The following is a 144,179-nucleotide window of genomic DNA, read 5'->3' as shown; positions in this document are numbered from 1 at the left end:
AAATGTATTTTTCTGTAATCATAGAAAGCATGCATGTTCAAGATAGCATGCATAGGTCATCGCAGGTCTGTGGAGATCCTCACAATTGCTGTTATAATCTGTCCAGAATCTCTAACGGCATTGATCACTTCAACATGTAGGCCTAATCTCAACTGCAATCGAGGTTATTTGGTTCTAGCATCAGATGAAGCACAGTGATAACACATTTATTTTCCTATTCAAGTGTCGTGACTTTACTTTCATTAATCTGATGACTGTTATTTATTGAATCAACTAACTATGTTTAATTGTTACCCAATTTAAATTAATCATTTAACAATTAACTCATTAGGAATTTGAGCAACACGAGAGCGGTTGTTTAAAGTGTTACCATCTCCCGAATTAAACTCTAAAGATCTTTACCTAATCACATCTATAAAACAGTCAACGTATTAATCATAACCTCTTATCATATCATCATTATGAACAGTCGTAACCTCCTTGGATCTGCAAAAACCCCAGCCTTATTTATGATTCAGTACTACACAAATTGGTTTAATTATTTACTAAATAATAACATTGAATAAATATACACACTTAATACATTAGGAGAAGGTCCCTAGCGGACTGACACAATATGGTGGCTTTTTACACAACGACATGGAGCAGGAGAGAGAGAGAAACAGAGAAAGAGACACTTATCGTTGATACATTTTAGAAACTATTCTCACAGTAATCATATACTTTGCACACAAACCGCTGCCGTTTATCTCTGTCGGAAGCAGGCCTTCTTAGGAAGGTTGTTGGGCCTTTCAGCAGCACGCTTGTAAGGCTCTGATTGTCCGAAAGGGTCCGGACCTGTCTCTTCTACTGTTATTCACTCTGGACGATGCTCCTTTTGAAGATAGGCTAGCCAGCTGTGTCAATGGTTCCCATTGGGTGATGAGAGTAGTGTACTACGGTGATTTGAGAAGAGTAGTACAGTGGTCCACTTGAATTCACTTTTCTAGATACTTTTCCTAGGACAGCTAATCAGCTGTACCAGTGATTGTCTTAGAGGTAAGCTTCTCACCTCTTCTTCGTGTTGATATTCAGAGTTCAAACCACTTTAGACATGGGCTGCAGCTCCCCGTCTTTCCTGGTCTGGGAGGTGAGTTAATTTTCTTCACCTCGTGTTGAGGTTCAAAGTTCCAACCATTTCAAATGTGTAGCTACCGCTTCACGCTTTTCTGGTCTAATGTTAATTTCTTTACCAATCCTTTTATGCACTCTGGTTTGAGAGGGACTGTTCCGTTAGGCTGACACGCTCTCTGACCTCACTCAGGCGTGGCTACTTACTATGCAGAGTTTATAAGAGTCAAATTCTCTCTTATGGCTCCTAAAATCACTCATATCTTAACAAAAATACTTTCATATTTCATATACAACCTAAAGGATGATGACTTTGTACATGTGGTGTATATACTTTTCAAGTTACAGTATTTCCTTTATAACACTTAAGGACATCGCAAAATAAAAACCAATATGACATTAATTTTCTATAGATCATCTCTGACCATTCCCCACAGTTTTATGTGGGAAATATTGTTCCAGAATTCGCTTTAGAATCTGTTAGAGTTTCAGCGGGAAGACTGTCTGTGTAGACAAAGGAACATTCCTGTGTGGATTTTGGAGAGGGATGTTCTCTGTCCTTTAATTTACGACAGGGTGTGAGCCGTCAACCCCCCAGCAGCTCCCTCCTCCCCTCTGTGGGTGAGAGAGGGTCTGGTTACTGTCATCCATTGCCAAGCTGATCTGACCCATTCGGATCCTCACAGGACAGTCATGACACAAGGTTTAGTTTGTCATGGTGTAAAACATTGGCAGCTAAGAGCTGAATTTTAGTGTACAACCCATACCTAAATAAACAAATCAAGTGACAAATATCCTTGTGAGGAGGGAGGAGGAAGGAAGCATCACGGTCAGAGCCAGAGAAAAGCCTCGGGAGCTTTGTCAGGGTCAGACAGGTCTCGGAGCAATGATGGTCCGGTCTCGGAGCTACTCTGCAACCACCACTGATCACAAAGCACCCGATGGGGCACCAGAAAGGCTTACCACACGTCACCAGTAGTCCAAAGCAGCCTTGTAGTCTTCCAGAGCATTTGTGCACACCTCTGCCATCTCTGTTGTCCTCTTGCTTCTGGCTTTTCCACTCAACATCCAACATTCAAAGCAAAACATAACAGGCTAGCTAGCTAGCCAGTTAGCCTGCCAAACCAACCATCTATCTGATTTTTCTTTGCTTGACAGTTAAAAAAAAAATGCCATGCTAGTTTTAAATTGTAAAAAAAATATACACTGTTAATTAAAAAAATTGCTATAAAAATAAAATATATTTACAGAAGCAATTATGCGATGCTGCCTTTACAGTGCCATTGTAACCCACAGTATTGGTGGTTCCAAACAAGAATGACATATTACAACTGAAATAATATGATTTGACTGGAAATGTAGCATATGTCAAAACACGTTTAATTGCAGATTAGCCATATTATGCCTATATCGAGGCTACTCTTCTGCGAAAATAACGTTTTTAAAGACCAACTTTTACGCTGAACAAACTTGTAAAGTGTTGGTCCCATGTTTCATGAGCTGAAAGAAAAGATCCCAGAAATGTTCCATAAACACAAAAAACGTATTTCTCCAAAGATGTGTGCACAAATTTGTTTACATCCCTGTTAGTGAGCATTTCTCCTTTGCCAAGATAATCCATCCACCTGACAGATGTGGCATATCAAGAAGCTGATTAAACAGCATGATCATTACACAGGTGCAACTTGTGCTGGGGACAATAAAAGGCCACTCTAAAATGTGCAGTTTTTTCACACAACACAATGCCACAGATGTCTCAAGTTTTGAGGGAGTGTGCAATTGGCATGCTGACTGCAGGAATGTCCACCAGTGCTGTTGGCTGAGAATCGGCCAGGTGACACACACACACCATGTACCTGTATTGTCTTTGCCCTGAATATTGTCAGTTCGCAGTAAAGTCTGTAAATAATTAAATGTATGATTCTCTGTAGATGCAAAGGTCTTTCTCATTGAGGCATATTCTTAACCATCAGACTGTGCTATGGGGTGGGGGAAATCGACACAGTAGAGTATCGCAATATTATTTTTGACAACATTTAATAAATTCTAAGACTAAGTCTTGGCCTCAAACTTCTTTTTAAATGATGAGCAAACATGTTTTCAGCACATTTTTTTCCATGACTGATCAAAACAAATGTTTATTATGGCTCTCTCTTGTTCCTTTGGAGCAGACATAGGGTCAATTGCAACCATCAATGGCCACCAGATTATCGCCAGTTGATCTCTCCTTAAACCATCAATACACATTAAAATTACCCACACAGCTGATCTCAATTGCAACTATTATTGGCCACCGATTTACCTCTCCCTAAAGCGGATGTCTTGGTTTATTTACTCGTAGTCCTGATTGCTGCCAACATTTTACAATACTTTTTCGCCCTCTGGTGGGTATTATCACTGGAACAAATTAATCCTGCTATTTTACCAGACTATGAGTGATGTATCTATTTTACAATCACTCCATACAACTGAAATAAAGTATTTCATTTCATTGTTTTACCCTACACATTTTATGAATCAAAAAATCATGGTGTAGGATACATTTTTCATTTTCAGATGTAATCCATTTATGATTTTCCTTCTCTAAAATAAAATATGGCAATTTTTTATCGGGAGGGGAAAATACAATATTCCTGAACTGTAGGCCACACATTTGACATTTGAAACTGTTGTAGGCAATTTTTGGGGAAATTATATTGTATTTGGAAATGGTCTTAAATCAAATAAATAGATACAAAGTGCTTAGTTTTGAATTTATATTTAAATTGTCTTTCACACGCTCCTGCAATCAATATCACTTTCATTTTGGTAATTAATTACACCGAACAAATATATAAACACAACATGCAACAATTTCAAAGATTTTACAGAGTTACAGTTCATACAGTGCATTCGGAAAGTATTAAGACCCCTTGACTTTTTCCACATTTTGTTACATTACAGCCTTATTCCAAAATGTATTATTGATCATCAATCTCCACACAATACCTTGAATGTATTATTTTTTAATTTTTTTTTTTTTTAAATGATATCACATTTACACAAGTATCCAGACCATTTTCTCAGTACACCTTTAACAGCGATTACAGCCTCAAATCTTCTTGGGTATGATGCTACAAGCTTGGCACACCTGTATTGGGAGTTTCTTTGAGTCTTCTCTGCAGATCCTCTAAAGCTCGGTCAGGTTGGATGGGGAGCGTCGCTGCACAGCTATTTTCAGGTCTCTCGAGATGTTCGATCGGGTTCAAGTCCGGGTTCTGGCTGGGCCACTCAAGGACATTTGGAAACTTGTCCCAAAGCCACTCCTGCGTTGTCTTGGCTGTGTGATTAGGGTCGTTGTGCTGTTTTTTGAGTGTAGTTCAAAGCGCGTGAATGCATCCAACTGATATTTATCAGTTCACAACTGGTAAATTCCCACCTCTGACTTGGTTACAAACGCATTATTAGTGCTGTTTGTGGAGTTGAGCAATCAATGAAGGCACAACACCTGTTGTGTTCACTCAGGGTGTGGGGTGAAGAAAACATGCTCTGGCCGCAGTGATGAGTCAATCTTGCCTAGCCAGCTCCATTTCTTACTCTATCAAGCATCCACCTGACAAATAACTCAGCCTCACACCTCTTCAATTGCTCCATCCCTAAAAACACCTGGACAAACATCCCTTTCTCTTTCTCCCTCTATTTTTCCCTCTTTCTCCACAACTTCCACCACATCAATAATACTGTGAGGTACAACCGGGTTACCAGGTATTGCTGTGTGAACGTGTCCAACAGCAACACAAAGCACAATGAACCCAGGTCATGTCAAGTAATGTGGGTACAGGCTACCACAAGATGGGCCAGTGTTCATGAATATATGGTACAAAGAGGAGCTACTTTTACTCCGATAATGATGAGCCTGTATCTGTGTGGGGTGTAGGACAAATTGACTTGACCAAATTCTTTATATATTTGTCATTGTTATTCTTCACCATTCTGCCATTCTGCTGGCACCGTCGATCCATTTATTTTGTAAAGATAGTACATATTGCGCTCTCATTCTGTGTGTGTGTGTCTGCATGAACTCACTCGCACGCGCACACACACTCGCAAGCGCACACACACACACACACACAGTGAGAGACCAATATGTCTTACAATCCGCTGTGCTCCTTTAACCTTCCCTTTCAATAACGCTGCCATTCTGCCTTCACACAGCTGGAGAAACAGGAAATGAATGGAGCTGTATCGCAGAGTAATACTAACACCACACCGATGATGAGGATCAGCCCACTGCACATCATGCAGGGAAAATGGACACATGCTGAGTGATATCCCCTTTCACATTGTGACGTATTTCATTACACCGTACGTCATTTTCAAGCAATCTCGTTCTGCTGCTGGATGGAGAGCATAGTTTCATAACGCAAGACAAGCCTTTCGTCAGAGATCGCATTTATTTTGGGAGAATGCAAAAGCGATCTTTTCATTCAAGACAGGAGAAACATATTGTTTCAGGTGATAATAAAACATGTTGCGTTTAGTTACTTTTTCCTTAATTTGTTTCTCTAACTTTTTTGCAAGTTAAGCTAGCTTACTTCAGACCAGCTAGCTAAAAGCTAGGCTGAAGATGCTCTAGCTAGCGACCTCCACCTAATAATTATCATCAGAAACAAAGTTGCTAGCTATCCCATAAAGCCATCGCATAAAACCACATATTTTCATCTTGTTCTGTGGTTTGGTAACTTCCTGTTCTATTGACGTATTCTGGTTGCACTAAAGACGACACAATGTTTGAAAAAATGTGAATTATGTGGCATCCGTTTCTCAATGGGGACCGTCCACAACGGAGTGTAAAATATCATCAAGTTTACACAGGTATAGTTTACCTGTTTATGTAATTAAGTACTGTTGTCCTGCAACAAGGAAAACATGTTTGTCCACTTTTTAAATTATTTATTTAATCTTTATTTAACTAGGCAAGTCAGTTAAGGACAAATTCTTATTTACAATGACGGCCTACCCCGGCCAAACACTGGATGACGCAAGGCCAATTGTGCGCTGCCCTATGGGATTCCCAATCACGGCCAGATGTGATACAGCCTGGATTCGAACCAGGGACTGTAGTGACGCCTCTTGCACTGAGATGCAGTGCCCTAGACCGCTTATCTTAGATGGAAGGGAAGTAACTCCCCCTTTCTCTTCATTTCTGTGACCTGCCTATCACCCACCATATTTTCTGTGCATAATGTTGCCAGGGGTGAATTCAGTTTGACAGAATGCAACGTTGAATTCAAAGGAAACAGTACGCCTATTGTACTGAATGACCAGTTGAAGACTGGACAGGTGTGATCATGGTGACTAAGAGAGCGATTGTGTGTGTATGGTTTGCTTTTAAAGTGGTCGCAACCATATTGATCACAGCCTCAGTTTTTCACATTCTTTATGTTGTCAAAAAGTCTACCAAGGACTTCATGTTTGTGTCTCCGGTCCAACCAGTATGTACACTCTATGAAGCAGAGTTTCCTCTTTAGGGACTTCTCTGATCGGTTTCCACGCAGACTCCAAACTTCCTTCTTGTAAATCTGCCACGCCCTCTCGATATTCTGAGTGTGCAAACCTGTACTCGGGTCTACATAATTCTGACTTTCATTGACCTTCACATGTCTCCACTCATCACTGACTACCATACTCTGACGCTCCACATGCTTCTTGATGATAGGAACCAGGGTCTCCTTGTTAGGTGGGGCTGTCAGCTGGGGACTCCATGGGGTAAGTCACAAGATGATATATTAGAAATGCATTTAAATTATATTAAACATTTCAGCAGTATTTTCCATGTCACCAGCACTCTGCTACAATTTTTCAATATGTGCTACTGCTCCTCACATTTAAAAGCGAAGCAGACAACTCATTGGCATGACTTGATGGAGATTGTTGTCTTCTTGGTATTCTATGTACTGACTAGGGCTGTCCCTGACAAAATAAAAACACCTTGGTCGACCAAAAGTCGTCTTTCGACCAATAGATTGGTTGAAATTTTCAAAAAGTGCATTTTTCCCTATATAGGCTCACCCCATGTGTTAATAAAATCAACTATATGTAGGCTACTGAGCTTGTTTGATGCTTTAAGCACACAGTGATTAAACAATTAAGAAACACAAATGACTTGAGGGAGCCACAGATCAAGATAGAGGGGAAAAAAATAGAAAAAAAACCTGTTCCCAACCCTCCTCATCCAGCTGCTGCTGCCCTTTGCAGATTCTGCCATTCAACTCCTGAAGTTGCCGCTAATAGGCTACACCAGGGTTCGGCAACCTTTTCCATTTGGAGTGGCAATTTATCTTACAATTTCTACTGATCTGAGTGCCAGTTACAGAGACAGTGTGTATATTGAAAATAAGTGTTAAGGACAATATAGTGATGTGTATTGATTTAGGGGGATGGATTGATTAAAAATACTTATGTTAGAGGAGGTAATAACAAGTACTTCACAGATTTATGACAGAGTTGACTTACTGCTTCAAGGCCACCAGCATGCTCCCTTGGACAAATTGTTGAGCCACCAATTCAACCACACCATCTCTGTCCTCCATTGTCTTGACAACAATCCTTTTTTTGTAGGGGAACGAGCCTCCTCCTGTCTGCCTTAAAGGCCTCTACATTTGGATTCATTTAGGGGAATGTTTCCCCCAAAACCTTCAAGAAGCTGCTCTCCTCCTGACCATAGGGCACTTTGATCTGCCTCACATGATACTCTAAAGATACTGAGACATGGACACATTATTTAAATCTAATAAAACGTATCCTAATATAAAACAGGGAAATAGTCCATGACCTTTAAATCAGTAAAATAACCTGCAATAAGTCTATGTTTAATCACAAGATAGATTCACACCTAGCGTACTTACAAAGCAAGCACTGTGCATCGCACTGTGTCCTCATGTACTACATGGATATAGGGAAAATGTACCAATCCTGTTCAGCTGCCGGATGGTAGGGTCAGCAATCAGGCAAACCCTCATAGTTATCAACCTGCTTCTCCCAGTTTGCCGCCTTTGGACTCCAGCATTATTCCGTCTCTTGAATGATTGAAATCTGACATGTGCAAACGTTATAAAAGTTACAATAATGACACTCAGCATAATCGACGCCGCCCATACTCGCACACCCCACGGTAGCTGTTGCAATCGTTAGCTAGCTAACGTTACTAGGTAGTTGTGCCGGTTAATGTTGACTTTTGCCAGGTATTACCTAACCTACCAGAATTAATCCTACCTTTGAACCACCCGATCCTCCTGGGGTGGTTGTAAAGGTGGTTGCACTTAGCTGGCAAAACGTAAAAAGCGGTCTCTCATGTTTTCAAGGTTCGATATGACTTAGTCGTTTGTTGGTGATGATGAATGAGAAGTTTTTCATGTAGTGATTGGTCAACATTTGCATATAGTTTACATATTGTTATTTCACGCGTGAAAGTGTAATTTGACACGTGAAATAGTGTTATTTGACAAATTTGACAAATAATACTATTTGACGTGTCAAATAACACTATTTCACGTGTCAAATAACACTATTTCACTCGTCAAATAACAATATGTAAACTATATGCAAATGTTGACCAATCACTATTGTTATTTGACGTGTATCTTTTTGACATGCAAAGACCCAAACGGCGTTCCAAAGAAACCAGTACTGCTGACATAAACCCTTTTCCGAAACGAACAAATGGAAAGGTTTGGAGTGATCAGGTAACCCCAAACAAGGCGACGATGAGAGTGCCTGTTTAAGCCGAATTAGCGCTTCTTCACCATCTTTAGTCCACTCAATCTGATCCCCCATGGCCATGGGTTTCAAATGTATGAGATCAGAGAGAGTTTGGACAATTTCAGTGTAATCAAAGGATCTGACCTTTTTTATTTTTTTGGCCTAAAATGACATACCCAAATCTAACTGCCTGTAGCTCAGGACCTGAAGCAAGGATTTGCATATTATAGATACCATTTGAAAGTAAACACATTGAAGTTTGGGGAAATTTGAAATTAATGTAAGAGAATATAACACATTAGATCTGGTAAAAGATAATACAAAGAAAAAAAACATGTGTTTTTTTGTATCATCTTTGAAATGCAAGAGAATGGCCATTATCTGACTTAGGACTCTAGGCACAATTTAGATTTTGGCCACTAGATGGCAGCAGTTTGTGTGCAACGTTTTAGACTGATCCAATGAACCATTGCATTTCTATTCAAAATGTTGTATCAAGTCTGCCCAAACGTGCCTAATTTGTCAATATATACATGTTCAAGTACATAACTGTGCACTCTCCTCAAACAATAGCATGGTATGTTTTCACTGTAATAGCTACTGTAAATTGGACAGTGCAGTTAGATTAACAAGAATTTTAGCTTTCTGCCCATTGAAGACATGTCTATGTCCTGGGAAATGTTCTTGTTACTTACAACGTCATGCTAATCACATTAGCGCACGTTAGCTCAACCGTACCGATATTGGGACGCCGATCCCATAGAGGTTAAATATTTTGTCTTGCCCATTCACCCTCTGAATGGCACACATGCATAATCCATGTCTCGATAATGACTCAAGGCTGTCAAGCAACTGTCTCCTCCCCTTCATTTACACCGATTGAAGTGGATTTGGGGCTCCCGAGTGGCACAGCAGTCTAAGGCACTGCATCTCAGTGATTGAAGTGTCACTACAGACACCCTGGTTCGAATCAAGGCTGTATCACAACTGGCCGTGATTGGGAGTCCCATAGGGCAGTGCACAATTGGCCCAGCATTGTCTGGGTTTGGCCGGTGTAGGCTGTCAATGTAAATAAGAATTTTTCTTAACTGACTTGCCTAGTTAAATTAAGGTTAAAATTAAATAAAAACATTTAACAGGTGACATCAATAAGGCATCATAGTTTTCACCTGGTCAGTCTATGTTATGGAAAGAGCAGGTGTTCCTAATGTTTAGTACACTGCGTGTATGTCACTTAATTTGGAAATCATACTCTCACATCTCTGGGAAACACAGCCAAAGTCAAACATTTCCTGTAAACCTCAGTATCATTAGGCCTATTTGATGTGAGTTATACATCTTTCTTTACCTTATTTCCCATTTCTAATGTTTTATATCAAGCGTTTCTCCTTGGTTTAGAAGCATAGTTTATGACCTCAAATAAAAGCTCAACAATTGACGCAATTTCACACATTTTATTTTGAAACGCTTTTAAAATGCCTTTTCTTTTACCAAATGCACTAACGTGTCCATAGAACAGAAATCAAATATCAGTAACCATTAAAGTGTCCATAAACCAGGTCTTCAGGTGTTGAGGTCAATCGGATATTAGTCGGAGCCATTGGAGAAGCACAGGGCATCTCTGTTCTTGTCAGCAGACTCCTGCGTGCTGTTGCCTCTGGAACTCCTCCTCCACATGGACCTGAGGAAACCTTCTAGGGCAGCAATGCGCTGTTCCATGCTGTCCATCTTGAGTAGGACCTGCTCCTGCAGCTCAAATCCTTGGCACAGCTTCTGCATGTCGCCTTTGCACTGCAGAAATCCTTCTTTGCCCTGATAGAAATAGTGACAAACATACATGTTGAGTGTGTCCACCAAAACAATGAAACTTAGAAATACATAGAGCAGTATGATTTTAGAACTATTCACCAACCTGTCCAGAGCTCTGCCAGCAATGTAAGCAATAAAGGCTATGTAAATGCAGTGCACATTTTCAATGTAGATAATATGTCAAACTAGGGCAGAGATTTTATGACCACCAAAAATAATCTGATTCACAAATTTACTAACAGTAACTAGTATTCACCAACCTGACCAGGGCTCTTCTTCCTGCTGATCCACAGGCAAATCATGGAGATGACCAGAAAGGCCATGCTGAGGGCCATGATCATGCAGATGACATCGGGCAGGACCATGTCCATGTCCAAGAAGGAGGTGTCAAACTTCTTGCTCTCAACCACCTTTCTCAGTTCATCGGGTGTGATTTCCATCCCAATCCTTGACCAGGTTGGGTGTTTGCAGTGCTCCACACCAATATCAACGCAGACCATTTTCAGATAATGAAGTTCCTATGAGAAACAGCTCTGGGTCCTTCTCTTTGGCGTCCAGAGATGTGTATCCAATCGTAACTGAGTAACGAATGAGGGCCTGAGCCAGTGCAGCCTCAGACCAACTCAGAAGCCCCATTATTACATCATCTGTGCCATGATTGCATCATGACTGCCAAACGACAGCTATGCCAACTCTGACATGTATCATTTGTGAAAATGGCACCCTTGTGTGGTGCATATTAAAACAAATGTAACAAGCACAGCGTATCTTAAATAATGTTTTATTTTATTATTATTATAATAATGAATTCAATGACACCTTTCTTAAAATAAGCATAGTACAGAATAGCATCAAAAGACAAAAGAAAGCTAAATGTAGTTTGGAACTAAGTCATATTTTACTGATTTTTGAAGCAGATATTTAAGGTTCAAGAATAGAACAGGCTCCAATGCCTGACTCAGCACTCCTGAGTGGTTGCCCTCATCTTCACTCTATGGATGAGCAACACGAGGAAGACTCCACAGCGTCACAGTGGGTTAGTTCCTGGCCCCTGTGTTTCGAGTTACTTTCCCCAGTCTTCTCCGCTCCTCGTCGACCGCCTGAAGCTTCTTCTCCAGGGCCAGCAGCCTAACCTCCACACTCTTCAGATGTATGAACAGCTCTGACAGCATGGCGGATGCGTTCAGCATGTCAGACTTCTTCTGCAGGAAAAACACATTTCAGAGATGCCCCCCTTAAAAAAAGTATACATTTTAACAACTGATAAATCCTCTTAGTATTATTAACAATTTTCCTCAATGTTTTTATGCCAGATATTCCTCTAAACCTGGATGTGAAAGTAGGTGCAGAATGTTACTTACCAGTGATGCCTTCATCAGCTTCCTCTTGAATATTTTGTGGACATTAAAGGCAAAAAATGCCAAGAATATCACTGGCAGGTATGGGAATACAGGTTCTATTGCACTGAAAACTAGGCTAATCCGGCTGGCAGGTTCAGGTCTGAAAAATACAACAAGTTCCTCTGGAGTTATATCTATTCCCACCGTTGCCCATGCGGGTAGGCTGGGGAAAATTTGATTTTTGGGGGGTGGGGGACTGGAAAAGGGCCATATAGAAAATACCATTTTACTAAATTAAACCATACCCAGTGAAGCTGAGACAGGCATTAGACATTGAGCACAATTTAGAATGTCAATCTGAGCATAGAATCTTTGGCAACATTCCACTCAGAGCTGTAATTGTGACAATATCATGGAACTGTGAGATCCTTCTCTTACAATCACTTATGATGCAAACTCATAATTCCATACCAACTCAGAAAGCAGAGAGCATCAGTTAAATTCCTCAAGTTGTGGATTTATTTCAGAAAAAAATACTTAAATTATGAAAATTCACAATCAACAGTGATACTTTTAAAATGCCATTAAAAGAAACATACTGCAATAAATACAACATTATCAAAAATAATTTTTTTAAGTAATGCTTCATAGTCTATACAGCCCTGAGACATACACTGAGTGTACAAAACGTTAAGGACACCTGCTCTTTCCATGACAGATTGACCAGGTGAATCAAGGTGAAACCTATAATTCCTTACTGATGTCGCTTGTTAAATCCTTTTCAAGATAGATGAATGGGAGGAGACGGGTTAAAGACATTTTTTTAAGCCTTGAGACAATTGAGACGTGGATTGTGTATGTGTGCCATTCAGAGGCTAATGGACAAGATAAAATATTTAAGTGCTTTTGAACAGGTGCTGGGTGCTGGACGGACCGGTTTGCGTCAAAAAACGCTGCTGGGTTTTTCATGCTCAACAGTTTCCCGTGTGCATCAAGAATGGTCCACTACCCAAAAGACATTGAGCCAACTTGACACAACTGTGGCAAGCATTGGAGTCAACATGGGCCAGCATCCCTGTGAAAGGATTTCGATACCTTGTACAGTCCATGCCCCGACAAATTGAGGCTGTTATATCGAATAGCAATACAATTCTATGGCTTGCATGTTGTCTAAAAAAAAACATGATCACGCCATCCTCGAGTTTGAACAGATTACATTGTAATGGCCCATGATAAAAGTAATTGTTACCAATGTGATTTAACAAAATAACTTACTTTGAATGGCTTTTTCATCCTATGGTCCAACTATGCAATAACTTACACCAGACATCTGCCAAATGTAGCATTTCCCAGAGTAACAGATTAGAATGAAATGGACAAATTACACAGCTTTTAAATGTCCAGCTTGACCTAAATCACCTCTTAAGAGTACCGTTTCTGACCTAACATTTTAGAGGTCAGTCATTAGTCTGGTGAATTCATCACTTAAACGACTTAATTATACTGCTGTGTCAGTCCAATAATGCATCTCATTAAGAAAAAATATGAAATTACTGGGAAGAGTTTATTAAGGATTTTGTGACCTTTACTGTAGTTAAAACTTGTTAGGGCTAGGGTCCTTTTTTCTTAATTTCAGTCTGACTGACGTGCCCAAAGTAAACTGCCTGTTGCTCAGGCCCTAAAGCCAGGATATGCATATAATTGATACCATTGGAAAGAAAACACTTCAAAGTTTGTAGAAATGTTAAAATAATGTAGGAGACTATAACACAATAGGTATGGTAGGAGAAAATCCAAAGAAAAACCAACCAGAAATTTTTATTTGAGAGCCCATGCTCTTACAATGGAAAGTATAGGGAAATAATGACTTCTAGCTCCCAGCATGCCATTCCTATGGCTTCACAGGGTGTCAGCAGTCTATGTTCAAAGTTTCAGGCTTGTAACTTCCAAAACGAGTAAGAAATATGAGTTTTAGTAGAAGGACACACTCTTGGAAATTCGTGTTTAGGCGCGCGATGAAGACAAGACGCACCTGCTAATATCGGTTTCCTATTGAACATACTTCTTTCCGTATTAAATATTATAGTTTGATTACATTTTACGGTGTCTGAGGAGTCAATAGAAATGTATTTTAACTTGTTTTAACAAAGTTTAGCGGTAGATTTTCGGATTCCTTTCCCTGCATGTTGAGTGGATTAACGTAAACTAACTCACTTTTGTACATCGCACTGGTCCGTACAATTGACCTTATTTTAGTGCCCAAAAACGTAATACTTCCAGATCAACTGTAATATCAATACCATTGTAAAGCACAAGTTCTCCCCTTTCCAACAAAATCCATGACGAGACCTTCATGATGCCCATCTCTGCATGATTCAAGAAGGCAGTGAGCTCCGTCTGGTCTTTTTAAAAATGGCGGGTGGGGAAGCGAAACCTATTGCATGATAGTGAGAAGGAGCGATGTCGTGTGGGGAAATGGCTTTTTTCACTCGATCTGTCCAACTTATCACTTATCGCCTCTAAAATGTCAATAAAACACTATAAAGATTTTATATAATGTGTCATTACATACCTATTTGAAGGTTTGTGTCGAATTTGAATTGGGTTTTTAGGGCGGTGCTAAAGTGATCTTCAGAAGTAAACAGCGGCTTTTGAGAGTCATGATAGCTTGCAGTGATGACGCCAGAAATGAATGCTGAAAAAAGAAAGCTGGGACCCTTTGGATGACAAATAAGAGGAAGATTTTCAAAAAGTAAGTGAATATTTCATCGCTATTTGTGAATTTATGAAGCCTGTGCCGGTGGAAAAATATTTTGATGTGTGGCGCCGTCCTCAAGCAATCGCATGGCATGCTTTCGCTGTAATGGTTTTATTGGGATGGGAAATGTATGTTTACATTGCCAAAGTAAGTGATATAGACAAGAAACAAAAGGGAAATAAAAATGTACTGTAAACATTGCACTCACAAAAGTTTTTAAATAATATAGAGATTTTAAATGTTATTATTGGCTGTGCTGGGAAATCATAGTCGCAAACCACAGTTGGATCACCTGCTACTGTCCTCCCTTCAACTTGTGACGACCCTCACACTTTGTCTGACGAATTCTTTCTCTTTGCTTTTGTTTTCCTTTATAGGATGTCGGTGGGCGGAGCTGGGAGGGTCGTCAGTGAAATGGGACACACCTGGGCTCGGGTGTGTCCCGGGGATAAATACACTGAGGACTCCATGCAGACTCACTGTTGGTGTTTGGGTGTGCCATTTTGTGGCTTGTTTGTTTTTGCACCTCGCAACACCCCTGATTATTACCATCTATGCACGCAACCACTCACTCACATTACTGATCACACACACACACACACACCATTGTTAATTGTATATAGTTTACTTTAGTTAATAAATATATTTGTGTTATTCCTTGATCTCTGCATTGTCTCCCTTTTTGTTATGGGCTACTAGCTGATTTGTAACAAGTGGGGACCTCGACCGGGATAATAAAGTTGGTTCATAGACATTTTGGTGTATAGTATTTTGTTGCATTATGGTGGAATAATGCTAATTGGGATGTGCTTTGACTAGTATTCATTGCATAGTCTTATATGGGTTCGTATAGTGCCTTAGAGACGTATCAGTGATTTTGGTTGTCCGGTGACGTCATCAAACGATGCGTTGCCTGGAGAAGTATGCCAGTTGGCCTAATACTAGTGTCGTTGAACTAACTGGTAAGTGTATTTTGTTTGGTTGAAAACGTAGAGTTAATGTTTGATAAACTCTGTAGATGCTTTGTTTGCATCTTTTGTTCTCTTTTTTTAGTTGCGCTGTTTGGTAGGCCCAGTGTTGGTTGCCTTTTTGTTGTTGTAAACTTGCCACTGTGGCGGTTGGTTGTGTGCTGTGTTGGAGAGAGTAACATTGGTTAGTTTCCAGGCCCCTGCCCAACTCTTACTCTACTCGCTGTTGGGACATCGGTCCTAGGAGGTGAGTACAATCTGATGTGTACCTCAGTGGGAGATAGGCTTGGCGACGTGTTCCACATTGGAATACGTTGGCCATGGTTTTTTGTTATTTTTGTATGGTGTCCGTGGACTGAGCGGTTGTCTTGGGGGCACATCTGTGGCTTGGGTGGAATCCGCCAGCGTGCTGTTTTTTTCCCCCATGCTAGCGGGCTACAGTGCGTAATTACCCACTGCGAATCTGCACGGAGATTAGGGTTGAGTTATTGTAGGATTTGGGAAAGCTCTTTATGTATCTCATCTCTCTCCTGTGGTGCCCAGTGTGATTGGTGTTTCTCTTGTTGTGGTCTGGTGTGCTCAGCAGAGGGGAGTAGTTACTTGTGATGATGGAGTCTAATGTAGACGAGTTCATTCGAATTCCATCTGAGGAACGGTTAGAATTATGTACTAAAGCACAGCTGTTAAAGATTGCTGAACACCACAAGGTTGAAATGAGTGATAAACATCTAAAAATGTTAGGTTGAAATTGAAGACCAATCTGATGGAGTGGTATACTAGAAGTTACCACTGGGGCAGCCTCTGCTGAGGACTCGCCACCTCCCCAGCTGTCTTCCCGTTTCGCTACAATGGCTGCTCAGTCTGTTAGCCCTAGTAGTCTTTCTTTTGAACAGCAGAAAGAACTGCTTCTGTTACAGCTAGAGCATGAACAAGCGAAACTGGAGCATGATGGTGTTAAGTATGAAAAGGAATTGGAATTTAAACAGGATTTGGAGCGTGCTGCAACAAAAGCGGCTAGAATTGGTTAGGGAAGGAAAGCTCTCGGGAGAGTTGCTTTGGGAAGGTGACCCTGATTTACCTAGGGGTCGCTACCTCACGCTCGTGCCCCGGACACATTCGATATTGTTGGAAACTTACGGCTGTTGCCAAAATGTAATGAGAAGGACTCTGAGACATTCTTTTCGTTGTTTGAGCGTGTTGCTGATTCTAGGACTTGACCTGATTCTGATCGCACTTTAATGTTGCAGTGTGTGTTGACTGGTAAAGCGCAGGAAGCATATTCAGCTCTTGGCGTAGCTGACAGTCAGCTATGATAAGGTTAAAATGGCTGTTACAGATTTACGAATAGGGTCCTGAGGCTTACTGCCAACAATTTAGAATTTAAAAAAGGCTGATAGACTCATGAGTTTGCGCCAGAGTTTATCTTCACAGTTATGAAGTTATGACTTTCCAGGGGCTGTGTGATCTGATTATGCGAGAGCAATTTAACGACACAATCCCTGATTGTATGGCCACGTACATTAACGAACGGTTTTGGCGGATGGGTATGTTTTGACTCACAAAACTAGCTTTGCAGATCCCCGTATTCAGAGCGAGTGGGGGGTGTTCAGTGAGATTTGGGCCTCTCCCACTGAGACACTCTGGTTTAGGGGCAGAGCTTCATTGATCTAGGGTTGAGCCTGGCTCCCGTGGTAAAGCTTACTTCAGTCAAGTGTCACTACTGTCATGGTTCAGGTAATTAGAAAAACAAATGTCCTGTTCTCAGGGCTAAGGGTAAATTCAGTACTCGCGCTAACATTAAACCTAAGCCTACGGCATTACCAGTGCCGGTCCTACATCCGTTCGCTCCTGTCACTCCGTTTCATGCCCAGGGGCATGTGAAAGTCCCAATTGACCCAGATTGTTTACCTTTCGTTACGGAGGGTTTTGTGTCTCTTAATCTCTTAAGAAGTAACGACCCAGTGCCAGTGAAGATCCTGAGGTACACAGGTGCCTCTGAGTCATTTGTGTTAGTCTGTGTTTCCCTTCTCTGCTGAGACTGAGTCTGGGAATAACTTGGTTGGTGAGCGTGTATGGCCTGTCGTGTCGCCACCTCTAGTGGTTTCCTCTAAGCTGTAGTTTGAAGGGATTCCGGATGAGAGCGTGCAGAGTTTCCCAGAGGTGTTCTCTGCTTGCGCAGTGATGCGTTCCATGAACCATGGCGACCTGGTCACTGCGCCGGCTAATGATAATGTTAAAGAAATCTGTCAATACTTTCCCTGTTATCCCGTTATCTGTGCCCCGCTCTGATCTAATCAAGGAGCAGAGGGCTGACACCACTTTAGAGTCACATGACTGGTCACTGTATAGTTTGTGTTCTGTGTTGTTCTGTAGCTTGTTTTCTGTTCCCTGCTGTTCTCGTTTTTTTCTTTCCTCTTAAAGGTTGCTTCTTGTGTGCAAAGGTTGCTGAGTTCTGGGGAGGACGAGGTTGGCTGGGGCAGTGGTATAGTGCTAACCAGTACAGTATGTTATACTGAACTGTACCCTGCTGTATTGTATGCAACTGTGCTCTGCTGTGATGTCCAAAAAAATGATACATGAGGAGAATGACATTCATATCCATCATTTTGCATCTGTGTAGTACAGATCAGGAACCCATGATTGTAATGCTGTTGCTGGGTGTAAATCCAATATACTGTAGTTCAATAACTCACGGTGCCATGTCATAGCTGACACCCCATTCTTTCTGCAGACATCTCTTAATCTTAATTCAGAGCAGATGTTTAACAGAGTTTTTTTGGAAACGTGGTGTAAAACCTTTTTACAGTAACTCCACTACGAAAGTTTGCATCTGCACATTTGTTCCACTAAATTCGTTTTCGTAAATTTTTCTGTGGAAATAGGTCAAATTAGTCCTTGTGCGTAGAGTTGTATGACTTGTTAAACTTTGAAATCAATGGGTTTTGTTTGGCATACATTTGAACATTTAAGAAATGTAGTCAAAGCGTAATTATGTTACCGGGGAATTGCCCAGCAGCTAAAGATGCATACACTATATCAGGCATAGTCATTGCGTGTCTCTAGGCAACTTGATTGGCAGCTTGCAGCAAAAATAAACAATTTGTTGCATTTTCCTCAGTCAGTTGAATACACCGTTTAGTTCATAGAACCGTGGTTATTTGTGAATAACTGTATTAGCTGTTGGGACAAATCCAGGGGTAAAAGCGCATCTTGAAATCATTTTTCTGCCTCGACTGAAAGTTTGGAGGTAATGCTCGACTGAAAGTTTGGAGGTATTACCGACTATGACCACATCCCTGAAAGCTAAGACTCTCAGGAACACATACGCTTAATCTGTGTACACCTGCAACACTAACTATGCAGGACTCTGTAGATGGGAGAGTAATACATCTGCATAGAATAACTGAGGGAACTGAATTGATTTTCCACAAACGATCATACATCAAATAAATTGTATTTGTCACATGCGCCGAATACAACAGGTAGACCTTACAGTGAAATGCTTACTTACAAGCGCTTAACCAACAACGCGATCAGTACTGTGCGTTGCCGTGAATTCCTTTGACTTGAGGACTGTGAAGAGACCCCTGGTGGCATGTATTGTGGGGTATGGATGGGTGTGAGCTGTACGTTATTTGACATACGGACAACTAGAAGAGAAGCAGTTAATCTCCTGCAACCCTCAACCAGGCAAATCTGGCATGCATGTGATGTTAGCTCTGTATGTGCAGTGAAGGGTTAAGGCATTCTGCTCTGTTGAGCAAGCTACCAGTGAACTACCAGTGAAAACATTGCACTCTAATCACGTTAATAGCTACGCTATAACATCGCATTTCACTATACAGCCAATATTGGGGCCGTGAGTTGAAGAGTAAAACATAACATGCATACAATGACTACTGTACCTTACTGTACCTCGCCGCAATCAATATGTCAACACAAAGACAAATCCCATCTCTTCCTCTCGTTGAATTGTATGATCCGCCCCACACCGTCATGCTATTCAGCTATTGGGACATCTGTGAGCTCGTGAACGCAACGATTGGTTATGGATATTGTCAATCATCAAGGAGGGGATTTGATTAATGCCCCGACTTTGATTAATGCCCCGATTGGTTAGCGTTGATTGCATAAGTTTTCAAAACGGTCTGCCTCCCAGGCGTGAGCCAAAGTCGGCTAAAACCAAAGTGATGTAGGGTTAAGCGCGTAGAATAGTATTCTGTGTTTTCACATTCAAAAGTGATTGATTTAGATAAAAACACTAACTGCCTTCTCAATGAAAACTAGTTTGAAAATTCGAGTATATGTTGTATGTTTCTGAACAACTCATCATGCTGCCTTGTTGACAGTGATGCCGAGCGGTGCAGATTTCTGTTTTAACCGCTTTTGCCCGTTCACGTCGCGGGCCATAGGGCGGTGCACCGTGGATCAGCTTAATCGAACTTCCTCAGTGATGCAGACGGTTACTTTGAACAAAGATTAGTTACCTTTTCAGTAAGCTACTCCTGCATTTATTATTAGAGCTAATTAAATTAATGATGTCAACTCCCTAGAGAAAGAAATCACACACTGCACATGGTGTGGGGCGGCAGGTAGCCTAGTTGTTAAGAGCGTTGGGCCAGTACCCGGAAGGTTGCTAGATCAAATCCTCAAACTAACAAGGTAAAAAAACTGTCGTTCTACCCCTGAACAACTTGTTCTTAACTGACTTGCCGAGTTAAATAAATAAAACATAGGTCAACAAAAACAAACAATGGAGCAAATGCATCCCTAGTAGCACTTGATGCTGTTCAAGAAGAAGCGTTCCATTAAAGCTAGAGGCCAGTAGTAAAGTCTCCTACGATATCAATAATGTCCTTATTTCTGTCATGACAAGACACGAAATCATTTTGTAATTGAATTCTCACCATAGAATTAGGCTATTCGGGAAGAATTCATAGCCTAATTCTATGGTGAGAATTCAATTACAAAATGATTTACAGTTTAATACATTTTAGAATAAGGCTAATGGGTTCTAAATACTTTCCGACGGCACTAAGTGTAATGGAACTTAGTCTTGATCAAGAGTTAAGACCTAGCAAAGCCAAGCTCGGCATCACTGTCAATAAGGCAGCATGATGAGTTGTTCAGAAACATACAACATCCTTTTCCATAAAATATACTCGAATTTTCAAACTAGTTTTCATTGAGAAGGCAGTTAGTGTTTTTATCTAAATCAATCACTTTTGAATGTGAAAACACAGAATACTATTCTACGCGCTTAACCCTACATCACTTTGGTTTTAGCCGACTTTGGCTCACGCCCGGGAGGCAGACCGTTTCGAAAACTAATGCAATCAATGCTAACCAATCGGGGCATTAATCAAAGTCGGGGCATTAATCAAATCCCCTCCTTGATGATTGACAATATCCATAACCAATCGTTGCGTTCACGAGCTCACAGATGTCCCAATAGCTGAATAGCATGACGGTGAGGGGCGGATCATATAATTCAACGAGAGGAAGAGATGGGATTTGTCTTTGTGTTGACATATTGATTGCGGCGAGGTACAGTAAGGTACAGTAACCATTGTATGCATGTTATGTTTTACTCTTCAACTCACGGCCCCAATATTGGCTGTATAGTGAAATGCGATGTTATAGCCTAGCTATTAACGTAATTGGAGTGCAATGTTTTCACTGGTAGTTGCTAGCTAACACACAGACACTTAGTTACTGCTGAGTGAGATTCATTGTTAGCCTGCTAGCTAACGTTAGCTACCGTAGTTAAATTGATGCGCTCGTGAACCCTGTGTAGGCAGTACAACGGGAATAATATACTAGTCAGACAACACCCACGACGCTGATCGTTGACCTTGTTAAGTCAGAGAAGCAAGGTTAGCTAACTAGGTTTTAACGACGTCAGATGGTTTTATAATATAGATAGCTAAGTTAGCAGTATGGTTTAGCCAGGCAGATGGCTAGCTTGTTGTTCTTACGAAACCATCGAAAAGGCGGTTAATACGAACCAAGTATTTGGCCTATATACTAATGTTTATTCTCCACATATTTGAAATACAATAGCAAAAAATGTAACTAGTTAGAAATCGCTAGCTAACTGATGACGTTAGCTGTGTAGCTAGCTCATTATTCATTACTAACTCCTAGTCACCTACTCCTAGTTAGCCAATAGACCAGGTGCTTATTCATTACGCCGATTATTTTGCAAAACTTGTCTCAAACGAAACGGGGAGGGACCTACCTGAATTTGTCCAATATAAACTCTCGTTTTAGTAGCAAAACATTTTAGTTGTTCAACTGTTTCGACTGATTAACGTCACACCCCAGGACTTATTGTCTCGCTGCCTGGCTTGGTGGACTTTGCCGTTGTTCATGACCATATTTCTGATTTTGTCTTTATTTCTTAGTGTTTGAATGGATATTACCAGGTCCACGGAGAAATGGGTAAAGCAAGACAAGGTTATTGTGGAGCCCTCTTACATTTTGTCATCTGTCAACGAATCTAGTTGGTGCACTTCTAATGCACCCTCAACTTTAAGTATAGCTAGGTTCATGTATTTAGTTAGCTGTTATGGAGTTGTTGGAACTCCTTTCCATATTTTGACGACATGATATGGAATATTATACATATAGAAAGTGAGAGTGCATTAATCGGACAAAGAAGGTTATGAAACCTTGAATACATAAACATTCAGTTTGTCTCTGGGAAATAAATGGTAGTTGAGCTGATAAACTAGCTATGATATTTCTCTAAACTACAATGTTCTCTCTATACTATACAACTGGTGTTTCTTAGCTATGTTGATGATATTTTTTTCCTGGCTGTTAATTTTTTTTTCTTCTCTTCATGAACAGCAATTCATTGTAATCTTATTTAATATTTGCCAAATACAGACTTTTTGCTAATATGCATCACCATAGCCTTTTATTATTTTTGACCACAATGGATCAGTATTGTGAAAAAACTAACTCTGGTCATCCTAGAGCATCATATCACAGACAACTCTAGAGCAGCGAATGGATTTGGCTGATGTCGATTTTTGTTTTGCTTTTTCAAGGAGAGGCCTCTGTCTTCCTTCATGATGCTGTCGAGTAAGAAGTCAGACGCAGGTTCATCTTCCTCTGCCGCTTCCACCTCCTTGGCGCCAGGGGGAGCTGAGCGGTCCCTTGAGGCCCAGGCTCCAGCCCAGGTGGGGGCCCCTCCCTTGGCCCCAGGCGCCGTGGAGATCAAAAAGAAGGAGCGGGCCTCTCCTAGTGGGGAACCTGGTGGGCCCCCGCAGCCCCACCTCCCTGGCCCCGGGGGGGTGGACCTGGACACGGCCGAGGGTCGCAGGACAAGCCGCCGCAAGCGATCAAAAGTAAACAACCTATAATACCTGTCCACCCATCTTAGCGCGAAATGGAATAAGTCACTCCAGGCATGTACCCCCATCAGCCCTAGACCAAGAGCACATTGAATGACTAACGATAAAGTTAATACAGTAATCTTGGTATGTCGATCTAATTAGTGGTGAACAACACCAGAGCAGTACAGGGAGCTTGACCATTTGCTTCATCTTAGGTGAGCCGGAACGTGGTTTTAATGGAGCGTTTATTGTGCATCTTGTTGCAGGTGGAGTACCGCGAGATGGACGAGAGCCTGGCCAATCTGTCTGAGGACGAATACTACTCTGAGGAGGAGCGCAATGCCAAGGCGGAGAAGGAGCGCAAGCAGGTGATCCCGCCACCGGCGCCGCCCATTGAGGAGGAGGTGGACAGCGAGCCTGAGGAGCCCTCTGGTGAGTGTGAGTTGGACTGTGCGAAAGTGCGTGCCTGCGAGTGCAAATGTAACATTGGGCAGCGAAAGGTGTGTGTGTGTGTGTGTGTGTGTCAGGACGGGTGTTGAGGGTGGCGTGTTTGTGGTTTTCCAGGCGTGGAAGGAGCTGCGTTCCAGAGCCGGCTGCCCCATGATCGCATGACCTCCCAGGAGGCCGCCTGCTTCCCGGACATCATCAGCGGGCCCCAGCAGACGCAGAAAGTGTTCCTGTACATCCGCAACCGCACAGTGAGAACACACCTACTTCATTAACAAGACTTGCTTAGTTCTGGAGAATATTGTACATTTGGATTTGGGTCTGAAATTGTGGCAAATTATTTGTTTCAGCTCCAACTTTGGCTTGATAACCCGAAAATTCAGCTAACCTTCGAAGCCACAACACAACAACTTGAAGCGCCATACAACAGTGATACTGTGCTAGTGCACAGGATACACAGTTACCTGGAGAGACACGGCCTCATCAACTTTGGCATCTACAAGAGGGTCAAGCCTTTACCAAGTGAGTACATTAGCCTTTTACTATCTGCCTGCTATACTATAGCAACTGCATGTACAATGCTTATGCTCACATTTGGATATGGGCATTTCCATGTAAAAAAAAAGTCCCAAGAGCTGTTCATAGGAGCACATCAAATTTGGTGTCAAATTAAAGCTGAGTCTGTTTTTTTTCTTCTTTTAAATGAAGGTGTGTATATACAGAGGTAAGGGGGTCTTAAAAAACAACTAGCAGAAAAGGTCTTAAATGCTATTAGTAATACATCAAAACACTGTTGAAGTAAAGACCACTGCGAACTAATATCAACATTTCATTTTTGCTATAATTATTATCCTTCTGTAAGTTTAAGAAATATTACCTATTGCCTTGTCATTCTGTTACCAAAACCCCACATATGTTTAAAGCCCCCATGCAGTCTTTGTAATGCTTTTACGTTTTTTAAATTATCACTATGTCTAATAAATCAGTTTATTTAATGAAAATAACTTCTAAATATATTTGTAATCATTTATTTCATCCAATCTGATTGTGTGGGTGTTAGGGCATACGTTTGAATATTTTAACACACAGCCCTGATTGGCTGATAGGATGATCTAGAGCCCACCTCCTTTCCCAGATGAACAGTCATTGGTCTATTATAAACGGGTGACGTCATGATGTGGGACAAAAGTTCCATCCCACCTGAACAGGCTGAAATTGCAGGCATTTGTTTTCAAACAATTTTTACACAAAGTGCATTATCATAATGTTATTTCGACCTCGTAGTGTCGAAATATCATGAGGGAGTATAATGAAAGTTCACAGAAGTAACAAGTGAAGGTAGACCTACCAATTATTTATAGTATTTTTACTGATAAAGATGTGGTTTATGATTTATGAAGTGACCACAACCAAATTGGTAACATAATGAGTAGTAGAATGACTTCAACTGAATTGGCTACAATGGGAATCCATAGTAGTCACAAACCACAGTTGGATCACCTGCTACTGTCTTGTCTCCCACTGGCATACTGTTATGTTCAGCTAATAATTGTTTTTTTCTTTCTGTCGCGTGCTGGTCAAAGCAAGTGTTAAAACAGCCTGGACAACCCGCCCCCCTCTCTCTCCCTGTCGCTCTCTCTCTCCAGTTAATGTCACCTGTCTCGACCCTTACTGACACCTACCCATGAGCCCCCTCTTTCCATTTACTGTAACCAGCCATCTCCCCCACTGAGTACTGGACGTCCATGGACGCTGAAAAGTATTTGGTCAGTCCAAATCGGAACCAATTGTCGTTCTGCCCCTGAACAAGGCAGTTAACCCACAGTTCCCCGTTAAGCCGTCATTGTAAATAAGAACAGATTCTTAACTGACTTGCCTAGTTAAAGGTTTAATAAAAAAATGATATAAAGAATGTAGGTAATCTTGCATTTTACCAGAGAAAAGTAGGCTAAACTGAGAGAATTTCCAGAGGAAAAGTACTTTCACATCAGTCGGAGCACTGTCTCCTTATAGAATGCTCCTTCGTGAATTCTCATCTGAGTAGAGAAGTGCAACTGAAGAAAAAAGCATCTAATCAACAGTGGCATTATTTTCAATTATAAAATGGGTTGTTTGGATCCTGGATGCTGATTGGTTAATAGCAAGGAGTTATAATTTGGGGGTTCAACCCTAAACCTCATGTGACTCAACATAATTTGTTTTTATCGATGTGTCAAAATAGCTGGTTATGTTTAATCACTCTGGTTCCCCTGTGTCCCTGTAGCAAAGAAGACAGGCAAGGTGATCATCATCGGAGGGGGTGTGTCTGGGCTGGCGGCCGCGCGGCAGTTGCAGAGTTTCGGCATGGATGTGACAGTACTGGAGGCCAGGGTGGGTCAATAGCGCATCACACATCGATACGAGCCCAACTTCATTGGGGCACGCTGTAGCAAAACACTTTGCAATTGAAAACTAACATTTTTCGTATTGGACAAGGTGAGAAATGACATCTGATTTCTTCCATTTTGGTGCCAATTGAACACGACCTACATCTAACCTTCAGCTAATACAGTGATACTGACCAGTAATGCAACGTTTTGGCCTGGTGGAACAGCTAATGGTTAGGGTTTTCCTCTTTGTTGTGGTAATTTGGTTGTTGTTTCCTCTCAGGACCGTGTTGGGGGGAGAGTGGCCACCTTCCGGAAGGGCAACTATGTGGCTGATCTGGGGGCCATGGTGGTGACCGGACTGGGTAAGGCATTCATTCATAGACACACACAGTTACACACACGTACAGCCAGTGCAGGTGGTAATGAACATTACACGGAAGTGAAAATGAATTCCTGTGCCATCCTGTCACCCCCCCCCCCCCCCTGCAACAGTTCTATAACTCTAACTTTCCTATCCTGTCCCAATAAAAATCACTTCCATCCCGTGCTCATTTTAACATGCCCAAATCAGAAGTAACTTCCTCCGTGAGCTGCTCGTCTGTCTGTCCCCTGCGCCTTCCCTACGCTGCATTTGCTCCATGTGCTCTGTGTGTGTGTGTCCATAGCAACGGCTCCACTTGGACGAGAGAGAGCTATTTTCCATTGCCTGCTCAGCTGAAGGGCCTATTTTATTTATATATAGTGATTGAAAACAGAAGAACATGTGTTCCTGTTGGAGGGGCAGGGGGGTAAAATCATGTCCTTCTAAAACTGCTTATAACACACAACTCAGTTTAAAATAATTCCTCTACTGCCCGTTCCTGTGGGCTGTTAATCCTCTCCCGAACTTGGCTCTAGAATTTCACTCCAGTTCCTGTAGGAATCTCGCTGGACCCACAAGACCCATGGGAGTCCTGTTCCTATGTCAACCTCTAATGTACATGATTGAAAGCCACTTTGAACAGTCATTTCAAATGGGCCTGCAATGACAGCTTCTCACCAGCAGATGGTGGTGTTGACCATGTAAATGTAGTCTGGGCCCATATGAGCCAAGTGTCTGAGTAGGAGTGCTCATCTAGGATCTGTCCATATACATTTCTTCATTATGACCTAAAAGGCCAAACTGATCCTATATCAGCACTCCTACTAAGACGCCTTGTGGATACAGGCCCTGATCAATGTAGTCTGAAGAAATAGGACTGGACAGGCAAATGACGGTTTATCACTTCTTCTTTGTTTCATGGAAGACTGTAAAAAACGACAATTGAATATGAAACCGTGAGATTCCACAAATGTGTTTCAAATGATACCAAGTTTGGTCATATTCAGTTTGTATCACATTCAATATTTGCAAATAAAAATCACCGCTATCTATCCAGCCAGGCTGTTAAACTATGACATTACTTGTAGTTTTAACATTGCTATCTAATATAGTTTATGTGATATTGAGGGCATAGAACTAGTCTATAGATTCTATGGCGGTAGGCCAATATCCTGATGTTCTATTTGGTGTGTTCTAGGAGGGAATCCCATGGCGGTGGTCAGCAAGCAGGTTAACATGGAGCTAGCCAAGATCAAACAGAAGTGTCCTCTGTACGAAGCCAACGGTCAAGCTGTGAGTGTTGCATCGCTAGCTATTTGGGTCACTCACTTAGTTTGAGTTATGAGGTTTAGGCCACACACTCCATATATGCCAATGCACTGCAGTAGAGTGAAATGCTTGTAGAACATTATAACAAAATGAATTGTCGTATTACATTGCCGTTTTGGTGTCTCGTGCAAGCATGCTCGACTTTGAAGTGTCTGCTAACCACAAATGTAACCTACAACCATTGTACTGTATATAGAAATATCTTATTTCTGTTCCCCCAATGTTAACTCTCCGTTTTGTTATTTACCTCTTGTGTTGAAGATGTTTAGATTTCATCCAGCACACCACTATGTGCTGTGTTAGGTAGCTGGGCCCTTACTTTGTCCGCAGGGCTGCTTGTTTCCGCGGAACGCAAGCAAAGCGCAGGGTGGATTCAGTTAACCACTTAGCAGGGTGGATTCAGTTAGCCGCTTAGCCTAGCGTGTCATCAACAGCAGCTCTGCCCTCTCTTTGTTGAGACCAGACTCTCCCAATGTAATACCGTTAGACTGGAAATAACCAGTGTCCTCTTCAAACTATTATTTTCTCCTTCTGTCATGCAGCGGTAGGATGTTTGGGGTTATTTTCAGGCCTGGGTCATATTCATTAGGGCCAAACATAGAAAAACGTTTTTCAGTGCGAAAATTATTACTTCTTATTGGACAAGTTGAGGTAGTCCCTACCTGTCTCAGTCCATTTTATTTTGTTTGGTGCCTAATGAAAATGACACTGTTCAGAGGTGGTAGTCAGGGATAGGGCAGGTGGTCACTCTCCACACAGCTCAACTGGTTTCCTTTTCTGCAGGGGAAGCTAATTAAGTGTCCTTTTTTCAAGTGTGGTTAAATCTGTTTAACATTTTAAAGACAAGAGTCACACATTTTGAATCATATGACACAAAACTCATCATACCGGCTGTATTTCTGCCTGCTAGTGCGGCGAATAGCTCAAACACATGAACATATGAAATGACCCCGGGAATCGAGAGAACAACATTGCTCAGAGATGCACAAATACACCCATTTTTTAAAAATGTTATATTGTATCTTTCCTTTAAGTTTGTTTATTTAATTTGTTAATTCTCTCTCCTCTCGACCCCTCCCGTGTTTATCATCTGGTGGACCGCTAAAGGGTGAACGATGCACAAGTGTATGTATTGCTTTACTACATGATAACATTGTTCACCTATTGTTAATAATTAATGTTGAATCCTATGTCGGTACACTTTGAAGTAGACCGTAATAGAACTGGGTCTGTCCTTGAGTGTCCTGAAAGGCACCTGTCTGTGTTAACTGTCTGTAGAAGCCTTGTAGTCAGCAATAGCTTTTCTTTCACTTTTTTCCCAAGAGGTATATTTCTCTTGACCACGTCCCAGTGGTAGAGGAAGCGATTCCTTTCTAAATTGGATTGTTATTCTTTATGCCTGCATGTTCGTGAATAACATAAAATGCTATAATCATATTGTTCATTATTAATATTCAATTCTAGAATCCTAATGTTCATTGTTGATCTAATCATCAGGTACCCAAGGAGAAGGATGAGATGGTGGAGCAGGAGTTCAACCGTCTGCTGGAGGCCACCTCCTACCTCAGCCACCAGCTGGACTTCAACTTCCTCAACAACAAGCCTGTGTCCTTGGGACAGGCCCTGGAGGTGGTCATTCAGTAAGTGTTTGGCAACTTGCACAAATTCTGCGGCCATGGTTGTATTTAGTTTTTAATAAAAAATTAATAAAAAATATCCCTCTTTCTCAATGGCACATATCAATTCTTAGGTGTTCTTTTGACTGGTAACTTCCAATAGGTTGCAGGAGAAACATGTGAAAGATGAGCAGATAGAGCACTGGAAGAAGATAGTCAAGACCCAAGAGGATCTCAAGGAGCTGTTGAACAAGGTGACCATGAGTACCACTGTATCTCAGAGGTCAAAAGAGCAACATAAGTAGCTTTAATGTAGATGCCTGTAGATGTACTCTTTCCCTCCTTTTAATCTGTTTTCTCCTCCTTTGTCTATCTACCCTTTTCTCTCTTCTCCCTCCCTCATTCTCTCAGATGGTGGGTACCAAGGAGAGGGTCAAGGAGCTTCATCAGCAGCACAAGGAGGCCAGTGAGGTCAAGCCCCCCAGAGACATCACTGCCGAGTTCCTGGTCAAGAGCAAGCACCGCGACCTCACTGCACTCTGCAAGGTGAGACCACTCATGCTCTCACCCTACTGTAGAGGCAGAGGATAGGTTTCTTCCATTTTTCCCAGACCTCAAGTGGACTCCTGATGTGGTTTAAGCATTGTTGTGGCCTTAGAACATCCTAAAACAGATTTGATAGGGCCCTACTTGTTCCATACAAATAGCTTCAAGCTGCAAGCAGTTAATGGCACATTACTTTGATTACTTTCCCATTTGCTTATTTCTTTTTCCAAAACAAACTCCATTCTTGTACCGTGTGGTACTTCCTGCAGACTTACACACAACGTGGATAAGCCATACATTTAACAGCTGGAGTCATTAGCTGGAGCATCACCTATTTCTAGCCTCCAGACACAATTGGATTCAATTAAAGGTGTTCTCAACGTATGTTTTCAATTCAACCATTTTTGGGCAATTATCAGAGTGTTTTCCAGGGCCTAAAATGAACACCTGCCAAATGTGGGTAGATTTTGGCATTGGTGGGTAAGATGTCTATTTCACCAGCCACATTGGCAGGTGGTCAGGGCTCCACAGTGTGCGCAATTCACTCGCATTTGTGAATAGAAATGGTCAAGTAGGATCTGTGTACCCGCTGTTGATGGCATTTCAATCGACTAATGAAATAAATGTTACTCAGATTTCCCAAATAATTGTGGTCGTTATATAGCAAGTATCTCCTCCATTCAAGTCTTAACTTCGTTTGAGTAAACTTATTAGGGGGAAATATAGAGCTTAATGATTATAGCCAACTTGCTGCCACAGTGTGAGCTTAGCGCAAACCATGTTAATATAGTAAATGGATGGATTGGATTTGGGTCATTTAAAGGGATACTTCGGGATTTTGGCAATGAGACCCTTTGTCTATTTCCCCAGAGTCAGATGAATTCGTGGATGTGTTTTTTTAAATGATTTTTTTTTATCTCTGCATGCAGTTTGAAGGAAGTTGCTAACTAGTGCAATTGCTAACTAGCGGTCTACTAGCATGCTAGTAGATACCCATAGACCTGATAACGCTGGTTAGCATTGGCTCACAAACTACCTCTAACTTCTTTCCTACTGGACACGGAGACATAAAAATGGTATCCACGAGTTCATCTGACTCTGGGGAAGTAGATTGCCAACATCCCGAAGTGTCCCTTTAAGCCAAGGAGACAGAAGTGTACTTGAGACCATAGGGGCACAGCCTAACTTTCACTTAAATCTAATTTTCACCTAATTTCCCATTGACGTCAATGCACGACTAAGTGAAAATTCGACATAAGTAGAACTAAGGATGTGCCTCAGAGAAAAAATGGTAAACAAGACGGTTTCAGCAGCATGTGTTTGTGGTCAAATGCTTTGCCTGTGTGTATCATTAAAGGCAGTACAGCCTCACTTTCAGCGCAGATAAAACTCCACCTCAAGTGTATTTTCGGGAAGCAAGTTTAAACACAGCTGCTGTCTGAACTCGAGTCGTCTTTTGGTCGACTGCCTCCTGAAAAGGCACTTCTAAGGCTTGACTCAGCTTGGTCTGTCTGGCTGGAAATGGTGTGCATGCACACACACACACACACACACACACACACACACACACACACACACACACTGAGAGCGTGTGTTGTACTCGTACAGGCTAGAACGGGGTCGGGGAGGCCTTGAAGGTGGGTGTCAATGGCTGCACGGGTAGGTGATGAAACCTGGACAGGGTGACTCAGTCCATTAAACTGAGTGGGCTGATGTCCTTCTTACTTTACTTTTAACCTTCTTGTGTGCACAAATAGATGTACCCCAGTGTTTCCCGTTCTATTGCTCAGGTTGGCCCCCATGCCTGAAACCAGTCAACTTCAAATGGATTCCTGAATGCTCCATTGGCGGCCTTTGTGTCTTGCCAAGGAAAATAAATGCGCGCTCTCCTAGTTTTTTTGTTTTGTACCTTTACCACTTTTTTCCGCAATTGGTAGTTAGTCTTGTCCCATTGCTGCAACTCCCGTACTGACTCGGGAGAGGCGAAGGTCGAGAGCCATGCGTCCTCCGAAACAGAACCCTGCCAAGCCGCACTGCTTCTTGACACACTACTCGCTTAACCCGGAAGCCAGCCGCACCAATGTGTCGGAGGAAACACTGTACAACTGCCGACCGAAGTCAGCTTGCAGGCGCCCGGCCCGCCTACAAGGAGTCGCTAAAGCGCAATGAGACAACGACATCCCGGCCTTAGACCGCTGCGCCACTCGGGAGGCCTCATGTCTCAGTGTTAAACTCCTTTCTCTTCCCCTCTCCTGTAGGAGTATGATGAGTTGGTGGAGTCGCAGGTCAAACTGGAGGAGAAGCTACAGGAACTGGAGGCCAACCCACCCAGGTAACACTTGAACACCTTCGCTCCACTGTAAAGGGCTGCTGTTGTACTATTCTTTAAGCATGTGGGTGTGCTCTATCCTGGGTGCCAGTCTGTCTCTGCTCTTTCTTATGGAATTGTCGTGGCAATGTTTAGCTTGTCAATGACAATGGAGTAGGCTAAAGTACAAACAGATCTGGGACCAGGCTAGATGTGCTCGCATCCATCTGATCTTTTTTTTTCACCCTCTGCCGATCTCTCCACAGTGACGTGTACTTGTCGTCCCGGGACAGGCAGATACTTGACTGGCACTTTGCCAACTTGGAATTTGCCAATGCCACGCCCCTCTCTACTCTCTCACTCAAGCACTGGGACCAGGTACACTCGCACTCACTCATTACTCACTTAGGTCCAGTATGTAGCTTTGTAGTTGACCTGACCAAATTCACATAGAATGTGAGTTATAGATCTGTCATCCTCAATGAAAGCCATTCTGATAAGCGGTGGATCCATTCTATGTGTAATACTTCTATGCTCCTTGTCCTTAAGTTTCGCTTTTGCGTCTTGCTTTCGGTTTGTACACCAGCTTGAAATGGCTGAAAAATGTTTTTTTGGTTATTGAAAGTATTCAGACCCATTTGACTTTTTACACATTTTGTTATGTTACAGCCTTGTTCTAAAATTGATTAAATGGTGTAGTTTTTTCCCCCTTCGTCAATCTACACAGAATACCCAATAATGACAAAGCAAAATCAGTTTGTAGAAATTATAGCAAATAAAAATAAACTATCACATTTGCATAAGTATTCAGACTATTTACTTTGTTGAAGAACGTTTGGCAGCGATTACAGCCTTGAGTCTTCTTGGGTATGACGCTTCAAGGACTTTCAGAGACTTGCCACGAAGCCACTCCTACGTTGGCTTAGCTGCGTGCTTAGGGTCGTTGTCCTGTTGGAAGGTGAACCTTCGCCCCAGTCTGAGGTCCTGAGCGTTCTGGAGCAGGTTTTCATCAACAATCACTCTGTAATTTGCTCTGTTGATCTTTCCCTCAATCCTGACCTGTCTCCCAGTCCCTGCCGCTGAAAAACATCCCCACATCATGCTTCTGCCACCACGCTTCACCGAAAGGGATGGTGCCAGGTTTCCTCTAGACGGGAAGCTTGGCATTCAGGCCAAAGAGTTCAGTCTTCATTTCATCAGACCAGGGAATCTTGTTTCTCATGGTCTGAGTCCTTTACGTGCCTTTTGGCAAACTCCAAGTGGCCTGTCATGTGCCTTTTACTGAGGATTGGCTTCCGTCTGGTCACTCTACCATAAAGGCCTGATTGGTGGAGTGCTGCTGAGATAGTTGTCCTTCTGGAAGGTTCTCTGATCTCCACAGAGGAACTCTGGAGCTCTGTCAGTGACCATCAGGTTCTTGGTCACCTCTCTGACCAAGGCCCTTCTCCCCCGATTGCTCAGTTTGGCCGGGTGGTCAGCTGTAAGAAGAGTCTTGGTGGTTCCAGACTTCTTCCATTTAAGAATGATGGAGGCCACTGTGTTCTTGGGGACCTTCAATGCTGCAGAATTGTTTTGGTACCCTTCCCCAGATCTGCGCCTCGGCACAATCCTGTCTCGGAGCTCTACGGACAATTCCTTGGACCTCATTGCTTGGTTTTTGCTTAAACGTACACTTTCAACTATGGGACTGTATATAGACTGTATCCAGGCTGTATCACAACCGTTTGTGGTTGGGAGTCCCATAGGGCACAATTTGGCCCACAATTTGGCCCGGGTTTGGCCGGTTAACTTCTCACGAGTCACCAACCCTGATCCGGTAGCACCCCCCCCCCCCCCCCCCCCCCCCCACTGAGTAGCATAGCTAGCATAGCGTCACAAGTAACTTGTAGCATCTAAATATCATTAAATCACAAGTCCAAGACACCAGATGAAAGATACAGGTCTTGTGAATAAAGCCACCATTTCAGATTTTTAAAATGTTTTACAGGGAAGACACAATATGTAAATCTATTAGCTAACCACGTTAGCAAAGGACACGATTTTTTTACTCCCAACAGCTTTTTCCTGCGTCAGTAGCTATCACTAATTCGACTAAATAAAAATATATATAGCCACTAACCAAGAAACAACTTCATAAGATGACAGTCTGATAACATATTTATGGTATAGCATAGTTTTTTTTGGGAAAAATGTGCATTTTTCAGGTATAAATCACAGTTCTACATTGCAGCTGCAATCTGAAATAGTGCTGACCCAGCCAGAACAATTACAGAGACCAACGTCATATAACGAATTACTCATCTTAAAACATTTCAGAAAAATACACAGCGTACAGATATTGAAAGCCCAACATCTGGTGAATCCAAACAATATTTCAGATTTATTAAATGTTTTATAACGAAAACAAAATGTAGCGCTAAATTAGCATAGCTATACCAGGCAGATTCGGCTAGGCGCCCACGGCCAGTTCACATGCACAACAGATATGATATAACATCGTAAATTGGGTCTTACTATGGCTGATCTTTCATCAGAATGTTGATCAAAGTGTCCTTTGTCAAGATGAGTCGTTGGTTCCGTTCAGAATTGTTCCTTTCCCACTCCATTTAGCACAGGTACTGGTCGAGTGGCACGGATCTCTCAAACGTAAATAAAATCAGACAACGGAACACCACAAAACTCCCGAAAAAATTCAAATAATCTGATTAAACTATATTGAAAAAACATACATTACGATGATCTGGTCACATGTATCAAACAAACTTCGAGACGGAGATAGTTTTCATCCATAATGGCCGCACAACAGAAGACAATCGCAGCTACAAGTCGCACGATTTAGACAACCGGAAGTTGTCGGTCACGCCAAAGAATTAGCTCTCATTTCACGTCAGTCCCAGATAAACAAGATATTTTTCCTCTGACGTCCTCTTGACACCCAGAGGAAGGCCAATGAGGTGTGTTTCGGGTCATAGGGGGCACGACCATATATAGGCAGAGCGTTGAAGCTGGCATACACATCTTGCTTTTTTCTTCTTGGTCATGGAAAGTGCTGTCAAATGACTTCTGTATCACTCAGAGACAAAATTGAAACGGTTTTAGAAACTAGAGATTGTTTTCTTTCCAATGGTATTATTTATATGCATATAGTAAGAGCAATAATTGAATAAGAGGCAGTTTAATCTGTAGAGCAAATTATGCTAATGGGAAAATAGCACCCCCTGTATTCTCAAGAAGTTAAGGCCATCATTGTAAATAAGAATTTGTTCTTAACTGACTTGCCTAGTTAAATATGATTCTTAGCAACCAGGTAATGGTAGATTGATTTGTATATATTGCTGTGACGGTCATGGAATTTTGAATAATGGTTGTTTTGTCAGCCAAATGACCACGGTTACCCTAAGAACCATTTGAATAGCAAAAAAAAAAAAAAAAAGTAGATTTTCTCCTCCGTTCCTGACTGCATGTGCAGAAATGTGATGTTCTATGTTTAGTGTTTTAGCTAAGCTGACAGCTAGCAGAGGGAATAGCTATATCAAGTCAGTGTTCCCTGTTTTTGGAACGCCATTGGGTGCATGCAATTCATGATACTTGTTTGCTACCCCACATTGATACTGTGACTGTTCGTCTGAGGGCATAGCGGGATTTGTTATTAGTGTCCCGCTCCTTGAATGCGGCAGCTTTAGCTCGGTGCGGATGTTGCCTGTAATCCATGGCTTCTGGTTGGGATATGTACGTATGGTCATTGTGGGGACGACGTTGTCGATACACTTATTGTTTTAGCCGGTGACTAAGGTGGTATACTCCTCAATGCCATTGGATGAATCCCGGAACATATTCCAGTCTGTGCTAGCAAAACAGTCCTGTAGTGTACATTCCACGTCATCTGACCATTTCTGTATTGTGCGAGTCACTGGTACTTCCTGCTTTCATTTTTGAATGTAAGCAGGAATCAGGAGGATAGAATCATGGTCAGATTTGCCAAATGGAAGCTGGGGAAGAGCTTTATCTATCTGTGTGTGGACTAAATGTGGTCTAGAGTTTATTTTCCTCTGGTTGCACATGTGACATGCTGGTCGAAATTAGGTATACCGGATATAAATTGCAATAAAGTCCCCGGCCACTAGGAGTGCCGCGTCTGGATTAGTATTTTCTTGTTTGCTTATGGCCTTATACAGCTTGTTGCGTGGGGTCTTAGTGCCAGCATCAGTTTGTGGTGATAAAAAGACAGCTACGAAAAATATAGATAACTCTCTTGGTTAATAGTGTGGTCTACCTCAGGGGAGCAATAGCTCGAGACTTCTTTAATTTTAGACATTGCGTACCAGCTGTTATTGACAAATATTCACGCACCCCATCCCTCGTCCTGCGGATGCATGGAAAACGCAGCCAGCGTTATAATATCAGTGTCGTCGTTCAGCCACGACTCTGTGAAACATAAAATATTACAGTTTTTAATGTCCCGTTTGGTAGGATAGTCTCGATCGTAGATCATCCAGTGATAACCATCTGTTCTATTGGCCAACGTGTAGAGGGGGTTTACCCACTCGCGGATTAATTCTCACAAGGCACCCCGACCTCCGCCACCTGTATTTCCGTCTTTTCTTCATGCAAAGGATGGGGATTTGGGCCTGGTCTCGGGGAAGCAGTATGTCCGTTACGTCAGACTCATTAAATAAAAAATCTTCGTCCAGTTCAAGGTGAATAATCACTGTTCTGATGTCCAGAAGCTCTTTTCGGTCATATGAGACAGTAGCAGCAACATTGTGTACAAAACAAGTTAGAAACAAACAAATAGCACAGTTGGTTAGGAGCCTGTAAAATGGCAGCCATCCCCTCCTGCACCTTTTTATTTTGAGTAAAGTTTGTCGCCTTAAATGAAGTTGATGTAAATACATTTTATCTATTTTTTTTTATATATAAAAACAGTTATTGCCATTTTATTTTCATGAGCTTCATCCATAATCGTCGATTATACAATTACCGTTCTAGCCCTATATACTGCGCCTTTAAGATTTCTTCCTGCAGTACATGGACTTTCCCCTCCCTAAACCAATCCATCTTGTCCTGGAAATTCTCTCTCCTATTATGCACATCCATACTAGATCCGATTTCAAACACGTACTATACACGGCTATTAGACACCAGATCTTGTTGAATTCATTCCTTTCAAACCACCAGGCTATAGTCCCCGTAAACTGCAAGTACCCTTCTAAGCCCTTGTAAACCAATCAATCAAATGTATTTTTATTATCCCCTTTTTTCATCAGCAGTTGTCACAAAGTGCTTTACAGATACTTAGCCTAAAATAATAAAAGATGTGGAGGCAGAAGCCACAAATAATAAGCCAGACATAATTCACTTTCTGAGTGTTTTGTAAGTCGCTCTGGATAAGAGCGTCTGCTAAATGACTTAAATGTAAATGTTTAAAATGTATTGATTTGTTGTGCTGTTTTCTCCTTGTCCCTGTAAACCATATATAACCCACATTTTGTGTTCTCCCTCCCTTTTTCTCCTGTCCAGGATGACGACTTTGAGTTCACAGGCAGCCACCTGACAGTGAGGAATGGCTACTCCTGTGTCCCCGTGGCTCTGGCCGAGGGCCTGGACATCAAACTGAACACGGCGGTACGACAGGTCCGATACACCGCCTCTGGTAAGTTTACAGGATATTTGTGGTAACTGCGTTTATGCTTGTTTGTCAATCTGTGTCTTTTCTTTGTGTTGTCTGTCTGGGTGTGTCAGTCTGTGTATTCCTTTGTTCATGTGTTACCTGTTAGTGTGTGTTAAACGTGTGTGTGGTGGGAAACCTGTGTGTGCATGGCCAAATTAATGCAGGGACTTATCAGGGCTGAAGCCCCTGGGCCAAGGCCCGTGGGAGGCCCAAGAGGCAAAAAAATAAAACATTGAGGAAATACAGCGCATTTGGAAAGTATTCAGACCCCTTCACTTTTTACACATTTTGTTACGTAACAGCCTTATTCTAAAATGTATTAAATAGTTGTTTCCCTGATCAATCTACACACAATACCCCATAATGACAAAGCAAAAAACATTTTTTCCCCTGAACTTTTTGCAAATGTATTACAATGGTAAAAAACGGATTTACGTTTAAGTAAATATTCAGACCCTTTACTCAGTACTATGTTGAAGCACCTTTTGGCAGCGATTACAGCTTCAAGTCTTCTTGGGTATGACGCTACAAGCTTGGCACACCTGTATTTGGGGAGTTTCTCCCATCCTCCTCTGCCGATCCGCTCAGGCACTGTCATGTTGGATGGGGAGCGTCGCTGCACAGCTAATTTTAGGTCTCTCTAGAGATGTTCAAGTCCGAGCTCTTGCTGTGTCAGTCAAGGATATTCAGAGACTTGCCCCAAAGCCACTCCTGCATTGTCTTACCTGTGTGCTTAGGGTCGTTGTCCTGTGGAAAGGTGAACCTTCACCCCAGTCTGATGTCCTGAGCACTCTGGAGCAGATTTTCATCAAGGATCTCACAGTACTTTGCTCTGTATTTCCTTCGATCCTAACTACACTGCTCAAAAAAATAAAGGGAACACTTAAACAACACAATGTAACTCCAAGTCAATCACACTTCTGTGAAATCAAACTGTCCACTTAGGAAGCAACACTGATTGACAATAAATTTCACATGCTGTTGTGCAAATGGAATAGACAAAAGGTGGAAATTATAGGCAATTAGCAAGACACCCCCAATAAAGGAGTGATTCTGCAGGTGGTGACCACAGACCACTTCTCAGTTCCTATGCTTCCTGGCTGATGTTTTGGTCACTTTTGAATGCTGGCGGTGCTCTCACTCTAGTGGTAGCATGAGACGGAGTCTACAACCCACACAAGTGGCTCAGGTAGTGCAGCTCATCCAGGATGGCACATCAATGCGAGCTGTGGCAAGAAGGTTTGCTGTGTCTGTCAGCGTAGTGTCCAGAGCATGGAGGCGCTACCAGGAGACAGGCCAGTACATCAGGAGACGTGGAGGAGGCCGTAGGAGGGCAACAACCCAGCAGCAGGACCGCTACCTCCGCCTTTGAGCAGGAGGAGCACTGCCAGAGCCCTGCAAAATGACCTCCAGCAGGCCACAAATGTGGTCCATTGTCGGCCATTCATACACTGCCATCACCTCATGTTTCATTGGGATAATGCATTGCCCCATGTCGCAAGGAGCTGTACACAATTCCTGGAAGCTGAACATGTCCCAGTTCTTCCATGGCTTGCATACTCACCAGACATGTCACCCAGTGAGCCTCTTTGGGATGCTTTGGATCGACTTGTAGGACAGCGTTTTCCAGTTCCCGCCGATATCCAGCAACTTCGCACCGTCATTGAGTGGGACAACATTCCACAGGCCACAATCAACATCCTGATCAACTCTATGCGAAGGAGATGTCGCATTGCATGAGGCAAATGGTGGTCACACCAGATACGGACTGGTTTTCGAATCTACACCTTACCTTTTTCTTTTTAAGGTATCTGTGACCAACAGATGCATATGTGAAATCTGTAGATTAGTGCCTAATGAATTTATTTTAATTGACTGATTTCCTTATATGAGCTGTAACCTAGTAAATTCTTTGAAATTGTTGCGTTTTTATATTGCCCCCTAATATTGTACAATCTGTGTCGCTTCTTTGCCCTGGGCTATTTGTTTGAATTCAAGACCAGATTGATCTGTTTGTCGGAGTAGCCACTCATTTAGGTCGTATTAAAAATTATTCAGCTAATGTCTTTTGTCATGTAAATGACGTAATATTGCATGAAATGCGTTTTTTAAAAGGCAAACTTTTATTCGGAACCTGCATCCAAAAAAAATTCAATTTGTGGTAACCCTAAAACGCTTCTGCTGAACTGTTGCCTATGCCACATGGCAAATATTATGGCTTTATTATAAAGGGCCTTCTTCAACAGGACATTTACGAAGCATTGAATTGCATCTGGTGCACAGATTTGTTTTGTGGGGGGGTGGGGACCTGTGTGTGTTTTGTCGTCTGACTAATTGCGTGTGTGTCTCTCGATCTCCAGGCTGTGAGGTGATTGCGGTGAACACACGCTCCACCACTCAGACGTTCATTTACAAGTGTGACGCGGTTCTGTGCACCCTGCCCCTGGGTGTCATGAAGCAACAGCCCCCCGCCGTACAGTTTGTTCCCCCCCTGCCCGAGTGGAAGACCTCTGCTATCCAGAGGATGGGCTTTGGCAACCTCAACAAGGTACGGAAACACCCCTCCACTTGGCTTTGCCACACTGTCTGTTATTTTTGGTGTTTATCCATGTGGATTGAGATGAATGTAAGACTTGAGTCTTGCTGCTGTACAAATCGATCTCTAAAAAAAGCCTCTTGGCTCACTTGTTAGTAAACACCTAGGAAGCAAAGTCAAATCATAGATATTTCTCGCTGTCAAGACATGTATTTCACTCATTCACTCACCCTGTCAATTTACATGAGCATCTTCATTAGCATCCCGAGGCACCACTTTGCGTCCAGCATGAATCAGCCCAGGTGTTTTGTACATACACAGTGCAAAAAAACAAGGTTACCTCTCTCCCCAAAATAGCATTTTTATCCTGGTTTATATCACCCCTGGGAGGGAGAGTTGGAGTGTGTACGGGTGGGTGAGTGAGGGTTTTGTCAATCTGTTAGTAATCAGATCAGAATCCATCCTCCACTTTCTCTCTCCCTCCCTCTCTCTTTTCTCACTGAGCCCCAATGTGCATCATCTACTGCAGCGTTTCCATCTCCTAATTCGGCTGCAGCAGAAAATGCTGCATCATTATGCAATGTGGTGCCTCGTGGCCACCAGAGGGAGCGCTGCCTCTGGATACAATTGAATAGAGCCTAAACTCCACAACATTTTGGTCAGCAAAATAGTCATAATGAAAATATTTTTGTGTGAAGTGGGTCTTAAACAAATTAGACGAATATAGAACAGTCAGTTGGAACCATAGAACTGAATGATATAATCTCTATCTAATTCTGTGTTTAGTGCAGTGATGAAATGCAGTCGCTCAGGTTTCTCACATTTGGTCAAGTTCCATCTTTCCCTCGGGTGTCTCTTATGAAACAGTTCTCTTCTGATTCATCTGACTCTTCAGGGTTCTTTCCATATAGTGAGCAGTGCCAGATCACTAGCATCATCAGAAAGGCCCAGAGCTCAGAATTCCTCCCGCTCTCCCAGTCTCCATGCTCCGACCTGTTTTGTTACCTCGCCACAAGGCCATCAAACCAGACTTATTGCCCAACTCCAAACTTTGCCTGGGAAACTGCCCTGACTAGATTGTGTTTTTGGTGTGTATTGAATCACTCATGCTGATATTGTGTGTCCCTCCCGTCACTAGGTGGTGCTGTGCTTTGACCGTGTCTTCTGGGACCCTAGTGTGAACCTGTTTGGCCATGTGGGCAGCACTACAGCCAGCAGGGGAGAACTCTTCCTCTTCTGGAACCTCTACAAAGGTGAGCACAGTGAACCAGGCAATTCTCTCAACACTGTGGCAATTGGGATCTTTCTCAATCAAATGTAGTTTAAAAAGCCCCTTTTTACATAAGCAGTTGAAGTGCTTTACCGACACCCAGCCTGAAACACCAAAGAGTAAAGCAATGAAGAAGCACAGTGGCTTGGGGAAAAACTCCTATTTTCTTAGTTTTAAATGTCCGTCCTTTCATCTCCTTCATTGCACCGATCTGAAAGAACTGACCAGATGAAAGGCGGCCTAATGATGAGCTCCTTCCACCATGTAGTTTCAATTGTCAAGTCGTCCACAGTGCAGATGAAAGGGAGGACGCAAGGAGAGGCTGGATTTGTAAGCAATTGAGATCGAGACGTGGTGACATTTTGGATGATGTCACCCATTTTGACTTTCATTTCACTCTGAAGTTCATCAATGTGTTCCCCCCCCCCCTCCCAGCCCCCGTACTGCTGGCACTGATGGCAGGAGAGGCGGCTGGCATCATGGAGAACATCAGTGACGATGTCATCGTTGGACGCTGCCTCGCCATCCTCAAAGGCATCTTTGGAAGCAGTGCAGTACCTCAGGCATGTGTGAATTGGCTTTCTTTGGACATAGAAATAGAATTACACTCAATATGGCTGCTGGTCCACCCATCACGGAATGTTGACTTGAATCTGAATTTTTGTTATAGTTATGTTTCTATGAGTCATCTCAAACCACCAGTCAAATACATCATGAAAAAAGGTCATGTAAGCTAATCATATGTAGTTATTCATGTTGTTTAGCTTTGGAACTGTTTAGTTTTTACCAACCATGTTTACTGGAATCTGATATCGGCATGGAAACTCACCGCTGTTTGTTGTCACGGCAGCCCAAGGAAACGGTGGTGACGCGTTGGCGTGCCGACCCCTGGGCGCGGGGCTCCTACTCGTACGTGGCGGCCGGTTCCTCTGGTAACGACTATGACCTCATGGCCCAGCCCATCACCCCTGGCCCCGCCATCCCCGGAGCGTCACAGGTAACACATCTGACCACTGTGATACATTACGAGACAGTTTCCCGGATAGACATTAAACTTAGTCCTGGGTCAATAAGCATGCAGTGGAGAATCTCCATTTAAAGTGCTTTCTGGTCCAGAACTAGTCTAAGTCTGTGCCCGGGAAACAGTACTCTATACATTACATATTAGGGATTAACACCGGTAACCAGGATCCTGGGACCACTTCACACAGGATCCTGGGACCACTTCGCACAGGCAAAATCCAAGAGAAACTTGGTTCTGTCTGTTTTCCACCAGACACTGGGAGATGAATTCACGTTTCAGCAGGACAATAACCTAAAACACAAGGCCAAATCTACACTAGAGTTGCTTACCAAGAAGACATTTGAATGATCCTGAGTGGCCTAGTTACAGTCTGCTTGAAAAGCTATGGCAAGACTTGTAAATGGTTGTCTAGCAACAATCAACAACCAATTTGACAGAGCTTGAAGAATTTAGAAAATATTATGTGCAAAGCTCTTCGACTTACCCGGAAAGACTCATAGCTGTAATCGCTGCCAAAGGGGATTCTAACATGTATTGACTCAGAAGTGTGAATACTTACATAAATTATTTATTTATGTATTTAATTTTCAATACATTTGCTAATATTTCTAAAAGCATGTTTTCACTTTGTCATTATGGGGTGTTGCGTGAGAAATTGTGTGGAGAAAGTCAAGGGCTATGAATGCTTTCTGAAGGCACTGTATTAATTTAAACTAGTGTTGAGGACAACGCAGCAGATGTGGGTGGCAGCGGAGTGAGGAGACGAAACAGCCTTTGGTCATAGAAAAAGTGCAGAGAAACTCTTAGTTATGATCAACTGAAGGATGAAAATATAGTAGGCTAATGGAATTGAAGGCATGTATCAAATTATTCCTTACACTGAAATTCCCAAAGTCATATCCAAATATTTAAAGCAATCGTGGTGTTTGTGTGTGTGGTCTCCTAGATTATCATTTCGGCACCGTTTTGATTGGGACAGTGCCATTGCGCTGCTTTGAGACAATCGTGGGGGACACTAGATAACTAGACTGACACGGATAGATTTTTCACTGAATCTCTGTTTGGATATTCGGTAACAATTAGGCTGGGGAGGTGAGCGCTAATGATCATATATTAGCTGATCAGAACATTTTGCTAGCATGTTATACAAGTGGATTTTGTTCTTCAGCCTTTCCTACTCATGACCAAAAGTCTGTGACTTCTCTGATAATCAATCAATGTGATTTTTTTTGTTTGTTTCACTGAATCGGCCTGTAGAATCGGCCTGTGGTTAATTGATCTCTGGCTAGACAGGTGGAAGTGGTAGCTTATTTGTTTGCTCATCTATCGTCCCAATCTGACTGAAACCCAACATTTTGACTCCTGTCTGGCATGAAAATTCCTAACTTTGTTCTGTAATCCATTGGTTTTAATATCAAAGCACGTCTCGCCTGTGCACGTCAAAATACTGCTGTAACATTTCACCCGTCTCTTGCTGCTACCCATAATGAGTGTTTCGGTAGGGAAGGTTTGATCAACAAATGGTATGAATATATATAACAGAACAGAGTTGGTCACCGTTAAGATGCGTTACCTTGATATTTAAACAATTTCCTTATAAACAAAGACGATAATCCTCATCTGAATCATTAAACGGCCCATTGCTCTAAGCCAATGAGAATGTTGAATATTACCACACGCTAGAAAGTCGCTCTGCACATTTCATGAATTTTTTTGGCCAATACCATTCACTAAACCACCAGAGCATGTGTGCAAATCTCATCCTCCTTAGCCAACCCACAATTATTTGACCAAACCGAGTGGTTCCCGACACAGATGTTTTAGGGTCGTTCTGATGTTGACACACTAATTGACGGGAACACTCAAATTTATGTTTGGGATGATGAGTGTGTCGTTTTGATGGTTTAGTATTTTTTTTCTCTCCCCATTTTTCGCAGCCTGTCCCTCGTCTGTTCTTTGCTGGGGAGCACACTATCCGGAATTACCCGGCCACGGTGCATGGTGCCCTGCTCAGCGGCCTGCGAGAGGCGGGACGCATCGCAGACCAGTTCCTGGGCGCCATGTACACCCTCCCCCGACAGGCCACGCCCACCGCCGCCCTTCAGCCCTCCCCCAGCGTCTAGACCCCTTTCCCTTTACAATGTCCTTCCATGTTCAAGAGATGTCAGTGACTCCTGTTAACAAAGACTCTTTAGATGTAAAGAATGTGCCTGTCATTTGTGTGTTTCGTTTTAACCCCACCAATGCTAATATATGGACAGAACAGTGAAACCCCAATGTACATTCCCAAAGGACGAGCCAGCACATTACTTAGCCTGTTCTTGTCCCCTTAATATGATGACATCCACCACCACCTCACTAAGTCAACGCTGTGAGTCCTCATAGCTGATGCAGCTAGGCGGAACCTTCAATGGAAGTCTCAGATGGTTCAGTCTCCCTTCCGGCTCTGCTAGCTAACCTCCGTGCTGCTAGAGTGTGATCAGTCATGGATGAGGGTAGGAATTGGCCTATTTGGATGGACAGATCTAAACCAGGGTCTACTATGATCAGGGTAGCCAGTTCCTACCCCAGTAGCTGACCTTGTTCCCTTGTCCCAGCAATAAAGATGAATGGGCTGGAGAGGAGGAATGGAATCCAGAAACAGAGGGCAGCCGATCAAGCGCTGCTCCCTACCTACTGTACTTGCAAAGGGCAGGTGCGCTGCGCTATCTACCAACACAATTGCACTCACTCCCATTGAAACTTTTTTCCCCCCCTATTGAAATGCTAGTTGCTGCAATGTTGTAGCCTACAAGTGCGTTGTATTGATTCTTTTAAGGCTAATGTCGCTAATGTTAGTTGTGTGCTTCCTGCTGAAGAGGACCTCTACCATGTAGGGTTGGAGTAAAGAAAATAGCAGTTTGTATTGAAATGCAAAGAGATACATACTATGATGATTGTTGAGAGAGAAATTACAGTTGTGAATGTTTTTGTTAATTATTTTAACAGCTAGTTTTGATATTTTATTGTTATTGCATACTTTAAAAAAATGTTTGTTGCCATTTTGGGTATAAAAATAAATACATCTTGCCATCTTGTGTCAAGAAAACAAGTTTCTTATTGAACAAGTTCAGATGGTGTCTGCAGTGTTTCACTCAGCTTTCTTCCATTTCATCCCTAGTTAACACAATCCAGGTGGTTATGAGTGGAGGAGACTAGCTTCTTGACCAGTGTCTACACACAGTGTGCATCACAATCTCTCATTTCTCCTGAAGTGTACACTCGTTATCTACCCACAAATCTAAAAGCATTGGATTGGGAGGCATGGGCTAGTGGGAGTTTCTGCCATATTTATTATACCAGTAATTTCCTTTTAAAATCAATATAGGGATGTGAACAAGTGCAGACTTTGGGAGGAAGGAGAGATAATTGGGACTCCCCACTAGCCACACATCTCTGACCTGCGTGGCCTTCTGTGTTTTATGTAGTGCTGACTCCCTGACCATTGGCCTGCTCCCTGGAGTGTGTATGCGTGTGGTGGCTGCGACAGGCTTTGGCAGCTTACGCCATTGTAGGGGTCTGATGGACCAATGGAAAAATTGCACTGGGAAGTTTGGGAACATAGCTCAGTGCCAATACCCCTATATTAGAGGGATTTTCCCTGTGCATAGAACTGTGGACCACAGAGGTTTGACTTAACTATAGTAACTTTGGTTGGAAATGTATTGAAATAGCTCTCAAGGTTGGCACTGGGTTATTTCCATGTGTGGTTTACCATGGGGCTCAGGGTGGCTGGTGGGCTTTGTATTATCTATACACACACACTGTTTCCATTGCAGTTCGGAACTTTCCTCTCCTATGGGCAGGTGTGTGTCTCCCTGCTTGCGAGATATGTTACACAAAGCTTTGAAGGAGGCTGCCTTCGGCGTGTCTGAACAAATCTCCAACAGCCATGTGACTCACACAGCAGCCTGTACAGATGCCACAGGTAGGGTGGAAATGTACCCAAGACTCTTGTCACGTGACAGTTCCAAGAATCAGCTAGAGGTATGAAACTCATTCCATGGGGGGCCTAGTTTTTTCATTTGAATTAAGACCTCGACAACCATGTGAGGGTGGTTCCTTGCTAATTCGGTGACCGTAATTCCTCCAAGTACATAGGAGTGAAAACCCGCAGACATTCGGCCCTCCGTGGAATGAGTGTGACACGTGGCCTACACTATTGATACTCAAACCCAAGTCAGGATGATAGAATTTATGGAAAAGCCTTAGATCACATTGCAGTAGATGCCAAAAGGCAGGTACTAACATGTTGCAAGAGTCATGTAAGCTTATGTTCATTTTAGTTCTGGAACCACTTGAAACACCTGCAGTCACATCCGCATAACATAACCTGTTTTAACAATTTAGCAATATTTACTCAATTAAACTGCTAAGGTTTTCATATTCAAAATTTGGTGGTTGAAGTGGAGTTCTCTTTCTCCGTACCAACTTGCATAATTACCATTTTGCATAGAGTGATTTATTTGCATGCTTGACTTCACACATACTAGAATACTCAGGAAAACCTGCTCAGAAATTCACAAGTCCCTCCCTAGGACATGACCTTTAGACAAATTATGACCTTGAATGAGACCTTTTAACCCCTGGGTCCATATCCATAAAGCGTATAACAAGCAGTTGCTTATCAACAAATTTGATAGTCCATCTGTAGATGCTCATACTATTTGGACTATCCAAATGAGTGCATTTGACACAAGTGATATGGATATTTATGAGTTTGTCTGCACAAAAATGTTTTCATTTCATTGAGACGCCATATGAAGTGTTGACGGTAAATGCAGTCTTCGCGAAGGAGGGAACATTGCCTTTAAATTTCAATCGCGCTGTGGCGTGGATCTTTAGTGCTACGGATTGAATCTAGCCCTAAATCAAGGCCTGTATCCGCAAAATATCTGAGTAGGATTGCTGATCAGGATCAGGACCCCACCAGTCGATATAATCGTATCAATTATGATCTGAAAGGCCAACCTGATCCTAGATCATCACTCCTACTTAAGGTTAGGGTTAAGTTAATGGTTAGGACACGATTAAAGGTGAGTAGATAGTTGAAATGTTACTGATAGCGCATCTACAGATGGACTACAGACTATTAAGATAAAGTGCTACCCATTAGTCTGAACTAGGCCAACCCATCAAGTTTGCAGCTGACGTTACTGATCCAAGCCACCAGCACCACTATAACCCTGTTACTAGACCTGCTTGATGCAAGACTGTCGGGGAACAATCCTAGCCTACTCACAGCCAGGCAGTGCTGTTTAATAGCAAGGTGAGTGTGCTGACTGGGCATTCCACAAGGGTTTGTGGTTTCCACCTCTCACCTGATGTATTTGTCTGCTAGTTTGCTTATCTTGCACGTTGTCAAAAGCCTCTCTTTCGCCAAGTCTCAATTGCAGGTGATATAAAAGCAATGGAATTGTTGCTCTCACCCAAACACACTCGCGTGCAGTGCACTCACACGTGCTAGGGACTGGCGCTGTCAAATCCAAGCACGCAGAGGCCTTTAAACAAAGACCTAAACACTTGAGTGGACTTTTACACTTTCCCGTAACACAGAGGCATACACAGTACAGGTGCAAAGTATAGTCGACACGGACACAAAAACATGGTTACAAACAAGTTGCTTTTTTATTTGATTGGAATACATAGTCCGCTGTACAGTTGGCAGCTTTGAGAGACCTACATGCAGAGTGCGGGAAGGTTAAACATGCACAAATGTATTATTACTCTAGGACAGAAAAGCATCCCGCACAGTTTGCTGTGTATTACTGACACAGAAAAGCTTGGCGCAGCGACACCCATAATAACCTTTTTGATCTGATTTCATAACATACATTTCTCTCTTCGTTACATCTGTCAGTTCCCTCCCCCATTTAAGAAGCATTTCTATCCATTTATAAACACACTGCAATATAAAAACATGACTTCCAACTCCCCTAGTTGATTGTACAGGCCAAAATTCCCCTGTGTGTGTGGGAGTGTGAGTGGGTGTGTGTTGGAGAATATCCAGTTCTTTATAAGTGTGTGCGTGTGTGTGTGTGTGTGTGTGTCTTGAGGCCTGAACATATTTTTCTTTGGCAGCATTTGCAAACAGCACACAAGATGAACAAACCCTGAATTTATGAGGGGGGGGGGGGGGGGGGAACAGAGTAGCAAAAAACCTGGACTGACTGACTGATTCCTGAACCGCTAATAAAACAGGACGCCACATGGCAAATGACTTAAGACTGTTGACTCCTAGCAGACCCACTCCTGATAAAATGTACATTACTCTCATTCTTCAATGACTATGACACAAGGCTGGCTTCTGACAAAATGTACATTACTCTCATTCTTCAATGACTATGACACAAGGCTGGCTTCTGACATGTCTCTCTCCTCTTGCCATCTCATAGCTCAAGGTCATGAGACATCTCTCGCACTAAAACAAAAAGAGGAAAGTACTCTCCAGGAATGCATTAATGAGAAAGATGCATACAGTATCTAGCAAAAATTACATCCTTACAATCAAAGAGGACAAATACTAAATATATTTCAATAAGGCCCACTTTACAAAATTACAAGATTTTCTTAAATAAAATCTATCCGATACAGCTTCCAAAATAAGACATCTTTTGTTTTACAAAACTGACACAAAATACATGGGCGGAAAACAAAAGAAAAACCCTCAAGTTGAATATTTCCCCTTATTTCAGCACAAATAGTCGAAGAGACAGGGTATCCATCTTGGAAAACACTGGCGCTGTCTCACGGACTGTGAAATGGAAACACTGTGGAATGATTTTGGCACAATGTTAGAAGGCAAAGACACGGATGTGATCGAGTGCCATGCCTCACGAAATCATCACAATTGTAAAAAAAAAAAAAAAAAGTTGTACAATAACAGTCCACAACTCCTCATGCTATCGGACGAGCTGTTGCTCCAAGCAACTTTTTCAATTTCAATCTGGCCGGTGCAACAAACAAAAAAAATCACACACACACACACACACACACACACACACACACACACACACACACACACACACACACACACACACACACACACACACACACACACACACACACACACACACACACCTACCCTTTGATGACCATACATTCAGCAAAGAAAAATAATCACAAAGAGTGGAATAAAATTGTCAGGGACATGCGCAAAAGTGACTTGACAAAAGGGGGCTTACTTATGTAGGGTCTTAAGTTAAGTGCTGGTTAAGTGCAGATTACCGTTTCTGAAGTCCATTGACACCATGAACCCTCCACTTACAAAGGAGGCCTTTGAGGACCAATGCAAACTCATTCCAAAGAGCCATTTCCGGTCTCTGGCCTCCCTCCGTTAAGTACATTCTCCGCTACTTTGTAAGAGAGGAAAAAACAATGACGTGTAAATAACAGATGTTTATACACCAGAAGTTACAGAATGAGTGTTAACCATTCTGTTCTCACCTCAAAATGGTGGAGGTTCTTTCTGTCTAAACCTCGTATTTCTCCGACTTTCTCCTATCATACCTAATCTGACAATGTCCATACAGCAGTAATCTGAGCAGACAAAATATCTGTGATACTTACAATACCCAAACAGAGACATTTGGTTGGCTCTTCAGAACCATTGTCCTTTTGAAATCCTGCAATACCTTATTTTGAATTCCAGCTGCGTGTGGACTCTCGAAAGACTCCAAAACAACATTCGTTAATACCCAGTTTACACTTGAGGACGTTCTGTGGTAAGGGGTGCTGATGACACATCCTCATCCCCTGCCTCTTCCCCAAATCAGAGCTCCTCAACGCACATCCACTCCTCTTGCTAACCCTTAGATGTGCATAGCGAGGCCATTTAGCAGTGGAAGTTATGGTAACGTTACGGTGAAGTGTTCATGTACACAGGGGCCATGTAGGGGAGAAGTGGACGTGCATTGCTGCTGGGGGGGATGGAGTTTCAGCCTTGCCCTTTAAAAAACGTCTTTCTTTGAAGCCCATCTCCGGGACGACCCTTGGAGAGCACATAAAACCTATGGTTTCCGACAGCTGCTGTCATCCTGGGACCTCCCCCGACTCCCCTCGGAGTGTAGGGGGGCAGGGGAGACTGTATGGTGGGGGAAGAGGTGCTGGCCTTGCATCATAGGATCAATGATATGATGATACCCGACCCATGGCGACGTACGTCTATGGGAATGACCGTTGATGTGCACGTGCCTGGGCTCAACTTTGACACGGACCTCCGAAATCCATACCTTCTTAAAAAGGAGCTCAAGCTCACTAGCTAATTTACCTACTAATCAAAATATCCCCAGTGAGTGATTCGCATCGAGAGTCTGCACAGACACTTTAATATGAGCATTATACATAAATCCCTTGGCTATGATAGACAACAACCACTAGCATGTGGATTTTGGCACATCAGAGCGGGCCAGTTTTGACTGGACACCCATCGACTGCCTCTGTCTCGGGCTAGTGCTGGCCGCTGCCAAATCGTCTCGATTTCCCCCCAGTATTTATAACCCTCCAAAGTCGAAGGGAAAGACGCGATTAGCTCCAGCCTTGACCTCCGAACTATCGGTTACCCGGGAGCTGTATATCAGTGTCTGCCGGCAAGCTTTGGCAGCGTGTAAAACGGCTCTCAGAACTAGCAATGCTTATCACGGGCATTAAGAATCGAGGCATTCTTGAGGTAGGGGAAGGAGGAGAGAAAGGGGGGAAACTGGAACCACTGTACTCTTCCCTTCTCAGAACCACTGTGCAGGACAGAAGTGACAAGGTCGGAAATACAGATTTGGAATGAGTGGCCGGCTGGCAGTCGTCATGCTGGTAACCGAGGAGGACTGGTCGCGGGGCCAAGTCATCACGTAGCCCTTGGCACATCAGCCCAGGGCTTCTGAACAGCATCAAGCGGTGTGCGTTTGCACTAAACACATGTTCGCAGACGGGCCAGATGCCGTGTAAGGGGCCACATGGCAACACTAATGCTTTATGATGCTGAGCTGAGCCGGAGCCCTTCTAACAGGCGAATCGAAAGGGCAGAACATTTTGGGCAGCGAACATTTGTTTATGAGTCCCAAAACAAAACTATTCAATTCAAAAGATTGGAGGGTCTTGGTATTTTCTGGAAAATGTTCTTCTATGAAATATTCTCTCCAAATGTAAAAATCTTTGCAAATGTGTAATGAGCATTCATTATACTTGTCCACACAATAACCAGTAGACAAACCTTGACTAAAACTCTCTAAATAATTATTTAAAAAAGGTAAACAAGTAAATTGCTAGCTAGCAGGAGGGGAATTGCACCTCCAATTTCCACAGGGTTAGGGGAATACAAGGTGGTGATTTCAGGGTTGGTGGTCATTATTTTTGTATTCTGTGTGATGACTTCTTCCATTTGCCATTCTCAATACGCTATGAAATCTAAAGGCCTGTAAATGATAGGTCCCCATCACCAAACTGCAAAGGTCACAATGAAAAATAGGTATATGCATTTTGTAGTAAATAATTTATAAATATGAAAGCTACAGTGAAAATGCTGGTTGGCTGGTACTATACAGGTAAGGCTAAATTACAACAACTGACCAGTATCATGGGGAAACTTCTACCTCTCTGGTCAATCCCGCATAGTATACTTGAGATCTGACAGGCGAGACCTCTAAGAGAACTAGTGAACAAGCTGGCCGTGGAAGGATACGAACCGTATTACCACCTGTATTACCCCATTCCGGATCCAACGTCCTAGTCATTGCATAATAATACAGTGACTCTCCAATAGGATCTGAGGGGGAGATTCATTTGCTCTTTTGCTTTACAATGACAGCCAAGCCAACAAGCAAAGGCCATTCTCAGGTTCAGCTGCCATTCCTGAAGCAATATGGTAACCCTCCTACCAGAGTTTGTAGTTAGGAGTTTAGAGTTCACAGAGTATTGCCTGTATGAGTATTGTAGTGTGAATCAGACCTCAAAACTAGACTGGTGGTGTTTCTATGGCACCCCCATGATTTCTAGCCAGAGTGACACCAAACCCTCCCTTATCCAACAACAAAAAGTCCAGTTTCAATATTAAAAGAAAATACATTTCTATAGAAAAAAACAAAACAAGTTGAGTTGAGACGATTCGCACTGCGAACCCAGTCGCGTACATTTGGACTGATTGTTCCTTGTGGTGATTGGACAACACGAGCCCAATGCCTTGCTTCCTGTGCCTGATTGGCTGTTCACAGCAGCGCTGCAGAGTTTACAGCTCGATCCAGGTCAGCAGTTCCAGTCGGAGCCACCATTCTGTGTCCAGTCCAGGGAGGAAGGTGTGCTGAAGCAAAGCACCCTAGGAATAGCAGTCCTCAGATGACTAATATTCAGTATATGCCCCCCCCCCCCAAGCTAAAATATGTGCATTCAATCATTCATCGAGTGCAGACAAAAGGGATGGACCTTCTTTTCTGCCATTTGTCCCAACAGACCATCCGCTCTATTCCACAATTCCAGTTGGGGGGGGGGAGGGGGGGGGGGGGGGGTGACGATGGTGAGCAACAGGGAGTGAATGACTGAGAAACAAAATGAAGCACAATTTGAAGGTTTGATCAAAGTCCTTGGCTATCATCTTCCGTAATGCTTAGGTACTGGTGTTGAAGGAGATATGTTGTATGCAGCCTATAAGTAAATAAGAATGTGCATCTATGACAGGGTCCTTATCTTTGTTGTTCTTAAAGCAGAGGGCATGCAGGGACACTGGAGGCACATAACTTCAAAATGCTCCTCTTATACAGTACGTAGAAACATGCAAACTTCCGCAAAGCCCTACATTCAATCCTCTTTTAGGCCGACATTATGCATTCTCTGGGACGATAGTCATGTTTTGTGGGTTAAAAATGGCTTTAGGTGTGTGTGTGTGTGTACAATGTGCAAAATAATACCCTGCAAAAATGCTATGGTTGTCGGAAAAAGAACGACCAATAGTCGGTCGGGACAATATTTTGTGCCGATATTAGCCTTTCCTATTCTATCGGCGCAGCCGATTTCCCCTTTAAAGCCTCAGCGCACTTGCCTCTCGTGTGAAACTCCTGCAAGCCGGAACCGCTCATTGCTAGTTAGCCTGTCCTCAAGGAACCTCTGGGATGGTTGCTAGCTACCCACTCATGCTGCATATAAATTTAGCACACTTGAATAATGCCACATGGAATGTAGAAATGTTTAAAGTGTTAATTTACTGTTAGGCAAAACAATATGTCCATACAGACTGCAGCACTTTACAAAGCAACATACCAATAGCTAGTGTTCATAAAGACAACTTTGCTAACGTCAGTTCACTACCCTAGAACTTTATTTGTGGTAGCTACCATAAAGCAAAACATGCTAATTTCAAAGCTGATTGTCACCAAAAATGGTGTTAATAATTCACTGCTAAATGACTACATGAGTGGCCAGTGGTTTCTTCTCTCGAACTGCCTGGCTACATGAGTCCCGAGTGGTGTATTTTCTCTTAAAAAGGTGCCACACCTCGAATTTCTCCCATGTGGACGCTAGGTGAATTGTAACAGCACTAGGCTGCATTCAAAACAAATCTCCCCCCTCCCCAGCATTCCATTTCCCCGTAACAAGGCGGAGGCTCACACTTTACTTCTCACACCTTTAACTTTTGGTTTTCGTCCACCAGCTTCAAACAGCTGGTAAAAATATATTTTTTGTTTTTGAAAAGATATTTCACAGCGATTTAGATGGTACAATGATTCCCTACACCAGTGGTCACCAACCGGTCGATTGCGAGCGACTGGTTGATCTCCAAGCATTTCTAGTCAATCACCAAACATTTCTGGAAAAAAACAATGATAAAGCCTTGCGTTCCTATTTTTTTTTTTTATTGGTTTCTCGCTGTTGACGGTAAATTTACCTGATTCAGCAGCCCTAGCGATGGGAAGGCAAATTTATCCCATTTTGAACCACGTGTCTGAAAGTAGAACTCCGACAAACCTGGCAGGCCCAGAAAGCAATTCAAGTGCACCTATAGGCCTACCGATGTCCAATCAGATAGCTCAGATCACTGCACTATTTCCTCGAGCAATAGACTGTAAAAAGAAGCAAAGTTGACACTGTGAGAGTTCAAAAAACATTTCAAACCATGGACTAGAGAGACTCAACAAATACATCAAAGAGTTTCTGTTTTTATGAGTAATTTCACGTTTAAGTTGCTATTCAGCACTGTCAACACTCTGTTCAACACTTTTATAAGCCATAAAATGCCCATTCTCCCTACTTCCACTCACGCTACAACCAGCACTGCTGCTGCAATAAATGAGTATAGCAAAGCTTGCGTTGTTATTATTAGTGGCTTGTCTTTTTTAATATCAAGGAATATTTCACTTTCTCTGGTCATAGGAGTAACATGAAATAGTGCATGAAGCAGAAATACTGCAGTGAGACTTGAGTTTCGCCCTCAGATGGAAGACTGTGTCCCATTTTCACAGCAGAGGGATGGAGAGCGAAGGGACGGTGAGTCGGGTGAGGTTCAACCTCACCGCTGCTCGCTCCCTCCTCAGACTGACCAATAGATGCAGGCAATCAGTCCAGTAAAAAAAAAGTATGCTCACTCAGCCTCTCAAGTAATACGACAAATGATCTATTACCAGTGTGATCATATATCTATAATTTCAAAATGAGAAGAACATTGGCACGGCAATTCAAGCATAGTCAATATGCAGTGATAATGCATTGGGCCTATAGCCTACTGCACAAACCTCATTGCTACATAACCATTTTTAACTGGTTAATGTTGCATAGGCTTACGTTTTTTAAGTCATGTTAAAAAAAAAAAGAAGAGCGGTAGATCTCGGCTTGCATTTTTACTCAAAGTGATCTCGACTCAGAAAAGGTTGGTGACCACTGCCCTACACTGTTAAGTGCTTGTTTTCTCACAAACTGAAATTGAGCGAACAGTGTAGAATTTTAACAACCGGTAAATGACGGAGCGACTTCTACATTGGCCGATTGACCCCTTTCCCACTAGATAACACAGCCAAAGTCAAAACAGCTTTCCCATTTTGACAACAGATGCCGCTCTGGCGGGAGAAATCACTAGGCGAATATCACAGCCAATCACAACACTGGCGGATAAGTAATACTGTGAAACACTATCGTTCCATAATATTATGAACATTTTCTGTAATTACATTGCAACAATTCAGAAGAATCCTATGTGTAGCACCTTTAAAGAGACAGCGCACGTCTTTATAAAAGAAGACAATAGGCTACTTCTAACATTTTGTTGATCACTAGGCCTAACAGGGTTTGGTAGACTACTTTCTAAATGGAATATGTTACCTGTCCAAAATTGTAATCAGTAACATAATAGGATGACTTTCAGTTACTTTTGGATTACTTTCCTCTTAAGAAGCATTCGAAGAAGACAAAAAGGATCCATCAAACACATTTGGTGTGTCATCATAGTGGTCTCTGACTTCTGGTCAGACTCCCTCAAGTGGAACAAACTTTACACTTTCACCTTTTTTCAATGATTCATTGAATGTCATTGAAAAAACAGAAAGGTATCACACTATGTTTTTCCCCACAAACATAATTGCTGAATTTAAAAGTAATCATCAAGTTTTTCAAAAGTACATGTGTAACGGATGTGAAATGGCTAGCTAGTTAGCGGGTACGCGCTAGTAGCATTTCAATCAGTTACGTCACTTGCTCTGAGACTTTAAGTAGGGTTTCCCCTTGCTGTGCAAGGGCCGTGGCTTTTGTGGAGCGATGGGTAACGACGCTTCGTGGGCAACCGTTGTTGATGTGTGCAGAGGGTCCCTGGTTCGCGCCCGTGTCGGGGCGAGGGGACGGTTTAAAGTTATACTGTTACATTGGTGCCGTGACCCGGATCAACAGCATCAATGTAACAGTATAACTTTAAACCGTCCCCTCGCCCCGACACGGGCGCGAACCAGGGACCCTCTGCACACATCAACAACGGTCGCCCACGAAGCGTCGTTACCCATCGCTCCACAAAGGCCACGGCCCTTGCACAGCAAGGGGAAACCCTACTTAAAGTCTCAGAGCAAGTGACGTAACTGATTGAAATGCTACTAGCGCGTACCCGCTAACTAGCTAGCCATTTCACATCCGTTACACATGGTACATGTAATCAGTTACTCCCCAACCCTGAGGCTAACATGGTCCCAAATGGAAGGGAAACAGATTGTCATCTGTAGACCCATAGATCATTGAAATGAGCCCAAACGAGTTCAAAACCTGAATGCATGCAGTCTTATTGGGTATGATTTTACCTGTATTCTAATAAGGCAAGCCTATGCCATGTTGATTTACCCAGTTTATCAAGAAATTAAGCATTCAAATCAACGATTACCATTATGTTATGTAGATAGATTGTTAAAAAAAAAAAAAGTTAAATTGATTGTATGATTGTATAATTGATTTATGGCTGTCTCTGGGAATTTATCAAAATGCTAAAATTATATTATATTCATTATCGGCATAAAATATTGGCCATCGGCCTCCTTGACCTCCAAAAATCAGTATCAGTATAGGCCCGCCCTTAAACCCATATTGGTCGTTCTCTAGTTGTCGGTATAAAGCAAATGCATGGCTAACGCGCTCACCAAATTAAGTTTGAATAAGTCAAAGATCAGAGTAGATTTATTTTTAATCCAAGTAATTCACTCCCCGTTTCTGGTCACATGGGTACATCCTTTGTGCAGCTTAGGAGCTCCGCTGGGAAGTTCCAAAGTGAGGTCTTGTAACGGTCCACTCCAAAAGACAACAAATCCTTCCTTCCTGTGTCTCTCCTCTTTCCCCCCCCCCCCACACACACCTCTAGGCCCAGTCACCCAAGTGATCATCTCTCCCTTGTCGAGTCTGAGGAATACATTATAATACATCTGGTAGGAGAAGATGCGGAAGAGGATACATTCACTGGTGGTGAGGTCCACACCAGAGCGATACTGTATAAGGGCATATTATAATACAACTGATGTTGTGTCTGTACAAATGGAAGGGTGTGGTTGAAGGTTTCAGAGGGCGGCCATCTTGTTTTTGCACTCCGAGAAGCATGGGTAGGTGCTGTACAGGGACTTGAGAGTTGTTTATTCTTCTGTATGGCTGCGACTGCTGTTGCTCTGGGATTTAGATATGCTTGATACAGTACATTTCTCCTTGTTGACGGGCTCCAGGCAGTTTGGGGGCATGGAGAGCTCTGGGGGGGGAAAAAAGAGTGCACAAGTCGTATACTAAGAGAGGGCTGGGCGGCGTCATTCGAGTAGGAGTAAAACTTACACTTCCTTTGATTAAAGTAAGAAGTGCAGTCAAGCAGTCACTAGTGGCTCAGTCTGGAGTCACATTTTTATCCTCTGACGGAGTTCTAAAAAGATTCCCACCATAAAAATACAGTAGTTGTAATAGTCATGGCTATTACACAGTTTCAGTGAGATGAGAAGATCATCTTTCATGTTATCGTCAAGTGATAACACTATACAGTATCAACCTGTATACACTTTATCAGAAACTATATCAGAAATTAAAGATACTCTTGTTAATTAACAATGCTAGGCCAGAAAGGCTCCTCTGACATCCAACTGTAAGTCGCTCTGGATAAATGACAAAAAAGTCAAATGTAATATCCTACCTGGACATTATGAAGCGGAGCTACTAAGACGGTTGGCCGGTTTAGTTGTCGGTCTGACGGTTGCTCCATGGTCGATTGCCGCGCCCGGTCATCCTCTCCGCATGGCCAGCCTGACCCCTACTGGACCACAGCTCTGGTCTGGAAGCTGTGGTTCCCGTTCCTCTGCTGGCCCCTAGGTCAGGCCTGGAGCTCCTCACTCTCTCCCTCTCGTAGGTACCCAGGTCACCGGGCGCCGGCCTCGTCCTCCGTGACCAAGAGCTGGGGTTAGTGTTGTCAGCAGCCTAGTCGCAGTGAAACAGAAACAACAAACACTTATAGGTCATTAACTCAACGGTCTGTGAGAAGTGAAACCTTGGCAAGCCGCTGCGACTGTGGATTTTGCCACAAAACAGAGGGAGAAAAAAAAAAAAACAAGACACCCCCGTGAGGAATTTATAATTTATATGGGTCTCGACTAGCAAATGAGCACCCTATAAAACTTGCTTGCATACCTTCACGCAACCTCAATGACCTTGTTCTAGGAAAGTGAGAGATGACAGTGCAGTTAGTAAACGTCTGAAAGCAAAGGCCTATGATTTCAGTTTTAAAAAGGCTGTAGTACTGTAATTAATGACAGGCCGCTGGAATCCCATCCTGCCTACCGCAGCAGAACGTTGCTAATTGCCCTTAATGGCCGCTCTGCGTCTCCTGGGGATGACGGGCAGGCAGACAAGAAGCCTGTTACAATGCGAGGGGCTGCCAAACGGGCAGGGCAGATCCAAGATGGCAACTTCCTGTTCTATTCATCCCAAAGGGAAGAAATGACCAGAGCACATTCTGCATTGACTACAGCATTACCGCTGAAGAGATGGGTTATGCTGTGTTTTGAGTGTAACCATATGTAAATTATGCTTCATGAACACCAAATGTACAATGGTCATGTTCTTTTTTGGGGAATTGTTTTCAACACCAAACCACAGGATTATTTTCTGAGCCATTGAAGCTGCAACTCTTGACATTTTCCTGTGGATAGTGGAGATGACTCCTTATTCTAGAAAAAGATTATTAAAAAGATTCCGGGTTGGTTGGGCCTACAAATACAGGTTATTTAAGTATTTCAGCTGAGTGGCTTAAATAAGGCAATGAGTGCAAAAACCCCCAGAAGCTACTAGGGACATTTTCCCATAACTAAATTTTAATTTCAGAAAATATTTCTGCTTGTGGAATGTCGGAACGTTATAAATGTTGGTTAGGCAATTTGATCTGCCACATGAGCAGAGGAAATGTACTGGGAACGCCAAGTGCTGAAGCCCTCATCACAAACCTGCTTTGTTCCCGCTTCACTCAAATACCTTATGATTGGGGGCTGATATATCTTTTTTTGTAACAAAAAAAAAACTAGACATCAAATCTGGCCCCACTTTTTGTTTTGAGATAAAGTGAAAAAGTTTGGGTGGGGTGTATTTCTTGAGTTAAGACAACAGACTTTTGATAAAGCCTCAGAAAATCACTCAGTTCTGAAAACACCCCTTCAGGCAGAAGTCATGAAAACGTTTTGGCTTATATTACAGCACAGAATCATGGCCAACTACACAGTTTACCTCGAGGACAACACAAATGGAGTGTTACATGCATTACATGCCTTGCAAAACAAGCCATTGCTTTGACATGAAATCTGTCTAATTTTGGTTGCGTTTCAGAAGTACATCACTTACGTTCCATGTTAGAAGCGAAGTGTGCCAAAGCTAGTCTCCAAGCAGACAATGCTCATTACACCCAAGGTAATACATTTCAGAGAAGCCTTAATTCAATCCGCTTATTAAAATTTATGTTTTGAGGTCCAGGGAAGACTTTAATAGCTCTAACATACCTTGTGGAACCCATTTCTCAATCACTTTTCTTACAGGCCATTGGGATCTCGTCTGATGTTTAAACCACCAACCAGCTCTCCTCCGTGGAATCGTCCAAGTTTAACTCCAGCGCAGATTGTTTTTCCAGGCTTTTTAGGTCAAGTCGGGCAAAAACCAACCAGAATGACAGCATGGGCCACGCATTTCACCTCGTTGCCACTGAGTTTGACTGACTCACACAAAGGATGTTTTCATATCGCAATCAGACAGATCGAGCTATGGTCCACAGCCAACCATAAGTTCACAGCCCATTCACATACCATCTGAGGTTTCTTAGTTTTACAGTGGGCTGCAAAAAACAACACCGACGTTCTGTGCTGTACTTGGAGGTGAGAATGGAGAGTTAGTGAGGCTGTATGCAGTCAGTCGCCATTTTCCCACTGGCCATTAAAACCACACAGAGACCCTTATAATCTGATGCTATAATGCTGTCACAACTGTGACCTTTCAATGGAATAAGAGATGTCCCCTAGGATCTCTATGATGAGGGGTCAAACAAATGACAACCAAATAAATTATGAGATAAATAGCCATCTACTGACAGATAGTCACCCTCGGTACTGAAGGACACCAATTGCTGGGTCTTCAGTAGCTATTGATTATGTGGGGTTAGCCTGACAGAGGTCATAACAGGCAGAGGTTAAAACGTCTGGATCAACATCAATTTCTAGAAAAACTGATAGAAAAATGGACGCAAAAATGATGGCTGATCAATGATAGGCCTAGGCCTCATAGGCCTCATGATAGGCAGAGCTACTGTGCATTGTTGTTAAACACTCATTGATATAGCAAACCTTATAAAATTAACCATCACCCTGGGACAACAGAGCTGTTGTATAGACCAGGGCTGACTATTTAGTCAATGGTTTGGTCGATAGGCTGTTGGTCGACCGAGATTTCTTTAGTCGAGCAGTCGCAAGACACCGGTCTGATTCGCGCCTGTCTCAGTGGACAAATCCAGGCCACGGGGATGGCACAGTCCATCACTAAGACAAGTGATACATAATATAACCATATACAATTTCAGTAAAAATAATTGTGCAACACTAATAAATCTAATATTATTTTATAACAAATGTGTTTTCTCCCGCATTGGATACGGTCGTGGTCCGCGCTCCTGAATCATACTTTTCAGTGCGCCGTAGAAGTGGCACCTTTCCCTATGTCGCTATGTGCATAATAGCAAAGTTAACCAGCATATTGGGATTGAGAACAATGGCAGCAGCAGCAGAGACGTGGAAACAACCCTTGCTTTAGCCTACGTGTCTAAGAAACTTTCGGAGAGGAAAGCAACTTCATTAGGTCTATAATCAATAGCCTAACTGTTAAATGTGCCTGGCTTTATAAATCATCCAAATATATCTACAGAAATAAGACAGATCTGGCATCTGTTGACTGTTTGAGTGTTTGTTTAATAGCCTACTGATTCCGTGAGCACCAAGCCTCATGCACCGGCAAAATGTCAGAAAGCAATTTCACAGATTCTGCTGTTTTTAATCTTTGCTATGCTGTAATAAAGGCTTTACACTTTTTTTTGTCAGAACAGACTGGTATTACTTATCATTTATTTAGTGTTGTTTACACTGTTCCAAAGAGTAATTAATTATTTCATCTTTAATCAAATAGTGTGCTTAAAGCATCAGACAACTCAGTGCATATGTAGTTTATTTTATTAAAAACACATAGGGTCTGTCTATATATGGGAAAAAAACTTTTAAAACAAGAAAAGGACGACTCTCGGTCGACCTATATATATATATATTTTTTTTTTAGTCTGGGACAGCCCTAGCATAGACAAAATGAGAGAGATGTCCATGGTGGTTTTGATGGTCAACTATAATTCCCTTCTATATCCTAACCTTGAGATGTCAACTGTCATGGAGATGTGCAACGCAATTCCTGTCCATCCTATTGCCCTTCACCCAACCAATGGCTCATTGTAACTGTAAAAACACTACAATGATGCCTCAAGCCCTTTTCTAACGAATACTAACTACACAACTGGAATAAGAGAGGACGACTGCCTTTGGTGAAGTTAACAGAGAGAGGCATTTTGGAAACAAGCACTGTTGATTTGGAACAATATTCCCTTTGGGAGGGGTGCAGAGGCAACAATGAGTGATTGGAACACAAAAAAAAAAAATCACAACAAATTAGGTAGTTCATCAGGAGCACACAGCTGGTTTTGCACTTCAGGCACAAGTCGGTTGCATGGAAAGAGTTCATCCTATCAGGGAGGGCTAATGTGAGTAATGGGAAAGAGGATGGATGGAGGGGCTAAGATTAATGAACTGGACCGTGTTAAATTCACGTGCTGGAATTGACTTGAGTTAAATGACCCTGAGGGCTCGCTCGCTCTCTCTCTCAGTTAAATGAATGGGACTCATTCAGGTAGAGATGAGGGCAGAGAGCCCATAGAGGTACGGGAAGCTGAAAGGGCCTTTTTTGGGGGGTGTTAGGCTGGTTTTAGGTGTTAGGCTGATTTCATTAAAGGCGTCCTCCAGCGATTCTTTAACTGTTCCTGTTATAAAGGGGATATCCCAAGTATAAATACAGTAAAGTACATACACTAAAAGGGTAAAAAAATATATGTTTTTAGCAACATAGTGGCATCTTTTTTTTTTTTAAGACAACCCCAAACAAACATCAAGGAGTTGGTTTGATGGTCAAATGTGATGTCATCAGCCTCCCCCCTTGCTTAAGGAGCAATAGAAACCATAAGAGGAAAGACACCCCCCCCCCCCCTACTGACGGCTAACGAGGGGCAATTATAGATCTAAGGGCCGTGTTGCCGGCATGTTATTTATTTAATGTCTCGCTCGGCTGGAGATGAAAAGGTTGGTGGAGGGCTGGTGACCTTAGCATCGGAGCCCTGTGTTTGTTTTGACTGCGAGAGGAGCTGGGTAAGTTGAGTTGCACAGTATCAAACAGAGCCTCGTCGGCCAACCAACAGATTAGACAATGACACTTCTGCAGCTTTGTTAAAGAGGGAGCCCTGACCAGACCCCTCATAATTAGCTGGACCCAGAAATGTACAGTTCAGAGGCTACAACCACAACAAGCATCACTGTTGTGTGATGACCCATAGATCTAGTCATGCCTGGCTAGTGCTTGTATTAAAGAAGCATAACTTGAGCTAGTATGAGCTATGAAGCAGACACAAGACGGCCCAGACAGACCATTCCAATGACAGCTTTATCAATAAGTTTGTCGTTTCCCCTTCATAAGATATGCGCCATGGAAGATAAATATGAACATGGCTCATAGGGGTGAGGGGGCATTGGGGGGGGGGGGGGGGGGAGTTGTCATTTTCACCTCATCTATTTGAGGCCCTGTATAACCTTTAGCTGTATAACCTATAGATGTGCCTCCCCACTGCAAGTGGCTATGGACAAGAGAGGGAGAGGAATAATGAGGTCCTTTTGGCTAGAGCAGGGGTGTTCATGTGATATTTGAGTGACAAAAAAATAACATCTATGGGCAAAAAAAAAACACTAAATAAACACATTTCTAGAAAGCATTATAGCTATGTGAATTGACATTTTATTTAAATTGAACGCATGCTTATCTGCGTGCGTGCCAGTACATATCAGATTGACTCACATTCAACCAGTAAATGTGAACAAGTTTGTCTCTCGTGTCTGTTTTAATAAAAGTGAACGTGTCAGATAGTCGGCCTTCTCTCAGACATAATTGACCAGACTACATGCCATGCTTAATAAGCAGCTAAATATATCTGACACCAGTTGTCTGCACTACATTGTGGGAACTGGAGTCAAATGGAGGCCAGCTACACGGAGGTGTGCCTTTGAACAATGCCCATCTTCAATTATGTCAGCAATAGCACACCGGTTGGCAGGTCACAGTTGGTAAGCTCTGGCACAAAAAATTACCAGCAAGGGGGGGGGGGGGGGGGGGGGGGAATCCTTGAGTTTTTTGTAAAAAAAACAAAAAACTCCCTGTTGAGGTCTTTTCATTTTCATCCTCCCTCTCTTTTTTGTCCCACCCTTTTCTCTTTGTGCTGACTTCAGCACCAGGAATCAGGCTCAGAGAACTGCTATGCTAAGCTTGAAGTTTTAGGCCCGGCGTCAGTGAAAAAGAGTGTCTGAACACTCATGCAAAGTGGACACACCAGAAAGCTAGAGTTGGTGATTTCTGGACTATATTTTCCAAATAGCAAAGTAGGTACACACAGTGCTTTAATTGAGGGGGTGTGTGCCATACCCCTTTGTTAGCTTCAAGATGTACTCCAGTGATTTTGTTAACATTTCCTGTTGAAAAGATATATCCCAATTATAAATACAGTAAAGTACAGACACTAAAGGAAAAATATATGTTTTGAGCAAAAATTTAGTTTGTTTTGACAACTGCAAACTTCGAGTAGGACATTCAAGGAATAATTGGCCTTCACCCTTGCTTGAGGAAAAAATAGCAGAGCAATAGAGAACAAAAGAGAGAAAACAGTCCCACCCTCCCACTTGTGCCATGTCATGAGGACACCTGGACCACCTATTGAGATGTGCCTTTTGTTAAGTAAATCAGGTGTTAAATGAGGTGAAAAGGAGAATGAAATGCCACTAAGATTTAGCCCTTTTTAAATGAATTTATTTTTTACAGTGAAAATCTCAGAAATCCTTAGCAGAGGCACTCCAGAGACAAAAACGACAGCTGGGCCTGATTGAGAGGAGGGAGAAAAGGGTCAATCGTAACAGCAGTAGCCTATCAACATACTGTACAATTCCCCATGTGTGTGGCGCATACAGCCTAGTTTGAGCAGAACTATCGGTCGGGCAGCAAGCATGCGCAGCTCAAACAACTGGTTGTCCCGTGGAGCAGCTCACAGACGAATGACTGCGATAGAGTATTTAAAAAAAAAAAAAAAAATGTATATTTATTTAACCTTTATTTAACTAGGCAAGTCAGTTAAGAACAAATTCTTATTTACAATGACGGCCTACACCGGCCAAACCCGGATGACACTGGGCAAAATTGTGCGCCGCCCTATGGGACTCCCAATTAGAGGTCGACCAATTATGATTTTTCAACGCCGATACCGATTATCGGAGGACCAAAAAAAGCAGATATCGATTAAATCTGTATATATTTATAGTAATGACAATTACAACAATACTGATGACCACTTTTATTTTAACTTAATATAACACATCAATAAAATCAATTTAGTCTCAAATAAATAATGAAACATGTTCAATTTGTTTTAAATAATACAAAAACAAAGTGTTGGAGAAGAAAGTAAAAGTGCAATATTTGCCAAAGCTAACGTTTAAGTTCCTTGCTCAGAACATGAGAGCATATGAAAGCTGGTGGTTCCTTTTAACATGAGTCTTCAAAATTCTCAGGTAAGAAGTTTTAGGTTGTAGTTATTATAGGACTATTTCTCTCTATACCATTTGTATTTCATATACCTTTGACTATTGGATGTTCTAATAGGTACTTTAGTATTGCCAGCCTAATCTCGGGAGTTGATAGGCTTGAAGTCATAAACAGCGCAATGCTTGAAGCACAGCGAAGAGCTGCTGGCAAATACAGGAAAGTGCTGTTTGAATGAATGCTTACGAGCGTGCTGCTGCCTACCACCGCTCAGTCAGACTGCTCTATCAAATCATAAACTTAATTATAATATAATAACACACAGAAATACGAGCCTTAGTTCATTAATATGGTCAAATCCGGAAACTATCATTTTGAAAACAAAACGTTTATTCTTTCAATGAAATACGAAACCGTTCTGTATTTTATCTAACGGGTGGCATCCCTAAGTCTAAATATTGATTTTACATTGCACAACCTTCAATGTTATGTCATAATAATGTACAATTCTGGCAAATTAATTACGGTCTTTGTTAGGAAGAAATGGTCTTCACACAGTTCGCAATGAGCCAGGTGGCCCAAACTGCTGCATATACCCTGACTCTGCTTGCACAGAACGCAAGAGAAGTGACAATTTCCCTAGTTAAAATAAATTCATATTGGCAGGCAATATTAACTAAATATGCAGGTTTAAAAATATATACTTGTGTATTGATTTTAATAAAGGCATTGATGTTTATGGTTAGGTGCAACGACAGTGCTTTTTTCACGAATGCGCTTGTTAAATCATCACCTGTTTGGCGAAGTAGGCTGTGATTCGATGATAAATTAACAGGCACCGCATAGATTATATGCAACGCAGGACAAGCTAGATAAACTAGTAATATCATCAACCATGTGTAGTTAACTACTGATTATGTTAAGATAGATTTATTTTTCTAAGATAAGTTTAATGCTACTTAGCAACTTACCTTGGCTCCTTGCTGCACTCGCATAACAGGTAGTCAGCCTGCCACGCAGTCTCCTCGTGGACTGCAATGTAATCGGCCATAATCGATGTCCAAAAATGCCGATTACCAATTGTTATGAAAACTTGAAATTGGCCCTAATTAAATCGGCCATTCCACATAGTCGGTCGACCTCTACTCCCAATCACGGCCGGATGTGATACAGCATGGATTCGAACCAGGGACTGTAGTGATGCCTCCTGCACTGAGATGCAGTGCCTTAGAACGCTGCACCACTCGGGAGCTGAAATAAATTGAACTCATTTCTCAAAACTCATGAAAAGAAAGCATCAGTGAGTCATATATCCTCCAACTTTACGCCTGTTTGTGTGTGCCCATGTGTGTTGTAGCCAGGGCACATGCCGTCAATTCTAAGGCTTTCCCAAAACAACGTCCCATTTATATGTTGACTCCAAAGTAGGCCTACCTGGCAGAAAAGTATCATGTAATTTGTAGCCTATCAATCAGGTGGAAATTTGTTTTTGCAAAGCATATTTTTCAATTTTTTTTATAGTGTGATTTTGAGAGTGAAAACCTGAAAAGACTAGAGAACTCGGAAACTCGGAAACCCGGTCAGCATTCCAAATAACATTTTATTGGTCGCATACAGATTTAGCCGATGTTGTAGCGAAATGCTTGTGTTCCTAGCTCCAACAGTGCAGTAATACCTAACAATACATACAAATCTAAAAGTAAAAGAATGGAATTAAAAAATATAGAAATATTTGGATGTGCAATCTTGGAGTCCGGAGTATAAATATGTATATACTGTACATATTAAATGGGTAAAACACTATGTAAACATTATTAAAGTGACCAGAGTTCCATGTCTATGTACATAGGGCAGGATCCTCGAAGGTGCAGGAATGAGTAACCGGGTGGTAGCCGGCTAGTGCCAGTGACTAAGTTCAGGGCAAGGTACTGGGTGGAGGCCGGCTAGTGATGGCTATTTAACAGTCTGATGGCCTTGAGATAGAAGCTGTTTTTCAGTCTCTCGGTCCTAGCTTTGATGCACCTGTATTGACCTCGCCTTCTGGATGATAGCGGGGTGAACAGGCCGTGGCTTGGGTGGCTGAGGTCCTTCTTCTTGGCCTTCCTTTGACATTGGGTATTGTAGATGTCCTGAAAGGCAGGCAGTGTGCTCCTGGTGATGCGTTGGGCTGACCGCACCACCCTCTGGGGAGCCTTGCGGTTACAGACAGTGTAGTTGCCGTACCAGGCGTAGATACAGTCTGACAGGATGCTCTCAATGGTGCATCTGTAAAAGATTGAGGGTTTTAGGGGGGCCAAGCAGAATTTCTTCAGCCTCCTGAGGTTGAAGAGGCGCAACACCACACGATCTGTGGGGGTGGACCATTTCAGATAGTCAGTGATGTGTACGTCGAAGAACATGAAGCTTTTCACCTTCTCGTGCTCCCTCTGCTGTATCCCGAAGTCCACAATCAGCTCCTTCATTTTGTTGGCGTTGAGGGAGAGGTTATTTTCCTGACACCACTACCCCTGGGCCCTCACCTCCTCTCTGTAGGTGGTCTCGTCGTTGTTGGAAATCAGGCCTGCCACTGTTGTGACGTCTGCAAACTTGATGATTGAGTTGGAGCGGGTGATTGAGTTGGAGCAGTCATGAGTAAACAAGGAGTACAGGAGGGGGCTGAGCACGCACCCTTGTGGGGCCCCTGTGTTGAGGATCAGTGTATTGGAGGTGTTGTTGCCTACCTTCACCACCTGGGGGCAGCCAGTCAGGAAGTCCAGGACCCAGTTGCACAGGGCGGGGTTCAGACCCAGGGTCCCGAGGTTAATGTTGAAGGCTGAGCTGAAGTCAATTAACAGCATTCCTACATAGGTAATCCTCATGTCCAGATGGGATACAGTAGTGTGCAGTGCGATGGTGATTGCATCCTATTGGGGCAGTATGCAGTGGGTCTATGGTGTCAGGTAAGGTGGAGGTGACATAGCTTCAGAACAAAGTTGACTACAATTACAAAGTTGCCAATGTTTTTGCAATTGATACAAACAAGCGATATTGAGTTATATTTTGCTACTTGTAGGCTACTGTCTATAATGTCTCAATATACACTGAGTGCACAAAACATTAGGAACACCTGCTCTTTCCATGACAGACTGACTAGGTGAATCAAGGTGAAAGCTATGATCCCTTATTGATGTTAAATCCACTTCAATCAGTGTAGATGAAGGGGACGAGACAGGGTTAAAGAAAGATATTTAAGCCTTGAGACAGTTGAGACATGGATTGTGTGTGTGTACCATTCAGAAGCTGAATGGGAAAGACAAAAGATTTGAGTGCCTTTGAATAAGGTATGGTAGTAGGTGCCAGGCACACTGATTTGAGTGTGTCAAGAACTGCAACGCTGCTGGGTTTTTCACGCTCAACAGTTTCCTGTGTGCATCAAGATTGGTCCACCACTTAAAGGACATTCAGCCAACTTGATAGCTACGGAAAGCTTTGGAGTCAACATGGGCCAGCATCCCTGTGGAACGCTTCCGACACCTTGTAGAGTCCATGCCCCGACGAACTTAGGCTGTTCTGACGGCAAAAGGGGGTTCAACTCAATATTATGAAGGTGGTCCTAATGTTTTGTACACTCAGTGTATTTCATGTGCAGCCTAATGTGTGCAATTATGTGCCAAATCAGTGATTTAGTGTATTTTTATTGGGTAAGCATTAGAATAAGCCATCACAATATTTGCAGCCTTAAGTGGGAATATCCTCTACGTGCTCATCCATCATCAGTATTGTGAAATAATTATAATGTTAAGGAAAGATTTGAATGGAGAAAGCTGATCCAATCTTTTGATCCTATTAGTATCGACACGTGTGCCAACGACGCACTTAGCGACCGCTCTCTCTGCGTGGTGTTTAAGGAAATATCGTTGGCCGTTGTAGGAAAAATGCATTGTTAAAAACACTCGTAAGCCTAAAAAAAATGAGCTGAACATAACAGTATGCCAGTGGAAGGTAGGATAGTAGTGGTTTGTGACTACTATGATTTCCCATTGTAGCCAATTCAATTGCAGAAATTCCATTACTGATTTGTCGGTAATTCCATTACCGATTTGGTAACAGAATGAGTTTTAGTCACTTAATTCAGAAACAAACTTGATATCAGTAAAAACACTAACTAAATTGGTAGGTCTACCTTTATTTCTGACTTCTGTGAACTTTCATTATCCTCATTCCTCATGAGGGAGAAAAATTTGAAAATATCTCAAAGATACGTGGGTTTTTCGTAACAGAATTACAAGGCTGAAGGCAATGTTTCTTAAACTTACAGAAGGCAAAAAAATTATCCAAATATAACGGTTGATATTAGTTGGCAGTGGTCTTTACTTCAGCATTGTTGTGTGTTGATGCATTTCTAATACCTTTATAGACTTTATCTGGTAGACCCTTGTCCATCTGTTCAACCAGAAAATACCAACATTTGCTTACTCCACATTTAAAAAATTAAATAAAATAAACTCTTTCACTTGACACCCAAAATGCACATGCTTCTATGAACTTCACGTTGGCGCTTATGGGTCCTTTTAGATGGAAATGCCCATATCCAACCAGACGTTAAAAGGCCTATTTTAACCATGAAAAAGATTTGTCTAAATTGAATTGTCCATGTTACACACAAGGATATACCATGACATTTGAAATGCTTAATTTAATAAAACAACACACTTTAGAATGTTGTATTTATGTATGGTGCACTGAGCTACTGGTGCTTCAGACGTCACGTGGCATGGACAGTAGCCTACATTGTTTACAGTTGCGGACTGTAAATGTAACCTAGAGTTCTGAGGATGCGCAAAGTGATTGTTTAATTTTCAAGGTAATTTTCTCTCTCATCAGTAATGCGTTGCGTTTTACATGAAAAGGCATTTTACTATTATAGGCCATTTAGCCCTTCGGGCAGCCCTGACAATGGTATGCTAATCAAATAGCGATTACAAAGTGGGTGGGTCGAGCCCTGAATGCTGATTGGCTGACAGCCGTGGTGTATCAGAACGTATACCACGGGTATGACAAAACATTTAATTTTACTGCTCGAATTACGTTGGTAACCAGTTTATAATAGCAATAAGGCACCTCAGGGGTTTGTGATATGGCAAATATACCACGGCTAAGGGCTGCGTTGCGGCGTGCATAAGAACGTGCATAGCCCTTACACAGCCTGGAGGTGTGTTGGGTCATTGTCCTGTTGAAAAACAAATGAGAGTCCCACTAAGCCCAAACCAGATGGGATGGCGTATCGGTGCAGAATGCTGTGGTAGCAATGCTGGTTAAGTGTGCCTTGCATTCTAAATAAATCACAGACAATGTCACCAGCAAAGCATCCCCACACCATAACACCTCCTCCATATTTTACGGTGGGAAATACACATGCGGAGATCATCCGTTCACTTACTCTGCGCCTCACAAAGACATGGCGGTTGGAACCAAAAATCACACATTTGGACTCCAGACCAAAGGACAAATTTCCACCGGTCTAATGTCCTTTGCTCGTGTTTCTTGGCCCAAGCAAGTCTCTTCTTCTTATTGGTGTCCTTTAGTAGTGGTTTCTTTGCAGCAATTCAATCATGAAGGACCCTCTGCACACATTGACGACAGCCACCCTCGAAGCATCGTTACCCATTGCTCCACAAAAGCCGCGGCTCTTGCAGAGCAAGGGGAACAACTACTTCAAGGTCTCAGAGCGAGTGACGTCACCGGTTGAAACCCCGCTAACTAGCTAGCCATTTCACATCGGTTACATTAACATAATCACTAGTTAACTACACATGGTTGATGATATTACTAGTTTATCTAGCTTGTCCTGCGTTGCATATAATCGATGCATTGCCTGTTAAATTTATCATTGAATCACAGCCTACTTCGCCAAACGGGTGATTTAACAAGCGCATTCGCGAAAAAAGCACTGTCGTTGCATCAATGTGTACCTAACCATAAACATCAACACCTTTCTTAAAATCAATACACAAGTATATATTCTTAAACCTGCGTATTTAGTTAATATTGCCTGCTTACATGAATTTATTTTAACTAGGGAAATTGTGTCACTTCTCTTGCATTCTGTGCAACAGAGTCAGGGTATATGCAGCAGTTTGGGCCACCTGGCTCGTTGCAAACTGTGTGAAGACTATTTCTTCCTAACAAAGACAGCCAACTTCGCCAAACGGGGGATGATTTAACAAAAGTGCATTTGTGAAAAAAGCACAATCGTTGCACGAATGTTTCCTAACCATTAACATCAATGCCTTTCTAAAAAATTATACACAGAAGTATATTTTTTTAAACCTGCATATTTAGTTAAAAGAAACTCATGTTAGCAGGCAATATTAAACTAGGGAAATTGTGTCACTTCTCTTGCGTTCATTGCACGCAGAGTCAGGGTATATGCAACAGTTTGGGCCGTCTGGCTCGATGCGAACTAATAAGCCAGAATTTTACGTAATTATGACATAATATTGAAAGTTGTGCAATGTAACAGCAATATTTAGACTTATGGATGCCACCCGTTAGATAAAATACGGAACGGTTCCATATTTCACTGAAAGAATAAACGTTTTGTCTTCAAAATGATAGTTTCCGGATCCATATGAATGACCTAAGGCTCGTATTTCTGTGTGTTATTATATTATAATTAAGTCTATGATTTGATAGAGCAGTCTGACTGAGCGTTGGTAGGCAGCAGCAGGCTCGTAAGCATTCATTCAAACAGCACTTTCCTGTATTTGCCAGCAGCTCTTCGCTATGCTTCAAGCATTGCGCTGTTTATGACTTCAAGACTATCAACTCCCGAGATTAGGCTGGCAATACTAAAGTACCTATTAGAACATCCAATAGTCAAAGGTATATGAAATACAAATTGTATAGAGAGAAATAGTCCTATAATAACTACAACCTAAAACTTCTTACCTGAGAATATTGAAGACATGTTAAAAGGAACCACCAGCTTTCATATGTTCTCATGTTCTGAGCAAGGAACTTAAACGTTAGCTTTTTTACATGGCACATATTGCACTTTTACGTTCTCCTCCAACACTTTGTTTTTGCATTATTTAAATCAAATTGAACATGTTTCATTATTTATTTGAGACTAAATTGATTTTATTGATGTATTATATTAAGTTAAAATAAAAGTGTTCATTGTTCATTCAGTATTGTTGTAATTGTCATTATTACAAATATATATTTTTTTTAAATCAGCCGATTAATCGGTATCGGCTTTTTTTGGTCCTCCAATAATCGGTATCGGCGTTGAAAAATCATAATCGGTCGACCTCTACTCTGAACAGTTGAGGTTGAGATGTGTCTGTTAAACTCTGTGAAGCATTTATTTGGTCTGCAATTTCTGAGGCTGGTAACTCTAATGAACTTATCCTCTGCAGCAGAGGTAACTCTGGGTCTTCCATTCCTGTGGTGGTCCTCATGAGAGCCAATTTCATCATAGCGCTTGATGGTTTTTGCGACTGCATTTGAAGAAACTTTCAAAGTTCTTTAAATTTTCCGTATTGACTGACCTTCATGTCTTAAAGTAATGATGGGCTGTCGTTTCTCTTTGCTTATTTGAGCTGTTCTTGCCATAATATGGACCGGGTCTTTTACCCCTACCTTGTCACAACACAACTGATTGGCTCAAACGCATTAAGGAGGAAAGAAATTCCACAAATTAACTTTTAAGAAGGCACACCTCTTAATTTAAATGTATTCCAGGTGACTACCTCATGGAGCTGGTTGAGAGAATGGCAAGAGTGTGCAAAGCTGTTATCAAGGGAAATTGTGGTTATTTGAAGAATCTCAAATATAAAATATATTTTGATTTGTTTAACACTTTTTTGGTTACTACATGATTCCATATGTGTTATTTCATAGTTGATGTCTTCACTATTATTCTAAAGTAGAAAATAGTAAAAATAAAGAAAAACCCTTGAATGAGTATGTGTTCTAAAACTTTTGACTGATAGTGTATATATATTTTTCGATTAGCATTTCAAATGCCCTTTCCATCCCTATTATGGGGTTATTTTCTGTTTATGGATCCTTATTTTATTTGATGGCAAACCCACCACTGGTGTGCGTGGCCAAAGAGCTCTATTTTCATGTCATCTGACCATAGCACCGGTTCCAATCCAAGTGCCAATGCCATTTCACAAACTCCCGGCTTTTACATTTGTTGGATTATATGAAAATGGCAGGATAGTCGAAAACAGCCGCCGATTTTAACTGGCTCACCTCTCGGTTCATCACCATCAGGCTCAACCCCTTAGAACTTCCCCCTACATTGTGGACTTCAAAGCGCAAGCAAAGCAGCGAAAGTGATTTAAAAAAGGAAGTGAGTTTAGAAAATCTGAAAGTACGCATCTTAGAAATAGTTTTCACAAATAAACTTTATATGCCTGAACTCCGAATCAATTTGGCGTCGCAAAAATAATATAGTTAGGGTGATTGGCAATTTTCGCAATCTAATACAACTGTCACAGGCTCGCTCCCTCACGGTTTCCACTAGCTTTCCACAGATTCCAGAGGCACAAAGTAAAAAAAATGAAGAACAAAACACTTTTTGGTCTTAATTTAAGGTTAGGCATAAGGTGTGGTTAGGTTTAAAATCAGATTTTAAAGAAGAGATATTGTAGAAATACACACGGTTTATGACTTTGTGGCTGTGTTAACTAATGACCACCTTCTCCCGCCTTGATTTAGAGCCACACCTGATTTGTTTGATTCACTCAGAATTTGAATTGATTAGCATGTCACTCAGTAAATCCACACCCCTAACTTCCAAATAGTCCCAAACTGTTACTAGGCTCTATGCACCTGCAATTCAACCCCGGGGACGAGGTTAAGATCCCTCCCAACGTGTTCTCCAATCTCATAAAACATTTTAGAAAAAAGCTCAGTGCCTTTCCCTCGCAAGGTGAAGTATTGAAAGGTATTGAAAACGCATTACTTGTAAAACAAAATCTTTCTCTGAGCAATTTAATTATTTCACTATTCAAATATCATTTAGAAAAAATGTTGAGCATATAAATATAGCTCAGTATTTGTAATATTTACTTTATACTGAGCACCACTTCAAGGACATTTTTATCATATTAATAGAGCCAAATACAGTATCCCTATACATTTCCTTGCCAAGACTCAATTACCAGATATGTAACAGGCTTAAGAACTATTGTAAGCAGATGGTATAAGAACAGTAACTTCTGTTGATTTTGAAAGGAGTATTTTTTCCATTCTTCAAAAGACTGAAAATCCTGAGTATGTATCATTTGCCAAATGCTGGCAACAATCTGCTGTTCACCTTTTAGTCTGAAATTAAACAAATTGTGTTTTGTTTGAGTCAGATTAGTGGAGTGACAGAAATCTAAAAACACTGAGCAGAATTATTTCCTCATGTTTGATACTAAATTGTGGGGGCTCCACAAGGTCTGCTAATACTTTTCAAAGACAGTTTGTACAGAAGTTAAACTCACCATGGGTTGTGTCTGCCGGGGTGTGAGCTCCTGAGAACTGACAGGCTCGTGAGGGATACTCCTCTGCATAACTCCCTCAGTTGGTGACAGAGAGCTCTTGGTCCGGCGCACCGGCTCTGCAATGTCCCTGGTGGTCACCACACTGTTCTTAATCCTGCGCATGTACAGCTCTGCTGGCGATGGCTTGGCTGCCCGTGATGTAGAGGCCCCTGTGGCATTAACCTTCTCCTCCTTGTCCAGGACAGTGGTGGCGCGGTACGCCCTCCACGTGGTGGCCGACTCTACCTCATCCTCAGAACCCACCCCATCCAGCCTGGCTCCCTGGCCAGGCTCGTCCACGGATGCCGCCCCCCTGTTCCTCCAGGTGCTCCGCACAGTCAGGTTTCTCATCTCTGGGAGACCGTCGTCCTGGGAGGTGTGGTGGCCGTGGTGTTGGCTCCTCCAGCTGGTGACGGTGGTAGTGCTGCTACTGCTGCTCCCGAAACCTGACTCTGTGTCGTTGTTGAAGTCTGAGATGGTCTCCGTTGACTGGAGGCTGAAGCTGCTTTGGGAGCATAGGTGCGTCTCCGCACGGGCCTTCCCTAGCACCCCTGGTTGATCTGTTTCGTCCGGGTCATCCATGGATGGCCGGAGGGTGATCTCACTCTTGGGAATGGAGATCTCATAGGGGATGGAGATGCTCCCCCTGTGCTCACTGGGCCCGATGACAATGTTGCTAGTGGACGTGTGGCGTTCCTTGACTGGTGGCTCGCTGGATACACTGCTGCTGCGGCTGCTGGTCCTGGAAGAGCTGGGATCGTTGGGGTAGATAGTGATGCTGCTGGTCATCTTGTTGGTGGTCAGGACAGGTTTCGTGGAGATTTTGGGCTTGCCATTGGAGGTCAAGAACTCTGCCCCGACTCCGGATATCATAACTTCCTTCCTATCAATCTCCACAATGGCCGGCTTGATGACTGCCTTTGACCTCAGGGCCTCCCGTGGGCTGCAGACCCTGCGGACCTCTATCCCTGCTGGGGTGTGAGTGGGCTCCAGAGATCCTCCTTCTGCCATCAACAGCCTGTTCTGCTCCTCGTCAATAGAGCTCCTGGTGGAGGAATCCTCTGACTGGGAGTCTTGTAGGCGAGAGTATCTAGAGTACTTGGGAGGGTTGGAGGTTCTGCTACTCAGTGCTGCCACCTCAGACACAGGCTCTGGTTCTGAGGGCCTGGACCCAGTGGATTCAGTCTCAGAGGCTGAGGAGTGACCCTCAGACCCATGATCACTGACCAGCGGGGACACATGGGACTTGTAGGCAGTGTACGACCCATTGGCCTGTGAGAGGTTTGACACTGGAGGAGCCTCTTGAACCAGGTCCACAGACACCAGGTCAGACGCAGAAGCATCCTTTTCAGGGCGGGAGACTGTGTTGCTCTTGCTTGAGCTTTCAGGCACCACAACAGAATTGTTTGACTCACCGTCACAACCAACATTCAATCTAGAAAACTTATCCACTTGGCTCTTTTTGATTTCACTCTCACTTGGTTTCTGAGATGTCTTCCATGGCTTCTGGTCATTAGCTGCTGGAGGGTAGCGATTAAGAACCGAGACCTTCTTGCTGTCACTCAAAGACGTGCTAAGAGGAGTATGGGCTCCTCCCCTTGTTGTTTTGTCCTCCACCCTTCTCCCTATTTCTTTCACTACATTGTCAGAGGCAGTTGAGGCTCCAGGTTTTGGTGTCCTCCTGCTCTTGTGTGAAGGACTGAGTGCCCTCCTGACAGACTTCGGAGAACTTTCCTCAGAGTTGCTCAGCTCTTTGCTCCTCAGCTTGGTCTCCCTCTTGTGCTGCGGGGACAGCTCTCTGCTCTTGTACTTGGGGACGCCTGGCTCTGCAGCTGCAGCACTCCTGTACTTAGGCTTGTCCTGCCTGAAACCACCCCGGACATTGATCTCTTCATTCTCTGCCTTGCCATTCTCAAGGACCTTTGCTGGACTGCTAAGCCCTCCATTGCCGTGACTGCTGCCACTGCACAGCTGCATTCTAAGCTTCTCCACCTGATCGTTGAGGGCTCGGCTGCGGGACCTCTCCTGTTGGAACTTCTCCTGCAGCTCTCCGTTCTTTGACTCTGTGTTCTTGAGATTCTCCTCCACCAGTTCCAGTTGCTTCAGCCGGTTCTTCAGCCTCTCAACTTCCTGGGTGAGTTCCTTGACTTTGTTGTCTTCCTGGCCATCAAGGCTGTTCTTCTCGTTTTCTGACTTATTCCTTAGCCCAACGTCATCGCCCAGTTTCAGGTAGTCCACGCTCTTCTTGCGCCCTAGCTTGCTAGTCAGGCCAGATGAGAGGTCACCTTCAATGCGGAGGTCCCTCAAGTCTGTGCGGCTGGGATCTGCTCGGCCGATCCTGTTCTTCTGACAATCCAGCTTTTCTGTCAGTTTTAGTATACACTTCTCATCCTCCCTTTGCTTCTCCAGGAGCCTCTTCCTCTCACTCACAAAAGTCTGAGTGAGGCCCTTGAGCTGCTCCAGCTCCCCTGCCAGGAACTTCTCAGCCCGGTCCAGCCTTACCTCTGATGCATCCACTTCCATCACACGGGCCTTGAGGGCCTCAAGCTCAGAGGAGAGCTTCCGGGTCAGGTTCTTCTCTTCGTTGAGATTGAGGCACAGCTGGCTGCAGTCTGACTTGCTCTTGCCGAAGGCCTCTTCCAACTTCTCCAGCTCAGCCATCCTTCTCTGCAGGCGCTCAATCTCAGACTTTAGGTCCTTGGTCAAGCTCTCCTCCTCCTCCAGTTTCTCCCTCACTGTGCGGCAGAGATCCTCTGCCTTGCACACCTCCTCATCTTTGCCTTCAATCCTCAGCAGCCGCTTGCGCAGCGCCTCTACATCGCCCAGCATGGAGGAGTTGCTGCCCTCTGCCTGGATGATCTTGTCCTGCAGATCCAGCAGCTCATCTTCAGACTTCTGGAGCTTGTTGGTGGCCTCCTCAAGCTCATCCAACCGTCGTCCCAGGCTTTGCAGCTTGTGCCGCAGGTGGCGACTCGTTATGTCTTTGTTTTCAGACATCACAGATATTATTGCTGTTGTCTTCTATATGGAAAGGGGAAATTATTTTACTACTTTTTGGGACGTCCACATTTGTGTGGCAGTCCTTCTTCTCTGGTTAAAATGATGAGTCACAAGTCCGTAATGTTGAGTTGTGTTCAGTCCCTTTCTCCTCTCCACACAATGTCTTCTCCCTTTTTCTTTGGTTGGTTCTTATTCCCTCAACTCCCCTCAGCTTGATGGTCAACATGGGTGTCTATCACCTGAAAGAAAAAAATAACAGAGTTGCAACAAAATTAGAAATGATTACTGACTGACCTCAATGTCAAAGTGATTCTGAGGATCAGCAAACATTTCAGTAACTGTTGAACACATAAGAACCGAGAAGAGGGTGAAAGAGTGTAGTCCACAGAGAGTGAGAAATGGTTTGACTGTACATGATTGCACAGTGTAGCAGACCTGCACACTCAGCATATGGTTTCACAGTTCCGCCTGATTACTGCAACACAAACCATGAGAAGAGCTGGGCCGGCCCAAACACACCCAGTAATGCAAAGGGCTGGGGCAAATGGGTGTGAAAAAAAAGATGACCAGCGTAATTCAGCACGTACACAAGTGCTCACACATAGTAAACGCACACAGTCACCTAGTCAGATGATTAAGAAGATCACTACAACCAAAATGACATGCTATGACAGCAATTCCACAAAGATACCTTTTACCTTGCCTAGTCGTATGGCCACTGGAGAGTAGCATTCAAAAGAACGCTACCCCCCCCCCCCCTTCTTGCCTCCTGCAGCCTCTGCCAATGTCCCAGCATTGATTTCTCTGCCGTTTTGCCGACAGCAGTACATCAAAACGACAAGCTACCACTCACATGGCTGTCACCATGGCAACATGCATAGGGCATTGCTACACACACCACTCATGATCAGGACCATGGAGAGATACACTGAGTGTACAAAACATTAGGAACATGCTCTTCCATGACAGATTGACCAGGTAAAAACTGTGATCCCTTATCGATGACACCTGTTTAAATCCACTTCAATAAGTATAGATTAAGGGGAGGAGACAGGTTAAATAGGGATTTGTATAAGCCTTGAGACATAAGCCTTGAGACATGAGTTGTGTATGTGTGCCATTCAGAGGGTGAATGGGCAAGACAAAATATTTAAGTGCCTTTGAACAGGGTATGGTAGTAGGTGCCAGGCACTCTGGTTTGTGTGTGTTAAGAGCTGCAGCTGCTGGGGTTTTCACGCTCAACAGTTTTGCGTGTGTATCAATAATGGTCCACCACCCAAAGGACGTCCAGCCAACTAGACAACAGTGGGAAGCATTGGAGTCAACACGGGACAGCATAATTGGAACGCTTTCGTCACCTTGTAGAGTCCATGCCCTGACGAATTGAACTGTTGAGGGCAAAAGGGGGTGCAACTCAATAGTAGGAAGGTGTTCCTAATGTTTTGTGCACTCAGTGTATACAGTGCCTTCAGAAAGTATTCACAAGGGTTGTGCCGGTCATGAAATTTGGTCAGCCAGTGATAATAATAACTTCCGGTCTCACAGTAATTTACCATTAATTAACATAAACACATTTAGCATCTTCTGGCAGTATGTGTAGATCATACGTATATCTCAGCCCTTTATTTTTGTCTATCTCCCCATATTTTAGATCCAATCAGCTTTACTGCCAGTGTAACGGATGTGAAATGGCTAGCTAGTTAGCGGGTACGCGCTAATAGCGTTTCAATCAGTTACGTCACTTGCTCTGAAACCTAGAAGTAGTGTTGCCCCTTGCTCTGCAAGGGCCGCGGCTTTTGTGGAGCGATGGGTAACGACGCTTCGTGGGTGACTGTTGTTGATGTGTGCAGAAGGTCCCTGGTTCGCGCCCGAGGTCCGGGCGAGGGGACGTACTAAAGTTATACTGTTACACCTGGCCTTTTGTTGTTGTAACATCACATGTTTAAGTTACCTGACTTGTGTTCTCTTGTTTTTGTTTCAAATTGCTTGTAAATGGTGGCCTGTATTTTTAGCCTGATGCAGAACTTTGGAACTTTTACATTTTAAAAAGTCTAATAAATCTATGTAATATAGCCTACACCAATGTTCGTCAACTAGGTTTGGCCTCTGTCTTAACAATTTTCTGAGCTAATAGTCGGCGGGCCAGAAAATAATTAGTGTATAATATTACCAAATGAATTGGCCTACACTACAAACTGAACAACATTTAACACTGAATGTATTATGTACTAATCATATGTGACAATAACATAATTTCGATCTGATTAAGCTCATAAAATCACCATGTCTCTATTCAATTATTATTTTTGTCTATTTCTAAGTGCGTTGATTGGTGGGGAAAAACAGGTCTACGTAGCCACCTGTAGGCTACACTACTTTTTCCTAACGTCAACATTCTTTCAGAAAAATTAGCTGGATAGCAAGAGAAAATGTCGCTCTCAAAAAGTATCAAAAGAAAGGTGGAAAATTAAAATGGAAGTTTCAGGGAAGAACGTACAGAGCGATATGCATTCATCTTACCATATTTTCCCAATGCCAAGCAAGTGTGTCTTATTTGCAATGATTATGTTGCTGTTAGCGAATTATTAAATCTCAGACGTCATTCTGAGTCCCGTCACAGACAGAGGCCCAACACAGAAACATTGAAGCCTTAACTGCAAGCTACACACCTTTTTTGGCTGACATATTCTGTCACTTATAACAGGTTAAATATGTAGTTACAAGGAAGAGGGAAAACTGTTGTGGACATGGTGGGAAAAAATTGAGGCCTTACTAGGAAGCTTGAGTCATTCGATTTGGAAACGACAGGCAGAGGGTCCAGGCCGCAGCATTGTCACGGAGGTGGAAGATTTTCATGAAACAGCTAACAACCTCTCCACCAGATTTGAAGACTATATCATGCCAAAAGATAGTGTTTGTATGTGATCCTCTCAGTCCACCCAGGTGGAGAATTCTCCTCCCTTGCTAAGAAAACGATACCCTCAAACTGAAATGATTTAATTCCAGACATCGAGCCAAATCAGGGATGCGCTCAGGAGTGCCGAGTGCTTGTGTGCGGCATGCTCAGAGGAATACAGCATAATAAAGAAAATGTGCATTTTATGTGCTAACAATGTTTGGATCGACTTACACCTGCGAGTCCTCATTTTCCTCTATGAACGCAATCTAGACTCACGACAGGAACCGGCTTTCACATAAGTCAATCGAGGTTAAAATCACATCCATCTTACCCGACATCCACAAGATCGTGTCCGAGGGGAAATGCAACTTTTCCCATTGAGTAAGTAACTTAGCGGCCTATATAACTGTACGTAGTAAATACTAACATTATTGTGAGTGCTTATCCAGGAATATTTAGATCTCAATCTGACGGTATTTTCTGTTTATTATGTATGCTACAGTTTTGGCCAGTTACAAATTGTAAGTAGGCCTAATAAAAAAAGCCCACTTCTAATAGGCCATATCTTTTTTGTGAAAGATTCTGTTAAGCCTCATAGTCTAAGCCTACCTCAGCCAGTTAAGTTATTTTATATAGACATAAGCCCTCTTGTTTGTAAAGTCAAATTACAATGAAGATTGTTGAAATGAATGACTTGACTGGTGTAGTTTTTCTCCATATGTTGCTGGGCAACACTGATATAACAAGTCAGCTATATGTTCAGCACCAGGCGCTGTTCACCTATTGATTGCGCTGCTGTTGCCGCTTTACGTTTCAGCAGCACCACAAAATGTTCCGCTGCTTGCTTTATTAGCCGACTCCTGCATTCTCTCTCCTCATGAAGTTAAAATTTAACTTTTGCATTGTTTAGGTAGGGTGACTTCCTTCTTGGGGCAATGCATTTGGCCTGAAAAAAAATATTCATAATTAATTTGGGGGGCTTTCGGGGGCCAAATAATATTTCTGGCCTATAACATCACAATAAATCCATTAGTTATTTAGACAGGTCTAAGGAAACATGGTATGAAGAAAATGTAACCTATTTCAGAAGAACAGAAGAGCATACTCAGTTGTCCTTATGTTAGGCCCGGATCTGGCTATGCCATATGGCTGTGGGCTTCACTAGTTCATTTAGAAGACAAGACTGGCTTAGAATTCCGTGGCATTATTTTATAGCATGAAGAATATAATTGAACATATCCTATATATATTTTATTGAGCTATTTTCTCCAAACGATTTCAGGGAGTACGCACTTTCGGCTATTCTGTGTTGAGCGGTTAACAAAGAAACAAGTACTCCTATATGCTTCATTTAGTTACAGTGCATTCAGAAATTATTCAGACCCCTTGACTTTTTCCACAATTTGCTACGTTACAACCTTATTCTAAAATTAATTAAATTGTTTTTTTCGTCATCAATCTACACACAACACCCCATAATGACAAAGCAAAAACAGGTTTAGATTTTTTTGCAAATTTATTTTTAAAAACACAGATCACATTTACATAGGTATTCAGACCCTTTACTCAGTAATTTGTTGAAGCACCTTTGGCAGCGATTACAGTCTCGGGTCTTCTTGGGTATAACGCTACAAGCTTGGCACGCCTGTATTTGGGGAGTTTCTCCCATTCTTCTCTGCAGATCCTCTCAAGCTCTGTCAGGTTGGATGGGGAGCGTGTCACTGCACAGCTATTTTCAGGTGTCCCCAGAGATGTTCGATCGGGTTCAAGTCCGGGCTCTGGCTGGGCCACTCAAGGACATTCAGAGACTTATCTGGAAGCCACTACTGCACTGCGTTGTCTTGGCTGTGTGCTTAGGTTTGTTGTCCTGTTAGAAGATTAACATTTGTCCTAGTCTGCGGTCCCGAGTGTTCTGGAGCAGGTTTTCATCAAGGATCTCTCTGTACTTTGCTCTGTTCATCTTTCCCTCGATACTGACTAGTCTCCCAGTCCCTGCCGCTGAAAAACATCCCCACAGCATGATGCTGCCACCACCATGCTTCACCATAGGGATGGTGCCAGGTTTCCTCCAGACGTGACAGTTTGTATTCAGGCCAAAGAGTTCAATCATGGTTTCATCAGACCAGAGAATGTTTCTCATGGTCAGAGTCCTTTAGGTGCCTTTTGGCAAACTCCAAGCAGGACGTCATGTGCCTTTTACTGAAGAGTGGCTTCCGTCTGGCCACTCTACCATAAAGGCCTGATTGGTGGAGTGCTGCAGAGATGGTTGTCCCTCTGGAGCTCTGTCAGAGTGACCATTGGGTTCTTGGTCACCTCCCTGACCAAGAATGGTGATTATGGGGTATTGTGTGTAGATTGATGAGGGGAAAAAATTATTCAATCAATTTTAGATTAAGGCTGTAATGTAACAAAATGTGGGAAAAGGGGTCTGAATACTTTCCAAAAGCACTGTAACTTTAGTTGTGATACAAAGTTTGAGCTATACGTTTTGATTTTTAAAACATTCTAAGGCTGCATGATGTGACTAATGATGATTTGAAAAAAGTTTTATGAAAAGGCATGAGCTCTGCTTAGTTTTTGTTGCGCAAGCTGTACACAATTCTCTCATTCACAATTTGACATGCACTTAATAATGCCTCGAATTTCCTGGCTGCATTCCCTTTGGGTGCCATAATGCACCCTAAAAAAACAGATCAGAACGTTTAGCTTAAAATGTTGATTAACTTCTCTAGGGTAGGGGGCAGCATTTTCACGTTTGGATGAAAAGCATACCCAAATTCAACTTCCAGCTACTCATCCCCAGAAGATAAGATATGCATATTATCAGTAGATTTGGATAGAAAACACTCTGAAGTTTCTAAAACTGTTTGAATCATGTCTGTGAGTATAACAGAACTTATTTAGCAGGCGAAACCCAGAGGACAAACCATTGAGTGTTTTTTTTTGTTGAGGTCACTCTTTTCAATGAGTTTTCATTGGGAAACCAGATTTAAGCGAATTGCTTGCAATTCCTACGCCTTCCACTGGATGTCAACAGTCCTGAGAAATTGGTTGAGGTTATTCCTTTGTGTAATGAAGAAATACGGCCATCTTGAAGTCGAGTCACTCTAGGTGTCCTGTTTGATTGAAGCGCATGACCAGAAGGCATGCTACATTTGGTTTTAATCCTGTATTGAACACAGATCATCCCGTCTTCAATTTTATTGATTATTATCGTTAAAAAATACCTAAAGTTGTATTACAAAAGTAGTTAGACATTTTTTGGCAAAGTTTACAGGTAACCTTTGAGATATTTTGTCGTCACGTTTGAGCAAGTTGGAACCTGTGTTTTTCTGGATCAAACGCGCCAAATAAAATGGACATTTTGGATATATATCGACGGAATTAATCAAACAAAAGGACCATTTGTGATGTTTATGGGACATATTGGAGTGCCTTAAAAATATAGGAGAGTCGCACACTCTAGGAGCTCAGATGCAAAACATATTTAATTTACCAACGTTTCGACAGGCAAGCTGTCTTCATCAGGGTACAATTGGAGTGCCAACAACAGAAGCTCGTCAAAGGTAAGGCATGAATTATATTTTTATTTCTGCGTTTTGTGTCTCGCCTGCTGGGTTGAAATATGCGTATCTCTTTGTTTACAATGTTGCTATACTCAGACAATAGCATCGTATGCTTTCGCCGAAAAGCCTACTTGAATTCTGACATGTTGGCTGGATTCACAACCAGTGTAGCTTTAATTTGGTATCTTTCATGTGTGATTTAATGAAAGTTTGATTTTATAGTAATTTTCATAGTAATTAATTTGAACATGGCGCTCTGCATTTTCTCAGGCTTTTTGCCAAGTGAGACAATAGCGTCTTGCCTAAACTCAGATTTTTGGATATAAATATGAACTTTACCGAACAAAAAATACATGTATTGTGTAACATGAAGTCCTATGAGTGTCATCTGATGAAGATCATCAAAGGTTAGTGATTAATTTTATCTCTATTTCTGCTTTTTGTTACTGCTCTCTTTGGCTGGAAAAATGGCTGTCTTTCTGTGACTTGGCTCATACCTAACATAATCGTTTGGTGTGCTTTCGTCGTAAAACCTTTTTGAAAATCGGACACTTTGGCCTGATTTACAAGTGTAGCTTTAAAATGGTGTAAAATACTTGTATGTTTGAGGAATTTAAATTATGGGATTTCTGTTTTGAATTTGGCGCCCTGCAGTTTCACTGGCTGTTGACAAGGTGGGACGCTACCGTCCCACATACCCTAGAGAAGTTAACTATTAAAGCTATTCTTCACATTATTAGCGCAGCAATGCACACAAGCGTGAATGTTCAATTGGCAGGAAAACACCACTCAAAAGTGACCGCAAATGTAATTATGCATGTAATGCATTAATTGTAAAGTTGCATTTTGATGGTGAGAATTATTTTCCTCAAACTGGAAACTCACAAACTCATGTATGCCAGTTAGGCTCTACACCCGTTGTAAAGCGGATTAAATGTGCTTAATTTTAAGAATTTATTTGGCCACTTTAGTTCTGATTACAAACCTTATCAAAATACATAGGCCTATGGGCTAGGCTACATGAGGTGTTTAACTATGATTTGAAAATGTTGCAAAAATAAATAAATAAGCAATGCCTGTTTCTTTCCTTAAGCTGGGCATCATTCACAAGTGATATAGCTAATATTGTCACCCATCAGACTATTCCTGATTTTATCTCGTCTTTACACTAAATAATGAATGTGTGTAATTTGTTTTGATTTAGAATGGACCATTAGCATGCACCTGTCTCAAAACAGGGGCAGGGGAAAAAAATACAAGTCATCTATGCACTTAAATAGCGAATGGAGGACGCTTTTCCCATGGTTTATTTTCATGCCAGTTATACTCCTGTTTTAAAGAGAAGCAATGTGCTTAATATTAGGGAAGTTGAGAAATAAATAGTAGGCCTAGCCAATAGAAAGCTGATGGGATCCTCTTTTTATTAGAGGCCATCAAAACTCGTTTCTCATGTAATTACATAGACTATAGAAAAGGTGCGCAACATGAACTCATGAGCTCTTTTTCATGCGTGAGACCGAGACAGTGCGTTTCTTGTTTACCTTTTAAATTGACGACGTTATTGTCCGGTTGAAATATTATCGATTATTTAAGCTAAAAACAACCTGAGGATTGAATATAAACATCGTTTGACATGTTTCTATGAACTTTTCAGATACAATTTGGATTTTTTTGTCTGCCTGTTTTGACTGCGTTTGAGCCTGTGGGTTACTGAAGAAAACACGAACAAAACGGAGGTTTTTGGATATAAAGAGACTTTATTGAACAAAAGGAACATTTATTGAGTAAATGAATGTCTGGTGAGTGCAACCATATGAAGATCATCAAAGGGATTAATTTTATCTCTATTTTTGATTTGTGTAACTCTTCTACTTGGCTGGTTACTGTTTGTAATGATTTGTCTAGTGGGCTATGTTCTCAAATAATCGTAAGGTATGCTTTCACCGTAAAGCATATTTTAAAAATCTGACACCGTGGTTGGATTCACAAGAAGTTAATCTTTAAACCTATGTAAAATATGTTTTGTTTTCTGAATTTTTATAATGAGTATTTCTGTATTTGACTTTGACGCCCAGCAGTTTCACTGGCTGTTGAAGAGGTGGGACGCTAACGTCTCACGTACCCAAGAGAGGTTAACAGCCCTATTCACACCCCTTGGCCGTTTCCACATTTTGTTGTGTTAGACAGAATTTTCAATTGAGATTGTGTCACTGGCCTAAAGCTGAAATGTCTGAAGTCAATAAGTATTCAACCAATTTGTTATGGCAAGCTTAAATAAGTTCCGGAGTAAAAATGTGCATATTAAGTCACATAAACACTAATATTACACACAGAGTTTAACAGGGCCCAAAATGTACTTTTTGCCCCACCAGCCAAAATATTAGTACGCCATAATTACATTAAAAAAAAACTGATGACCATGCTTTGTAATGTTTCTAAAACAAGAAATGTATTCGTAAGAAGTAAATGTGGTAGATTGCTCAATTTCATTTCAGACCCGAGTCTTAACCAAAATATCAGAGACAGAATTTTCAGCTGCCCCTTTAAGGGTGGGAGGTTACCGTGGTAACGGAGCCACTTGAGCCATGTCACTGTCTGTGAGATTTGGGATGTGACTAGTAGTAGACCGCTTTTATTCGTTATCAGTTGAGGCAGCAGATTCAAACTAACATTGAAAAACAACAGAGCTTATGTCTGAGTGTTGTGGAGTGTGCCCCTGGCTATCCGTAAATTAAGAAAATGGTGCCGTCTGATTTGCTTAATAATTATTTATACTTTTGATAGTTTAGTATATTTTACCAATTACATTTACTTTTGATACTTAAATACATTTAAATCTAAATACTTTTACTCAAGTATTATTTTACTGGGTGACTCACTTTTACTTCAGTCATTTTCTATTAAGGTATCTTTACTTTTACTCAAGTATTACAATTGGATACTTTTTCCACCACTGCTTTTGACTCACAAATGCGAATGTAATGCGTGCACTGTAGAACCCTGCAAATAGACCACCCGCCAATGTGGCTGGTGAAGTAGACATTTATACCCGCCAATCGCTAAATCTACCCGGATTTTGCGGGTGTTCATTTTATCCCCTGGTTTTTAACATAATTTTTGAATGACTACCTCCTCTCTGTACCCCACACATACATTTACAGTGGGGAGAACAAGTATTTGATACACTGCCGATTTTGCAGGTTTTCCTACTTACAAAGCATGTAGAGGTCTGTAATTTTTATCATAGGTACACTTCAACTATGAGAGACGGAATCTAAAACAAAAATCCAGAAAATCACATTGTATGATTTTTAAGTAATTAATTTGCATTTTATTGCATGACATAAGTATTTGATACATCAGAAAAGCAGAACTTAATATTTGGTACAGAAACCTTTGTTTGCAATTACAGAGATCATACGTTTCCTGTAGTTCTTGACTAGGTTTGCACACACTGCAGCAGGGATTTTGGCCCACTCCTCCCTACAGATCTTCTCCAGATCCTTCAGGTTTCGGGGCTGTCGCTGGGCAATACGGTCTTTCAGCTCCCTCCAAAGATTTTCTATTGGGTTCAGGTCTGGAGACTGGCTAGGCCACTCCAGGACCTTGAGATGCTTCTTACGGAGCCACTCCTTAGTTGCCATGGCTGTGTGCTTCGTGTCGTTGTCATGCTGGAAGACCCAGCCACGACCCATCTTCAATGCTCTTACTGAGGGAAGGAGGTTGTTGGCCAAGATCTCGCGATACATGGCCCCATCCATCCTCCCCTCAATACGGTGCAGTCGTCCTGTCCCCTTTGCAGAAAAGCATCCCCAAAGAATGATGTTTCCACCTCCATGCTTCACGGTTGGGATGGTGTTCTTGGGGTTGTACTCATACTTCTTCTTCCTCCAAACACGGCGAGTGGAGTTAGACCAAAAAGCTCTATTTTTGTCTCATCAGACCACATGACCTTCTCCCATTCCTCCTCTGGATCATCCAGATGGTCATTGGCAAACTTCAGACGGGCCTGGACATGCACTGGCTTAAGCAGGGGGACCTTGCGTGCGCTGCAGGATTTTAATCCATGACGGCGTAGTGTGTTACTAATGGTTTTCTTTGAGACTGTGGTCCCAGCTCTCTTCAGGTCATTGACCAGGTCCTGCCGTGTAGTTCTGGGCTGATCCCTCACCTTCCTCATGATCATTGATGCCCCACGAGGTGAAATCTTGCATGGAGCCCCAGACCGAGGGTGATTGACCGTCATCTTGAACTTCTTCCATTTTCTAATAATTGTGCCAACAGTTGTTGCCTTCTCACCAAGCTGCTTGGCTATTGTCCTGTAGCCCATCCCAGCCTTGTACAGGTCTACAATTTATCCCTGATGTCCTTACACAGCTCTCTGGTCTTGGCCATTGTGGAGAGGTTGGAGTCTGTTTGATTGAGTGTGTGGACAGGTGTCTTTTATACAGGTAACGAGTTCAAACAGGTGCAGTTAATACAGGTAATGAGTGGAGAACAGGAGGGCTTCTTAAAGAAAAACTAACAGGTCTGTGAGAGCCGGAATTCTTACTGGTTGGTAGGTGATCAAATACTTATGTCATGCAATAAAATGCAAATTAATTACTTAAAAATCATACAATGTGATTTTCTGGATTTTTGTTTTAGATTCCGTCTCTCACAGTTGAAGTGTACCTATGATAAAAATGACAGACCTCTACATGCTTTGTAAGTAGGAAAACCTGCAAAATCGGCAGTGTATCAAATACTTGTTCTCCCCACTGTATCTAAGTTCCCTCAGTTCAGCAGTGGATTTCAAACACAGATTCAACCACAAAGACCAGGGAGGTTTTCCAATGCCTTGCAAAGATGGGCACTTGTTGGTAGATGGGTAAAAATAAAAAGACACTGAATATCCCTTTGAGCATGGTGGCAAATGTTGCAAAGCAATAAACTTTTTGTCCTGAATACAAAGTGTTATGTTTGGGGCAAATCCAATATATTACTGAGTACCACACCCCATATTTTCAAGCATACTGGTGGCTGCATCATGTTATGGGTATGCTTGGACTGGTGAGTTTTTCCAGTATAAAAAAGAAACGGAATAGAGCTAAGCACAGACAAAATCCTAGAGGAAAACCTGGTTCAGTCTGCTTTCCACCAGACACTGGGAGATGAATTCACCTTTCAGCAGGACAATAACCAAAAACACAAGGTCAAATCTACACTGGAGTTGCTTAACAAGAAGACAGTTAATGTTCCTGACTGGCCGAGTTAAAGCTTTGACTTAAATCTGCTTGAAAATCAAGACCGGAAAAGTGTTGTCCAGCAATTAACAACAACGAATTTGAACGAGCTTGCAGAATTTTGCAAAAAATTAAATTGGCAAATGTTGCACAATCCAGGTGTTGAAAGCTCTTAGAGACTTACCCAGTAAGACTCACCCCAGTAATCACTGCCAAAGGTGATTCTAACATGTACTGACTAAATACTTATGTAATCAAGAGCAAGTTTAATTTTTCATATACAGTACCAGTCAAAAGTTTGGACACCTACTCATTCCAGGGATTTTCTTAATTTTTTATTATTTTCTACATTGTAGAATAATAGTGACGACATCAAAACTATGAAATAACACATATGAAATCATGTAGTAAGCAAAAAATGTAAGATTCTTCAAAGTAGCCACCCTTTGCCTTGATGACAGCTTTGCACACTCTTGGCATTCTGTCAACCAGCTTTATGAGTCACCTGGAATGCATTTCAATTAACAGGTGTGCCTTCTTAAAAGTAAATTTTTGGAATTTCTTTCCTTCTTAATGCGTTTGAGCCATTTAGTGGTGTTGTCACAAGCCATATTTGGTAAAAGACTAAGTCCAAGAAGATTTCAAATAAGCAAAGACAAACAACAGTCCATCATTACTTGAAGACATGAAGGTCAGTCAATCCGGAAAATTTCTAGAATTTACAATGTTTCTTCAAGTGCAGTTGCAAAAACCATCAAGGGCTATGATGAAACTGGCTCTCATGAGGACCGCTACAGGAAAGGAAGACCCAGAGTTATCTCTGCTGCAGAGGACAAGTTCATTAGAGTTATCAACCCCAGAAAACAGGCAATAAACTGCACCTCAGATTGCAGCCCAAATAAATGCTTCAGAGTTCGAGTAACAGACACAACTCAACATCAACTGTTCAGAGGAGACTGCGTGAATCAGGCCTTCATGGTCGATTCCAACCGCCGTGTTGGAAAATGACTACTAAAGGGATTGATTTTCTGAATCACCAACGTCAATGACCAACAAACTAGGCATCAAAGTATAATAATCCTAAATCTTGTGTCTGTGTGTATGAGTAACACACTTAAGCCTACTTGAATCCTTCCATCTGTCTTTTGAATGTTGGTCTATTGTATTCCAATGGGTAAAACTGTTAAACTGTTATTAGGGCCTGTTTCAACAGAGCCCATTTCTTTTTTTAATCTCATTTCATTTTGTGTATTGCCCCAACCACTCTGCCCACAAATCATTAAAACGCCTTGTTCAACATGAATCAAGTGAATTTCCAGGGAGCGTAAATATGGCAGTGATTATTTCATAAAACATCACATTTTAAAATCAAAGCATTTCGCTAAAGCAGTTGAATTATTCTCCTCTTTCATGAGGTCTGGTGGTTTTGTAATCTTTTGGGGATTGTTGGGAGTCTATTTTCAATTGAAAATAATGCAGAATGTATTTGCCGTGGTTCCCAGAACTTCCTGTCCAGTCCTAGGCCAAAACACCTATCAATTTTTTTTTTTTTTACTGTTTCGTGTAACATCATTCAGATGTTGCCTGTTAAGTCTGGTATTCACGTATGCCATTCCCTCTTGAGTGTGTCTCATAAAGTCAAGTCTCTTGGGTCAGAACAGCTGAAAGTGCTCAGATCGCGGGCCAGGCCTGGTCCAAATGGCCCCAGTGGGCCGGACTCCCGTCTTGGCAGTCGCCCCCATATCGCTATGCCAGGTCGGTCCCAGCCTCCCCACTCTCAGACACGCACGCCAACCGCGCCAGCTAAACGCTTTTAAGAACCAGCAGTGCGTGCAAAGCGACTCTGGCAAGGCAGCATCTGCCAAGGCAATCAACATACCTGCGCTTATCGGAGCTATGGCCTCATTAGCTGCATTCATGCCAGCCTAACGGAGGGGCAAAGGAATGAGAGTCTGGCACACAACGTGAAGCGACAAGACTGCACACTTGGGTGCCCAAGAGGAACGAGAGGGGCTACACCCTTTCATTTTTTGGCTTCTCTAGACGCCCAACCTGCCACACCGTGCCGAACGCCAAACATTTTGAATGATTAGGCGATGTGGTCACAAGATTTGTCTCCATTATTATCGAACAATGGCAAAGGTGTGGAGTTGATTGGGCAAGAACAGGTTTGGAAGCAGTCGGGGGTGGGACGAAGGGGGTGCTGCTGAGGCAATTACAACGGCGACCAAATAGAACACGCTGTTTCATTCCTGAGAGAACATTGCTTTGTTCGTCAATTATGAGAAACCTGAAGGGGGAAGCTACAAATGCCCTTGTTTTCCTGAGCACATTCCTCACAACTAGGTCTGTTCATAACCAACCATAACACTGCAGTTAGAAAAACAAGAGACTGAGGGATGGACAGAAAGAGAATACTTACCATTCCCTCGGAGCTATTGATCGACAGACGTTGGTTTAACCGAGACCCCATCATCTGAAGTCATTGCCTCTGTACTGTACTCAACAACGAGGGAAATATTTAAAATAGAACGCCTGAACTTTTTAAACTCTAATTAATGTAATTGAGATAAGGGGAAAGGGGGCACTGAGCAACTGCCAAAAGGAAGAGAAAAAGGGCATTCTGGGTCAAATAACCAGGGCATTTCAAGGCTTGTATTTTAAGAGGGTCCAGGTCAGAGGGATAGAGGATTATATGAGGTGGGACTCAGTAAGGATCGGTACCTAGAGAGTGGCAGAGGACAAGATTCACTGCAAACTTGACAAGGAAGAGGCAGCAGAGAGGTGAAGACAAGCCGGAGAGGACAAAAGCGAGGGAACAGGACAAAGAGATAAAAGAAGTGGAAAATAGAAAACACGCAACAACAACAAAAATGGAGGAGCAAGAGAGCGTCATAAAGACAAGGAAACGGAAAGAGAGAAAGTTAGGAGTAGAAAGAGAGAAAAGAGTGAGAGAGGGGCCAGATCGTGTACTGGTGCCAACAACACCAAAGCGTTTTGGAAGTGAAAGCGCTCCCAGCCACTGGAGAAGCGAAGTGAGCCGCTGTTCTGTGCTGCACCAAGGTTACAATCATGCACCATATCATTAGGGCCTTAGCCACTCTCTTCCTGCCTGCAGCTCCCAGTACATTCTGTTCCCTCCATGAAAGAGGGAGGGAGAGAAATATATATATTTTTTTACTTTCCCTTGCACTTGACTTTGGAAGTCTAGCCTCGGGTTCATATTCCTCAAACATTTGTTAATAACCGACGGCTCGGTGCCCGTAGCCAATGACAATGGCCTCAACCTCATCTTCACATGGTCTGTCTGTGTCTGTTTGTGGTGTGATAGTAGCTAAGACACTGAGGCCTGGAAGTATGGGACTCTTGGCCGCCCTCAGCTGCGCTGCTGGATACTGGCAGGCCAGTGAAAGCAACAAGATGGTTGAAACCTGATGCTTGTGCTGCATTTTTTTGTTTTTCCAAGAAAGAGAAAACCATCCCATAATGTTCGGTTTGTCATTTCTTGTGCTGTCATGTCTCTTTTTTTTTTTAAGTTATGAAAGTAAGTTTGATGTTTCAATAGAATCGTGGTTCAGGACTGTAACTGTTCATGAAATACAACTGAAATGGGACAAAAAATACATTTGATCTTTTCTCCTCGAGAAATGAGTGAAATGACTGTATACAGTATGAGTAATGAAATGTCCTCCTTCATAGACAAATAGAGTTGTTTACGCTCGAGTGCATCCGTTTTGACCACAGTGACATGGCGACTAAGATGATGCCGCTTTCCTGGGATGACATCAGTAACAACTTTTCCCAGTTGTCTAATGTTGCTGTGTTGTCTGTGCCCTTTCACAAAACAATATACAAACAAAGTAACTACTTTCACATTTTCATAACAGGTCCGTCCGTGCTACAAACCAATGCTGAAGAAAATATAAAAATCGACAATAGCAAACACACATATTAAACTAATGCCTTCGAGGTTATTCAATAGTACATCATTATTTCCCCCCAATCTCTTCCCAAATCTCCCATTCAGTGTGTGCGGCATTCTTGAAACGCAACCATTCAATGTAGTCTGGTTTTGGAGTCGTTCGAAGTTGTCTGAATACATTGGGGTTTTCTAAGAGGAACAAGCTGGCCTCTTTACTTCAGGTTTTGCTATTCAGGGAGTGTTTTGTTTTGAGTCACAAAGCCGAAACGGCTGTCCTTCCAAAGAAAAGAGGGAAAGGGAGATTATTGGATAAATATTTGCATGGTACCAGAAGGAGAGAAAGAGGCCAGTCTAATCAGAGTAGTTATGCCCAGCACGTGCGCTATAATCTGCCTGGGTGTGGGTGACTGTCTCCCTGGACCCAGGTGGCCTGTTTTCAACCATCTAGCTCTGTGTGTGTGTGTGTGCGCCCGAACGTCTGCATTGGTCTCAAAAGTGTTTGTGCACATGCGCTGAAGTGTGTGTAAACAGTATGTGTGAGTCTGCATGTTTGAGTCAGTGTGTGTGTCTGTGAAGAAGAATTAGTCAAATCAAAAAGAGAGGTGAGAGCGGGTGACAGAGACACATACTGAGACAGAAGAGAAGAGATAGGACAACAACGTTCTGCAGTGGTCTTGTGGTGTTTGACTCAGCTCCTTCAAAGTTCCATTCACTAGACACAAAAACAGTCTGGATTAACTCCTTACAAGGTTATAATGATCAAACTATTTGCCATCATTCCCTTCCCATCTCCTCTTCAATACCACCCCAGCAACCCACAGACTTTTTCTGGGTCCCCAATCAACCTGGGTATGCAGCCTCCCCCTGCTGTGGGTGGTAAGGCCCTGGCACAGATACAACCAGGCCCTGCTTCCACCCGCCAACAGCATATCACTCACAGAGATATGGGCAGGGAGGATAGAGAGTAAAGGCGTTCACATGCTTCCCATCCGAAACAGTTCGTGCACATACAGTATTACGAAATTTTGTGATGTTTTTGTTTGTTTCGGCTGTTCGTGCACACATTTTCTTCCCCCTGAGGCAAGGCAAAGTTCGGTAGCCGAAGTCCACGCCCCTTCGTCTGTTTTTGGTCAACCGTAAGGATTCTTCAAATGAAATGTTTGAATGACAGAGACAAATTGTTTTCATGCAAATTTTTTCAATTGAGAAATACAATGTGCCTTCAGAAAGTATTCAGACCCCTTGACTTTTTCCACATTTTCTTATGTTATGCCTTAATCTAAAATGGATTAAATAAATCCTCCTCGGCAAAAACGTCAAAATGTATTAAAGATTTGAGTCATCAGATTCATTCGGACTATTTTGAGGAAGTATATACTTGCTACGGCACCTCAAGGGGGACAAACAGTACTATTGCCGCTTTTTTCTCGTTTTTCCAAGCGAATGTGTTTTAAGGGAGGATGCGAGGCACAGATGTTCACATCACCTAACCGAGTTCTGCTAGGAGCAAAACTAAACTAGCATGCAGAAACCATTAAAAGCACGAGGTAAGAGAGAAAGTATGAAAGAAGTTTTGTCCAAAAACTTTTTCCTAACAAACTATTGACGATAACGAGACACCCTGAAAGAAAACAAACTATTACAAATTAGTTATCATTTTAGTTTACAAAAAAAGCAACCAGACGAGAATTCCATGTAAGACTAATGGACAGTCAATTTCACATGAAGTTCCTTTTCATCAATGCTGTCCAATCATAAGCATGCATGGCTTCGCAGAATATTTCATGCAATCCTGTCATTGGCCGATAACATCTTACAGTTGTGTGGGCTGCTCCCACACACACACTTCAATCACTCGTGTCTCTTTTGAACTGATGCACAGCCAGGACACTTGTATCTTACCTCAATAATAACAAAAATGTATTTGATCATCTTTGCTTTCATATTTCTAATGCTATTCGCTGAATATTAGGAGTACAGTAATACTTAAGGATTTGTTGGAATGCTCAGATTATCCCCCTTTCAAGGAAATCAATGGTTATTTACCCCCTTTCAACGCTTATGATGGGGAGAAAAATCAGCTGTAAATTCTTTAACCGCTAGCCAAGGCTATATAGTCTACATGGTTAATTAGGACTTACATTGGTTACAATCTGCCACAATACCAACGATGCCAGCTAAGGTATACACGGGGATAGTAGGTCTAGTTGGACAAGGCTATCTTTGTACACGATGGACGTTAGAGGTAAATATTAATTATTTAATCCCCCCCAAAAATGCAATGAATATGTGACTAAATTAGGGATGTGACAAAGTGACATTTTTCTTAACATTCAAACTAAATTCATAAAATTCCACTTGAATTCACAACGCAGAATATGGAGGTCCTATTGTGTATGACCGCTAGGGGGCAATGACGTTCCATCTACTCCAGTCATAGGCTGAATCTCAAACTGAACACGGGGCTGCTTAGCCCTTTATTGTGTGGCCACTTGCTGTTGATTGATTTAGCTTGTTGTAGAGTGCCTGCTGCTAGCATAGCTTCACTGACAAACACAGAGACGGAAATTTAGCTAGCTAGCTAGGGATCTTGGGCAATAGTTTGACAGCTTTCTGATGAAGTTGTAGACATGTTCCCAGCAGTCAGTCTGTACATCAGCATGCTTCCAAAGCACCAACCACTACGTTGTAACGTTGGGTCAGCACAGTGCAGCAGCAGACTCACAAAGCAGGCGGTTGCCTTTCTCTGCCATTTTTCCAACGTGATGATGTGCGGAGCGATTTATATCAGTGGCAAATCATTTGAAAGATGCATATTCTCCCACTAAACTTACAGCATTGTTGCGTTAGGTATTTGTTACATTTGTATTTTTCCCTTGATGAGGACCTGTTAGTGGTAATTCTGTTTTTTGGTTAGGGATTTAACGTCCTAATTTTGTTTAACTTTTAAACGTGACCAACCCTCGACTAATAACTAAAACTAATGAAGGATGAAATTAATCGAAATGTGAAAAAATATATTTTAGTTAAGACTAAATCTAAAATAGCTGCCAAAATCAACACTGAAAGAGAGAGGAATGAAAACAGAGTGCAATTTACAACATGAGCCCTGTCAGCTTTCAAGTGACAGATGATTCTGTCTCTCCAAAATGTACGACCTGATCAAGGACATGACTTTAAACAGTACCAATATGACTCAGAGCCCCTAGGAGCCTGGCTGGCAGCCAAACAGCAGCAATATTAGCACGTCTCCATCAAAAGAAAGCACCAAAACATTAGCCCTTTGCTAGATAGCCCTCTTGCAATAGCAGACCATAGAGGAAGATATTTGGAGATCTGGGGAGGCTCAGGACACAGACAACTTGATCAAGCGGAGAGTGGGTGGACGTGAGTACCACATGAATAGCACTGACACGACTGGCCGCTCCTCCTTTTTGGCACACCAGTTGCAGCAGCTTGTGTGCATCTGAGGGCGACTGCGGTTCTTAAGCGCCTTCGTGGTCGCAGTCTCCAGTGGGAAGTGTTTACTGCTACCTCACGGGGACAGTGCCCCAACAATGGCTGCCGTTTCCCCTCAGGGCCTCTCAGCTCCCAATCAAAATATTTGTCCCTCCATACTTTAACCACGTCTGGAATGTCGGCCTAAGAGCTCGAAAAACGAACTGTTCAGGGGAACTGGGCAGCAAAACAAACAGCGACTGGTGTGAGTGGAGCGCCGGCCCTTAAGTGTCATAAACATTGTAAACAGTTAAATAGTGAGTGGGTTAGGACATAGGTACTTATGGAATAGTGGGTTTCATTTGGGATGCAGCAAGGGTCCGTGATGGTACCCACTTAAATCTAAATACAAGATGAGACTTATTTACAGTGCTCGGAGATGACATGGCGCCAGGGTCTCTTGAGCCATTTCCCAACTCTACAACTCCGTGATACAGTCTGGGGTCGAAAGGCCAGTGAACGACACTCTTTGACACGGAGACGCCACATGACTCCTAGGCCCTTGTCCCCAGGTCACATTGGAGTCACAGACAGACATATTGACTAGGCATCAAGACTGTGTGTGTGTGTGTGTGTGTGTGTGTATATGTGTGTGTGTGTTATAGCTTGAGGAACGGCAAGGAGTCGTATACCAGTTAATAATATTTTGGCTAATTGGTTTCTCAAGCTAACGCTAATCTGATGTTGAAACATTAATTTAGCAAATTTTCACAATGCTAACAATTCTTGTTCCACCACACTTGCTCCCTCACAAACTTTCCAAATGCCCTGTTGTTTTGCGGTTACAGCTCATGAAGTATGCGTCATCACCTTCTCACCTACCTCTTCGCTGTCGGGGACGCGCTAGTGTTGTAACTGGCAAACTGCCTTTCCACTCTCCGCTGTCTTTCAGAGCGCACAATGATGCCATAACTAGCAAGTAGGTTGTCTCTTCTATCTTCAGTCACATGCTGCCTTCTGTTATGTGAACGGATCTACACGAATCACGTAGTTGACCTATTTTGGATTAAAAACTGCGAAATTCCCCCGAAAGGTGTCTAGTTTGCATCCCTGCTGACAGACATTGATCACAAAAAGTGTGAAGTGTGATGATTATGAATGTTATAGTTATTACTGATTCATAGGCCCACATTCGAGATGGGCACATTTGTGTGTGTGTGTAGCTGTTGTAACAATGGGAATGATGAACGTGAGTAAGAAAGATCACTTTTAATTAAGGAAGTGTTGGGAATGTAGGAATGTTGATCAGAGGGAAGTCATGTTGTGAAACTAGCAGGTAGAGGAAGTGTAACAGCCATTGTGAGTCCAGCACTAAACACCCCCTCCCCTTCAGTAAGTAATGACGTCATCAGAAGCAAGCAGCCTTGGGCAGTTAAAGGAGAGAGAGAAGAGCTTACGCAACAGGCAGGATCGCTAAGTGGGAACAGATGGGCAGAGAGGGAGAGAGAGTATGGTCGTTATTGGGAGGCCTGACCCTGCATCGCTCACATAAGGCTACTTGTCTGAGCACACCGTACAGGTGCTAGGAACATACTGTACATACTTACACTCACATGATCGCTCATGAACACACATGCTAACTGACATGGTCTCTAGCACACACACACACGCACGGAAGCGCTTAGCGCATGCACACACTCGACAGGTTCAATGAACACATCGTACATACACAGCCTCAATAACCCTCAATACCACCAACACGTAACTAGGGATGTGCACTGTTATACAAATATTTAAAACATACATTAGTATACGAATACTTGTGAGCATACATTTTTGCCAGACAAAAGACAAGGCCTTTTTAACCAGATTTAAACACAGAAAAAGCTTTTTCTAAATGAAATAAAAAATATCCATTTGACATTGTTACATACAAGGATATACCATAACATTTCAAATGATTAATTTCATAAAACAAAACGTTTTTATGATGTGCACGGTGCGCCCCATAAAAAGACCGGTAGCCGACCGATAGCCTTCACGTGTGCAGTTTGTTGTTTATGTTGGCCAATCAAAGCGGCAAAGAGCCTCAACGTATAGCAAGTACAGTGAGAGGTCACTAATGCAACGCAAGATGGAATTAAAAATTTGTGAAATTAAAAGTAGGCCACAACCAGCTAGCTAGCTATATGGCTGTAGCCGTGTTGCCTATGCATCCCTCTCTCTCCCTTAGTCTGATCGCTACACACCGCCAACTATAACCTCTGCAGGCAGCTGCAGCAATAGAGCGAAAGCCTCCCACGCAGCAGTGCTCAGGTTAAAACCAGATTTTTAAACCTGGACGGAAAAGTTCATTTTCATTCTCTGTTGCAAAACGTTTTTGCTACACTGTGACCAAATAAACAGGGCCCTGGATGCGTTTGCTCAAACAGACTTAATTAGTGTACACTGCTCACATCACAGTTAGGTAAGAGCCTCTCTACTGGAGCTCTAATCGAGACTAATGGCAGATTGGCTGCCTGGTGACGTGCTCAGGCAGGAATGCAACATGTGTCACCTTGTGTGGTGCTGATAACTGATAACACTGTGTTTGCTGAACATGGCAACATCATGGTGCTTGAACATGCTGTAACTAGGAGGAGCACTTAAATTAGTCGATAAGAGTGGTGGTGATTGGAGACCGTACCCATGGCCAGAGAGAGGGATGAGAAAATTAGAGATAAAAGGAGAAAGTGGCACGCACGCACACGCACGAGAGAGTCAGCGAGAAAAGAGAGAGAAATTCCCACTGTGTGCCACTGACTGGCAACCTACTGTTTACTTTGGCCGGCAGCAAACAAACGGTTTACAGAGGAAGGGACATTGGGAGCTCACTCACTGAAAGAACAATAACTTAGTTTCTACCCCCCACAGACTGTCTGACAACCAACAACCATTGACACACATAAATACACATGCTGAATTCCAAACTGTGGTGTACATTCAAACTCATACCAACACAACCGAGATCTCTACTAATTTACCATTAGACGAGATACACACACAGCTTGAAAATTCTCCACTTCTCTTACAGCATAAAGCCACTTTAATAAAATGCACAAGCATTTTCACACGTGCAATAAGAAATCCACACCAATTTAAAAAACAAACATAACTCAATATCTAATTAAGTGGGCTATACAAGCCTAAATGTTATTTAGTATCCAGCACATTTACATTGATGTGAAGACAAATGTTGATTAATGTCCACTATCCTTGTCAAATAAATACATCCCTTAAAAATGGTGAGACGTTTCACTGCTTTTCTATATCCCAAGGCAGCTGAATCATCTCTGTTCTCCTCTATTGACTACCATCCACGTTCAAGGACAGAGAGAACAACCTCATTATGATTCCACCTCCGCCTACCACCCCCAATCTCTCCTCCCCCTCTCCCACTAGGCCAGAGAGGAGATGAGGGCTAATCAGTTAGGTGGCCCACAATGATGGATGGAGTCTTTACGAACCACCAAGTCTCCTGACACTTAACTGACTGCTTCCATACGTTGTCTATGTAGACACACACACACACACACACACACACACACATAAAACCATTTATTTTTTAAAGAGTTGTGTTGTACTTGAGTGAGCACCAACCACCACGGAAATCTCAACCTCCTCCAAACATCAACCCCCCCCCCATCACCCTCAGCCCACTATTTCTGCTATCAGCCTCCACAGACACTACCACCACCAGCCATAATAGATGTACCTGTCAGCATCAATAGAAGGGGGGGAGGGGGGGGGTTACAGGGAGGGCACACTGGCACTGAGGCTCAAAGCGTTATACCAGCTCAAGGTTACAGCACAACACAAGGCAGGGACAATACAATACAGCAATATGACCATCAAGGACAGTGAGGACATTCTAATATGGAGGCCTTCCACCTTTTCACTCCCAGGCAAACACACATCTTTTCTTATCATCAGGTGAATGATAATGGCAAGGAGAAGTAATCAACATTTTAAAATGAAGAGATTCGTTAGATACCGTTTGGCATTATTTTGACCTCCCCATATTATAATTGGGAGAGGAAGTGTAAACTAAGCCTATTAGCTTGAAAGGAAACTCCAAACACATTTTCGCTAAGAGCATCTGTTTAGCTGGTTAAAACAAAGGTTAGCCAAACATGTATGTCCAAGTGAAGAAAGCTTAACTTGGCGCACTGGTAGCCTATTTGCGGGTGCTTCTTCAAAGCCTATGTCAGATACTCCAGTAAGTTTAATTGGCTCCAATGAGTAGAACTTCCTCAGCATTAGGAGTTGAGAAATGAAGTTGATAACATTAGAAAGAAGATAGTCTTTCAGAAAGTATTCACACTCCTTGACTTTTTCCACATTTTGTTGTGTTACAGCCTGACTAGAACATTGATTAAATTGAGATTTTGTGTCACGGTCCTACAGGCAATACCCCATAATGCCAAAGTGGAATTGTGTTTTCTGAAATTAAAAGCTTAAATGTTTTGAGTAAATAAGTATTCAACCCCTTTGTTAAGGATGCCTAAATAAGTTCAGGAGTAAAAATGTCCTTAAGTCACATAACTTGCTTGGACTCACTCGGTGTGCAATAATAGTGGTGAAGTTATTAAATTACCCTTTAGATGGTGCATCAATACACCCAGTCACTACAAAGATACAGGCGTCCTTCCTAACTCAGTTGCCGGAGAGGAAGGAAACCGCTCAGGGATTTCACCATGAGGCCAATGGTGACTTCAAAACAGTTAGAGTTTAATGACTGTGGTAGGAGAAAAGTGAAAATTGATCAACAACATTGTAGTTACTCCACAACACTAACCTAATTGACAGTGAAAAGACGGAAGCCTTATCAAGAAGACAGTGAATGTTCCTGAGTGGCCGAGTTACAGTTTTGACTTAAATCCATCATGACAAAGTGAAAACATGTTTTTTTTTTTTTTTAGCAAATTTATAAAAAATTAATACAGAACTCTCATTTACATGAGTATTCACACCCGAGTCAATACTTTGTAGAAGCACTTTTGGAAGTCGATTACAGCTGTGAGTCTTTCTGGGTAAGTCTCGAAGCGCTTTCCACACCTGGATTGTGCAACATTTGCGCATTCTTTTCAAAATTCTTCAAGCTCTCAAGTTGGTTGATGATCAGTGCCAGACAACCATTTTCAGGTATTGCCAGATTTAAGTCAAAACTGTAACTTGGCCACTCAGGAACATTCACAGTCTTCTTGGTAATCAACTCCAGTGTAGATTTGGCCTTGTGTTTTAGGTTATTGTCCTGGTGAAAGGTGAATTCATTTCCCAGTGTCTGGTGGGAAGCAGACTGAACCAGGTTTACCTCTGGATTTTGACTGTGATATTCCATTTATTTTTATTCTGATTTTGCCTGTATTCCGCTCCATTCTGTAAAAAAAATTTATCCAGAAAAACTCCCCAGTCCTTAACAATTACAAACATACCTATAACATGATGCAGCCACCACTACGCTTCAAAATATGGAGAGTGGTACTGAGTAATGTGTTGTATAAAGATCAGCTTCAACATTGCAAATAGATTGTAACTTCCATCAAAGCTTCATTTCCAATCCCCCATATTTTTGGTAAATATAGATATTTTTTAAATATATTTTCCTTTATTAATTTTCACTAACTCTACCACCACTCCTCTAATTGGAGTAAACTAATGGACAACACTTAGGCTTCTACATACTATATAGATTTTACAGACACAATATATTTCACATGAGTAATCTTCTGTTTGTTTTTAATCCCATCCTTCAGCTACCCTCAACCCCTCCCATCCATCTCTGAAGACCATCCAGTTTATTTATATTTGCCATATACACTACCGTTCAAAAGTTGGGGCCACTTAGAAATGTCCTTGTTTTTGAAAGAAAAGCACATTTTTTTGTCCATTGAAATAACATCATATTGATCAGAAATAAACAGTGAAGAGGTGACTCCGGGATGCTGGCCTTCTAGGCAGTGTTGCCTTGTCCTGTGTCTGTGTTCTTTTGCCTATCTTAATATTTTATTTTTATTGACCAGTCTGAGATATGGCTCTCTTTGTGACTCTGCCTAGAAGGCCAGCATCCCGGAGTCGCCTCTTGTCTGTTGACATTGAGACCGGTGTTTTGCAGGTACTATTTAATGAAGCTGCCAGTTGAGGACTTGCGAGGTGTCTGTTTCTCAAACTAGACACTCTAATGTACTTGTCCTCTTGCTCATTTGTGCACTGGGGCCTCCCACTCCTCTTTCTATTCTGGTCAGAGACAGTTTGCGCTGTTCTGTGAAGGGAGTAGTACACAATGTTGTACGAGATCTTCAGTTTCTTGGCAATTTCTCACATGAAATAGTCAATTATTTTTTCTGAGAAATGAAGGCTAACAAGTTTCAGAAAAAAGTTATTTGTTTCTGGCCATTTTGAGCCTGTAATCAAACCCACAAATGCTGATGCTCCAGCTACTCAACTAGTCTAAAGGCTAGTTTTATTGCTTCTTTAAATCAGAACAACAGTTTTCAGCTGTGCTAACATAATTGCAAAAGGGTTATCTGATGATCAATTAGCCTTTTAAAATTATAAACTTAGATTAGCTGACACAACGTGCCATTGGAACACAGGAGTGATGGTTGCTGATAATGGGCCTCTACACCTATGCAGATATTCAATTTAAAAAATCTGCCGTTTCCAGCTACAATAGTCATTTACAACATTAACAATGTCTACACTGTATTTCTGATCAATTTGATGGTATTTTAATGGACAAACAATGTGCTTTTATTTCAAAAACAAGGAAATTTCTAAATGACCCCAAACTTTTGAACGGTAGTGTATTTCTAACTGTGCTGTTTCACAAAAAGTTCTGAACCTATATAGATTTTATGGACATGGTATACATTAGTTATCTTGTTTTTAGTCCCACCCTTCAGTGCATTTGGAAAGTTTTCAGACCCCTTGACTTTTTCCACATTGTTACGTTACAGCCTTATTCTAAAATTAAATTATTTCCCCCCCCCTCATCATTCTACACACAATACCCCACAATGACAAAGCGAAAACCGGTTGAGATATTTTTGCAAAATGTACATAAGTACTCAGACCCTTTGCTATGAGACTCAAATGTTTCCATTGATCATCCTTGAGATGTTTCTACAACTTGATTGGAGTCCACCTGTGGTAAATTCAATTGATTGGACATGATTTGGAATGGCACACCCCTGTCTATATAAGGTCCCACAGTTGACAGTACATGTCAGAGCAAAAACAAAGCGATGAGGTCAAAGAAATTGTCCGTAGAGCTCCATGACAGGATTGTGTCAAGGCACAGATCTGGAGAAGTGTACCAAAACATTTCTGCACCATTGCAGGTCCCCGAGAACACAGTGGCCTCCATCATTCTTAAATGGAAGAAGTTTGGAACCACCAAGACTCTTCCTAGAGCTGGCCGCCCTGGCCAAACTGAGCAATCGGGGAGAAGGGCCTTGGTCAGGGAGGTGACCAAGAACCCGAAGGTCATTCTGACACAACTCCAGAGTTCCTCTGTGGAGATGGGAGAACCTTCCAGAAGGACAACCATATCTGCAGCACTCCACCAATCAGTCCTTTATGGTAGAGTGGTCAGACGGAAGCCACTCCTCAGTAAAAGGCACGACAGCCTGCTTGGAATTTGCCAAAAGACACCTAAAGGACTCTGACCATGAAAAAACAAAATCAGCTCTACTTAACTCAGCTATGAGAAGTCTGCAACTACCACCCATGATCTCAGTGAAGAAACAAATATATACTTAGGCATTACTATATCCCCCCTCTATTCACACTACTTGCAGGAAGAACTACTTAGAAACCTTTCAAAATATCCTAAGACATAAAAAGATGGTCCGCTATGGCCTCTTCTTTGCATGCTAGAATCTCAAATATTAAAATGAATGTCCTCCCTCGTATCAATTTTATGAGTTCCATGTTACCACTGTCTCCTCCTATAGACAATTGGTCTAAACTTGACTCCGTCATAAAGAAGTTCATTTGGAGGAGAAAGCGACCACAGATTAAATATGCAACACTACAGAGAAAAAAAGCATCACGTGGACTAATCTAAACTTTTATCACCCATCATTCCAAATGAATTTCCTGAAGACCTGGTTAAACCCAGAGGCTTCTGTTCCTTGGCGTGCTATAGAAGAGTCAATCGTTTCATCAATTAGATTACAATATTTATTATTTTCTGGATTGACTCCTAAAAATATTTGCATTATTGTTTGGACCCATTATAGCATACTCAGTAAATGTGTGGAAAACGACTTAAATGGACTCTCCAATATGGCCTAACAAAGAATTGTTAGTGTGTGAGAAACCATTTATATCAGATTCTTGGTCTAAGAAAGGTATTTATACTTTCAAAGACATATTCAATGTGAATGTGAAATCCGTCAGTGTTTTAATGTCCCAGGTTCATCATTTAGTCTTTACCTTCAACTCTGCCTATCCATGCAAGCCTATGGGTTCCCCTGGGGAGCAGAATTAGCAGTACACCCATTGGTCAAACTTCTAACGAACAGACGGCCCTCAAAAGGAGTCGATTTTAATATCTACAGTCAATTCTAGCAGCACAAAAACCATTTACTTTATCCACTGTATGGGAAAATTATTTTACACTTGCTGACAGACAACTAAAATGGGAGAGAGTATGGAAAAAAATATATTAGGATCATCTGGAAACCCCAATCACTAATTCATTAATTACAAAATATGCCATAGAACCAATCTAACACCTCAAAAAAGGCATCACATGGGTATTAGTCCATCGCCATTATGTGAGTTCTGCACCACAGGGGACCTTGGTACTTTTCAGCATGTGCTGCGGAAATGCCAGGAGGTGGTTCAATTCTGGGGGAAAGTCAACAATGTCATCTCTGTACTTATAGATGACATATTGCCATCAGATCCTATAGTGATGTTGCTTGGTGATGACTGACTTGCACTTGTCAGAACACCAACGGAGAGTGTAGTTGTCAAGAACCACAGCAGCTAAGAAAATTATTGTCGGTTACCATTGCAACAATGGCTGCTCGCATTTAAGGAAATTGTACTTATGGAGCTCTCCACGGCCAGGATCCCACAGGGCCAAGGAGTCCACTGTGGATACATGGGAAAAAAGCAGCAGTGGACATTTATGAAATCTTAACCAACGGGCCTTTACATCCATGAATGTGTATCAACAATTTGAGCCTATTTCTGTGATAGTAAATCTACTGAACAATACATCATAGCCTATGTAATAATAAAAACTAATTATATCATAATTTATTTATTGTACATTTTATGTTATCATATTGCCGGGGGGGGGGGATTAAAAATGATATATCCATAAATGTATTGTATGAATCTTATGAATTGAAATAGTACAATCTTGATGTAAAAAAAAAAAAGAACTCTCAGACCATGAGAAAGAAGATTCTCTGGTCTGATGAAACTAAGTTTGAACTCTTTGGCCTGAATGTCAAGCATCACGTCTGACGGAAAACATGCACCATCCCTACGGTGAAGCATGGTGGTTGCAGCATCATGGGAGACTAGTTAGGATCGAGACTAGAGGTCGACCGATTAATCGGAATGTCCGATTAATTAGGGACGATTTCAAGTTTTCATAACAATCGGAAATCTGTATTTTTGGACACGGATTTGGGCTATTTAAAAAAATTAAATGTTTAAGTAAGTAATGTAAGTAATGGAGGAATGGGCCAAAATACCAGAAACAGTGTGTGAAAACCTTGTGAAGACTTACAGAAAACATTTGACCTCTGTCATTGCCAACAAAGTGTTTATAACAAAGTATTGAGATAAACTTTTGTTATTGACCAAATACTTATTTTCCACCATAATTTGCAAATAAATTCATTAAAAATCCCACAATTAGATTTTCTGGATTTTTTTTTCTCATTTTGTCTGTCATAGTTGAAGTGTACCTATGATGAATTACAGGCCTCTCTCATCTTTTTAAGTGGGAGAACTTGCACAATTAGTGGCTGACTAAATACTTTTTTGCCCCACTGTATATCACAATTTTCTTTTACCAATTGTTGTCTTTAATACAGTGCTGATAGACAAGTTCCTTACAAATATAACACTTTGTATTCAGGACAAAAAGTTAATTGCTTTGCCACATTTTTTGCAGTATTACTTTATTGTCTAGTTGCAAACAGTATGCATGTTTGAGTATTTTTTTTCTGTAAAGGCTTCTGTCTTTTCACTCTGTCAATTTGGTTAGTATTGTAGAGTAGCTACAATGTTGTTGATCCATCCTCAGTTTTCTCCATTCACAGCCATTAAACGCTGTAACTGTTTTAAAGTAACCATTGGCCTTATGGTGAAATCCCTGAGCGGTTTCCTTCCTCTCTGGCAACTGAGTTAGGAAGGACGACTAAATTTGTAGCGACTGGGTGTATTGATACACCATCCAAAGTGTAATTAATAACTTCACCACGCTCAACAAAATACTCAATGTCTGTTTATATATTTTTACCCATCTACCAATAGGTGACCTTTGCAAGGCATTGGAAAACCTCCCTGGTCTTTGTGGTTGAATGCGTTTGAAATTCACTGCTCGACTGAGGGACCTTACATATAATTGTAAGTGTGGGGTACAGAGATGAGGTAGTCATTAAAAAAATCATGTTAAACACTATTATTGCACACAGAGTCCATGCAACTTATTATTTGAGTTGTTCCCAAATAAGCATTGGACTATGGGCTTGTGACTTGAAACAACCCACAGATATTTTTCAAAAGATGCTAATGATCCTCGATTCTTCTGTGGCTATTTTGAATGATTATCTTTCTGTATAGACAGGAGTATTTACAGTTGAAGTCAGAAGTTTACATGCACTTAGGTTGGAGTCATTAAAACTCATTTTTCAACAACTCCACAAATGTCTTGTTAACAAACTATAGTTTTGGCAAGTCGGTTAGGACATCTACTTTGTGCATGACAAGTCATTATTCCAACAATTGTTTAAAGACCGATTATTTCACTTATAATTCACTGTATCACAATTCCAGTGTGTCAGAAGTTTACATACATTAAGTTGACTGTGCCCTTAAACAGCTTGGAAAATTCCAGAAAATGATGTCATGGCTTTAGAAGCTTCTGATAGGCTAATTGACATGATTTGAGTCAATTGGATGTGTGCCTGTGGATGTATTTCAAGGCCTACCTTCAAACTCAGTGCCTCTTTGCTTGACATCATGGGAAAATCTAAAGAAATCAGCCAAAACCTCAGAAAAAAAATTGTAGACCTCCACAAGTCTGGTTCATCCTTGGGAGCAATTTCCAAACACCTAAAAGTACCACATCAGCTGTACAAACAATAGTACGCAAGTATAAACACCATGGGACCACACAGTCTTACCGCTCAGGAAGGAGACGCGTTCAGTCTAGAGATGAACGTACTTTGGTGTGAAAAGTGCAAATCAATCCCAGAACAACAGCAAATGACCTTGAGAAGATGCTGGAGGAAACAGGTACAAAAGTATCTATATCCACAGTAAAACGAGTCCTATATCGACATAACCTGAAAGGCCACTCATCAAGGAAGAAGCTACTGCTCAAAAACCGCCATAAAAAAAGCCAGACAACGGTTTGCAACTGCAAGAACGTACACTTTGGAGAAATGCCCTCTGGTCTGATGAAAAAAATATATAACTGTTTGGCCATAATGACCATCGTTATGTTTGGAAGAAAAAGGGGGAGGCTTGCAAGCCAAAGAACACCATCCCAACCATGAAGCACAGGGGTGGCAGCATCATGTTCTGGGGGTGCTTTGCTGCAGGAGGGACTGGTGCACTTCACAAAATAGATGGCTTCATGAAGCAGGAAAATTATGTGCATATATTGAAGCAACATCTCAAGACATCAGTCAGGAAGTTAAAGCTTGGTCGCAAATGGGTCTTCTAAATGGACAATGACCCCAAGCATACTTCCAAAGTTGTGGCAAAATGGCTTAAGGACAACGAAGGCAAGGTATTGGAGTGCCCATCTCAAAGCCCTGACCTCAATCCTATAGAAAATGTGGGCCGAACTGAAAAAGCTTGTGCGAGCAAGGAGGCCTACAAACCTGACTCAGTTACACCAGAAGTATTTTGAATGATTATCTTTCTGTATAGACAGGAGTATTTACAGTTGAAGTCAGAAGTTTATATGCACTTAGGTTAGAGTCATTAAAACTCATTTTAATGAGGAGGAATGGGCCAATATTTACCCAACTTATTGTGGGAAGCTTGTGGAAGGCTACCTGAAACATTTGACAATTTAAAGGCAAAGCTACCAAATACTAATTGAGTGTACGTAAACTTCTGACCCACTGGGAATGTGATGAAATAAATAAAAGCTGAAATAAATAATTCTCTCTGCTATTATTCTGACATTTCACATTCTTAAAATAAAGTGGTGATCCTAACTGGCCTAAGACAGTGAATTTTTACTAGGATTAAATGTCAGGAATTGTGAAAAACTGAGTTTAAATGTATTTGGCTAAGGTGTATGTAAACTTCCGACATCAACTGTATATCATTTTGGCAAAAGTATTTACTTCCCTATTGGTCCCACCGCTATGCCATTTCTCTCCTGTTTTATTAGTTTATTTATCAACTTTCCTTCTTTGTCCAGAAGCCAAAGGCACAATCCTAGTCATATTAGCAACCATCCTAGTTGTTGCATCTTTAGATTCCCCCTCTTTCTAAGTTTCTAACAGATTTTAATCTCTGTCACATATGGAACCACAATCAGGTACACTGTTTAGAATGGTGCTTTTCTTCTTCACACAAATTGCATTTTGGCAAATGTTTGAAAATTATGGTTTTATTGGCTGATTCATTACATGAGTTGCATGTTCTGTCAAGATGCATTACCATAATCTAAAATGTGATTTCTGTCATTTCTGACACCCTAATAGGTTATGCACCCAATGCATATGGGTCCGGTAAATTTCTCAAATGGCCGGTAAATTCAAATCTTCCCGGTCACGTTTTCCGGCGCCACATTTTCCTAACGGAAACCCTGGTGTGTGTGTGTGTGTGTGTAATGTATGTGTCAAGTAGACCGTAAGTATGTTAGTGAGTGAGCAAGAGAGAGTGCTCATGTATGTCGGCAACAGCAAGTGAGTGGGAGAAGAAACAAAACAGATGCCCTCGGGTACAAGTCAAAGACGCTTCAAAAGGCGACTACAAAGGGAAACCCAGCCACGAGCTGCCCAGTGACGCAAGCCTACCAGACGAGCTAAATGCCTTTTATGCTCACTTCGAAGCAAGAAACCCTGAAGCATGCATGAGAACACCAGCTGTTCCGGACAACTGTGTGATCACGCTGTCCGTAGCCGGTGTGAGCAAGACCTTAAAACAGGTCAACATTCACAAGGCCACGGAGACAGACAGATTACCAGAACGTGTACTCAGAGCATGCGCGGACCAACCGGCAAGTGTCTTCCTCTGACATTTTCAACCACTCCCTGACCGAATCTGTAATACCTACATGTTTCAAGCAGACCACCATAGTCCCTGTGCCCAAGAAAACTAAAGTAACCTACATTAATGACTACCACCCCGTAGCACTTACGTTACCGCCCCCAGGAGGTAAGGGTAGGCAACAACACATCTGCCACACTGAACCTCAACATGGGGGCCCCTCAGGGGTGTGTGCTTAGTTCCCTACTGTACTCCCTGTTCACCTATGACTGCGTGGCCAAGCACAACTCCAACACCCTCATTAAGTTTGCTGACGACAAAACAGTGGTAGGCCTGATCATCGACAACGACGAGACAGCCTATAGGGAGGTGGTCAGAGATCTGGCAGTGTGGTGCCAGGACAACAACCTCTCCCTCAACGTGAGCAAGACACAGGAGATGATCGTGGACTACAGGAAAAGGGCCAAACACGCCCCCATTCACATCGACAGAGCTGTCGTGGAGTGGGTCGAGGGTATCAAGTTCCTTGTGTCCACATCACCAACAAGCTATCATAGTCCAAACACACCCAGACAGTCGTGAAGAGGGCACGACAACACCTATTCCCCCTCAGGAGACTGAAAAGATTTGGCATGGGTCCCAGATCCTCAAAAAGTTCTACAGCTGCACCATCGAGAGCATCCTGACCGGTTGCATCACCGCTTGGTATGGCAACTACCCGGCATCCGACCGTAAGGCGCTACAGAGGGTAGTGCGTACAGCCCAGTAAATCACTGGGGCCAAGCTTCCTGCCATATACTAGGCAGTGTCAGAGGAAGGGCCCAAAAAATTGTCAAAGACTACAGTCACCCAAGTCATAGACTGTTCGCTCTGCTACTGCACAGCAAGCGGTACTGGAGCCCCACGTCTAGGTCCAAAAGGCTCCTTAACTGCTTCTACCCCCAAGCCATAAGACTGCTGAACAATTAACCAAAGGGCAACCAGACTATTTACATTGGCACCCCCCCCTTTTATTTTTACACTGATGCTACTTGTTGTTTATTATCTATGCATAGTCACTTTACCCCTACCTACATGTACGACTAACCTGTACCCTCGCACATCGACTCGGTACCAGTACCCCCTCTATATAGCCTCGGTATTGTTATTTTACTGTGTTACTTTTGATTATATTTTTTACCTTAGTTTATTTTGTAAATATTTTCTTAGCCCTATTTCTTGAACTGCACTGTTGGTTAAGGGCATGTAAGTAAGCATTTCACAGTAAGGTCTACACCTGTTGTACTCAGCGCATGTGACAAATAAAAAAAAATTTAAAGGTTGATTAACATATACCCTCTTCCTCCCTCTCTCCGTCGATGTCTTTTGTCAGTCTGTCTGGGTGCCAGCACTCCCCGGTTGGCACAGCCTGGCAGCCAGAGTGTTGGCAACAGACACCCGCTGCGGCTGCAAGGTGGCACTGTGGGCGCATCAGATTCACTGCATCTCTTGTGCGAGAGGCCGAGAGAGAAGGGTGAGTAACTAAGTGCGGTGGTGGGGGGGGGGGGGGGACAGCATGCGAGAGAGCGAGCAAGCTACAACGCGGTGGGGAGTGAGCCCACAGAATGCTGAACAGGGCTTTGCCAGACCGGAACACTGCAGCAGGAATGCAGCACTCTCTTGCACTCATCATCACAGGCTAGAGGAGAGTGAGAAAGAGAGGGGGAGATAGAGAGAAAGAGGGAGGAAGATAAGAGTGGGAGGGAGAGAAATAAAGAGAGATGGGGAAAGGTAGGCAGAGAGGAAAATGAGAGCAAAAAGTGCGAGATAGATGCAGTAGAAAGAGCGGGAGGAAGATAAGAAGAGGGAGAGAAACAGAGGCGGAGTTGTGTAATGCTGTCGGTGGTGAATGGGGAACAGACGTCACACTGTCTGGCGTAGCTCTGCCGCTGCGACAGAGCAGAGACGGGAGCCTCAACCCCCCCTCTTGGCCTATAATGCAGCGGTATTTAATGACACATACAGTAATAAACCCATGGAAATAAACTGAGGAAAGGGGTGGAACTATACAGAGAGTGAGGAGGAGAGGACTCTAGGTTTTCAGCTTACCTGCTACACGAGTCCACAGAGACAGACAGACCCATAAATGTGTCTGGGATACGCACACAGAGACAGCTTGATTGACACATTACTGTCAGAGCCATCTTTAAATATAGCTGATTACAATATATGTTGGGATATAGCCACTTTAGCCTCTACCACTGGGAGATATGACACAGCATATCACATTCATACAGTCTCTTTACTCAAATACAGTCTATGCCCTTTACCATGGCAACTAGGCTTGGGAGATATACCATATACCGGGGTATTTCGAAATACCGACGGTATGATTTCCAATACCGCAAAAAAATATAATACAACAATTATGTTGGAGGCACCCCCACCACGCAGGGGCACGTGCTACGCCACTGCTTATAACTAAGTATAAGAAATCTGTGTCAAGTAAATGATATCCAGCTCAGAGCTCCAGCTGTGCATTTGGTTTGCTAACGTGCTAGCTAAGTGGCTAGACGTCAAGATCAAGCTTCTCGGTTACATCAAAGACATTCAATCCCTTCCTGGATCAAGATCCCCGTTGCCTAAATTGTTTTGTGCGGTAAAAAAATAAGAAATGGTGCCCCTTGTGTGCACATTTGGTAATACGTACACCCCGGTATGGTACAGCAACGGTATGAAAATCTGGATACCACCCAACCTTAACGACAACAACCCAATGGGAAGACCAATTAATAAAGGCCTCTATGGGATTAAACTGTCTCCTTTGAATACTTTATAATTTCACCACAGGTAGTAAATAGTCATAGACACTCCGCACAGTTACTAGCATGCTGAAGACAGTGCCTGTAGCCTGACTAGACCAGTCAGGCTGCGTTTAGACAGGCATCCCCAATTATTTTATTTTTTCCCCCCACTAATTGGTATTTTGACCAATCAGATCAGCTAAAAAATGTGATTGGTCAAAAGACAAATTAGTGGAAAAAAAGATCAGAGTCAGGCTGCCTCAGTGATTTTATTTGGCTTCTCCCAGTGCTGAGTAAGTTTGACAGAGAGAGCACATTACCGGGAGGGTGTTACCAAGGGTCTCCAGGTGAGCCGGCACTGTATATGTGCGAGTTTGCCATTCCTTGCTGACCTATGGGTACAGGGAAGGAAACACGGCGCCAGATTGAGTGCAACACTGACCTGGCCCACCAGGAAACCAGCTCACAAAGGGTTCAGAGGTAAGGAACGGCCTTGGAATCCGGAACCTTCCCCACCACATTTTCTCTGCGTTTCCTCTTTCAACTGAGCAGCTGGACGCAGACTCATTGCCATACACACAGTATGGGAGCGTACGTACGCGCACACACCACACACGAGAGAGTCACCTTTTTTTTTATAAAGAAACAGTCAGTCAAAGGCAGACTGTCTGTTTCTCTCAAACTGCGACTGTCAAATAGAGACATTCGGTCACAGTTTGAATGAAACAGCATGTCAAAAAAGGCCAGTCAAGGTTAGATAGAGACGGTCCTGAGAGGGTGTTTACAGACGGACAGACAGGCACACACACTAATATATGATAATATAAAGACTGTAGATACTGTAAGCTTGTGTGTAAACATGGCCTTGACAAAGACATTCAAAAACACACGTACCGTAAACTTACTTTCTATGGACACATCCTCGTGTTGGGCGCTAAGCAGCTGGTAAATGTCTGTCATCAGATGGTTTCACTAAAGGAGCTTCATCCACAAGCCCTATAACCAGAGGAAGAACACAGAGGACAAACATTACTATGGGTTTCTCATGATTCTACCATATTAATGATTCATAGCTTACATTTCACCATTGTTGTGCTAGGTACTGACTCGTAAGTCAGTCAACCGACAACGCCTTCAGTGTAAAATGAACCATTCATATGGAGGCATATTGGCTACGAGGTGGTCTGAGAAGTCGGTCAGATATGTGTCACATTTCGTTGCGCCTCAATTGTCTCATGCATGACCAGACACCTTGTTTTTGGCTGGCCCAACAGTGCTCCATTCATTCCATTCTATGTCTAGGGCTGGGAATTGCCAGGGACCTCAATACAATACAATATTATCACGATACTTAGGTGCCGATACGATATATATTGCGATTCTCACGATTCTATATGTATTGTGATTCGACTGTCATTTTATTGCAAATTGATGTTCCAAACATATTGCTCACCATATGGTCTGCTGCAGAGGGACAAGAGAGAGCCATGAGGAAATTTGTTTTGATCAGACAAAGAAATACATTTTAAAAAAGTGCTGAAAACAAATTGGCTCCCTATTTAAAAAAGGAGAACAAGCTATGAAGGAAAAATACTGGTTTTGGTGCAGGTACAGTCAACTAGCGCAAAAATAATGTGATATTGTCAAACCGATATCAAATCGATACTTGAGTCAAATATCGCTATAATATTGTCGAACAATTATATATTGCGATATGCAACTGTGTACATTTTTTCCCCATCACTACACACAACGTTGCCTCAATGGTCGACTCAACGTGGAATTTCTACTCAAAAGTGTGCCAAGACGAGTGATAACGAGGTCCTCAGAAGTATACTGTAATGTTGATATTGTCATGGCTGAAGTACATCATCTTTTTACCTAAATGTAACCACCAATTGACTCTCCTGTTACTACAACGTCAACGTTTCGGATCCCAGTTCGTTGGCATGTCCTTACAGATATTTCAGACACCCCAAAAGACCTCAGACATTGACCAGGGACAAACCCTCCATTTCACAACCAAATAAAGAAGTAAACAGGCTCGCACAACATGACTCACCATTATTTTCAAGCCCCAAACACTCTGAAGTGGCCCTTTCCTCGCTCTGTGTGGTTTCCCTTAAATCATTGAAAACCAAATGGTAAACTGAACATCAGCCACATCCTTCTCGAAGGCGGCCTCGGCCCTCATCCTTTACACGCAGAAACATGCATCCCCCGTCTACGTCAGCTGAATAGTAGGGAGTATTATTACGCCATTTGCCTAACTATTTAAACTACGACCACTAGCAGAAAAACAGATTGAGAAAGTACATCAAGTTACTTCAGAAATTGTACCTTTCCATGATTACGCCAATGACATGCCTGAAAGCATAAGTAAAATACAGAGAAAGGCTGTACTAAGGGGACGAGAGCAGGGGAGAAAGAAAGTGTGTTGGGGGAGAGATCATGTAGCATTTCCTTAACTCAACATTTCATGGCCTTAAAATACACGCAGGGTTATTTTGCGCTGGGGCTGGTTTGCACGGGAGCCCATTTCCTGCGAGTGATTAGAGGGGGGGGGGGGGGGGGGGGGCTGTGGCTCACTCAGAAAGTTCTCGGGTTGTTTTGTCTGCGAGCGAAGTAAAGGAATGCCCAAATTAAACATGCTGAACAGGACGCCCTGAGAGGTATGAAGGCGGGAGGGTGGAGTACGACATGAAAAAAAAAAAATAGAACACCAAATAGATGTAATTTGCAGGCGATTTACAAACCGCAAGTGCATGCCTCCTGCTCGTATTTGCATTCCATCAGATAGGGAAGTTGGACAGCAATGTTGTACCATATTGATAAAGCTTTCATATGCCCCGAAGGCAAGCAGCCTGCGAGCTCCTTCATTTCACTCAAAACCTGAAGGGCTTGTTGTAATGCGCTATTATAATAGGTTATCCCGAGATGAAAAGTACCCTCAAGTCTTCTCTTTCAAACGGCTCGGCTTTTGTCCCGCACTGTACGCCCAAACATAGGGAAGAGAGCGAATCTCAACAAATGAAAGCACAGTACTTCACAATTCTCATCGTGATCACCAACAGCAGTAATACTAGCCTACTGCTACTGCACTTCATTTCAAAATACTTACAGTACATTTCCCAGGCCAATGCACTCAACAGGGTGACTAACTTGGGTAAAAAGGTATTTCTTGGACTTTACCAACAATTCAGAATTGATTGGTATTGCTTTCTTGTAAAGGTCTGCTGCCCATTCAGGGATTTTGTGTTTGGCATGTCTGGGGGACAAGATGTCTCTTAGACCTCCAGCTCGGAGGGAGAGCAGATAAAACAGGACTTTAACTGCATTCTTTCATGGCCGATGCTGGGGCCCACCTATCCACACCCATCCTCAGACCAGCATGAGGGGAGGAGAGGGAAATGAAGGGAGAGGAAAAGTGGAGGAGAGGGAGCGAGAGACGGAGAAAGGGAAAAATCAAAAAAAAAAAGGGAGGATGTGAGAAAGGGGATAGTTACAAAAAGTCGGTCGGTCCAAGTGGGTGGGTGAACAGTCACTGTGCCCTTGTTTGACCAGGGAGGGGAAAAACATGCCTCTGCGTGCCAGATGTGAGTTATCAAAGTAATCAAGGGCACCAACACAGTCAAATTAAAAGATGTCTGTCACTGAGGGAAGGAACGAGGATGCTGAGTATAGCAGCATGCCACAGTGAGAAAATGAGAATGAGCAAACCGTGGCTCCATTAAGTAACTGAATCCAACGTGTAGAACCATGACAGGGCATTGTTCAGTTCACAGCAAAGGGGAGGAGGGCCAGCTTGACAAAAAAATCCAGACACACAACAAAAAAAAGAAAAGAAAAAAAAGAATGTTGGATCATAAAAAAGCCTGGTATTCCAGAACACAAATGAGCTAGTCAGGTCTGGGAGTGTTAAGGATTCCTGTGGGGCAGGAGCTAGCTACCGTGGTAGCCAGGCCTTCCTGTAGCCTTTTTACTCAGGACAAAGGCAGGCCCATGTCACAGAGGCGGGGAGGGAAGGGCAGGAATGCCAGACGACGAAGTGCCTGACATATCCTAATATGGGTATATGCAGGTGCAATAAAACAATCATAGCGACACAGCGTAAATCACCTTGTGACACGACGAAAGTTGGCTACTGTACAAGGGAAAGTGGATTTCATGAAACCTACGAGCAAGACGGTGGAGAAAACACTCAAATGCTCTCTTACAACTCTTTGGGATTCTCTATTACTTTTCTTTGTAGTGCAGGACAAGGCTTAAATCTGTGTATGGGAAACCAAACCTATAACAGAGATTTCACACTTAACTCAAGTAGGACATTTTAAGCGTAATATGGAACTTTAGCAGCAAATGTGACGTGATGCGAGTGAGCTACCAATGGGCATGGGGGAAAAAGAAGGAGATGAAGGAGTGGTATATGAGAGGAAGCATGAGGGCCCTCCAGATGGCGGGAGAGTGATGCCTCACACATGGACCGTGTGTTGCCTCAGCAGACCCCTTCACCAGAACGGGCCAAAGTCAACACAGCACTCCAACCAGAGAAGTCAGAGAGAACGGATCAAAGAGTGATGACGGCCCTATTTCTGTCCCCCAGCGCCTGGATACAACAAGACCCTGCGACGTGAAAACGAGCCAGCAGCTTCGAAATATTCATTCATTCAAAACAGAGCTAAAAAAAAAAGTGTGGTTCACCAACCATTCTATTTTTATGGCTATTTAGCTTGCGCTGCGAGACTGCTCGCATGAGGAGTTTCAAAAGCAAAATGGGCTGGCTGGAAAGAGAGAAACCCAACCAACTCGTTACACGCTGGCCCTTTTCAACGCGCTGATGGAGTTCGAGATGAGTCGTCTCGAAAATAACACTGAGGGGGGAAAAAGCGACGTATGGGCACGCCATTGATGAAAGCTTCCATCCATACACGTTAGCGCTTATGCAAAGCAAAATAGAGAATAAGTCACTTGCATAGCATCAGAAGAAAATAGGAGTACACTCCGAGTGAGGGGGGAGTAAAAGGGGGTTGGGTCGCCCTAGCGTCTGAAAATTCCTTAACCTGAGAACATGAATATTTTCTGATCACAAGAAATTATCCGGAGAAGGAATTTTATTTTGAAAGCTGCCTGTTAGATCCCAGGTGGAAGAGAGACGGGTGCAGGGATTGTACATGTAGGCGCTACGTTACAGTGCTGGGGGGAGAACGACAGAAACACAGGTCCATATCCATTATCCCACAGGATTGCCGTACCACATCAACAAGTCATCCCTGTCCAGCCAGCAGCAAACATAATTGACAAGGCTAGTTTTACACAGTTCACATCCAGACTAGAAGATGCGTCAGTCCGTTCAAACCAACCTGAAACGTCCCAACCTTTTAAAGCTACTAAAATACCCTTAAAGAGCAACTCCGCCACATTTCAATCTCATATTCATTGTCTCCATTATCTCCAGCACAAAACCAGTGGCTACATATGTTTTACCCATTGACATCAACAAAAGTTAAACATTTTAAAAACAGTGATTATCAAACCCTACGAGATCTCAGTGACGTGGGGAGCAAGAAAATACCCTCCCTCTGCAGGTTTTGAAAAATCACAATTTCTTACTCCTTCAAGGGTTTTTCTTTATTTTTTCTACATTGTAGAAAAATTGTGAAGACATCAAAACTATGAAATAACACATGGAATCATGTAGTAACAAAAAGAAAGTGTTAAACAAATCAAAATATATTTTAGATTCTTCAAAGTAGCCACCCTTTGCCTTGATAACAGCTTTGCACACTCTTGGCATTCTCTCAACCAGATTCACATGGAATGCTTTTCCAACAGCATATGTGGAGTTCGCTTGTTGGCTGCTTTTCCGTCACTCTGCAGTCCAACTCATCCCAAACCATCTCAATTGGGTTGAGGTCGGGTGATTGTGGAGAATAGGTCATCTGATGCAGCACTCAATCACTCTCCTTCTTTGTCAAATAGCCCTTACACAGCCTGGAGGTGTGTTGGGCAATTGTCCTGTTGAAAAACAAATGACAGTCCCACTAAGCGCAAACCAGATGGGATGGCGTATCACTGCAGAATGCTGTGGTAGCTATGCTGGTTAAGTGTGCCTTACATTCTAAATAAAATCACTGACAGTGTCACCAGCAAAGCCCCCCCACATCACACCACCTCCCCCATGCTTCACAGTGTGAACCACACATGCGGAGATCATCTGTCACCTACTCTGCGTCTTACAAAGACACAGGTTGGAACCAAAGAAAATCACACATTTGGACTCCAGACCAATGGACAAATTTCCACCAGTCTAATGGCCATTGCTTGTGTTTCTTGTCCCAAGCAAGTCTCTTCTTCTTCTTATTGGTGGTTACCGGGCAGCAATTTGACTATGAAGGCCTGATTCACGCAGTCTCCTCTGAACAGTTGATGTTGAGATGTGTTTGTTACTTGAACCCTTAAGCATTTATTTGTGCTGCAATTTCTGAGGCTGGTAACTAATGAACGTATCCTCTGCAGCAGAGGTAACCCGGGTCTTCCTTTCCTGTGGCGATCCTCATGAGAGCTAGTATCATCAAAGCGCTTGATGGTTTTTGCGACTGCCCTTTTCCTCATTGACTGACCTTTGTGTCTTAAAGTAATGGACTGTCATTTCTCTTTGCTTATTTGAGCTGTTCTTGTCATAATATGGACTTGGTCTTTTACCAAATAGGGCTATCTTCTGTATACCACCCCTACCTTGTCACAACACAACTGATTGGCTTAAACGCAAGGAAAGAAATTGCACAAATTAACTTAAGGCACACCTGTTAATTGAAATGCATTCCAGGTGCCTACCTCATGAAGCTGGTTGAGAGAATCCCAAGAGTGTGCAACGCAGTCATTAAGACAAAGGGTGCCTACTTTGAATGATCTCAAATATAAAACATATTTTGATTTGTTTAACACTTTTTGGTTACTGCATGATTCCATGTGATATTTCATAGTTTTGATGTCTTCACTTATTCTACAATGTAGAAAACAGTAAAAAGAGGTATAAAGTAGGTGTGTTCAAACTTTTGACTGGTACTGTAGGTAGACATTGGTTTGGTGCTGGAGATAATGCGAGAGGTAGAAAAGTGGCAGAGTTGCCCTTTAACCTTGTTATCCTCCGAAGACACATGATCTGGAGTAGGAGTATTACAAATGACAAGAATAGGGAAAGCACCATATTTTCTTTGAAGGTACTTTCTCAGTGTTCTGTTACTTACTGCCCCCCCTCCAGGCAACCAGCACAAACCATGGTACTGCCTGCGAACCAACAGAGACAGTGGATTTATGAAACCAGTTATGGGGGTGGATGTTGATACAGGTGTCGGTGTCATCCCTCTCCCACCCTCCTGCTCTCTCTCCCCCCTTTCGTTCTCTCCATCTGCAGGGTCGGGCCAGAAGAGGGATTTCTGTCATTCAGCCAGACTAAGCCGGCTTCCAGAAGCGCTCCCTCGCTTTCTCCCTCTTTCACACGCATGTGTTACAGTGCGACTGACACACACACGGCCCGATAGGGATGTGTAAAACATGCAGGGTGGTTGCCACAGCAACGTGAGCCAACGGGTCATAAACACCCCCTCTTCCTGGATCCCAAGGCTGGACGGAGGCCACGGCTGTTATCTCAGGGGCCGAGTGACATCACTCAGTGAGGACTCATTCACATGCAGTCCAGCAGCTCTCCCTCCTTCCTGCTCCCCGTTCGGCTGATAACAGAGAGGACCTGAGGAAGAGTGGGTGTAAGACCAAGACGGTTTGTTTACCTGGGGCTTTTGTTGGCTTACAGTGCCTTCAGAAAGTATTCACACCCCTTTACTTTTGACACATTTTGTTGTGTTACAGCCTGAATTTAAAATCAATTCAATTTAGATTTTGTGTTAATGGCCCACACACACACACACACAATACCCCATGTCAAATTGGAATTCATTTTTTACAAATGAATTAACCATGAAAAGCTGAAATGTCTTTTGTCAATAAGTATTCAACACCTTTGTTATGGCAATCCTAACAAAGTTCAGGAGTAAAAATGTTCTTAACAAGACACATAAGTTGCCTGGACTCACTCTGTGTGCAATAATAGCGTTTAACATTATTTTTGAATGACTACCTCATCTCTGTACCCCACACACAATTATCTGTATAAGGTCCCTCAGTCGAACAATTAATTTCAAATACAACCACAAAACCAGGGAGGTTTTTCCAATGCCTTGCAAAGGGCACCTACTGGTAGATGGGTAAAAATATGTAAAACAGACAATGAATATCCTTTTGAGCATGGTGATGTTATGAATTACACTTTGGATGGTGTATCAATACACTCAGTCACTATAAAGATACAGGTGTCCTCCCTAACTCAGTTGCCGGAGTGGAAGGAAACCGTTCAGGGATTGCACCATAAGGCCAATGGTAACTTTAAAACGGTTACAGAGTTTAATGGCTGTGATAGGGAAAACTGCAGATGGATCAACAAATCAAATTTTATTAGTCACATGCGCCGAATACAACAGGTGTAGACCTTACAGTGAAATGCTTACTTACAAACCCCTAACCAACATTGCAGTTTAAAAAATCTGAATAAGAACAGTGTAGTTACTTCACAATACTAACCTAAATGACAGAGTGAAAAGGAAGCCTGTACAGAATAAAAATATTCCAAAACATGCATCCTGTTTGCAATAAGGCACTAAAGTAAAACTGCGCAAAATTTGGCTAAGAAATTAACATTTTATCCTTAATACTAAGCGTTATGTTTGGCGCAAATCCAACACATCACTGAATACTACTTCATATTTTCAAGTATGGTGGTGCATGCATCATGTAATGATTATCATCGGCAAGGACTAGGACGTTTTTTCAGAATAAAAATAAATGGAATATCACAGTCAAAATCCAGAGGAAAACCTGGTTCAGTCTGCTTTCCAACAGACACTGGGAGACAAATTCACCTTTCAGCAGGACAATAACCTAAAACACAAGGCCAAATACACACTGGAGTTGCTTACCAAGACAACGTTGAATGTTCCTGAGTGGCCTAGTTACAGTTGACTTAAATCTACTTGAAAATCTATGGCAAGACTTGAAAATGGCAATGATCTACAACAAACTTGACTGAGCTTGAACATTTTTTTAAATAATAATTTTGTACAATCCAGGTGTGCAAAGCGCTTAGAAACTTACCCAGAAAGACTCACAGCTGTAATCACTGCCAAAGGAGATTCTAACATGTATTAACTCAGGGGGGATAATTTTCATAAATCTTTTACAAATGTAAAAAAAAAAATGTTTCGTCCACTTTGACAGAGTATTTTGTGTTGATCGTTGACAAAAAAATACAATTAATTTTAATCAAATCAAGGGGTGTGAATACTTTCTGAAGGCACTGTACGCCATATAAATAAAATGACCAGATTCGATTTATATGAGCTTACTTGGCTATAGCAGGCAGGGCTCTCTCTGTGTCTAAATTATAATGAGGTGGGTTGGTTGATAGTTGCTCCAGGTTGTTAACCAGATGCCCTCTCACTCTCTCAAACACCAAATACACTAATCACAGGCCACTCTTCTTCTCTTCAATCCTCCCTCTTTCCCTCTGGGGAAGACTAGAATCCAGCTGCCCAAAAAATAAAAAAATAAACAAGGCATGGAACGAGTAAAGGAGGAACTGCCAAGAATGGAAAATTACACATTTTACCCACGTCTCTCCCTATCCATCACTATCCATCCTCACCTCACACACTTTGAAGTGCGAATACAATCTTGAGGCACCTCTGGCAAAGTCAGTCAACCACACATTTGCTGTCAACGTCTTCTCAGAGTTCCTACGAAAGCAGCAGCTAGCTAGCGCTGTAAGAGACCGAATTCCAACACGAGCCCCCAGATGAACTCCTGGCGAGGCTGGACCGACCTGCCCTCTGTTTTTAGTTCTCCGTGCCTGCTGTTGGCAGAGGACCATCTCGCCCGAAAAGGCAGCATAAAGTAAGAGACCAAATATCGTTAAAAAAAGAGAGATGCTTTGGAACATTTGTCCAGCTCAAATACCATGGTGCGGGAGTTGAAAGAGACCGATTACAATACTCAAAATGGTATAGTGCTCCATGTAGAGCTGAGTGATATGGACAAAAATCCATATCGCGATAAATTGCCTCAATTGATGCGATAACAACAAATAGAACGATAACTTTATAACAATGTGCACCAGTTTTTTATTATTATCCTTTAAACTACTACAGTGGTTGTAGCCATCTATTGTCCTATTAACAATCACCCATATCAGCAAACTTATTTCATTTCAATCTTCACATTTCTCTAGTATAGGCTACTTATCGTAATGAACGTTACCAGCTAAAATGCCTGTGATAAGTGATCAGTATGGTCGGTGTCGATCATTTTCGGTTTATAGTCCCAGCTCTAGTTCAGAGTATAAACAACGGTAAAATTCTAGTGAGAGGCCCCAAATAATACAAATCAATTTTCTAATTTTCCTTTCTGGTGGAGTAGCGTGTGTGTGTGTGTGTGTGTGTGTGTGTGTGTGTGTGTGTGTGTGTGTGTGAGGCGCGCGGTCATGGAGCAGTGACTGTTTGATGAGGAACCTTATTGTGACATCATGGGCTGGATAGAAGTAGTCTACCATCTTCAGAACTAAATAATTGCATTGTCTCATAAAATAGAAAAAACGTATAATATTGTTTGTTCTGGGTATCATAAAGCTGTGATTGATAATAGCCTATTCAAATAATATTTTGAATGGAACTAGTCGTTTGATCGGGAGAAAGCCATGCATAAAACGATGAAGCATAGCCTTCATATAGCCTCTCGAATGGAGAGAGAAGGGAATATAGGCTAAGTTATGACATTTTTACAGCCAAACACAAGACAGTTAAGGAGTGTCCGTTATAATAGGTTTAGACTATTGCCTAAAGCCCATGCATCCGACAGATAGAAACGATATCTGACTGGACATTGGTGGAATTCTCCATTCTTTCTGGCCTACATTCCTCTATTGTGTTCTGTATCACATATTTATTGAAATGGACTAGAGCAAATAGGACTAGGCAAATTACTTGGAGTGTCACTTGTGTGCTGTCCTGCTGTGCACTGGGAGACGCCATTCTTTATTGTGGGGCGCCAGCCAAGTTCAAATAGGCTGAACCGTCATCTGTCACATCACGATGTCATCCCCATCGATAGACGATGCTATCGTAATGTCGCCCAACCTTAACACACACACACATAATGTTAAGGACATTAATAACAAGTTTCTATCCATACATCCCTTTTAAGGATAAACGGTTCGGATTTCTCTTTTCAATAACTTCCAAAAATACTCCTGGAACAAGCTGAAAAGGAGGGTGGACTCCTCGTGTGAAAACAGCCTAAAGGGACACGTCGGGAGCCGCAGATAATGGGTGGGAAATGTTCTTGTTTTTATTGCCCCTTTAAAATGCACCAACACAGAAAAATCTAAAACATTAAAACGGGTCATCATGTAACTAAGCAGGAAACGTATTATATTCTGGTGTCGCAGCAACATCAACAAAATGTGTCCGTTTCAATGATAAAGAAATGGAGGATTGCTAAGCAGGCCAAATGAAAGTTTACCCCCTTCTGAACATTCCTTACTTTCTAATGCCTTCACATGGTTTACAGGTCAGTTCATTTAGGCTATGATGGAGGATAGCAGGCTTTGGAGGTCCATAAATATGAACTACTGGGGCAACGAAACGTTATGCAAGTCTGATGCGTGAGCCTCAATTTTGGGATAATTCGTAACGATTTCAGATATAAGTGCCAAAAAAAGATGCCTGAGAAACTTCGGTAAAAAATCTGAGGCAATATGTTTTAATCACTTCTGTAGCCTCCTTGTACTGACCAAAAAGTAGGCCTTAAAAAAAAACTTACATTAAAAACAGTAACAAACAAGTGAGGTGGAGGTAGAGACCAACAGAAAGACCAAGCAGCAGTAGGCCTACAGCTAGTGGATCATATGGGTAAATAATCCAGAAAGGTAGTTTTTACAATCTCTGTACTGACCAATTCCTCACATTCAAACACATCACACCCGTTATGCCAGCCGCTAATGCTCTGTCTGTCAAAAGCTTGTATCGATTCACAATACAAACGTGGAAGCCACGGAGAGATTTTCCCAAGGGCACCTTCTACGGCAAACGGAAAGGCTACAAAGTGCAGGGTGTGAAAATGAAGTATTTATTGGCTCAAGTAGGTTTTGGTCAATTTAGCAAAAGCCAGCTAATGCTAACAGTTTAGTCAGACAGACAGCCTTGTCATCTACAAAGGCAAGAAAATATTTACTATTACAATTGGGCACACTCAAATAGAGCGTTTTATTTGAGCCATGAGGTTGCTCATAATTATAAGGAAGGACAACAGTTATCTGCCAAAGCTTGGTATTAACATACTGGGTTGCTAGCTTGTCACAAGAGTAAGAAAGAGCCACATGTATACTAGGGCTGGGAATTGCTGGGGACCTCACGATACAATATCACTGTACTTTAGGTGCTGATACGATATATATTGTGATTCTCACAATTCTATATGTATTGTGATTTGATAGCGATCCGATGTTCCAAATATGTTGGTCACAGTAGGACAAGAGAGCCATGAGAAAACGAGTGTTGATCAGTCATGGAAATAAAAGCACTGAAAACAAATTGGCTCCCTATTTAAAAAAGGAGAAGCAGCTATGAACAGAAAATACTAGAGTTTTGGTGCAGGTACAGCGAACTAGCTCAAAAACGATTTTGCAATAGTAAAAACAATATGATATATAGTCAAAAATAATATCCAGAAATGTAACTATCGACCCCCCCCCCCCCCCAATCATCACTAATGTATACAAGGAACTTGACATGTATTAGTTCTGATCCAGTGGAATTCCAGGAAAAGGCACTTAAAAAATTGTTTTTTTATTTAACTAGGCAAGTCAGTTAAGAACAAAGTCTTATTTACAATAACGGCCTAGGATCAGTGGGTTAACTGCCTTGTTCGGGGGCAGAACAACATATTTTTACCTTGTCAGCTCTGAGATTCAATCTAGCAACCTTTCGGTTACTGGCCCAACGCTCTAACCACCAGGCTACCTGCCGCCCCACTTACATACATTGAGAAAAGAGTTAATTGATCAACTGGTCAGATCAACTTGTTGATTCATCATGATCCTTGTGGTCCCAGACCTCTGACTATATTGACAGTAACTGACGTCACAAAGCCACGTGCTCCATCAAAGAAGGCCACCAAGAAAACGCTGCTCGTCGCTCCACAAAGAGTCCTTTCCCTCCCTACCCACAATCACCTGCTGCTTGGGTGAGCATCAATCCCCCATCAGTGGGTTGAAAGAGGTTTGCAAGATCCAATCGGAACGTCCAATAATGAGCAGTCCATGCATGCTTTAACACCAACAAGGCCAAAGTCACCGCAAAAAGGACATGCCAACACAAAGCCACTCACGACTCAATCATGTTGGCCCCTTAGCCGTATTGTACCTTTTATCTTGCCACACACACACACACACCTCGCCGCTTGTGGCATACTCAAACCAAAATGTATCAGTTCCAAAGGGTTGGAAGGCTAAATGAACTTACACCAAATGAAACTCAAGTCCCCCCTGGGCCTTACGTCACAGCCCTGTTAAACGTTAAACATGATACAGCATGACAACAGTGACAGGCGACCTAGATTAAGCCATAGCGCAAAGCTACACCACGAGAGGCAATATATTGTGTCCCTCACAGGATTAATGGGTCGTTCCATTTGATTTCAATGACTTTTTGACCGCAACAGTTTTGATTTGAACAACAAACAAAAAATTCTATACATATTTGCCCATGGTAGAAGTGGTCAGGAAGTAACTTTTTCTGAATACCAAAATATTTAGGAGATAGAAGTGCTCAAAGTTGACCCATTTTCATACCCCACCCTACCATGAGGCATCCATGTCTTCATCACTGGAAAATATATTCTGAGTTTGATGTCATTTAAAAGCTTACAAACAGGGTTGTCAAACTATTTTATACATTTCTTTTTTTTAAAGTTTAGTGAAATAGTCATTTTTAAACTTTTGTCAATTATCCCCACATATGTTGTAGCTTAGATCCTATTGTAAATAATCTGAGGTGTGTGTTGTTGTACCCACCACCAGTTGAGACACAGCATGCTCTTAAATACAGGGTGGTTGTTATGTTTTGGCTGATAAATGTACTAAAATGGGAATACAATTTAAAATGGCTACTTTCAAAAAGGTAGCACAAATATGGTTGGAAATCCACACATCAGAGAATGTTGACTTAGATGGGAAGATCAGATCTATACTGTCAATCTTCCATAGGAAACCTATTGAAATATAGAAAATAAAAATTCCCCTTTTAAGTTGACATTTGACAGTGGGTGGACCGGCGGCCATCTTTGTGGTAGTAATTAGAAGTAAACATTACTATTCAATTTCCATGTACCAGTTAAATTGCTGTGGTTCTAAGGGATATGTCCATTCTATAAATTATACATTTGAAGTCAGAAGTTTACATACACCTTAGCCAAATATATTTAAACTCAGTTTTTCACAATTTCTGACATTTAATCCTAGTAAAGATTCACTGTCTTAGATCAGTTAGGATCACCACTTTATTTTAAGAATGTGAAATATCAGAATAATAGGAGAGAGAATTACTTATTTCAGCTTTTATTCCTTTCATCACATTCCCAGTGGGTCAGAAGTTTGCATACACTCAATTAGTATTTGGTAGCATTGCCTTTAAATTGTTTAACTTGGGTCAAACGTTTCGGGTAGCTTTCCACAAGCCACTCCAATACCTTGACTTTGTTGTCCTTAAGCTATTTTGCCACAACTTTGGAAGTATGCTTGGGGTCATTGTCCATTTGGAAGACCCATTTGCGACCAATATTTAACTTCCTGACTGATGTCTTGAGATGTTGCTTCAATAAATATACATAATTTTCCTGCCTCATGATGCCATCTATTTTCTGAAGTGCACCAGTCCCTCCTGCAGCAAAGCACCCCCACAACATGATGCTGCCACCCCCATGCTTCACGGTTGGGATGGTGTTCTTCGGCTTGCAAGCCTCCCCCTTTTTCTTCCAAACATAACGATGGTCATTATGGCCAAACAGTTCTATTTTTGTTTCATCAGACCAGAGGACATTTCTCCAAAAAGTACGATCTTTGTCCCCATGTGCAGTTGCAAACCGTAGTCTGGCTTTTATATGGCGGTTTTGAAGCAGTGGCTTCTTCCTTGCTGAGCGGCCTTTCAGGTTATGTCGACGTAGGACTCGTTTTACTGTGGATATAGATACTTTTGCACCGGTTTCCTCCAGCATCTTCACAAGGTCCTTTGCTGTTGTTTTGGGATTGATTTGCACTTTTCACACCAAAGTACGTTAATCTCTAGGAGACAGAATGCGTCTCCTTCCTGAGCGGTATGATGGCTGTGTGGTCCCATGGTGTTTATATTTGCATACTATTGTTTGTACAGATGAAAGTGGTACCTTCAGGCATTTGGAAATTGCTCCCAAGTATGAACCAGACTTGTGGAGGTCTACAATTTTTTTTCCTGAGGTCTTGGCTGATTTCTTTTGATTTTCCCATGATGCCAAGCAAAGATGCACTGAGTTTTAAGGTAGGCCTTGAAATACAGCCACAGGTACACCTCCAATTGACTCAAATGATGTCAATTAACCTATCAGAATCTTCTAAAGCCATCATTTTCTGGAATTTCCAAACTGTTAAAGGCACAGTCAACTCAGTGTATGTAAACTTCTGACCCACTGGATTTGTGATACGGTGAATTATAAGTGAAATAATGTGTCTGTTAACAATTGTTGGAAAAATGACGTGTCATGCACAAAGTAGATGTCCTAACCAACTTGCCAAAACTATAGTTTGTTAACAAGAAATTTGTGGAGTGGTTGAAAAACAAGTTAATGACTCCAACCTAAGTGTATGTAAACATCTGACTTCAACTGTATATACCAAAGTATGTGGACACCCCTTCAAATGAGTGGATTCAGTTATTTCAGCCACACCCGTTGCTGACAGGTGTATAAAATTGAGCACAGAGCCATGCAATCTCCAAAGAAAAACATTATGTTTTTCATCATGTTTTTCAGTCACATCCTTGTCTGAAGGACAAGTATATTGACAGGTAAATGTCATGCCCTGCACTACCTGCCCCAATACATAGTGCCAATTGTAAAGTTTGGTGGAGGAGGAATTATGGTCTGGGGCTATTTTTCCTGGTTCGGGCTAGGCCCCTGAGTTCCGGTGAAGGGAAATCTTAAACCTACAGCATATGTGCTTCCAACTTTGTGGCAACAGTTTGGGGAAGGTCCTTTCCTGTTTCAGCATGACAATGCCCCCATGCACAAAGAGAGGTCTATACCGAAATGTTGTCGAGATCATTGTGGAAGAACTTGACTGCCCTGCACAGAGCCCTGACCTCAACCCCATTGAACACCTTTGGGATGAATTGGAACGCTGACTGCAAGCTAAGCCTAATCGTCCAACATCACTGCCCGACCTCACTAATGCTCTTGTGGCTGAATGGGAGCAAGTCCCCGCAGCAATGTTCCAACATCTAGTGGATACCCTTCACAGAAGAGCTGGGGCTATTATTGCAGCAAAGGGAGGACCAACTCCATATTAATGCCCATGATTTTGGGAACAAGATGATCGATGAGCAGGTGTCCACATACTTTTGGTCATGTATTGTATTTCTATGATTGAAATGACACCCACCCTCCATTCAAGTGTATGCTGTGTCTCAACCCATGGCGGGCACAACAAACACCTCAGATCATGTAAAGTAGGGTCTAAACTACAATTTGTGAGAATTTGTGGTTGTTAAATCAAGAAATGCTCAAGTAGTTTGACAACCCTGTTTGTAAGCTTTTAAATGATATCCAACTCAACCGTTTATATTTTCCAGCGATTAAGACATGGATGTCTGATGATTGGCTGGGGAATGCAAAATGGGCCAACTTTGAGCACCTCTATCCCCTAGTCTTTTGCATGACTCTGGACACAGGCTCGGGTTTCAGTGTCCAGAGGCTAGTTCACTGTGTTGTAGTGGAAATGGAAAGTAACATGTTATTTTAATATCTGGTTTGTCTGGTAACAACGACGTATAGTAACTAAAAAAAACTATTCTGAATAAGTCTTGCCAGTGCCAAAGTCACCCTGGCCTATACAGGAATATACTGTAGATTAGTACAGGGTAAATATAGCGTAGTTCTGCCCCGGGTGACATCTTTACAGTGACAACGGCTCTGCCCCAGTAGGTCAAAGGCCGTTCTTTAATGAGTGAGTGAACAGCGGTGTGAACTGGGAACGCTTTACTGACACTCTCAATCTCTAGGATCTGAAGACCGATCAGCGGCGCTGCAAGAAAGTACAGACAAGTGGTTTGAACTCCAGCTGAAATCACAGAGACAAGCCCTGTCACCCACCCGCCACTGATAAAAGCGCGGCTGGCAGGAAAAGGGTTAAGGGCCACTAACACTTCCCAGGGTACTGAACATAGAGGTACCATTGGGGGAAAAACACCAATAAACAGACCCAAAAGGCAAAGCCCAACAGGCGAAGCCAGTGTTAGCAGACTCCATAGAGGCATTTATAACCCTCCTTAACACACACACACACACACACACACACACACACACACACACACACACACACAAGGAATGTCAAAAGCATAAATCCATTTCCCTTGCCGGCGCTAAGGCAGCAGTGTCCAGCTGGCCTGTGTAGCGTCAACACGAGCCCGTCCCGGATACTCAGGCCATCATTACATTATCACAATACATGTGGGCTGTGTGCTTCATTAAACTCAATATGACTAATCTGTGCTATTTCAGGGAGAACCATAAAAAAAAAACATCCTCTGTATCGTTGACTATGCCGTCCCAGGGAGGGGTAGCATTCTAGGAGTGAAAGCACTTCACTAAAATACAATTTTAGACTTATACAATTAAGGGCTATATACGCCATTACAGTTCAATAATACACCAACTCCAGAGCACTTCCTCCTTAATGTGCCAAGTGGTCTGAAAAGCCGAAAGGCAGAAAACCACAATTTTCAATTTAATCCCCACACTAGTCATTGAGCCACTCCGTAATCCTCAGGTCCGCCTAGTAAGTCTGATAATTACACTTATTGGACACCCATAATGATTAGCCTTTGGTTTCAGCCAAAGACAGCAGATGCCATTTCATTGCATGCTTCCATCAAGTGGAAAACGAATCATGTGTAAGCCCAGCTTGTAAAAAGAGAGAAGGAGGGTAATAATTACTTTGCATGGGCGACACACTTGGCCACTGAACAAACTCTGCCCCTTCGCTTGCTTTCACTCTGTAGCATAAAAAGTCAATTCTACAAAGTAAACTGTAAGGATTCAAATTCTCAGCAATAGTTTTTATACTACGTTATGTACACTCAGAAGTAAACTGAAAGAGTGACAACGCCAAAGGAAAAACACCAGAGACCTACCAAGTGACCAGTCAAAGGTGAAAGTAATGTTTGCTACAATAGACTGGCACAAAGAGTCCAAATGGAGGTGGAACAGGACAGCACTACTTTTTGTACTCTCTACTTGGCCAATGTTCGTACAGGCAGGATATGAAGGGATTGCAATTCAAGTGTCGAGGTTGCTTTGTTTGGCATTGTAACCTCTCAACGGTTTAGCATGAAGACATAAAATGTCATTTTCCTTGGCTGTCAAATGTCTACCAGGTAGGAAGTGGTTTGTATCTACAACATTAATGCCTGTGTACTTCTGAATTCCTACTTACGCCAAAAGGGACATGCACATACAGTGACCCTCCAATGCATGCAGCTGTGCTTATCTCTCCCAGTCCAACTTGATTGTACTTGTGTTCCCACCATCAGAAGGGGTGGAAGCAGTAGCAGAATTGGTAACTGGCTCTGGGACTTACTGGAAAGCGTTCAGTGAATTGCCTTCAAGTCTGAAACAGGTCAAGGCAGGTCCCCTCTATTTTTCTCCCTCGCTCTCTTTTTACAGGCCCCACCTTCCAGATTACCATTCCACTGCTGCTACTTGTACTGCAGCTGGGGGTGCATTGCTGTTCAGACTCAGCGTTGCACCTCATTCCTTTGACACTCGTTATAAGTAGCCTACAGTGCATTCGTTAAGTATTCAGACCCCTTCCCTTTTCCCATATTTTGTAACGTTACAGCCCTATTCTAAAATTGATTAAATATTTATTGTTTTCCTCAATCTACACACTATGCCCCATTGTGACAAAACGAAAAACAGGTTGACATTATTGCAAATGTATAAAAAAATAAACAGAAATACCTTATTTACATAAGTATTCCTTTGCTACGAGACTAAAAATTGAGCTCCGGTGCATCCTGTTTCCATTGATCATCCTTGAAATGTGTCTACAACCTTCATGGTAGAGCGGCCAGACGGAAGCCACACCTCAGTAAAAAGGCACATGACAGCCCACTTAGAGTTTGCAAAAAGGCACCTAAAGACTCTTTGGACTGAATGCTAAGCGTCATGTCTGGAGGAAACCTGGCACCATCCCTACGGTGAAGCATGGTGGTGGCAGCATCATGCTGTGGGGATGTTTTCAGCAGCAGGGACTGGGAGACTAGTCAGGATCGAGGGAAAGATTAACGGAGCAAAGTACAGACATCCTTGATAAAAACCTGCTCCAGAGCTCTCAGGACCTCAGACTGGGGAAAGGTTCACCTTCCAATAGGACAACGACCCTAAGCACACAGCCAAGACAACGCAGGAATGGCTTCGGGACTCCAGCAATAGAGCCCGGACTTGAACCCGATCGAACATCTCTGGAGAGACCTGAAAATAGCTGTGAAGCAACACTCCCCATCCAACCTGACAGAGCTTGAGAGGATCTGCAGATAAGAATGGGAGAAACACCTCATATACAGGTGTGCCAAGCTTGTAGCGTCATACCCAAGAAGACTCGAAGCTGTAATTCCTGCCAAAATGTGCTTCAAAGTACAAAAATGTCAGTATTTCGGGGGTTTTTGTTAACATTTCTAAAACCCTGTTTTTGCTTTGTTATTATGGGGTATAGCGTGTAGATTGATGAGGGGAAATAACAATTTAATACATTTTAGAATAAGGCTGAAACTTAAAATGTGGAGAGAAAAAAAGGGGTCTGAATACTTTTAACCATCATGATTGGTGGAGTGCTGTAGAGATGGTTGTCCTTTTGGAAGGTTCTCCCATCTCCACAGAGGAACTCTGGAGCTGATTTAGAGCGACCATTGGGTTCTTGGTTACCTCCCTGAACAATGCCCTTTAATTAAGAATGATGGAGGCCACTGTGTTCTAGGGAACCTTCAATGGTACAGATTTTTTTTTGGTGGACTCCAATCCAGTTGTAGAAACATCAAGGATGATCAATGGAAACAGGATGCGCCTGAGCTCAATTATGAGTTTCATAGCAAAGGATCTGAACACTTAGGTAAATAAGGCATTTCTGTTTTTTAATACATTTGCAAGATTTTTTAAAAACAGTTTTTGCTTTGTCATTATGGGGTAGTGTGTGTAGATTGAGGAAAACATTTATTTAATCAATTTTATAATAAGGCTATAACGTAACAAAAATGTGGAAAAATCAAGGGGTCTGAATACTTTCCAATTGCACTGTACATACAGTTGAAGTCAGAAGTTTACATACACCTTAGCCAAATACATTTAAACTCAGTTTTTCACAATTCCTGACATCATAGCAAAAATTCCCTGTCTTAGGTCCGTTAGGATCACCACTTTATTTTAAGAATGTGAAATGTCAGAATAATAGTAGAGAGAATTATTTCAGCTTTTATTTCTTTCATCACATTCCCAGTGGGTCAGAAGTTTGCATACACTCAATTAGTATTTGGTAGCATTGCCTTTAAATTGTTTAACTTGGGTCAAACGTTTCGGGTAGCTTTCCACAATAAGTTGGGTGAATTTTGGCCCATTCCTCCTGACAGAGCTGGTGTAACTGAGTCAGGTTTGTAGGCCTCCTTGTTCGCACACGCTTTTTTAGTTCAGCCCACATATTTTCTATAGGATTGAGGTCAGGGCTTTGTGATGGCCACTCCAATACCTTGACTTTGTTGTCCTTAAGCCATTTTGCTACAACTTTGGAAGTATGCTTGGGGTCATTGTCTATTTGGAAGACCCATTTGCGACCAAGCTTTAAATTTCTGACTGATGTCTTGAGATGTTGCTTCAATATAGCCACATAACTTTCCTGCCTCATGATGCCACCTATTTTGTGAAGTGCACCAGTCCCTCCTGCAGCAAAGCACCCCCACAACATGATGCTGCCACCCCCGTGCTTCACGGTTGGGATGGTGTTCTTCGGCTTGCAAGCCTCCCCCTTTTTCCTCCAAACATAACGATGATAATTATAGCCAAACAGTTCTATTTTTGTTTCATCAGACCAGAGGACATTTCTCCAAAAAGTACGATCTTTGTCCCCATGCGCAGTTGCAAACCATAGTCTGGCTTTTTTCTGGCGGTTTTGGAGCAGTGGCTTCTTCCTTGCAGAGCGGCCTTTCAGGTTATGTCGATATAGGACTGGTTTTACTGTGGATATAGATACTTTTGCACCTGTTCCCTCCAGCATCTTCACAAGGTCCTTTGCTGTTGTTTTAGAATTGATTTGCACTTTTCACACCAAAGTACATTCATCTCTAGGAGACCGAACGCATCTCCTTCCTGAGCGGTATGACACCTGCGTGGCCCCATGGTGTTTATACTTGCGTACTATTGTTTGTACAGCTGATGTGGTACTTTTAGGCGTTTGGAAATTGCTCCCAAGGATGAACCAGACTTGTGGAGGTCTACAATTGTTTTCCTGAGGTCTTGGCTGATTTCTTTTGATTTTCCCATGATGTCAAGCAAAGAGGCACTGAGTTTGAAGGTAGGCCTTGAAATACAACCACAGGTACACCTCCAATTGACTGAAATGATGTCAATTAGCCAATCAGAAGCTTCTAAAGCCATAATTTTCTGGAATTTTCCAAGCTGTTTAAAAGCACAGTCAACTTAGTATATGTAAACTTCTGACCCACTGGAATTGTGATACAGTGAATTAAGTGAAATAATCTGTCTGTAAACAATTGTTGGAAAAATGACTTGTGTCATGCACAAAGTAGATGTCCTAACTGACTTGCCAAAACTATAATGTGAACAAGAAATTTGTGGAGTTGTTGAAAAACAAGTTTTAATGACTCCAACCTAAGTATGTAAACTTCCGACTTCAACTGTATGAGATGAGATGAGTAAAGCATCATGTAAACATTATTAAAGTGGCCAGGGATTCCATGTCTATGTATATAGGGCAGCAGCCTCTAAGGTGCAGGGTTGAGTAACCGGGTGGTAGCCGGTTAGTGACGGCTATTTAACAGTCTGATGGCCTTGAGATGGAAGCTATTTTTCAGTCTCTCGGTCCCAGCTTTGATGCACCTGTACTGAGCTCGCCTTCTGGATGATAGCGAGGTGAACAGGCCATGGCTCGGGTGGTTGATGTCCTTGATGATCTTTTTGGCCTTGTGGGTGTGTGGGTAGATGTGGGTAGTATTTTGTTGATGTTGAGGGAGAGGTTATTTTCCTGGCACCACTCTGACAGGTCCCTCGCCTCCTCCCTGTAGGCTGTCTTGTCATTGTTGGTAATCAGGCCTACTACTGTTGTGTAGTCTGCAAACTTGATGATTGAGTTGAAGGCATGCGTGGCCACAGAGTCATGGGTGAACAGGAAGTACAGGAGGGGGCTGAGCACGCACTCTTGTGGGGCCACTGTGTTGAGGATCAGCGTAGTGGAGGTGTTGTTTCCCTCCTTCACCACCTCGGGGTGGCCAGTCAGGAAGTCCAGGACCCAGTTGCACAAGGCGGGGTTCAGACCCAGGGCCCTGAGCTTCATGATGAGTTTGGAGGGTTAGGGTTAAGCAAATTGCAGTGGGTCTAGGGTGTCAGGTAAGGTAGAGGTGATTTGATCCTTAACTAGCCTCTCAAAGCACTTCATGATGACAGAAGGAAGTGCTACGTAGCGATAGTGATTTAGTTCAGTTACCTTTGCTTTCTTGGGTACAGGAACAATGGTGGACATATTGAAGCAAGTGGGGACAGCAGACTGGAAAAGGGAAAGAGTACAGACATTCAAAAACTCCAGCCAACTGGTCTGCACATGCTTTGAGGCCGTGGCTAGGGATGCCGTCAGCCTTGTGAGGGTTAACACGCTTAAATGTCTTACTCATGTCAGCCACGGAGAACGAGAGGCCACAGACCTTGGGAGTGGGCTGCGTCGGTTGCACTGTGTTATCCTCAAAGCAGGCAAAGGTGTTTAGGTTGTCCAGGAGCAAGAAGTCGGTGTCCGCGACGTGTCTGGTTTTCCCTTTGTAATCCCTGATTGTCTGTAGACCCTGCCACATACGTCTCGTGTGTGAGCTGTTGAATTGTGACTCCACTTTGTCTCTGTACTGACGTTTTGCCTGATTGATTGCCTTATGGAGGGAATAACTACACTTTTTGTATTAAACCATATCCTCAGTCACCTTGCCATGGTTAAATGCGGTGGTTCACGCTTTCAGTTGTTTGTAAATGCTGCCATCTTTCCAACGTTTCTGGTTTGGGTTGGTTTTAATAGTCACAGCGGGAACAACATGCCATATACACTTCCTGATGAACTCAGTCACCGTGTCCATGTATATGTCAATGTTATTCTCAGAGGTTACCCGGAACATATCTCAGTGCGCATAATCAAAACAATCTTGAAGCATGGATTCCAAATTGGTTAGACCAGCATTGAATAGACCTTAGCACATGTACTTCCTGTTTGAGTTTCTGCCTATTGGAAGGGTGGAGCAAAATGGAGTCGTGATCTGATTTGCCGAATGGCGGGCGGGGGAGGGCCTTGTAGGCATTTCGAAAGGGGGAGTATCAGTGATCTAGTATTTTACCAGCACGAGTACTACAGTCAATATGTTGATAGAACTTCGGTAGCGTTTCACTCAAATTTGATTTGCTTAAATTCTCAGTTACAATAAATGTGGTCTCAGGATATGTGGTTTCCAGTTTGCATAAAGTCCAGTGTAGTTCCTTGAGCACCGTCGTGGTATCGGCTTGAAGGGGAATATACACGGCTGTGACTAAAACCAAAGATAATTATCTTTGGAGGTAATATGGTCAGCATTTGATTGGGAGGTACTCTAAACCCTTTTCAGGACCCTATCTTTCAAAGATAATTCGTAAAAATCCAAGTAACTTCCCAGATCTTCATTGTGAAGGGTTTAAACACTGTTTCCCATGCTGTTTCCCAACCATAAACAATTAATGTACATGCACCTGTGGAATGGTCCTTAAGACAATAACAGCGTACATACAGTAGGCAATTAAGGTCACAGTTATGAAAACTTTCTACTGACTCTGAAAAACACCAAAAGAAAGATACCCAGGGTCCCTGCTCATCTGTGTGAATGGGCCTTAGCCATGCTGAAAGGAGGCACGAGGACTGCAGATGTGGCCAGGGCAATAAATTGCTATGTCCGTACTGTGAGACAGCGCTACAGGGAGAGGACGGACAGCTGATCGTCCTCGCAGTGGCAGACCACGTGTAAAAACACCTGCAGAGGATCGGTACATCACACCTGCGGGACAGGTACAGGATGGCAACAACAACTGCCCGAGTTACACCAGGAACGCACAATCCCTCCATCAGTGCTCAGACTGTCTGCAATAGGCTGGACTGAGGGCTTGTAGGCCTGTTGTAAGGTAGGTCCTCACCAGACATCACCGGCAACGTTGCCTATGGGCACAAACCCACCGTTGCTGGACCAGACAGGACTGGCAAAAAGTGCTCTTCACTGACGAGCCGTGGTTTTGTCTCACCAGGTGTGATGGTCGGATTCGCGTTTATCGTCGAAGGAATGAGCGTTACACCGAGGCCTGTACTCTGGAGCAGGATCGATTTGGAGGGTCCGTCATGGTCTGGGGGGTGTGTAACAGCATCATCATACTGAGCTTGATGTCATTGAAGGCAATCGCAACGCTGTGAGTTACAGGGAAGACATCCTCCTCCCTCATGTGGTACCCTTCCTGCAGGCTCATCCTGACATGACCCTCCAGCATGACAATGCCACCAGCCATACTGTTCGTTCTGTGCGTGATTTCCTGCAAGACAGGAATGTCAGTGTTCTGCCATGGCCAGCGAAGAGCCCGGATCTCATTCCTATTGAGCACGTCTGGGAACTGTTGAATCGGAGGGTGAGGGCCATTCCCACCAGAAATGTCCGGGAATTTGCAGGTGCCTTGGTGGAAGAGTGGGGTAACATCTCACAGCAAGAACTGGCAAATCTGGTGCAGTCCATGAGGAGGAGATGCATTGCAGAACTTAATGCAGCTGTGGGCCACACCAGATACTGACTGTTACTTTTGATTTTGACCCCCCCTTTGTCTGTGGAACTTGCTCAGTTTATGTCTCAGTTGTCGGATCTTATGTTCATACAAATATTTACACATGTTAAGTTTGCTGAAAATAAACGCAGTTGACAGTGAAAGGACGTTTCTTTTTTTTTGCCGAGTTTAGGTTGGGTGAACAAAAGGACTTGAGTTTCTGTATGTTATCACAAATCACACCATGAGTAGTTAATCATGAAACATACACCACCACCCTTCTACTTCCCGGAGAGTTGTTTATTCCTGTCTGCGCGATGTATTGAGAACCTGTATGGACAGAGACAGTATATGCCGAGAGAGCCATGATTCCGTGAAACAGAGTATGTTACAGTTCCTGAAGTCTCTCTGGAAGGAGATCCTCGCCCTGAGCTTGTCTACTTTATTATCTAGAGACTGAACATTAGTGAGTAATATACTCTGAAGTAGAATCCAATTCGGGAAAGTCGCAATCCTGGTGAGTTACCACCGCTCTGATATCCAAAAGTTCTTCCCAGCTAATAATGTAAGAAATAACACCCACAAAAAAAATACTGCAAAGTTGCTTACGAGCTAGAAGCAGAGCTGCTTTGTCTGTCGGCGCCATCTTACTCTCTTAGTGCATCTTACTCTATTGGTAAAGTGAAATCGTAACTGTAGCCAGTGTGTGGAATCTTTGGAAAGCTCCCTTCCCATGTGAAGTAGATCTATGCAAATAATAATGGACGATAATTCCAATTATGGCTGTCAACATAGTCTACTTGGAAACTAGCCCTTGATCATGACTTAGTTCCATTACACATAAATCATTGGACAAAAAAGGCTCTTCTGTAGGGGGGTGACAAGACGTCACAAAAGTGTTGTCACTGAAAAATACTGTTGGCTACTGTGTTAAAACAGTTTACAGTAAGTGTGTATTTTGCATTTGTGAAATGTTGATGTGATATGAAAGTAGAGGGATTTCTGTTTCAATTGAGAATTGATTCACGTTTAGATGGAGTATTTGGCTGTTATGGCTTCCAGAGCCAATTCACCCCTTAAAACAGAACATGTAAGGTCCTTGGACTAAGGAGTAATGTTAGGCTCCTTTAGTCCAATACTGGGCTACTTGGGAACCAGCTAAAATATTATCTGTCAAGTGTCAATATAGATAACGGGCTTTTACTGCCATCTTGTTCAGACCAGTAATTTTATTTATATTTTTTTACTGTCTAATTTAGGCTATACTGTGAACTAAATCTTCAAAGTGACAGTGGACTGTAGCTGCCTTAAGTGGACAGTGGGATTTTTCGAATTGTGGAAAGGTGGCTGGCTACTAGTGTTGCAAATTAATTTCAAGAAATCGCCTCAGAAACCCCAACATTCCACCCAGAGAATGGCACGTCCCCACTGAACGTAAGTGTGTTAGCCACTCGTAACCATAATGATAAAGGCTACATTTAGTTACAGTGATCTACAAACGCTTAAAACAAGAACTTCAAACTCCTACACATTTAACCAGCTGGCTGCTCAGCAGGGCACAACGTTGTGGAAAGTTCAGATAGAAATATTGAAATCTGGAAATATGTAGCACTGTACAAACATGTTCTCGGACTTGAATAATATGGAATCACATCACTTCTATTCGTGACATTTCATTCTGCAACATTCCACACGTTTGCCTACTGAACGTGGCCCAAGTTTTTAGCTGCAGTCCGGTGTTTCATGGAGGCTTCGTTTTAGCTGCGGCAGAAGAGCAGGGGGAGGAGGGGTAAAAACTTGCCGCAGTTCGGAGTATGCCTGCCCGTGTCGAACTCAGGAAGTTACAGTACCATCGTTACATTTGTTCATTGATTTAGTAATACAAGTAGTTTTATATTTATCAAAACACTAGTTCACCTACCTTGCCATGAAAAATAATCTGCGATAGTCCCCAAATTGATTCGCTTTGTGTCGAAGAGTTCCGACAAGATGACTCTGTAGGTTTGAACCAAAGACTGAACACAAGTTCTTTCACAGATATTACTGGTACATCAGCGGGACAGGGTTTGTTTTCCTCCTGAACTGCCTTCGTTGCTTCTTCCCTCCACTCCCTGCGCTGTAGGATCAAACCATCACATTCCACGGTGTCCCTAACAATGACAAATGTGGGTTTTCCTTTGCGCCGGTGGACCCACCCCCTGCATGACTAGTAGGGTCTGACCGCGACAAAAACGCCCTTCCCTGCTGTAGAGTCCCGCCTCTCCTCAAGTCTAACTGAATAAAGAGCGAAAACATGCCGAATTCAAAGGGAAAAGAACATGAGACAGGAGACTCTTTGAATATTAGAGCATAGGTTTCAACACATTGCGTTGCTTTCAAAATGATAACAGAGCAACAGACCTAAGTGGAAGGAATGTACCAGGAAGGCAGCAGTTTCAGAGAACTTTGCAGAAAAAACGTGTGTATGAATTTGGTCTGTCAATGCACAATATGGGATATCATATCATTTACAAATGAATGAGTCTTCTTTCATAAAAGACTCATACATTTCAGGCTTTTGGGAATAGGAATAGGCTTTTTCCATAATTGGATCACTCTGTAAAGTGTCCCGGGAATGGCATTTTGCCGTGGGTCGTGCAACTTTTTTTGGCAACCACCTACCTGGTAATTTGGGGGAATCAAAATGCTGATACCTGGTTGCCCAGCTTGGCAACCACATTTCAAAATAATTGGCTGGCCCTGTATTGGTCCATATCTGGCCTGTCAATGGAAAAGCAGCAGTACAGTGCTAATCAATGTGGACCCAGAAAGAGGAACATAACTGTCATCACCACAGACTTATATAATCAACTGTCATCACTAAGCAGAGAGGCCAAAGTGCGTCTGTGTCTCACTGTACGCATGTGACAATAGGGGCCAATCAACACAATGCGCCTACACAGAACGTGTTATTTGACTCCTCCCGCTGCCCATAGTCTTGGCTCAAACATGGCCCACACACATTTGATTGGCTATTTATTAACCAAAAGCCCCAGATGTTGGATGATTTATCCTACTGTCATAGGCTACACCTTCTCTTATTACGTTTCAGTTGCTGTGACTGAAACTTAACCACGTAATGAAGTATTAGATAAAGTATTTTATCTGTGGAGTGTCTCGCCTCCCGTTTACATTTAGTATCTATGTATTTCAGCAGTACATACCACTTTTTTAGCCAGCAGGAATGAACACTTTGATATGTAGACTAGACATGGTGTATAGAATTTGATTTGATTTGATTTTGATCATGTCTAGTCTAAAACTAGCCATGAGTTAGTTGGGTGATTCTCACAAAACTGGCACTTAGCAAAAAAGCCTTGAAAAATAAATAAACACATTTCCACCATAATTCCTCTTGGATCAATATGATTAGGATCTGTAGTTAACTATTTTGTCATTATTGTTATGTTTATTGATCAGATATTGTGCATTTTACCACAATTTCCACAACTACCAATGCAACAATTCTCATTACCACAATAGTTTTCCAAAAAAGTCCCAAAAAGTAATAAACAAATACATTTCAAATATTTTTTTACATTCCTCACCTAATGAAAAACATAACACTGAAAACAAATATATTTAAAATGTAAATATACAAATGTATTCTGAATCTTGTTTTTTAAATCATAATTACTTGTGTGTACATGTTATTTTTATGTACATATAATTGGATAAGGAACAAATGGATCACTACCAGATTAAGCCAAAATTACTTGAGTGTACTTTTTATTTTTCGTAATATTTCCTAAATATTGGTTCATTACGCTAATGATAATCAGGTTTCGGAGATGAAAATGCGTGTTTTGGTAATGAGTGTTTAATAGTTTGCCATATTTTTTTTTTTTACTGAGCTCTATTAGAGATTCAGTAGCCCAATACATCATCAAACTGTGTCATTTCTTAATCCCAAATGACTTCCATAAAACTAATTAATGCAATCGGCTAAAATACCCCATATTGTAGCATAAGTATAAGTACTCTAATTACGTGCATGCGTTTTCAAAAGTCAAAAGTAGATTTTGTCACGTCTACTCTTGCTCCCCCTCTCTGGTGCTCGTTTCCGCCAGTTTATTCATTATTTCACACACCTGCCACCATTGTTACGCACACCTGCGCCTCATGAGACTCACCTGGAGTCATCACCTTCCTGATTACCTCCCCTATATCTGTCACTCCCTTTGGTTCTTTCCCCAGGCATTATTGTTTCTGTTTATATGTTTCATGTCTGTACGCTACTCGTGTTTCTTGTTTTGTTCCATGTTTATTTATTAAATTCACTCCCGGTACTTGCTTCCCGATTATTAGCGTACACATTACAGATTTAAGCATAAAAATTGACTTTTTTAGAAAAAGTAATTTCTCCAAGGTCTTTAGAGGTAATATTGGTGTATTAGGACGTGGATATGTGTGGTTCTAAGGTATTTCTAAATTTAATGACAACCTATGGGCAAATGGCATAACATGATATGCCTATAAAGTATCTACATATGTGGGACATGGACGAAAAACTGTCTTAGGATATCAAACAACAGTATAGGTAAGTGCTAAAACAGGTACACATGTCAAAATGGGGGATGTTCTCCTTTAGCCATTTTCTGCCGTCGAATGACCAATGCGCCCTCTAGTGGCCTCATGGGTGGGATGTTATTCATATTCTTCATAATTTCATAATGAATAAATAAATAAAAAAATCTATGTCAAACGGTTTTCCTATATTTCAGTCTTTTGTAATGTACAGTGCATTTGGAAAGTATTCAGACCCCTTCACTTTTTGTTACGTTACAGCCTTATTCTAAAATGGATGACATAATTTCCCCCCCTCATCAGTCTACACACAATACCCCATAATGACAAAGCAAAAACTGTTTTTTAGAAATGTTTGCTAATTTATAAAATAAAAAAACCCGAAATACCTTATTTTCATAAGTATTCAGACCCTTGCTATAAGATTCGTAATTGAGCTCAGGTGCATCCTGTTTCCATTGATCATCCTCGAGATGTTTCTATAACTTGATTGGAGTCCACCTGTGGTCAAGTCAATTGATTGGACATGAGTTGGAAAGACACACAAATGTTTATATAAGGTCCCACAGTTGACAGCACGTCAGAGCAAAAACCAAGCCATGAGGTCGAAGGAATTGTCCGTAGTGCTCCGAGACAGGATCGTGTCCAGGCACAGGTCTAGGGAAGGGTACCAAAACCAATTCTGCAGCATTGAAGGTCCCCAACAACACAGTGACCTCCATCATTCTTAAATGGAAGAAGTTTGGAGCCACCAAGACTCTTCCTAGAGCTGCCACCCAGGTCAAACTGAGCAATCGGGGGAGAAGGAACTTGGTCAGGGAGGACACCAAGAACCCGATGGTCACTCTGACAGAGCTCCAGAGTTCCTCTGTGGCGATGGGAGAACCTTCAAGAAGGAATACTATCTCTGCAGCACTCCACCAATCAGGCAT

At 42.4% G+C, this 144,179-nt stretch overlaps 2 protein-coding genes and 1 long non-coding RNA gene across 11 annotated transcripts; 1 reads left to right on the top strand and 2 right to left on the bottom strand.

Moving 5' to 3' along the window:
- Positions 1-11,424: 11,424 nt before the first annotated feature.
- Positions 11,425-19,748, bottom strand: LOC139530565 (uncharacterized). Its single transcript, XR_011666069.1, has 3 exons — positions 19,631-19,748; positions 12,021-12,159; positions 11,425-11,861 (listed from the first exon to the last, which is right to left on the bottom strand). It is a non-coding gene; the product is annotated as an uncharacterized lncRNA (long non-coding RNA).
- Positions 19,749-21,130: 1,382 nt separating this feature from the next.
- Positions 21,131-45,625, top strand: LOC139530564 (lysine-specific histone demethylase 1A-like). Of its 7 annotated transcripts, none has more exons than XM_071327091.1 (21): positions 21,131-21,282; positions 22,133-22,184; positions 22,784-23,083; positions 23,338-23,503; positions 23,636-23,769; positions 23,869-24,040; positions 25,782-25,888; positions 26,168-26,249; positions 27,447-27,541; positions 28,685-28,702; positions 29,075-29,217; positions 29,357-29,447; positions 29,605-29,739; positions 31,998-32,071; positions 32,314-32,425; positions 37,568-37,700; positions 40,079-40,266; positions 41,393-41,507; positions 41,960-42,082; positions 42,370-42,521; positions 44,486-45,625. In XM_071327091.1, exons 2-21 carry the CDS (start codon positions 22,140-22,142, stop codon positions 44,669-44,671), a joined length of 2,571 nt encoding a protein of 856 aa, XP_071183192.1. In that variant the 5' UTR covers positions 21,131-21,282; positions 22,133-22,139; the 3' UTR covers positions 44,672-45,625. The 7 variants fall into 7 exon arrangements, with proteins under 7 accessions (XP_071183192.1, XP_071183193.1, XP_071183191.1 ...); XM_071327092.1 differs by having other exon boundaries at positions 41,960-42,087; positions 42,375-42,521; XM_071327090.1 differs by having other exon boundaries at positions 21,189-21,282; positions 23,335-23,509.
- An 11,565-nt stretch (positions 45,626-57,190) lies between these two features.
- On the bottom strand, positions 57,191-140,862 carry luzp1 (leucine zipper protein 1). 3 transcript variants are annotated; one of them, XR_011666068.1, is made up of 6 exons: positions 140,603-140,862; positions 114,150-114,240; positions 74,903-78,180; positions 58,686-58,711; positions 58,195-58,475; positions 57,191-57,765 (listed from the first exon to the last, which is right to left on the bottom strand). XR_011666068.1 is itself a non-coding variant. In XM_071327083.1 (5 exons), exons 3-4 carry the CDS (start codon positions 77,936-77,938, stop codon positions 58,236-58,238), a joined length of 3,276 nt encoding a protein of 1,091 aa, XP_071183184.1. In that variant the 5' UTR covers positions 77,939-78,180; positions 114,150-114,240; positions 140,603-140,862; the 3' UTR covers positions 57,191-57,765; positions 58,195-58,235. The 3 variants fall into 3 exon arrangements, 2 of the variants coding, with proteins under 2 accessions (XP_071183184.1, XP_071183185.1); XM_071327083.1 differs by lacking the exon at positions 58,686-58,711; XM_071327084.1 differs by lacking the exon at positions 58,686-58,711 and having other exon boundaries at positions 114,139-114,240; positions 140,603-140,846.
- Between the last annotated feature and the right edge of the window lie 3,317 nt (positions 140,863-144,179).

This window comes from Salvelinus alpinus, chromosome 9 (assembly GCF_045679555.1).
Source record: "Salvelinus alpinus chromosome 9, SLU_Salpinus.1, whole genome shotgun sequence".
Classification (NCBI taxonomy): domain Eukaryota; kingdom Metazoa; phylum Chordata; class Actinopteri; order Salmoniformes; family Salmonidae; genus Salvelinus; species Salvelinus alpinus.
This window is presented reverse-complemented; position numbering and strand designations above follow the sequence as displayed.

Bases quoted from the DNA above. Each gene is read 5' to 3' on its own strand.
- LOC139530564 (XM_071327085.1), top strand. From the start codon at position 21,190: ATGACGGTGAGGGGCGGATCATATAATTCAACGAGAGGAAGAGATGGG. The intron at 29,218-29,356 runs GTAAGTGTTTGG...AACTTCCAATAG, and splicing joins GCCCTGGAGGTGGTCATTCA to GTTGCAGGAGAAACATGTGA. The intron at 37,701-40,078 runs GTAAGTTTACAG...CTCGATCTCCAG, and splicing joins GGTCCGATACACCGCCTCTG to GCTGTGAGGTGATTGCGGTG.
- luzp1 (XM_071327083.1), bottom strand. From the start codon at position 77,938: ATGTCTGAAAACAAAGACATAACGAGTCGCCACCTGCGGCACAAGCTG. The intron at 58,476-74,902 runs GTGAGTTTAACT...CACTGCGACTAG, and splicing joins CCCGGCAGACACAACCCATG to GCTGCTGACAACACTAACCC.